The 103,200-nt window shown below is 42.3% G+C and overlaps 4 protein-coding genes across 4 annotated transcripts; 3 read left to right on the forward strand and 1 right to left on the reverse strand.

The window, feature by feature from the left end:
- Positions 1-1,508: 1,508 nt before the first annotated feature.
- Positions 1,509-9,350, reverse strand: FOXM1 (forkhead box M1). Its single transcript, XM_054269924.1, has 8 exons — positions 8,798-9,350; positions 6,992-7,140; positions 6,562-6,774; positions 6,027-6,155; positions 5,395-5,439; positions 4,371-4,437; positions 3,759-3,940; positions 1,509-2,561 (listed from the first exon to the last, which is right to left on the reverse strand). Exons 1-8 carry the CDS (start codon positions 9,348-9,350, stop codon positions 1,509-1,511), a joined length of 2,391 nt encoding a protein of 796 aa, XP_054125899.1.
- Positions 9,351-12,592: 3,242 nt separating this feature from the next.
- RHNO1 (RAD9-HUS1-RAD1 interacting nuclear orphan 1) lies at positions 12,593-15,608 on the forward strand. Its single transcript, XM_054270058.1, has 2 exons — positions 12,593-12,789; positions 14,934-15,608. Exons 1-2 carry the CDS (start codon positions 12,622-12,624, stop codon positions 15,567-15,569), a joined length of 804 nt encoding a protein of 267 aa, XP_054126033.1. The 5' UTR covers positions 12,593-12,621; the 3' UTR covers positions 15,570-15,608.
- Positions 15,609-16,006: 398 nt separating this feature from the next.
- On the forward strand, positions 16,007-48,262 carry TULP3 (TUB like protein 3). Its single transcript, XM_054269747.1, has 11 exons — positions 16,007-16,066; positions 29,237-29,288; positions 34,012-34,174; positions 36,103-36,279; positions 38,315-38,445; positions 40,222-40,419; positions 40,931-41,043; positions 41,417-41,531; positions 43,407-43,505; positions 45,398-45,569; positions 46,114-48,262. Exons 1-11 carry the CDS (start codon positions 16,026-16,028, stop codon positions 46,245-46,247), a joined length of 1,395 nt encoding a protein of 464 aa, XP_054125722.1. The 5' UTR covers positions 16,007-16,025; the 3' UTR covers positions 46,248-48,262.
- A 3,951-nt stretch (positions 48,263-52,213) lies between these two features.
- Positions 52,214-102,935, forward strand: TEAD4 (TEA domain transcription factor 4). Its single transcript, XM_054270144.1, has 13 exons — positions 52,214-52,228; positions 52,347-52,425; positions 66,078-66,332; positions 82,773-82,837; positions 83,482-83,544; positions 87,443-87,577; positions 88,385-88,428; positions 89,003-89,058; positions 89,798-89,928; positions 90,888-91,061; positions 98,403-98,543; positions 99,945-100,097; positions 102,733-102,935. The coding sequence occupies exons 1-13, from the start codon at positions 52,214-52,216 to the stop codon at positions 102,844-102,846; spliced, it is 1,425 nt and encodes a 474-aa protein (XP_054126119.1). The 3' UTR covers positions 102,847-102,935.
- The last annotated feature ends 265 nt before the right edge of the window (positions 102,936-103,200 follow it).

The raw sequence follows: 103,200 nt of genomic DNA on the forward strand, positions 1-103,200 counted from the left end.
TCTGAAAACCACACACATCTAAAACTGGCTTTATGTTTATAGGGGAAGGTAGAAATACTTTCAAGAAATATTTGTTTTGCATTTAGAAGATAAAGAGATTAGTCTGCTGGTGCTGTTGTGATGTTTGTATGCTTCTGACTCAGTCAGGATTTACCCATAAGCAGCAGGAAAAAGTGTGTTTTATGAAGCAGTGGGTTAACTAAACCCAATGTGGTTTGGCCAAAAAGGCCTGAAAACATCCAAATGGTCACTCACTCAGTGATCACAAAACACACAGACGTGAGATAAGAAGAAGGGATTGCTCGTGCCATTGGCCAATCTCAGCAGGCTGCTAGGGGTGGTACAGATAACACTCAGCTGTGTTCCCACAGAAGCTTTATTGAGTATTTGGATACAGGAGTCGTCATTTGTCTGCAAGCAGAAGGATCAGATCTTTGCCATGGCAATTTCTTCCATGACTTAAGTTCTAGAGAACGAGGAGTTGTTCTATTGCACCAAGCAATACATACCTTGTGTTTCTAGAAGTGAATTTTTAGTGGAAATATCAGCATTCCCTTGATGATATTTAAAGGGAATATAATAAATTTTATATTCCCTTTTATATTTTGAACTGCTGACTGTAATGAGGGCAGCTTTAACCATTCAATAGAGGTCCATCTGACTGCAAGTGTCTCTACCTAGTCCTCTAGGTATGTAATAGACCTCTGGAATCAGAAGAGCTATATGGCTTGATCCATGCCCTTCTCCATTCCAGCCTGGGAAAAGGAATCCAAACCAAGATTTTATGCTGCAATCCAGATAACCTGTTTCAGTTTGACTTGGGTCACATATAAACAATTTTTCAGATCTTTGTCCCAGCCACCTTTAGGACAACCTAGACCAATGTATTTTTGAAGTTAAAAAAAAAATAAAATAATTGGGCTTTCAGCTAGGGTAGAAGAATATAAGAGATATGAACATATGGACAACACACTCTAGGTCAAACCCTTACCAGGCCAAATATTCCCATAACCCTACAATAATAAAATTATTATTATTATTATTATAATTAAGGGCTAATTAAAGGAATGTACAGTATTTACAGCCATTAAAACTAGACAGAAGATACTAAGTAATAGGGGATACAAAGTAAAGGGATATTAGGACAGAGCTAGGAGGAGGTTCCCGGGCTCTTTCCTATTGTACTATTGTTTCCTCTGATACCTTGAATAGCAAACGCCATTCAGGGCCTACCTAGATGTTCTCATGATAAGAATTCCTGGAGAGAGGCTATCTCTAGCACAAGCCAGAGAAATTCTATCATCTTATTCCACTCAAAGTCTACAGCATCTTGAAAGCAAGCCCATAGCAGCTGATGGGACTGTTTCCCAGCTTAGCAGGAGCCAATGCTCTCTGCTCCCATGGATGTGGGAACTAGTCAAAAGCAGTTGTCTTGGATTACATGAATGAATCTCAGAAGAGTGGAGTTCTTTCTCTAACATCAGAACAAGTCAAATCCTCAGGCCAGTTCACTTCAGTTCAGGTATGAGCTGAGACCAACTAATATCTGTTCCTAAATTTTCATCCTCAAGACCAGGAAAGCTGATATCCAGAAGGATTTTGCTGAGGCTGTCATTCATGGTGTCCAGGATAAGGCCCTCCATGAGTGACCTGTTTTCAGTGAAGCCAGAGGCTGTCAGTTCAACAGAGGATTGCTTGGAAGTGTCACGAATAAACGCTGGAGAGCTCGTGAGGGGCACGAGGACCATGTCACTGGATTCTGTATTGAGCAGTTCTCGAGGAGAATCAAAGAGAGGGTTTTTAAGGGGTGTGCTATTAAAACCCAGCAAGTCCTGGTTGTCCTGGAGGGGTGTGAATGGCAACTGAAGGGTTTTCACTGGACTGAAGTCCAGCTCATGACTTCCTTTGGCTAAGGAAGCAGACTTCCAGGGATCAAGGGCCTCTAGTGAAGGGGTGGTAGTGGCTGAGACTTTGCTGGGAGTGGAAGAAACGGGCAATTTGACGAAGGCGTCTTTGACTGGCGTTTTAAAGGCCCCCTCTTCTCCCTGTGAGCAGCTGAGCTGTGATATGCTCTCAAGGGGCTGGTTTTCCTGGGGGAAGGGACACTCTGCCCCTAACCGGAAAGGGTCCAAGCCGCTGCTTTCTGGCAGAACAAGGACAGGCTCTTCTGAACAAGGCAGTGCTAGGCGTTGCTTCCTTCTGGACCTGCCCGCTTCCCGCCTTTCCCTCCTCTTTATAACCAAAGAGTCAGAAACTGCCTTAGGTGGGGACTTGAGCGCGGTGAACTGTTTCCTCTCCTTTGTGGATGAGTCTGGGAAGAACAAGCTTGGCTCTTCCTTGACTGTTACACTTGAGGCAAATGGGGACAGCCAGGGATCCAGCTGAGAGCCTTCTTCCTCCTTCACACAGGCACCTTCTGGGAAAGAAGACAACTCCTCACCAGGCTGGGAGGTGTTCTCCTGTATGGAGTGGGTTGGGGAGAATAAACCTGCATCACATTGAGCTTCCTCCTTGACAGCAGCTGGGGGTAAACAGGGAGACTCTTCTGCAGACAGTGACATCTACAGTGAAACACAGGTGACATGCAGTCAGTGAGCAAGGATCTCAGCTACCCAAAAATCCAAATAACAGGGGAAAGAAAAGAAAAAGACTGGCATTTAAGGTCAGCAGAGAAGGTAAGAGAAAGATATTCAGAAAGCAGTAATTATAACAGGCTGAGATTGATCTCTGTGAAGTTGATAGAAAGAAGCCTAAGGATCACATGGGAAGGATTCTAGCTAAGTGACAAAATCATACCCTTCAGAGCACTCCTGCTCTGAGGAACTTCTGAGAGTACAGGCAGAAGGAGAGCTGAATATTTCTGGAAAAAATATAACCCCTTTGATTTTTTCTTACATTATCTAAATGGGAATAACAAAATGAATGAGGACAGCCTTCCCAGAAACCAAGGAAAAGGAAGAAAAAAAATGAGGTTATCAAAAGAAAAAGAGCACAGGAGAAAGATAAATCATAGCTGGAGAGAACATAAAGCAGCAGGCATACAAAGGAAAATAGGATTATGGTTAGACAGGATGGAAGAAGCTAAAGCTTTACAATGTCTAATTATTCAAGAGCAGTCAGTGAATGCCAAGAAAAAGATCTGTTTAATAGCTGGTTTTTTTGAGCCCAGAATAACTGTCAACTCCACAGAATTAGCAAACAGCAGATACGGAAATCCTCTGGGAAGAGACTCCATGAAATAAATACCCATTCAGAAGCTCCTCATTGTTACTTGTCTATAGAGCTATCAAAAATATGAATGTTTTAGGATCAGAACAAAGCCATTCCTCCCATTCTTCTTTCTTCACATCCCGGCAGTAAAGAAAAATTGTCTTGACCAAGCCATAGAGCCCCTTCCTCTAGTGAATTAGAGAAACATCCTTGGAGCAAATAAACTAGCAGGTAGTAGTCAGCCTAGAGACAGTAAAGGATAGCAAGTATTATCACTAGTTAGTTCCTTGATAGGAGCTTGGAGTTTTAGAGCACCTAAGTAAAGATGCACAAAGGAACCATATGAAGAAAAGGTTCATTGAAGGCAAGAGATATAAAAAAAAAATAAGCAAAAAATCCAAACAAACTCACCCCTTATTAAAAAAATAATCCCCACACCTTCCTTAGCCCCCTGCTGGCACCCCTTAAAAAAAAAAGAAAAAAAAACAGGAAAAAAAAAACCCCCACACTAACCCCCCTGAAAACTCCTTGAAAAGCAAGAGACCAACCTTTGGAGTAATGCACACACGCTTATTGCTCTGCAAAGTCTCCGAGCTGTTAAGGGATGCTCCCTGTGCCATGGACAGAGGAACCTTCACAGAAGGCTGCAAGACAAGAGGCTGACTCAAAGGAAACTGGATTGGAACCAGGTATGAGTTGACACGAGGAAGCAAAGGCTTCATCTTTCGGCCTGGAAGGGAAAAGAAGGGACTCACTTTTGCCTGCTCTCCACTGCTACCTCTTGAAACCCAGGCACCTTACAGAGAGTCCTTCTAGACATCCCAAAAGAAACATTTGATCAGATCACTTGCCTTCTCTGCTAATTTTAAAGATACAAATACTAAGCCAGAAGCCTCATGGACAAGAAAATAACCTTTCATGCAGATCCTACCCCTCAAGTTTGGGCTCTCATCCCATTTGAGTGCCCAATGCCCACCATCTCACCATCACATCCCTTCAGACACAACACCACTGCTTTCTATTTCAAACCTGGCAGTAAGGAGCATAAAAGCTGGCAAACAGGGATAACACACTCCACTTGTATTCCTAAAGAAATCTGGGGGAATGCCCCAGATTTATTGGATTGATTCTCTTTGGCCTAGACTGCTGGGGACACTTACGTGAATTCTGGGGTTCAGTTTTGCTTCCCATGTTCTTCAGAGGATCTGGAAGACGATTCTTTTGTTGCTGCAGTCATTGTGAGATAAGTAAGAGGAGAAGGAGAAAAGAGAGAGATTAAAAGAAAAGAATCCACATTTATTCTGCTGCCTCACTGAGAACTGTGAAACCAGAGCTCTGTGCTAGACTAATGCAAAGAGAGCAGCTGTTAGCACCCAGCACTCAGGCTGGCTCTAGGTCTGTGCCACTTGCTGCTTTGCAGCCATGCCCTCCCAAAGCCAGCTGCCCACCAAAAGCTGTGCAGGAAAAGAGACAACATGACAGAGCTGCTCCAGCTGCACCCTCTACTGCAGAAGTGAGCTGGTTTCGGCACCCTCAGAGCCCGAGGAACAATTAATAGGATGGCTTTATTGTATATTGGATGTCCATACAAACCATAGACCAGATAGGTGCTCAAATGGAATAGCAGAGGCAACAATGGGATCAGAATTCTGAGCAGATGGAAAGAAGGCCAAGGTTGTAGCCGTGACAGAAAAGTGTTTGACTGGATGTTTACAAATTCTTCACTGTTAAAACAGGTGAATGAGAGAGCAACAGCAAGCAGATTCCTCCTTCCAAGAGTCACTCACAATGCAGTGGATTCCAAAATGAAAAAAGAACACAGAGAGATCCTATTCTCTCTGGATTTGAGCTCCAGAACATATTGGAACTGTTGCCATGGAGATGATTTTACCAGAAATCTATTTGGGTTTGTTCACTGAAGCCTACTGGTGTCCATTGCAGCCTACTGCAGCAGTAGACTTCCAAGTTGCTCAAAGCTGTCCAGCTTTACCAGCTCGAGAGACTGTACCACCTGAAGGCAGTCAAACATTGGCTAGACTCCTCTCCCCACAAAGGGTAAGCATGGAGCTGTATGAGTGGATGCAGCAGTGACCCAGTCCCCTCCCCAAGCCTGTTGTCCCTTCCTTCAGTGACTGGCAAGAAGAGAATGGAAGATCAAGCCCCAAGCCAGATGGTAATTCTTACTGATTCAGAGTACTCAGGCGATGTTGGCGACCCCAAGTCCAGCGGCTGGTGGCAGAAGGTATTGAGCAGGAAAAAAATTTAAGATGAAGTTATCAACCAACGAGGGAGACAAATGGGACATTTTAAACCGGTACAATCTGATCAAACAAAAGTTAATTCTACCCACCCACTGCAGAAAATACAAGAGTGTAACACACCTATACTAGTCTCCAAAGCTCTATTCCCCTAACAAAATCCTCCTAAAATATCTATTCGGGCTAGGACACTTCCATCCTGTGACTGACTTATCAAACAGCATAGGAACACCTGGTTGGCCTCAGCGGAAATCTTCTCATTAGCAATTTAAATCAGGCCCATGGTAAGAAGTTGAACGACCTGACTATTATATTTGGCACAGCACATGAAGAATAAACACATCCCACAGAAGCTCCAGATCAAAAGCACAGCCACAGCACCTTTTCTTTCAAATGCAGAGCTTGTCTATTTGTTAAGTCAAGTGACTGAATCCAGCTTCTACAAAGAGGCTGATGTCAAAGCAGCTTGACCTTACAATTAAAATAACGTGCATCAGGCTATTGTGGCATTTAGAAACTGGATAGCCTGTCCTATTTTCTTTGCATGAGGCAACTCACCTTAAATACCTGGTCCAATGTTAGGCAGCGGTTTGCATCAGGGTGAATAGTCCAGAAGGAGATTTTACCATTAGCAGATGTCTCACGGACAAACATATCATGAAGGGACAGGTTGTGCCGGATGGAGTTCTGTGGAGAAAGGAGAGAGGGGGAGGTTGAAAAGCAGTAGTTTTGTTATCAGCACAGCAAGGCCTACCTCAAACCCCCCAGCAGAGGGATTACATTCCAAAGTGCAGACAACACCAAACTTTCATGTTCACAGCATACCCAGCCAACCCTGTCTTCAGTCTCTTATTCTATCTACTCTTGAGATCCCTATTCTCACTCCAGTGATCAAACATCCCATCATCTTGTTTAAGTAGCATGAGGCAAGAGATACAAGAAGTGGTACAGTGAACATCTGGAGTGAGAGTGTATTTGGGGTGGAATGTTTAAATGAGCTTCCATCTTGCTTTGCAGGCTGGGGGACAACTTTTCATTTTGATCCAGAAGGCATGTAACATCACCCACAGCAACTTGAGGGCCTGCTTGTTACCTTCCAACCTGGCTTAGCTACATGTTTAAAATAAGGGAAATGATCCTCAATCCAGGTATAGATGTCCTTCAGGGTCATGCGCTTCTTCTCCGTGCTGTTGATGGCAAACTGGATCATGGCCATGTAGGAGTAAGGAGGTCGTTCTGACACCGAATCCTGCCATGAGGAGGACTCAGCAGCAGTAGGAACAGCAGCAGCAGCTTCCTCTTCGGTCTGAAAGACAGAAGGGGTGATACATGAATGTTCATGAAGCTGACAAGAAGGCCCGTGGAACAGCCCTGGATCCTCTGGGTTCTGCTATTCATGTCAGTAAAGGTCAAACTCAGGTTACTTAGAGATAGCAATGCTTAATTCCTGCAAGTATTCTGATCCATGTAGATTACTGCCTTACCAAAAGCTTTAGCACATGCTCTTGTATTCTCCTACTTACCTTGACTCTTTCCCGCAGAGGCACCTGATTCTCTTTCTCTGTGTCCTCCTTCACAGAAGAGGGATTTAGCCCATCGGATCTCATCTTCCCCAGCCACTGGATGTTGGTGAGGCTGTTGTCCAACACAGAGCTCATTGTCTCGCCACTGCCTGTTGGGATAACAAGCCCACGTAACAATCACACAATAATTTAGGTTGAAAGAGTCCTCCAAGACCATCAAGTCCAACCTGTGACCAAACACCACCTTATCAACAAGACCATGGCACTGACTGCAGCATCCAGTTGTTTCTTGAACACCTCTAGGGATGGTGACTCCAAACCTCCCTGCACAGTCTGTTCCAATGCTTGACAACCCTTTCAGGGAAGAAATTCTTCAGGATGTCCAATCTGAACTTTCCTTGGCACAGCTTAAGGCTTTGCCCTTTTGTCCTGTCATTTGTGGTCTAGGAGAAGAAGGCAACCCCCACTGCTCTACAGCCTCCTTTCAGGCAGTGGTAGAGGATGATAAGGTCCCCCTGAGCCTCCTTTTCTCCAGGCTGAACACCCCCAGCACCCTCAGCTCTTCCTCATCAGACCTGTGCTCCAGACCTTTCACCAGCTCTGTTGTCCTTCTCTGGACTTGCTCCAGCACCTCCATGTCTTTCCTGACATGAGTGACCCAAAACTGAAAACAGAACTCAAGGTGTGGCCTCACCAGTGCCAAGTACAGGGGGACAATCTCTGCCCTGGTCCTGCTGGACACACTATTGCTGGTACAGGCCAGGTGCCATTGGCCTTCTTGGCCACCTGTGCACAGCTGGCTCATGTTCAGCTGCTGTCGACCAGTACCCCCAGGTCTTTTCCTGCTGGGCAGTTTTCCAGACACTCTTCCCCCAGCTTGTAACACTGCCTGGGGTTGTTGCAATGCAACTGCAGGACCTGGTACCTGGTCTTATTGAACGTCACGCAATTGGCCTTGACCCATGGATCCAGCCGGTCCAGGTCCCTCTGCAGAGCCCTCCTGCCCTCCAGCAGATCCACACTCCCACCCAGCTCAGTGTCATCTGTGAATTTACTGAGGATGCCCTCGACCCCCTGATCCAGATCACTGATATCCAGAGGGAACAGGACTGGCCCCAGCCCTGGGGAACCCCACCAGAGACTGGTCACCAGTCAAATGCAGCACTGTTGAGCACCACTCTCTGGGCCCAGACATCCAGCCAGTTTTAACCCAGTGAAGAGTGAACCTGACCAAGCCAGGGGCTGCCAGCTTTTCCAGAATTATGCTGTGGGAGACAGTGCCAAAGGCTTTACTCAAGCCCAGGTAGGCTACAGCCTTCCCCTCGTCATAACCCTGCTTTCCCACAAGTAACCCAGCTACGCCCTCATCTCAGCTGTCAAAAGGAAGGCACCAGTCACACTGTAAAAGATGGTATTGCAACTCTAATATTGTGGAAGGAATTCACCTCGAATTCCTGATTTCATGTGTAGTTGACCAATTTCTGAAAAGAGCTACAGCCTAAAGAACACTTAAACCAGACTACTGTCAACCGAAACAGGACAATGTTGATCTAGTACTTCAAGAAATAGAAAGCACAAAACTTAAGTCAGAAGCTCAGATGTCTTCCACCCAAAAAATGTCCACTGTAATCCTTCAGATTTCACTACATATGCAAAGCTATGTAGATTATTAGAATCCAATCCACAGGTATTTTGTAATTAACAAAATAATAATTACTGCAAACCAAGATGGAAGTGCTGCACTCCTTGGCCCATTTCACATCTCTTCGTCTGCCAAGGCAAAAAAAACAGGTAAAGGCTACATACTGTTGGTCTCCTGCTCCTGTCCAACCACAGGATCAACTCCTGAATGCCAGAGCGCTGTACTGCCTGCAAGACCAGGTGTCTGTGCAACATTCTTCTCTCTTTCTTGGCTAACTGCAGCCTTGATGGCTGCACTGGCTTTCTTCTCTGAGGGGAGGTGCTGCGATGGTGCTGGACCAGCTGAGCGGGATGTGCCCCCACTGCTAATGAGAATGAACTTGTTGGGTCCATTGTTGCCACACTCTTTTCCTTTTGCTGTCAATGCCTCTATGATGCTCTGGATATCAGCATTTGTAGGAATGGCCACCACCTGGGTGTTGGGCATTGTAGGGTGGTCAATTATCTTTATTCCTGCTGGGAATTTCTGCAGGCCACAGTCCCTTTTGTCTCTGGGTTGTCTGCTGTGCTGGTCTTCCTGTCTGTGCTCCTGCTTAGGAGCCTTTTCTGGCTCCTGACCTCTGTTCTCATCTCTCGCTGAAGTACTGGATTCATCGTTCTGTGGGAGGGTCAGTTTTCGTCTTTTGAGAATTAAGGGCCTGCGAGGGCTGGTCCTCATTATTGGTCTATACTGTCACTCTCCATTGAAAGGGAGAGGAACAAATCCTGCAAAACAAAAGGTACAACATAAAGGCTGCAGCAAATCATCTCAAGACCTCCCACAGAGCACACATTCTCAGCAGTTGCTACAAAGCTAGAAACACAAAAGGGAAATTAAAATTGAAAGCATTTAGTAAGGCTGATAAGGCTATTAAAAAAATCATTCTGTACCTCCCTAACCCACACGTTGTGTAAGCAGGATGGGAGAGAGATGTGCAGAGTAGATAACTTGCATCACAAAGTACATTATAATGAGCAAAGTGTGTATGTGCTTTACAGAAAGACTTAGCTATAATGTGACCAGCGTCAGCCAGCAAGCTGGAGGGGAGGTAGAATATAGAAATAGCAGTGTTGATCCTTACAGTTGATTGCTCTGAGCAGCAGATTACACAACCTGCATGAAAAGGGAACTTGCAGATAGTTTAAGACCTGGGAAGCAGAGATTACCCTGAACACTACAAAGGCACAGAATAAATGTGTAAGGTATGCACACAATAAATGCAGCAAAAGTAAGATGCTTAAAGATAGACACCAAGTAAATGTGCTGCTAATTAATTTCATAGATTTATTCAGAACCACGTAAATTCATCATTGATCAGCAATTTAGATTGATCACAATTTAGATGCCAAACTTTTGGATAAGAGGTGGTTTAGACTATAAAGCTGGAAGCAGAGGAAATAAAATTCAGAGATACTGCTTCCAGGGTAAGTTGCTGTGAGAATACTGCTAATAATGCCATCAGGAATTCGGTACAGTCTGTGCTTTTCTGCAAACTATACCTGAACAACATATAAATGGTACTTATTGTTTATCATTAGAGATGGCAAGCAGAATAGAAACAAATGACAAGAAAAAAGAGGCCTTTTGCATTGGTAGATTCGACGGGGTCAGCAGGTAAACGAGCAAATTCTCAGTACGAATCCCCCACATTGATACAAAGCAGAGTCCAGCAGATAAGAAGCTAAGCTGAGCTGATGCCCTGCGCACAGGGAGCAGCCAGCCCGGCGATCATTCCACGCGGGTTCTGGCAGCCGGCACAAGCATGGCCCTCTGCGATCTGCTCCACCCCCTTAAGGAGAGGCAGCGCCGAAGGAAGAGCCCTGCGCCAGCCTCCCGCAGGCTGCGTTCCCGCGAGCAGGAACAGGAGCGCGTCACTTCCCAGGGAGGCCCCGATCTGCTACCCCCGCAGGGGCCCGGGGCACCGCTGTGTGCGCGCTGCCCGAGGGCGGACGGAGGGCAGCGCCAAAGCGCTCCCAGCTCCTGCTTCCCCCGCTGCAGCCCCTGCGCTGCCGCCCCGGCCAGCGGGTTTACCTGCTCCCGCGGGGCCTGCCGCCCCGGCCGGGCCCAGGCTGCCCTCTCCCGCCCGCGCGGTGGCCTTAGCGCGGCCCGCCGAGGGGTGCCGACCCTTGCCAGGGTCCCCGGAGGATGGCGGCGGGCTGCGGTCGGGACTCACCAGCTGCCGGGCCGGGGCAGGGCCGATGCAGGGCTGTGGCGGCGGCCCCGGCGCTCCCGGCGCGGCCTCGGTTTGAATTTGGCGCCCGGCGCGGCGCTGGCCCTGTCACGTGCCGGCCTGCGCCAGTGAGCGGCGGCGGGGGCGGGGCCGGCCGGGCCGGGCCAATCGGCGCGCAGGGGGCGTGGCCGCGGCGGGCCGGGCCAATCGGCGGCGGCGGCGGGGGATACGGATGTGCGGGCGGGACAGAGCCCGGGCCGCCGCCGCTGCCGCATCGATCGCGTTGTCCAGCTCGGCCCTGTCCCCGGCCGGCCGCTGCGGACCCGGCTGGGGTAGTGCCGGCAGCTTCCTTCAACCATGCTGCCCTCGGCTGGGAGCCCCGCCGGGCCGCCGGCAGCGCGCTGACTCCCGGTGAAGAGCTGCGGGGTATTACTGTTTAACGAGTGTGTCACGGCTGCAGCGGGCTGGCGGGGCCCGCAGCACCCCCTGAGCACGCCGCACTTCGGTAAGCGGTCAGGCTGTTGCAATCTCATACATTGCTCAGGAAATGTTATCAAGTTTCCTTGTGCGTGCTGATCTACGGTAAGTCAGGCTGGGCGAGTACGAGCCAGCTGTGGCCAAGAAGGCCGGGGGCACATGGCCTGTATCAGCAATAGCGTGGCAGCGGGACCGGACAGGGATTGTTCCTCTCTCCTCCGCACTGCTGGGGCACTCACCGTGCCGTGTCCTGTTCCGGGCCCCTCACATCAGGAACGACAGTCAGGTGCTGGAGTGGGTCCTGAGAAGGACAGCAGAGCTGGTCTGGAGCACAAGTCCCATGAGGAGCAGCTGGGGGTGTTCGGCCTGGAGAAAAGGAGGCTCAGGGGCACCTTATTGCTCTCTACAGCTGCCTGAGAGGAGGCTGTGGCCAGATGGGGATTGGCCTTTCCTCCCAGACACCCGTGATGGAACAAGAGAAAATCATCCTAAGCTGCACCAGGGGAAGCTTAAGTTGGGCATTAGGAAGAAGTTCTTCACAGGAAAGGTGATTAGACATTGGAATGGGCTCCCCAGGGAGGTGGAGTCACTGTCCCTAAAGTGTAGCACTTAGTGCCATGGTCTAGTTGTCATGGTGGTGTCCAGCTAAAGGTGGATTTGATGATCTGAGAGGTCTTTCAACCTAATTGATTCTGTGATGTGTTTTCCAACAGAAAATGAAATACAATGTTACTTCAGTTCAAACTCATTCATTAGGCAAAGCAAACAAATCATGCAAGATGTGTAGAATACAGGAGGGAGATGTCAACTGTGTTTTGTAAAAAAGAAAAACAACAAACTTAGTCTCTTGAAGTTAAAATGTACAGATAGTTGGCAACCAGAAAGGGAAAGAGTTATGATTATCTTAGCCCTTAGCATTACAAGCAAGATTGAATTGAAAAAATGAAAATAAGGTTTTTGGGTTTTTCTTTTCATAGCTGATTTGACATGGCTGGATCAGTAGGTCATCTGCTCCCATTCCTGCAGTGCATTTCTAAATCCACCTGAAAACTGACAAAAGGTTCAAGAACTACTGTTGGGAACAAGTCTGCCTTGAGATGTGTACGCTGTGCTGTTGCATAAATGTTTTGCTTTTGTTAAAAACTGCATCTGAGGTTTCCAAACAAGTCTTTCTTCAAATCCATTTATTTGCCTTCTACAGATTCAAGAGCACTTTAGCATCTCCTCGGGGTGCTTCCTTCTTTCTTCAATTGGCTCCAACAAGCATCATGAGGTTTCTAAGCAGTTTTACCACACCTTTTGATGCCTCCAAAGAAGAAGTGTACCCACAAGGCCAGGAAGGCAGAGCTGGTTTTCCTTGAGCAGCCATGGGCAGGGCCCATCCATTGCTATGAAGCTCCACTGCATTTGGCTGAGAATCCCAGACGCGTGCCTACAAAACGTGTGGACCTGAACACCTCTGCTGCCTGGGTTGGTATAAATTATCTTTCCTCCTGTGTCCCACAGCAACAGTTTTCCAGTTGCTCCTGTGTGTCTTAACAGAAAGTTATCTGTTTTGGATCTGGAAAATTATTAGCCCAGACCTGAATTCCCTCTATCAGTCTAAAGCATAAATAAGTGCTTGAGTTGCTTTACATTCCAAGAATAAGCACTAAGGTCTTGGTTAGTTGAAGACATAAACTGTGTGCAGTGTTTACTGATTAATGAGTATTTGTCTTCTAGAAAAATTATTCCTATCAGGAAAACACTGTTTTCCTTGGCAACCAAAAACCCTGCACAAAATGAACATTAGGGGAGATTTTTCTTATTGGCTTGCTGTTTGAAATAACTGCTGAACTCTAAACGCTACACGTTAAAGTATTGGGTGTATTGTTTAAATCTGACACTGCTAAATTTAGAGAACATAGGTTTTCACTTCAGAACCTGCCCTCTTTCCATTTCTGTGTTTTGAGTAGTTTCTCTCCATACCAATCTTCTGATAGGTTCATTATCTTGGGACTGTTTGCCATGTCCTAAAATACTCCTTGTGTCATGTAATGTAAAGATTTATTTTTTTTAAAGCAAACAGCTGCAGCAAAGACAGACTGTTCCTATGCAACAGTAGTCATCACTTAGGGGAGCTCTGTTTAAACATTACTGCTGCTTGGCTCTGCTCTTCACAAAGCAAGCTCAGGAAGTGTGGTTTCAGACCTGCATGAAACATTCCTCTGTATTTTTGTGATGCCTTAACCTTGAAGTAGGACATCTTCAATTTTTTCCTCTTTAAATTTTTTTTTCTATCTGCTTGAGGCAGTTAGCTCTTCAGTTTGTGAATCACTAAGTAAAATAACTGTTGTGAATAAGCACTCATTTTGTTTGGAAGAGGTGGAAACATCCACTCTGGTTGCTCTTTGATTCCTAAAACACAAGTATTCTAAAATTTGTTTGAAGCTATTGGTACTGAAACTGTTAAATATTTTTCAGTTTGGAAAATGTGGTAGGTTTGTAACTTCTGACAATTTGACAGACACTGCAGAGTGTCTGTCAAATTGTTTCAATGGAAACTGATTTTCTGCTCCTCTCTTTCTGGCATTATCTAAGTTTTTCACACCTTTTCCACTTCTAGGTTCCTGCATAGGTAAAACCTTCCCTACATGTTCTCTGAAGCCAGGAAGGCATATACTTAAAATCAGGGACTATTTTAAGTATGTGTCAGTATACAATTACTACAGAATCATTTCTCTTTTCCTGCACAATGGCTTTGGATTCAAACAGTTCAGCTGTACATCAGACAATCACCATCCTTGGTTAAATTGCACTCAGTGTTTTTAGGAACTATACAGTGACTCAGGAATGCTGAAGGAGATGTGTAGTTACTGTAGCAAGAACTCAGTTTGGTGTGCTCTTGGAAAAAGCAAACTGGAATCTGAAACAGAGTCTGACTTTTTTGTTAACAACCAGGATTCAAAGAACACTGTAATAAAAGGATTTCCAGGGTTTGAGTATGAGTCCAGAATCATTCAAAGAAATATAGACTGTTGAGCTTGGACCATCTTTTCTATAGGAAGCTGATTGTAGAAGTGGATTTTGGGTGATCTTGTCCTCCACAATACACAAATTAACTCTATTTTGAAACAGAGATGTTTGGGGGGAAGATTTTGAACACCCTATTAACATAATCTAAGGGGATTGAGCTAAGTGGGCATTCTTCAGTCATTTTGTGTTGCTCTCCCTGTTCAGCCTCTACTTCTCTGGGATGGCTGAGGATTTAGTTCTTTAAATCTATTTGAGTTATGCTAAGACACAGAAACAAAAAGGATCCATTCTGAACTTTCTTAAATCTGCAGGGTTTACAGGAGAAGACACCAGTTAGACTTCCTTTAAAACCCAAATCTTGAGTTCTTTGTGAGCTGACAGTGATCAGCTCACTTGCACCCCAATGACTTTCCACAGAACAGTGGCAGAACATATTGTTGAAGTTCAGAGGCATCTCATGCATAGCAGCTTTGTTAGTGACTCATTTGCTTTGCTGCAGAACAGATTATTCAATGAACACACTGGGAAAAGGTGGGGAAGTAGAATTGTCTGTAGGAAAGGGTTGGGGTTTTATCTTATTATTATGTCTTTCCCTTCAGGTGTGCCCACAATTTGACACAACTAAGCCACTGGTGTTGAAAGCACGCCAGAAGAAGCATCGTGGTCCTCAGAAGTCCTATAATCAGGATGCCAACCACAGCTCATTTCATGCACGAGGAGCTGCAGCCTGCAGATTTCCTCCTTTAACTTTTGAGAATCCAAAAGGACATGCGGTCCCTCCGTCGGATGATCCAAATTGCTTGAGAAAGAATGCACAGTGCTCTCCCAACCAGCCTAAGAAAGGGACAGCAGCAAATGCCAACATCCAGGTGAAGAGTCCAGAGGACTGTGGAGAGCCTGCTCCCCAGCCTGTGGAGCAAGAAGTCCCTAGTCCATCAGATGCAGAGGCTGCACAGGTTCCTTCCCCAAGGAACGGGAGATGCAGCAACACTCTATCACCGAGTAGTCACGCCTGGCACCCAGAAGAAGCGTTGCCACTTGGTACTGATCCCTGTGGGAGAGGGGAGGCGGCAGTTCTGGTTACAGATACTCCCGAGCACGAGTATGGAATGAAGGTCACCTGGCGGCGGCGGCCGCACATAATGAAGTACCTGCGGGAGCAGGGGAAGCTGAGCGCTGCGGACATCCTGGTCAAGGCAAACATGGAGCTCCCGAGGGGACAGCCCCACACCTGACCTGGCGGGAGCAGCGACTCGCTGCGTGCGAGGACACGCCCGGACAGATGATGGCCCTCAGGGGGCTAAGAGGGGACCTGATTTCAGCCCGGCCCTCTACTGCGCCTGGCAGCGCCTCCGACAAACGCCGGAGCGGGCGGGGGGAGGATCTTGGTCGACGGAAGGGGGGGTGGGGGGGTCATTTGGTGCGGTCTTCCCTGGGGACGTGTGTCCGGCAAGGGCTCGGTGCCGCACGCGGTTCCCGCCGGGAATGTTCCCCGCTCCCGGCGGAGGCGGCGGGCGCCTCCCGCACGGAGCCACGGGGGCGGCCTTTGCGTTCTGCCGCGCGTGCGCGCTGCCGCGGCCAATCGGCGGGCGGCGTGCTCGCGGCCCCGGCCAATGGCGGCGCGCCTCAGTGCCGCGCGCCGTTGCTAAGGGCAGCGGCCGGCGGGGGCCCATAGCAACGGCGGGGCCGCGATGGACGGAGCGGGGGGAGCCGGCGGGCCCGCCGCCCACAGGTGAGCGGGGCTGGGGCGGCGGCGGCCCCGGGGCTCAACAGGCCTGGGCGGGGGCTGCCTCGCATGGCAGCAGCGCCCGGGGCCGGGATGAGCGGCCGCAGCGGGGCCCGGGCGGGCGGAGCCGCAGGGCAGCGGCCACGCGGGCCGGCGCTGCCCCGGTAACACCCGCGTCCCGCTGGCGGGCGGCAGCCGTGCCGCTGTTTTATGTGCGGGTGTGTTTTATGTGCTTCGCTCTAAAACTTTGGTGTGCATCGTCTGAAAACTTGTAGATTAAACCGGTTTCGTGGTGTCTCGGTGCACTCGTGGTTTCTGGGCGCTGCTGTGAAGCGTTTTCGCGGTGTTCTTCACCCCTCTGCTCCTCCTAAATAAGCTCTCTGGGTATTTAGTATCACTCTTTAGTATCGTTGTGCCTTTGCAAGGAAAAAAGGAGGGATAACTGAAAAGAACTCAACTGATGTAATAGGAACAACAGCTGCGAACTATGGAGGAGCGGTTTTGGAAAGACTTTATGATTGTGACACTTAAAATCGAAATTTTTTGAAATTAAATGTGAGTGTACTGGCAAGCAGAGAAAACAGGTTTTGGCAGAATTGGTGTCATTGCTAAAAAAACAGGAAAATCTATCTTTGTGCCTCTGTTTGGATAGGAAAAAGTAAAGCAAGTAAAGAGAGAAACCTAAACTTTGGGTGGTGAAATGATAATGAACACAGTGTAGAAGAGAAACAGTATTTTTTTAAATTACATTAAAAAACCATTTTTTTAAATTACATTGTTACATTTGGTAATTTAAGGAGAATGAAAAGCAACTGTGGAATTAGAAAGGCTCCTGTAACTGCTTAGATCCACCAAATATGCTATGGAACATTAGATTACTTTTTTATGCAGGCTTGAAAGGCCTTGTGTTGTGTAGCAGTTCTGGAAACAATTTTTTTAGGAAATGGTGTCCAGATACATGTAAATTTCCCTGCCCAGTAGATGTTTAGGTTTGACAGAGTTGACGCTAGAGGAAATAATTCTGCTCTTCTGATAACAGTTGTATTGGCATGATTTCTTTCTGCTGAGGAACTTGTCTCATGTGCTTTTGTGGGTGCTCCCCAGAAACAGGCTAACAATAATGGCAGTTCATGGGATAGCTGCTTCCATCCCAGTTTATTAAAGAAACATCCATTTCTTTAGCTTTCTTAGTCTCCATGGTCAAGGTAAGAAAAGTAGAATACATGAACCTAAAGTAAAGTACATAGTTTTAAAGTAGATATGTAAGGCTTGTTATTTTTAGAGGTGTTTATTTTTCTGGAGCGTTCATCAGCATTGGAATAAATTTGAGGAAGACAAATGTCTGTATTGTTAGGAAAGCTCTTCTTTTTCTGAGAAAAAAATAGTAAAATTATCCAGAAGTTGTTAATCTGGTTACTAGAATTCTTGTTTGGTAAAGTAATTGTCAGTTGTCCAAACAGTGGATTTTATAGAAAAGGTAGATGTGATACATAATAACTGGCACTTCATGGCAATGAAGAGACTACAGGTAAAGTTGAACAAAGCCGTACCTGAGAACTGCTGGCAGCATTTTTTTTTTGCCATTTTTTCCCCCAGGGGTGGAATGCCTTTACTGTTGAGCAATGTAAAAAATACACATGAAGATATGGGAAGTATTTTATCTGATGGACAGAGTAGAGCATTGCCAGTCAAAAATTAATGCATATGGTTTTGTAAGTGTGCTGTGGGATACATGATGATGGATAGACAGCAGAGATCTTGGATTTAGGCCATTTACATGCTGTCACTTGCAAATACTGTGTTGTGTTAGACTTTCTTCCACTGGAACTGGCTGCAACTGGAATTTCTCAACTTGATTTTGCAGTTTGGCTTTCAGGTAAACATGGCACAACTGTCTTAATGCTTTAGAAAATTATAAGCTTGATATTGCTGTTTCGTGCTCTTGGTAAGTGCTGACCTCTCTTACTTGGGAAAGTCCTTTTGGAGACTTACCATGAAATTATTAGTGTAAAAACATTCAGGTAAAAGTAATTCTAATTTATTGTAAGCTTTTAAAATATTGTGAAGGAAATTTGTTTCTTATGGTAGTATGTGTTTTAGAATCTTGCAGACCAATGGACTTGGCCCTTTTGCACACTGATCACACAGTGTACAGGAATGCTTAGAGCTTCCCACATGCTGCATTCCAAATATCCTTCAGCTTCTGACTTGCAGATGTCATGTAAGAGGAACAGAATTTTCAAGGGGCAAAAATCTTGACTGAGTCTGCAGAGACTAAAAAGCTGGATGTCAGCTACAGCAGTCCTGCCCTCATTTGGATGCTTCCTTGGGTCCAGCCATGCATCAGTTAGTGGCTTTCAGTTTGTGAACTCTGGGATATTTCCTCAGTGTCTCCCGAAGTTAATGAAGAAAAACAGCCTGTTGCCAATAATCTCAATTTTCAGAACATTAGGAGCTCACAGATTAAGAGAAGTTGAAGACATCTCTTAAAAGTTATATTGTTGTCTGGCCAAAAGCCCTTTCCACATTTTAAAACTTGGGTGTAGTTGAGGTTGTCAGGAATCTCTGTGCCTGCTGGACTTGAGTATTTTGTGTAAATGCACCATAATTTTGAGGAGAAAAAAGGCAAAATACTTTGCTAATTATTTTTGCCATACTTGTAAACCAGAGAAGACAGGTAAGTTTAAAATTCCTTTTAAAAGCCTCTCAGCATCTCTTAGTCTTTAGGTATTTTTATTTAGTCACCAATGATCTTAAAGTTAACAAGCAACACTTGTTAAATTTCAGGACTTGGAATTCTGTGACTCTTATCCTTAGATGAATGAGAATTGGCTTAATGTTCTGTTTGCTTCACCTTTTTCAGCTCTAAACATTATAATGAAGAAATCTGTCTGAAGTGAGACAAACTTGTAAATATTTTATGAGTGTGGTTCATATGTACTGAAAACCTTTTGCAATTTGAGGCTGCTGCTGTTAATGTGAATGGAGTCACCTCACTTCTTATGATGTGGACAGCAGTGGCAAGTGAGGAAAGGCAACAATGTGTGACAAAATTTCAGAATACAATTTGAGACTCACTTAGTAACAGCAATTGCAAAGATGTATCCTGAAGTTGAACCTTGGTTGAATTATCTCTTTAATTTCTAGTTAGCTCTTTCCCCATCTCTTACCAGCTAGAATTTAGGTTACTGGTGACCCATTTTTTTTATAGAGAGCCATTACTTTTCTCTTCTGCTTTTTTTTTTTTAATCATGGTGTGGCGTTTATAGGAGGGAAAAATGCGCTGACTTAACATAATTATGGCTTTGTATGTGTGAAAACTTTCTGCAACCAGACTTGCACTGGGATGGCTCCAGACTCTTGTTTTGTTGCTGAGGCACAGCTGAGTGATCTCCAAAATAAAACTGTGTTGTAATTGGGTCATGGGATGAATTCTCTTCTAAGTGGATTTGCTGATATGCCTGGAGATTGTGCCTTGGACCACTGCAAGAACATTTACGCCAACTCTTAGTGCTCTTTAGAACACACTCTGTGGGATGTTTGAACTCTTAAACTGTTCTTGCTATAGGAGTCTGGGTGCTTCTACATTCCTTTCTGACTTTGCATTCTTATGTGATATCTGAGGCAAAAAGAGCAAGAACTAAAATCTAGCAGTGATATCTTGCCAAGTCACCTAGTTTGAGATCAAAATGACATTTAACTGTTTCTGTCTCTTTAATGGCTTTCCTTTTCAATTTTTCTAAAATAAAAAAAAATCTGGACTGGGAATAAAAGTCTATAGTCAGTTCTAGAGTGTCAGTTCAGAAAATTTCATGTTCCTTTCCCTATTTTTGGTTTGAAATACTATTACACAAGTACAATTCATCTTGTCAAGTGTGATGCACTTGTTTTTAGGGAACTTTGAGTTTTGTTACCTGGTCTGGGTTAAGCACAGCACGTGCTATTTATGCTGCCTTTGTTGCTAGGAGAGAATAATGGCTGCTCTACATTTCACTGGCTTCCTCTTGTAATGAGCTAGGACGTCATCAAAAGTGACAGGCAAGGTTTAATAATTCACAAACAGAAGATCACAAGAGACAGAATTCCAGCCCCCTGGGGATCTTGCTTTCCTCTTTCCTTAGGAGATGTGTTTCTATAAGTGAAATGACCATGGGGATTTGAAGCATGTAGGTGAGAGGACATTAAATAGAAAGGTGAAGTTCTGCTTGTGGAAAAAATTTCTCTTTTTTTTTTTTTTTCCTTAGCAGAAACCTAAGTTTCATTAGGTTCAACTGAATTAACCTGAAGCATAGTGCTCTGCATTTGTAGTGGTGGTTAGGAGCTGAAAAGTCCTGAGTCATGGAGTCACCAGCTGTGAACTCTTGGAGGAATATGCCTGACAGGAGGTTCCTTGTTTCCCTTTTCTTGTTAGAATTATAATAAAAATCCAGTTGAAACCCCCTGTTTGGCTACACACTTAAAATATAAGTTTATGTGCATATTCTTATGATTGTGTTTTTTGTGCCACCCTCCCAGCATTATGCTGGCTTTGATGGTTAATGGCTTGTGTGGATTTCTGGCTTCTCTTGGCCTTCCTTCCAGGAGAAGAGTACTTCCTCTGCTTTAGGTTTGCAGAAATGAATTTATTTGGGACTTGTGGCTAAGGAAAACAAGAATCTCTTTTCTGTTCCCCCAATGTAGTATAGCAGAGAATGACACAGGCTTTTGTTTGCACTCTTCTTTATAGTCCAAATAGAAGTCATACTAGCTTCTGTCCAGAGAGTGCTGATTCATTTTCCTTGCTCTGCTCCTTTGTTCCAAGTAAGAGGAGCTAATCTTTGGTACTTGATAAGTCACTTTTTGAATGGTGTGTAAAACACTAAGCAAAACAGTAATCAGAATAGTTCTGTGCTCAATATGTAACCTTTTCATCATGCTTTTATTCCTGTTGCATTTTCTTGCAACAACCTGTATTTTTTATTGTCATCTAGTTTGTGCTCTCACATTTGGGATCTAAACTTGTAACCTCTAGAACCCAACCAGACAATCACAGAGGATGGAAGGTGATCTGGGGCAACCCTGCTGCTTAAGCAGGGTTAGCTGGAGCAGATTGCACAGAATGATGTCCAGTTGGGTTTTGAATATTTCCAAAAATGGAGACTAAATCTTCCTGAGCAGCCTGTTCCAACATTTGACCAGTTTGTCTGGAAAATTTTTTCTTGATACTGGGTAGAATTTCATGTGCCTTAGTTTGTGTCCATCACCTCTTGTCCTGTCAGTAGGCACTGCTGGCTTTATTTGCTTTACACCCTTCCATCAGGTATTTCTACACGTGGAAGTTACCTCCTGAGTCTTCACTTCTCCAGGCCCAGTTCTCTCAGCCTCATCTCATGTAAAACACACTCTGGTCCCTTAAGCACCTTTGTGGCCCTTTGCTGGTTATGTCCATCTCTTTCTTGTTCCCAGGAGCCCAGAACTGGATGCAGCATCTCGTGTGTGGCTTCACCAGTAGAGGGGCAGTGTCACTCCCTCAGCCTGCTGGCAGTGCTTTCCCTAATGCAGCCCAGGATACTTTGCCTTGAGAGAGTGAATTGCTGGCTTGTGATAAACTTGTTGTCCACCTAAACAATATTCATCAATTTCTGAAAAATTAATCTCAACAAACAGCATAAGCTTCATTCTTTGTTTAACCATAATTCAGCTTTTCTCCTATGGTACTTTCATTTCTCAATATTCTGTTACTTTACCTTAGTGGGGGTGTGTTTGTGTTGGTGTGTAATAGTGCAGAGAATATTCCACTGCACTTCTCACACGATAATTTTATACTGGGGCTTTGTGCTTCCACAGATACCATTTTGAAACTGAAGGCAGGGGTGATCTTTGAGTGGTCATTTTACTTTGCCTGCACAGTTTCATTTTACCTTACAAGATCACTGGAACAAGTACTGTAAAGAAAACAGAAGCTTGTGTCTCCTGTACTGATAAATCCTTTTTCTCCATTGACCTGGCTGTGGTCAGTCAGTCCTAAACTGCATCATTATTTACCTAGTTACATTTGGCATGTGAACAGTCACCCCAAAATGGATGCAAGTATGGAAAATTTAGTGCTGCAAGGATAAGCTTGCATTAAATTCACTGCTTTAGTGGGTTTAGCCAACAAAAATGATTATTAACCTGTTAATATTTTATAGCAAATAATGTTTGTAGCATGTACTCCTCAGATTAATTTGTGCTTGAATTCCTTTCTTCAGCACAGTATTCCTGTTGCTAGGAGTTGTCAGGGCAGCTGTTTTGCCACAATATAGGTGAAACGTATCCATATTCATATAGATACATGCAAAGAATATACATATTTTCATATTTTTCTTCAGAGCACCAGCCTTTTCAGGTTTGGTTTGTTTTGGGGTTTGTTTGTTTTTGGTTTTTTTCTTGTTTTTGTTGGTTTGGGGTTTTTTTTGTTTTGTTTTGTTTTTTTTTGAAGGAGGTGTTTAGTGGGGAAGGGCAGATGGTGGGTGTTTTGATTTGGGTGTGTTTGACATGCTTCTGATCTGTGTGGCTTTAAAGAAAAACACCTGATAATTTCACATTAAAATTCTATTTTTAAGCCTGCAGGTAGGTAGGGGCAGAAGTTTTAAAGGATTAGCTAGCTATTTTATTTCTTTAGGATGTTTTTAGGATGTTTTAGGATGTAAATTGTTCTTTAAGTTATAAATTGTTCAGATAGTTGGTAAAAGTTATTGGAAGGATTATGTAGTGGATTCAGGTATATTTTGAAATGAAGTAGAACATGCAGATCTCAGTGCTTGTCTCTAGTTGCTCCCTTAATCCACACTGATCTGGCAGTTGAGTTTATTGCTCTTATTAGTTTATTTTATACTTATTTTCAAATATTCAGACATAAATCTTACTCAATCTGTATTATGTGGGACATAATTTCTGTACTAAAGCAAATCCAAGACAGTCATTTATTTACTCATTCAGAATTGCTTCCAAAACTAGGTGTTCACTCTTTCCATGTCATTGTTCTCATAATATATTCAGTAGGTGAAAAACTTCTCAAACAAATTTTGTGAACCCTTTCTCAAAACAGTATTCTATTTATATTAGTGTTTTTGAGGGATCAGAGGGATCGAAGGTCAAACTGATTTTACTGATTTCTTTAAAAAGGGCAGATGCACTAAAACTTGCTTTTATTGAAATATCACCTGCTTAAAAATAATTTAATGAAATGTTGATGCAACTTCAGTAGTGTCACTTAGAAAGAAGTGTGGCATTTTATGGCTGATTTGCAGCAGATCAGTTTACTTTGGAAGACTTACTGCTTATTAATTATGAAGGAAAGAATATCCTGTGCTTGCCAAAAATCCCACTCTCTTGCCTTGGGGAAGGCAGAAAAATTTGGTAACCTTCACTCTTGTGGGTGGTATGCTATGCATTTTCCCAAAAATGTGCCGTTACAGCTGTGTCAGAACTCCACCCCTTTGTGGATTGGAAGGTGCACTACAGATAAATTTTGTTCCTCAAACATTTTCTAGAGACAATATTGCAATTTTTGTTTGGAAGCTATCTTTTGAAAGATAAGAATCCTTCTTCAACTAATGTTTTTTTCTACAGCTTCTGTTTTCTTTCATAGCTGTAGTTCAGATGAGAATGATCCCCAGGAAAGTTTATTGGAGGGTTAAGAGTCAAAATATTTTCACACCAGCTGACTCAACATTTCTTAACTGAAGTTGCTTTTACTTGCACTTCTACAGCTAAAAATAAAATCCAGTGGTTGAAGATGTGGGCCACAAGCCACATTCTTCTCATCCCCTGATTTTTAAGCTCTTGGGAGTATTGCTCAGAGACATAACTGCTGTTGCCACGTTAATAAACTGTCCTGCAAAGGAAAGAGAAATTACATGAGCTTTGTAAGACTTTTGATGGAAGCAGTCCTGTGTAGAGTGAGAAATGGAACATAAGATATTGGGAAAGTGGGAAGATTTGTGGATTAAAATGGTGTTATTGTGCCTTGGAGCTCCTTTAAAAGGAGCAATGGAAACAACAGAAAATTTAAGGATCTTGATTATTAATGTATAGGTTTATATTCCCACTGGTATCTAAAGATTGTGTTTATTGAAAGGATTTCTATGTCAGACTGATACAAAAATGTCAAGCTTGTTTGCAGCAAGGCCCAGTAAACTCAAGATCCAGCTCACTCCAAAATGATCTGGAAGTTTCTGCTGGACACTTTCCCTGAATCTCTCTGCCAAACTATGGACTATCTGAAAGTTTAATACCTTCCCTAGAGCTGTGCACAAATAGGTAATAATTCCTCAGTTTTTCTCACCAAGGATTGAGTGCAGGTACATTGCTGATAGGTGCTGTACAAATACTTAGGACAAAACAAGCTGTGTTTCCTTCTCTTGGGTCAGATTTTCATTTAAGGTTGGAGTGGGGTTTGCTTCTATCAGCTAGTCTGACCTTCCTTCTAAAAGAGGCAGCCAGTGTTACTTTTTTCTTTACTAAACCTTTAACTACTTGAACTGCAGGATAGATTTAGCTCACTGGGAAGCCCTTAAATCTGCAAGTCTTTGCTGCATTATTTGTTTAGAAGGAGAAACTGAGTACAGTATTTCTTTAGTGGAATATGAGAAGTGTACATTTTGTTGAATGCAGGGAAAGCTATAATGGCGTTTTCCTTTGTTTAATATATTTCAAATCTTTCCAGTAGAACATTTTGTCTCTACAGGGTGCTCTTTCCTGTTGCTTTTCTCTGCTCATTGCCTCTCATTCACAACTGCAGCCAGTCAATTCCTTTCAAAACTAGACCATTATCCATGACAAAGACAACCTTTTTTTTTTTTTTTGTGCCTCTTTTTAACTTCAACAGTCAGTATATAAAAGGGGATTTAATTGAAATAACCTGAAAGAAGAATGCTTGGCTCTCCCATCTGGGATAACCACACCTGAAATAGGAGGTAAACCATAGCCTTAGTCAACAGCAACTTCTAACATAACAATATTCAAGCTTGATAGAACCTGTTGTTTTCTATTGTTTGTTTCCACAGCTCCATGAGTTATCCTAATGGTTAATTAGTCACAGTGTTAAATAAAAAACTTATTTGCAACCTGAATTTGTTTAGCTTCAGTTATTTATGTCTGGATTTTATTGTCTTTTTTCTCATCAATGTCATGTGTACCCTCAAATCCATGGAATACAGTGGAGTATATTGAATTTCTTTGAATAAACTGTAGGATGCATTGAAATCTTACTAAGAGGTGCACTTTCCAGTCCTTGGTCAATTTGCTCAGCTTTCTGCTGAACTCGCTTCAATTCTTCAGTCCTTTCTCTCATGTGGACCTTGGACAGAATGGAAGAACATTTTCAGGCTGGTGGATTGCTTTTACTTTCTACATTCTGCTTTAATATCAGGATTCTTCATTGCTCTCAGAGCTGGATTATACTGTATGTTTGTGTTTGGCTGATTCAATGGTAATTATTGCCAAGTGCTTAAAAAAGAATCCACAACCAAAATACTTATGTTCTTTTTTCAAGTACAGCATACTCAGGAACACAGACAAGCTGCAATGAAAGCAAGAGTGTTACCTCTGCTTATCCACAGTTTGTAATGCCAGAATTTCAGTGTTATTGAAAAATATGTCCATTCTGAAAGAACTGTCAATAGATGTAGTGTTCCTTTTTTACAGAAAGGAAAATAAATCGCACAAAAAGGAAGCTTCAGTTGCATACATGAATATCAGTTAAATAATTTGTGAGTTACATCTTCATTCTGGTTGTTTGCTATTCTGGAAATAGTTAGGAAAGACCAAATCAATTTATAATAAATTTGTTGCATATTCCTATTGCAACACTTTAATTTCTGATTATGAAATGAAAACCAGGCTGATTCTCATTTCTGTAGGAATTTGAGATGCTACCAGTTAAAATAAAACTTTTTGCTCCATGTTAATCTGTGTGAAATCTGTGAAGCCCTTTGCATCTTGCCATCTTCTTCCATGTTTTATTAAATATTATTTAAGGTGCTTTCCCACTCATTTTTATTCTGTATCCTGCACTATCATTAATGTTTCCTTGTATGTTCTGTTCTGTGTAATCTTTCCTTTCTCTGTGGCACATGTCTGTTACCTGTCATGCAGCTTCAGTAGGATTGCAGGAGGATTCTGGTAAATGTAGCAGTGGTGTCTGTGGCAGGATCTCATGTAGGCTGCTGTGCTGCAGTGGTTGAGGACAGGACATTGATACAGGCCACTTGAAAATTTTCAGTTCTTATTTATCAAGGGTAAATGGGCAACTGGTTTGGTGGTCAGGATTTTTCCCCTGTTTCTAACCGTGGTGTTGTAGCTATGGAAATGCTGCTTATTTTTCCTTTACCTGATGGATATTTAATTTTTCATCTGGCACATAAACCCTTCAAACAGAAAAGCAAAGCAAAGGGCACAGTGCTTTGGTGTGAGTATGTCTGACAGAGCACTGATCTGTGTTGTCAGCTCAGCTGAAGAAGGATTCCTGCTTGAAGCCTTGCAGCTGGATTAGCACACCACTTACATTCCTTAGTGGTGAGCTGTGGGAGTGACTCTGGCACTGCGTTTTCCTGTTAAAGTTTGTAATAACACCAACTGCTGTGGGGCGATAGAAAAAGGTTTAAAGTGTGGGAATTTCTATTTTGACTGGTTATTGTCTTTTCATAATGATGAGTTCTAGAAGAAAAGTTGCAGGAGCAGTATAAAAAAATAGCGTGAAAGGGATGTTTTTAAGCTAGTATTTATAGTGCTACATTGCTCATGACTTTATTTTACTGCTTGTGTGAAACCTTGCACTTAAAAATGGCAAGCATTGCTGGTTGCTTTCATTTTGTTTTGCCTGCAAATCAGCAGTCTTGGTCTGTGTTTTAAAGTAAATTGTAAGAAAACACTGTGCTATTTTTTTCCTTTATCAAGCTCTGTGACCTGTTAGAGTCTTTATGTTCAAGCAACAGTTAAGTAGCCAGAGTTGAGGCACTGTGTAGTCTGTGTTGTGCTCCTGTTACATAATGTAACTTCATTTCAGTCTAGGTAGAAAATAATTTAACATACAAAGTAAATAATTTGCACTGAAGATTTCACAGGGCATGTGAGTCCTGCTATTTCAGAACTTTGTCATTTTCCAGGTAGAAAGGAAACCTTGTAAACTTATTTCCTAAAGTGGTAGTGTTTATTTCTTCTGATTTTTAAAAAAAGAGACTCAAATTGCTTGGGGATACATCTTCTGCTAGGCAAAGAAACAAAACCACAGATAGCAGCTTGTACCTACCCAGGACACCTCTGTGTCCATCAGAAGGTGTCTGTAAGTCTGCTCTTGATCACAGGTAGTAGTTTGCTTTATAACAAACTCTCAACTGCAGTTAGCAAATGTCACCAAGTTCTGAAATCAGGAGGTGTATGAGAAGAAAAGGACTCTTCCCTCTCCCTTTTGTTTTTGGTTTTTTTTGTCATGAATATTTTAAGTAGAACTTTCAGTTGTTTTTCAGACTTTGCCAAAGATGGCCTGTTCCATCATCTATGCTATAAATAATAAGCATGTCACCTTTCATGCTGAAGTTTCATGTGACAACTGTTGTATATTGTGCTGCACTGAGTAGATGTGCTTCTGCTTGTTTCTTTCTTAAGTTGTGGCTATTTTCAAGTGAAGATGACTGTACTACTGTGTTGCTTTGGGGATACACAGCTCTCCATCCCTATTCAAGAAGGACGTTAATTTTTCCAGGCCCTCCATTCCCTTAGAATCCAAGACACTGTGTATTACAGGTCCATGTGAGGAGTAACATCAGTTTTTAGAAACAAAATGTTTTCAAGGACTTAGACCTGTTGTGTGATACTTCAAATTCATAGGGGAAAAAAAGTATAGAAATAAGGAAAACTGTGGAATAAAAAAGCAATGGCAGTCTTAACTTGCTTTAAAATACTACTGGTTGGAAACTCAGTATCAACTTTAGAGTATACAATTTGTTATATATGATATGTGTGTACAGAAGTCTTTTTCTGCATCTTTCAATCTTCCAGAGCAGGGTCTGTGTTTACTGGGGTAGTTTGTCTTTAAGGACCTTTGATTTGTCATCTGCTTGCCTGAAGTTGAGTCAAATGTGGGTTTGTTAGGGGTTAAGGGGACTCAGGCTTTTCTTCTCTCCTTAGCTCTGTGTGCTGTAATCCAATTTCCATGGCATGTGTTTTGCAGAAACCCCAGCTCTGCTCTCTCTGTGTATCTCTGATTTTCCTTGTTGTTAGGGTTATATTCAGCGCTGGCTGCCAGCTTGTGACTTCACATCGTTGGACATTTATGGATACCTAGACGAGACAGAGAATTTCCTGTTTAAATTGAAATTGTGGCTTGCCATGGTTCTCTGCATGCTAATAATAAAATATATAATGTTTGTCTGTTTCCCACATTAAGCACCTTCTTCCTGATGCTTTCTTACTTCCAGAGAGGTCTTTGTCAAAACTGTTTTGAAGGAAAGAGCACAACTGTGGTCAGCAGAGTATGTGCTTAATAGTCAATTAACATTTCCCCTTTGTGGGGTTAAGTGCTTTAAATTGCATTTTATGGAATAATTCACTATCATACAAAAGGAAGTAGGAAGTCTATATGGAACACAACTTGGAACAAAAAAATCAGAGTTATCTATAAAATACTGAAATAGGGAAATAATTATTTTTTACCTTTAGGAATTAATGTCGGATGTTGTAAACACAGATTCTCTCAGGTATTAACTGTAGTTAACTGAACATCTGGCAGGAAGAGAAAATGATGTAGGCTTGACTCCAAGACAAAACTGAATTCATTTGGAATTGGGTATCCAGTGAAGGAGCAGGGACTTTACTGAATTGATCTGAACTGTGTTAAGCCTTCAGGTGTAAACTGTCTCCTAGCCCCACCTCAACAGAGGTTTGTAATCCATCTACCAGGAATGAAGCCTTTGGTGCTTTCAAAATCTTTCCAGAAAGGTTAGTAAGGGGACTAAAACAGAGTTCAGTCTTATTTATGGCAGAATTTGTTTTGTTTTTAATACCTTGTGACTTGGTCTTCATGTGAGATGGAAGTAATGTCTAACAGTCAATTTGAAGTCTTGATGATGTTGTTGTCTGAAAATATCCTATGTTCTTGTAATGTGAACTGTTTAATAGCAATAATTAATTGATTTGTTTATTTTGCTTTTCCAGCATCTTTGAGGATGAAAGCATGAAACTACGACAGCTGAAACTGCAGAATCAGGTAAATGATAGTGCTGAAGCTGGTAAAGATAAATATAGAAAATCAAACAGCCCTCTAAAGACTTGAGAAATGGGGGTGAAGTGCTAAAAGTGCTTGGTCTAATGAACTTCAAAGATTTTCATGGTTTTCGTTAGTTCAAGTCAACCTTGCCATGGCTTGTAGATTTGGTGTGTTTTATTAATTTATTTTTCATGTGTTCTCTTATTTAATCGGGACTGAGTCACTAGAGAGCAGGAATAAATCAAAAGATGGGAAGACTGCAGGGAATTATCCATTTTAGGCATCAAAGGAATGGTTTCACTGACCTATAGAACAATCTCTTCAACACTGCTGTTGAAAAGGATTTCCAGTCTCTTTTGACCTTTTTTTGTTTCCTACAATGAAAATATTTACAGCCAAGCATGGGTCAATTATCAGGATACTGGTCTCAGTTTCTGAAGTACCATATTCTTCAAAGCAATGAAGTATCCATCCTTAATATTCTTTCTCTGTGAAACTTCAAATGCTTGTAAATAGATTAGACAATGTGAGACTCATGATTCTCTAGCTGGCCATTTCACATGGGCCACAGATCACAGTCTTGCATTAAACTCATGTTGTTTAAATTAAAGTATGGTTTTTAGGAAGGCACTTTCTCAGCTAGCATCTTTAAGTTCAGACACAACAGTCTTCAGGGAACTGTTGCAGTGGGTAATAATCCTCTTTACCAGAACCTCGTCATTTTCTGTAGTCTGAGTTTGCTGGGCTTTGACTTCAGGCACTGAATTTATTATCAACATTATTGGGTCTAAATAGGCATTTATCTAAAACACTTAAGAGGTATAATTTATCTTTGGTCATATTTATGGAAGCTAGAGTAGTCCTTTATCTGTAGACTATCAAATGACACTTGTTTAGAAACAAACAATTTATTAAAAATAGAATTAATTAAAATAAATTATAAAAGAGCATTTAGTGTCAAGTGCCATTTGGTAAGAAATTCTAAAACTAAGGGTGGTCTGACTGCTTGGTGATGAACCTCAGGGTCTGGTTTAGTACTGGTCTTGGGTCATAAGCTGGTAATAATCACTGTCTCCTAGTGCTGGGTACTGTGATTTGCTTAGTGTCAGGCCTTGCCATGGGGATGCATGGCTATTCCTCAAAAAAAGCCAGCTGGGCTGGGTGGAATTCCCTCAGAGCAGCTGTCAGTTGCACCATGAAGAAGTCAGTTTAAAGTTTGTTTCCTTTCTCAATTTGTTTCCATCTTTCTTGGATTTGGTTGAGATTGCAATCATCTGCAAAAGAAACATCTAGAAAATGTCACTAAATATATTTTAACTGCTTGCCCTTTGCAAATGAGATTTGTTGAGAAGTGCTGACAATCTCTAATTTAGGAGTTTAGAATTAGGTTTTGGATATTAATTTTAAAGTTTACTTTGACATGAATAGTACTGTGCCTTCTGAAGAAACAAAAGTCAATAGGAGATCACTACCAAATATGATGGACTCGCTGCTGGTTGTAGCTGATGCCTTGCTTAATTTGTCATAAACAATTATAGGAATTGAAATTTAAAAAATGCAAAATGTTTTAACCCAGCAGGATCATATATAGAATCTCTGGTCATACAGAGAATCTGGAATAAGCCATAGCAGAGACATGCCTGTCCATCCATCTTTATGATGGGTTTGGAAACCCTGTAATTGCAATAAAATATTATTTATAATAGTGCATGACATCAAGTTCCATCTGTGGGCCAGCTCTGCCTGCCAGGATGCTTTTTTCTCCTGGACTACTGCCTTTTCCTTGAGGCAAGAGCGTGTGGCTGCTCAGGCAGTGCTCATTTCCTCATTAGCAGAAGATTTGCGTTTTCTCAGGCGCCTCAGCTCCGAGTGCAATGCTGCAATCTCCCTGTGCAGCGGGAGCGCGAAGCCTGGCGTGTTTCTGAGTGCACCTGGTGTGGTGCACTGCTCTTGACATGGAGTTTCACTGGTGCCACCATCACTGCCAGTGTCACTGCTGCCCCAGCATGAGCTAAGGGGCAGCTGGAGGAGGAGAGGATGTTCCCTAGCCAGGATCCATCCTGCATGGCCTGCTAGGGTTAGGATTCTACCAACTAATAAGCAGCACAGGATTGCACCTTCAAGGCTGGAGTGGTTGGGACTTTCCTGTAGATCAGCTTCGTGCCATCTCAGCTGGAGAAAGAGAATACTAAACTAGTTGTCTTAATAGTACACTAGATATTCTCATGTAACTTCTTGGAAGTTCATTTGAACAGGAGCTGGTGGTTTGTGATCCTCTAGTCATCCTACACTCTGATGTTATGGTTTTCTGCAAGTATTTAATGCATGGAGCACACAAAATCAAAACCAAATAATGATAATTAGTGTTTGTTATTTATTTGATGGGTTTTGTGTTCTGCTGTCCTGTTCATGAACTATCTACATTTTATGTAGTGATAGTAAATGGATTTTTACTGTAACACAGAGCTGGAGGAAAAGGCTAATTAGTAGACAAAATGAAACAAAATACCCATTTCCTTTTTCTACTTCCTGAGTGGAATACAGCCGGGAATACATCGTACTGAAGGGCAGGCTGCTCTGCCACCGTATGGAGAGAAAATGAACTACTGTTTGCTGTCCTGACAGTGGACTTGCACATATTTTTTCCATCTCAGTATGCAAAGTGGTAAAGAGAAGCCTTTAAAAAAATTAAGTTACTATCAAGTTTTGTCACTTTGGTTGTCCTGTAGTTCTTGCAAGAAAGGAAGATCAGTCACATATACCAGCAGTAAACTGTTTTAATATGAGCTGATCGTATTGGATTGGTGAGTTCAAGAAACCCTTTGATGTAACACAGTGTATAAGAATAATAATTAAAATTTAGACTGGTGAGCAGTGAAATGTTTTAAAAAAAGCTTATCTAATAGAGTAATCCACTAAATAACTCTTGAAACTACTATATCTGGTGTTGATCCCAAATTCAATTTTACATTCTAACAGTGGCTGTGTATTTTCTTATTTTCTTACTGGCTTGAGGTTGTGACTGTTTTTTGTTTAGCTGGTTTTTAGGGGTTTTGGTTTTTTTCCTTGCCTATCTGTTTGTCAGGTAGAGAAGCCTTGACAACAATTTTTCTCAAATCCTTATTCTGAGTATAATGTTTTGATTGTTGTTTTTCCTCTCTCCTTTAGAGAATTATAAACTATCATGACTTTTTTTACCTTTCATCAGCTTTAATTTAAAAAAGGAACAAGCAACACAAACCAATGTAAATTCTTCTGAAAAGTCTATCTTCCTAGAAAACACATCTGTATTTAACAATTTCTAAGAATTTTACTTTTCTGCTTATTTTTCTTTTCTTATTCTAGACAAATGTTAAAATCTCTTTGGAATTCTGTGTAATTTTTGCTCTGCAGGATAATCTTTGCAAATAATTCTGCAGTAGCAAACACTACCTGTACTGCAGTCCAGTCTTCAAAGGGTAGTTCTGAGTTTAAATAAGAAAAAGTAATTTTGTTTCAAGGTATTTGTTTTTGTTTGTTTGTTTGTTTGTTGTATTTGAGGTTTTGTATGTTTGGTTGTGGGTGGTTGGGTTTTTGGGTTTTGGGTTTTTTTTCTTTTAGATAAGTGAAAAAAACAGACAAAATAAAGAATCAAGGGCTGAGTTATATTGGAATTCCTCAGGGAGAGGTTGCCTGAGGAAGAAAACTCACTTGAGATAAAAAGACTAATAGTAGAGGGAAAAACCAACAAGAGAAAAAGAATAATGGGAGAGAAAAGGGCTCCAAAAACATCTGCGTCTCAAGTGGATTGTATTGTTGGTACTGATGAATTGTTTATCTGGTACTGCATCAAAACTAAAAATAATTTGATGGAGAAATGGTTTCTGTCATCAAAAACAATTTCCAGGGGTGTTCAGGTACCTAAGAGATAGCTATGGAGAAACTGCATCTAGTATAAGGAGCTTGCACATTGTTTGCATAATGGTGCAGGATATTAGAATATGATTTTTCCTTCTTCATGCATCACCTTTGATTTAAGGACTAAACAGGTCTGTCTAAAATGGCACCATGTCCCTTTTTGCCTTGATTTAAGACTAAAAGTTGTTTCTGTTCTTGTTGAATAGGAAATCTTAAGTATCAAATATATATGTATCTTAGAGAAATAATGTTTTCATTTTTAGCATTTGGACTTACCAGTCTTTCCTTTCAGTCCTGAATTATATGGAAAAATTTTGCAAGGTAGATAAAATTTCTTTTTAGTGGGTCATTCCTATTTTAATTACTGTTACTTGTCTCCCCACTTTAAGTCTTATCTCTCAGCATTGGTTTCTGGGAACTATTTACTTTAAGTTTTCCCTGTAAGGTGATATCTTTTGAGATAAAAACCTTTTCCTTTGCAAGTCCTGACTGTTTCATACTGGATTATGGATGACTGCTGAAATTGTCTATTTTTGTTAAGGATTGCTGCAATTGAGACTGAGTGAAAGGATTTAACTGGTAGTCTCAAGACAGGTCAGAAAATAAGGAGGTGTCCATGTCAACCTCTTATGGAGAATCAAAGTCAGTATCTCACTCCAAAACCATGGTGATATCTGTGCGTTAGATTTTTATAAGCGCTCACAAGAATACTTCAGGTTTATTTGACATTCTGATCAGGGACATGTCCTTGGCAGTGGCTGAGGCATGGATTCTGCCTCTCTAGATGTGGTTACTCATCTGTTTCCTGCTTTTCTTTATCCCACAGAGAGCCCTTCTAGAGAAGAAGCAGAGGAAGAAACGTCTCGATCCGTTGATGGTGCAGCCAAATCCTGAGGCCAAGCCACGCAGGTCAAAGCCCAAAGGGTGTGAGGAGCAGACTCCTTTAGTAGAAACTCCTACCCCTGTCCACAGTGATGTTGTTTTACATGGTAAATAATCAACCTGATTGCAACAGGCTTCTCAAAAATCCCAGTGCATGCCTTATGTCACAGATGGGTGCTTACATTGCTGTGGTAGGGGTCAAGTGATAAGATTGATTACATACTTTTCTATATACAAAAGTTGAATTGTAGTACAGTATGGTTGAGCAATACTAAACTGTGAAAGCAAGCAAAAACCTCACCTTGATTTTTGTGACAGCTGTAAATCTTCATGTATCCTTGAGTAATCTCCCCCTTGTTTTAGGCTAGAACTGTAGAAATGGGCTGGCAACTTCTATAAAGGTGGGCATAGAAATCAAAAGTAAAAAAATCTTCTAAAGCTGTAAGGTAAAGAAAATAATTCAGTAGTGACTGCTTGTACGGTGTTTCCTTGTGGTGTCATGGATACTTCACCTCAGGATGACTGAATGATAAAGTGGAGAAAGCAAACAAAAAGTGTTGTGAACACTGTGTTAGGCTCTTGATGGTTTTTACCTCATCTGTTGTTTTTTGTGGGCTTCGTTGAGACAACTGAAACATAACAGGTGATAGTGGTCCACAGTCACAAGCACAAAATGCTCTCAGGGCCAAAGGCAATGACTTGGTGGTCTCAAAACATTGCAGTAGAGTAGTGACCATTATTTTAGGAGTGAAAAGAAACACAGTAGTGAGAGCTTGAGGACTCCTATGTCACAAGGAGATGAAAAGAGCAGCAATGAAATCCTTAGAATCCAGTGGAAGTGTCAGGAAGCTGCTTATGAGAGCCAGGGTCCCATCAGCCTATCAAGAAAGTTATGGGAAACATTCTAAGGCTTTGAGATGTGTGCTATTGCAGTTGTGTTATAATACAAGCCTTGTATTGATAGCAAATTAATATGCACAGTAGAATTTTAAACCTCCAAACAAGGGGTGTTACCTGGTTTGAAGATCACAGTTGCAACTATGTTATCCCTTCTCTCTTGTATATTTTTCTTGTTCTTGTTCAAAATATTCTTTGAATATTTTTCTTGTTCTCCAGATGCCTTTCAGGATCATAGGATGGGAAGGAAAGTGGTGGTATTTGTGGTAGCATTTATATGTCTAAAATCAGTAAAATCATGTGTAAGAAAGCTTCTGTTAAAAGACACTTTCAAGTCAAGAAGAGAATGAGAGATAAGATAGATATAACTTTTATGGTAGAAGTCTTTAGTAAGACTCAAATGAAAACTTAACTGCTCATTCACTACCTTTCATAGTTCTGAGGCTTCCTCAGTGCAAGCAAGTCCTGGTAAGATGTGATAACAGCAGTAAGCATGTCAGAAATACAATGCCTAGATAAAGCAGAAGAGTTTTAAGAAGGAAGACAGTGGGAAAACAAGAATTCCAAAGCTGGAGCTCTACTTAGGTATTATGTGCTATATATTCAGTGTTATGCCAGACCCTGACATCAAGATGCTGCCACCAAGTGTGGTGCACAGCTGTGTTGAATGATTTAAACATGAAAATTTTATTCTAACAAAAAGATAGAGGGTTTTTTTATGTCTGTGGCTGTAGATACTTTTATCAAATTGATTTGTGGTATTCACTGTAGAGTACTCACTGGCATAAGAGCAAACAAACAACGTGAAGAAAAAGAAAATAAGGGAGATATCTGTAAATAAATTGAAAACTGTCAATATGCATGACAAGTACAACTTGTTTTAATTGCTTAAGCCTTTGTAAAAAGGTAAATAAAATCACTATATTTAAATAGGGAGAAACTGATATGTTTAAAGTAATAGGCAGTCTGTACCAGAGTCAGGCCTGACTCCTCCTTTCTGAAAAAAAATGAACAAGTATATTTAATACTTTAAAGAGATGCTAGAGGAAGGGAAGATGAAAAGAGCCACCATCCTGGGGTGCATCTTTGGCCATAAAAAAAATAGACTTTGGAATTTTTGTTTCATTTGGTCCTGCAGGCATTGATGGACCAGCTGCTTTCCTGAAATCAGAAGTTCAGGATTTGGGGACCAATCTCCAAACTCTGTCTGTTGGATCTACCAAACCAGAAGACAATGCAGATAAGGAAAATGATGGAGAGGCTGTAACAGACACAGCAAGCAAGCCAGATCTGCAAGAAATATTACAGAAGAGAGGTAAGAGTTAATAATGGGTAAATGTCTTTTTTGGGGCTTTTCTATAACTTTATTTCAGTGGCATTAAAAAATGAGGAATCATGAAACAAATGTTTGTAGGATATCACTTTTAAAAGAGCTACTAGATTGTATAGCATGTGGAAGTGCAGTGCTGCACTTCCTTTTCCTGATATTATTTTAACCATACCAATAATTTTATTTTAAGGGTTTCTTAATGTACTGTATTCTGGTCTTTCCAAGGAAATTGCTGACAAAATGCTATACCACATTTTGCTAAAGTTTGGGGTGTTTTTATTGCAGATATGTTATATCATGATAAGGTGCTTGAATATTTTCACAACAGCAGGACCCTTCAGTAAATGCCATGATTTAACTCTTTAGGAGACTAACAGAAAAGGTGTTTTTTTCTGAGTCACAGGCTGTCACAGTCAGTAGTTTTTGAGTTATATATTCAGTAATGATATCCCATTGAGTAATTTCCTAGTGGAGTGTCAAGCTCTGTTTGCCAAGTATCTTAAGTTGCTGCCAGTACTACAGGAAACCTTTTTTTTGTTGCATGCAGTCTAAGCACTTTGCAGTAAAATAATGGCTAGTGTTTAATTTAGTATACAGCTTGTTTTTATTTTGCAGAGCTTGTCTCCCAGAATGTTTCCCATACACTGCAGGTATTGAGGTGCTGTCACATTCAGAGATATTGTCATCCAGTTTTCAGATGGCACAGCTGCTTACTTACAGATAGCAACATTACACAAGAGTTGGAAAAGGAAAGAGGAGAGAATATCCAGTAACTTCAGGGGAAATTAGTGGAGGTAGAATATAAACAGTGAATTTTGAAATTGGCTGGAGTACCAGGGTCAACGCCTTTCCTCTTCCCAAACGTCCCTTGGGAAATTTACTGACAGGTTGTTAAGACTGGATTTTTCTCTTTTATCTGAGACTTCCAGCAATGCCCCTTTGCAGAGCATTGTTACAATATATGTTCTCAGAAAACGATTCAGTTAAGCAGGTTGTCTGTCTGTAATGCTTTAGATACATTTCCTTTCTACAGCCAAATTAAAGAAAAGAATCACAGAACAAAATCTTGGATGCACACAATCAGTTTGGTTGGAAAAGACTTTTGAGGTCATTGAGTCCAACCTATGACTTAACACCACTTTGTCACCTAGACAGTGGCACTAAGTGCCACATCCAGTCTCTCCTTAAACACCTCCAGGGACAGTGACTCCACCACCTCCCTTGGCAGCTCTTTCCAACTCCCAGTCACCCTTTCAGTGAAGAACTTCTTCCTATTGACCAATTGATGTTGCAGTTCCAAGTGGAAGGACACAACAAATAGTGATGTGTACAGAACCTCTTCATAAATGTCTTTATGAAAAGTTATTTTAGTAATATACCCACAGTCATCTCTACAGGACTGTGCTTAGGTTAAGATTAAATAAGTCCTGAAACTTCTCAGTTTGCGCTTCAGTTTCAGAAATCAAGTAATTATTAGTATTTATGAATCTGATCAATGTAAGAACAGGAGGGGCTCTTACTGAAAAATTGACATACCCTGTTTCAGGGACAGGACTGAAGGAAAGTGGTAAAGGATGTAAACTGTAGAGAGTCCAATTTATGGGACAGGTGTCAGCATATTGATCTGGATTTCCTTTTATTGTTGTTGCTCTTAAGACATGGAGGACTTTTCTGCATGAACATATGCAAAGTAAGTTCAATGACAACATAAACTAAGCAATATGTTATGTCATGGAATATCAAGTAAAATCCATATTAATAAAGGCCTGACAGCTGCTTAATCATCTGCACAGTGACTGCTGCAAAATATCAGTAGGAATTTAATTGCAAGGCTTAGGAAGAGATACAGCACATGAAGAAAATCAGCAGTTGAAACAGCAATTAGGAATAATCAGTTGAAAAAGCAGAAATTAAGACTGTGAACAGGTATTCAAGAGTCATATATGAATTAGTGATGCCATGAACTCGTGACACCTACTTTCAGAGATTACATGCTTAAATCCATGCTGTATTCTGACAGGAATTTCAGGCAGTTTGAATTTTGATGAGGAGGACACAGAAGAGGAAGAAGCTAGTAAGAGACCAGTATCTCATTCATCCAACCCTGAATCTGAGAGGCCTAGTTCTGCATCCAGTGAGAAGTCTTTTGCAGTAAGTGTCTTGAAATCGATTTCTGATAAGCACTAGACATGTTCCTGATTTTAGTGATAACCCCTGGAGCACTGCGTTAAAATACAGTAGCTGCAAGTACAGTAGCCAGCAATATTATTCCCTGAAAGCAGAGTAAGGTCAAGATTGTTGACTCTGACTGAAGGGACACTGAGTTAAACATAAAGACTTAGCAATCATCAGAGGAACAATTGTGGGTGGAGGATCCTAGGGAGCCTAATCGGAGAATATGGGAACACAGTGAGTCAGCACTATCACCCCTAAAGGAGACAGACTGGGCCATTGTCTCTGCAAAATTCACCAAAGTGACTCAGAAGCTCTGAAATGCCATGCAAACATAGGAGGGATTTCTTCCTGAGGGTTTGTGGCATTTGTTGTGGGATGCAAAGAGAAACAGAATTTTGGAATGGAACAGAGAATACTGGGATTGGACAAACATCATATAGGATGTTTGGGGGAAGAAACTTAAGAGGGAAAAGAAGGGTATCAAGGTGGATCAGGGAGTAATAAACATGGGAAGACAGGGATTAAAGGGGGTAAAAAGCATCAGATATGTGTAAACAACTGCAGAACAGTATGATTGTCTGCTCAAGTCTTGTGCCTTGATTACTTCAGCATGTCCCACTCTTTTCTGTAACTCTACTTCTAACTATTTCTTGTGTGAATGTGTTTGTACGTGTGTGTGTGTGTGATATGGACACATGCATGCATACATATGTTGACAAATTATGTGCTGGACCAGCCAGTGAGTTGGAAGAGACCAGCATCAGGAAGACACAGGGTCTGAGATAGCTCAGATCAGATAAAGACCACGGCGTTTGAGCATGGATGCTGGACACTCTTCAAAGCCCGTGGTGTGGGAAATGCACCTGAGTGTATTTGTGAGGTGACTGTGTATATGATGCCCTGCACTAGTAGTGCAGGAGGTCTGAGTATCAGCTTCTTGGGAGATTGGGCTGTGGGTGCAAAATGCTGGAGATACAGGTGCTGGAGTGGGGAAAGGGGTGACGACCCTCCAGTGCATTTCAAATCTATGCATGTGTATCCATGCTATTCACTCAGGTTTCTTACTGGCTGTAGCTGGAAATGGGGATAAAACTGCAACTTCATCTTGAAGGCCCAGATAAAAGAGAAATCTCTTGGGTGCTGCAGTTCATAGGATTCAGCTACCTCTAAGAGAAAATTACTTTTATGACCTGTACCAGATTTCCATTAGAATTTAAATTCCTTTGATTATTCTGTGCGTCCTGACTATACACGTTGTTCTAAGGCTCTTCCAACATTTAGTTGATATGGTTCCACCAGCAGCTGACTCGCTTTCTGCTACTGTTCTGAATGAACATAATCTCAGCACTCATTTCAGTCACAAAATCCCAGCCTGTCTTACTGCAGCATCCATCAGTCCTGCTTTATCCTACTCTTTTATTTTCCACAGCATTTGAAGTTCTAAAAGCAAAGAGGTTCTTTGCGTAGAATATTTACAGCATCTCATCCTATTTCTCTCTTTCTAGCAAATCACTCATGTCTGCTTAATGGGTACTTTTTCTCTTTTCTCCTTGGAGACCTAGTCTTTCCTCAGAGTAAAATCTTCAGCTGCTTTCTTCTGAGGAAATACAGGTGGTATCTTGTTTAACCTTCCTTTCCTCAGTATCTTCTGGAGACATGATGTCTTATGTTTCAAAAAAGCACAATTTTCTTGTGGAATACCAGAGTCTGTGATCTGATATTAATTTGCTAATATGATGCTTCTTCCCATAGGAAACAGGTGCTTCCTGTAGTCCATCCCCTCAGGCAGATGCACAGCTGGGAGAAGTAGAGAACTTGGAGGATTTTGCATTGCGCCCTGCACCCCGTGGAATTAGTGTCAAGTGTCGAATCACTAGAGATAAAAAGGGAATGGACCGGGGGCTCTTCCCTACTTACTACATGCACCTGGAAAGGGATGACAACAAAAAGGTATTGGAAGCAGCACACATTATCTTGGCTATTGTACTCCTACCAAAAAATGTGTTTGGTGCAAGGGAGAGCCTTTGATAAGAAACCTGTAGCAGAGGACAGCCATCATGCAGATGAGAACAGCATATGTTTGGCCAAGGCACTAAGGACAGAATTAGCATGTAATTAGCATTGTATTGTGGTTTAAAAGCCATAATACAGTGAAAGATGAATTTGAAAAAGAATAAAAGTGTTCAGTGTTAAAAAAGAGCAGGGAGACTGAGCTGCTCCAGAAGAAAAGGAGGGAAGACTAGAAAGGACAGGTGCATTAAATCTGGACTGCCGAGTGAGTTGATGGAGAGAGAGGATTTTAGGCTGAGCACTTTGGAAGAGAACAAAATTGTGAAGACAGTAATACTAAAACAGAACAGAAAAGGGAGTGCATACAGGAAATGGAGAGATAACAATTTGGATAGCAATGCCTCTGTGTTCTTACAAAGCACCAGTCTTGATCAAAGTTTTGTTTTTCCAGACATTCCTTCTTGCAGGGAGAAAAAGAAAGAAGAGTAAAACATCCAATTACCTCATATCAGTTGATCCAACTGATTTATCTCGGAAAGGGGAAAGTTTCATTGGAAAACTCAGGTGAGCATCACAGATGAAAACTACAGACAGTTGAGATAGGATTTTAATTCGGTTGTGGTTATGACTGGCAATCTGGTTTATATTTAAAGAGCATGAACCTGCATTGTTCTGCTTCATGTAATCTGTATTCACATGGGTTGGCAGCCTTCTTCAGCATTGCCATTCACTCTGGCAACTCAGAGAAGGAATTGTCTAGATGTTTCTCCAGGATAGGTTACAGGCTCACATGGGCATGTCACAGAAGCTCCTTACTGAGCTGGTAGCAGGAAGATTCAGATGGCAGATGTGTGTTTTTGCTGTGTTGTACAAATACTTTGGACAAAAGTTTCTACTGATGCCTCTCTTTCTGTGTTTTTCCATAACCTGACATTAGGTCAAACCTTATGGGAACCAAATTTACAGTTTATGACCATGGTGTTAACCCAGTCAAGGCACAAAGTCTAGTGGAAAAGGCTCATACAAGACAGGAGCTCGCAGCTATTTGTTATGTAAGTACTGCCTCTCCCTTTTGCCCCGTTCTTTGTGCCTGGTTACCGAGGAAACACAGCTTGCAAAATTGTGCTGCTGCCAGCCTCCTCCACTTAACTTTGGAGCCAAGTGACCAATTTCAACCAGATACAACAAGAGACAGAGACCTCACAGATAAATTCTTACGAGTTTAATGAAAAAAACCCCAATGTCAGGAGCAGGAGAAACACCTAAACGACCATCCTTATGGCCTTCTTATCTGGCCAGTTCAGTGTGTGGCCAGTCACACATGCTTTACATTGAGCCAGACACAGCTGCCTCTGGCCCAGCTGGTATCTGGTAGACCCTGAGAAGGAACTGGGAGTACCCTGTGAAACGGAATTAGTTTGTGCAGCACCAAAGGCATTTTGAGGCATAGGAGGGAGCTGGTATTTCAGTAGCACCTTGGTGGTAAGGATGTGGTTTCAGGGTAAATTGTGACTCAATAGCTCTGTTTTAGAGATGTTCTTCTGCTCTTGTAAATCACCTCAGTGTAGGATTCAGACTAAGGAGGCACTTGTGGAGACTACAGAACTACATGAGCGTTCTCAAGTCACATTGTTTTGTACTCCAGTCCTACAGTTTGAGTAAAAGTTGAGGTTCTCTACAAAACAGTTGCTGTCGAGTGAAAGTATTTTTATTTTTCTCACAGGTACTTTTCTTACAGAAGCTTAAAGATGCATTAGCCTACTGGAGCAGCATCTTGATTTTTTGCTTTTGCTCTTCATCTTAATGGCACTTGGGAGAAAATTGATGTGATAATTCCACAACTAGCCTGTTTACAGAAATATCACTAGATATTTTCTTTGTATATAGTATTCTTCAGTTTCCTACCTAGCTGGACACAGCAAGGTGTTAGAATGAGCACAGACAGTTAATATAAAGTCAGCTTTTCAGAATTCTGAACTTTTATCTGTAAGGAGTTTGTAAAGTTTAAATATGAATAAAATCAGTACCCTCATTCTTATACATGCCCCTAGATTTTTTGAAGTGACATAATAGAGGTTGCAGCTTCAAAGACCTTTGTCTGTGTCTGCAAAATGCATTAATGTGTTAGGAGAAGCTGTATCACTTCTGTCAATCAATTTAGTACTTCTAAAAGATTCTGTTTTTTTAATTGGTCTTTGAGAATTTTAAAGGTTATAATGGATATTGTTACAGAACAGTTTAAATCGACCCTTGGATTTTGGCTGATACTGGTAAATGAATTGTTTGAGAACACCAGGACTTTGCTTTTTGTGCTCAATCCATTTGGAGCAGTCTCCTTCAGTACTCTGGAAAAATCTGCTCAAGATTGAGGCTGGGATAGTTGCTGAATACTTCCCTTCCAGGGTTTGTTTTTAAACATTTATAATACAGTATGATTTGAGAGAAAATTGTAGGTGTGTTCTTAAACACAAATGACAGCACCTGAAGAAAAATGTCATTCATTGTTCAGAAACATTTTAGACTAACTGGTGATAAACAGACAACACAGAGTCAAGTCAAAGATATTTTGCTTTCTGTCATAGTTAAGGCTTGTTCACTAGCAATATTTCAACACATTACTGCCGCAGGTGCAAAAAACTTATGCCTGGAAATTGCACTTGTATAATTTTGTTCTAAATGTTTTAGTAGGTAAGAAACGCACTCCAAATTAGTTAATACCGTGCATATCTTCTAACACTGTTCTCTAAATGAGAAAGGGAGAGAAAGTGATTAAACAAAGTTGCAAATACATAACTGCTGCTACAGTTGTAGCCAGTGAAATTCTAATAACTAGTACAAATGGTGATACAAGTTCAGTTTTGTTGTCTTTCCTTGTCTGAGGTGAAGTATCTCATTTACTGAAAAAAATGGCTTTCCTTGTCTTTCAGGAAACTAATATCTTAGGATTTAAGGGTCCCAGAAAAATGTCTGTGATCATTCCAGGAATGAACATGAATCATAAGCGAATTCCAATCCGTCCACGAAATGTGAGTTATGAAGTTTGGTCATGTTTCAGATGGAAGGAAGAGGTTAAAACTTCCCTGTAGAGGCCTGGGTGTGGCTGACAGTCAGGGCTTTTAGGGGCCAGGGCTTTAGCAAGTCTCCTGGAGAATAAATACAATGTCGCCTAAATGTGTTGATTAATTTGTTCTTGCCTTCTGCCTAATCTGTAGCTTTCTGAATAGTATTTGTATCCTTCCGGGTCCTTTGGGCAGCCTAAATATGATTTACTTCTCTCTCCTTGTTGCTGTTGCATCTACAAGGCGCCCCCATGGTGAGACCCTGTTGTGCTGAGGGCTGGATGAACACTGGGCACACTTGCTGCTCGCAGTCTGAGCCAGGATGTGGATTGTGACAGATAGGCAATAGACAGATTAGGTACTGCTGGTGCAATAACAAGGGAATAAATACATTTTTGATCAGAATGCTGTTAGCTTTTTTTGTAGAAGCAGCAGAAAAGGAGGATTCTTGAAGAAGGAGGGATGAGGAGAAGATGGAGTTTTGTTGTGACTATTTAGTGAGGATTTTTCATAGATATGAGAGGCGTTAGAGCTAAAAGCTTACAGAACAGTATCTGAAGGTATGTTAAGGTGTGTGATGAAAATTGTTAGGTTCCCTTAATGTGGGTTTTATGTTTGGTGAGAGAAGACCAAAAGGCAGAAAGAAAAGGTACCAACTGAAAGGTGTGGTCAATGTTTTAAGCTAGAAAGTGGTATTTGCAGCCATGTTGAGAGTAGATATGAGTAGGACAAGAACGTGTTTCCTGAGGTCAGAGAAAAAAAATCTTAAAGAATGGAAATAGAGAGTCATGACAGCCTCATGGTCAGAAAAATTGTATCTGGAAGTGCTCATTTATTCATTGTCTTTGAGTTGGTGTTGCTATCTCTCCTATTAGTACAGTAATGGTTCCATGGCCCTGCCTTAAATTTTCTCCCCTAAATCTAAATGCACATGGTGCAGTTGGTGCCAGTTCTTAGGGGTTTGTTTTGCATATTTTAAAAAGTAAATAAAGGTAAAACTAAAAAGTAACTAAACTGAACAGGAAGTTTTATTTAGGTTATCCTCAAAAATCTACTGTGGTATCTTTGTATAACACTGAAGCACATACTATAGCCACATCAGTCAGACCTCCACAACAGGTTGTTTTCTGAGCATTTTTTCCTATTAGTACCTTAAGCTTGGACTCTTTTTCTTCGGAGTTTTAACATCTATAGTTTTGATTTTATTTCTTGCAGAACTTTTAAAATGAAATCATATGTCATGTTTCACTACAACCTGAATCTCCTTGTAATTCATTGTTTGTCAAATTTAATATGCTCGTTTACTTCCTTTTTGTATCTTTTTGGTTTTATTTCTCTCTGATTTTCATACTGGGCATCACTCATTAGACCCAATAAAATGACATTTAACCTTACATTCTACTCCAGCCTTTGGACTTTCTACTGAGGCACCTCAGGGCCTGGCACTATGCAGTTAATTGTGGATTATTTTCTTTTATTTCAAAGTTTACAGTGTTAGAAATGGAAACTGGATGCAACAGGATCAGAGAAAGATTATGAGACTCAGAAGTAATTCATGCCAGCAGGATGGCAATTATCTGTGGACTCTGAATTTCTCCCTTTCCTGAACACACACTTCCTTCCCTATCACTCTTTTTACTTTATTGAGTGAAAAGAATGCTTGGACTGGGGATCTATGAAAGTATCTTCCTGGTACTTGCAGAAAGTATTCAGTAGGACTGAGTTTAAGTGTTATCATTAAACGTTAAGTGTGTTTCATTAAACAGGGAATGAAGTGACAGAGTGCACACACAAGAGAGGTGGTACTTAGAGGCAGAGACATTCCAAATCTGATAAACATATTTCTTTCTTCTGAACAGGAGCATGAGGGTCTGCTGTCAAAATGGCAAAACAAAAATTTAGAGAACCTCATTGAATTGCACAACAAGGCTCCAGTCTGGAATGATGACACTCAATCCTATGTTTTGAACTTCCATGGGAGGGTCACTCAGGCCTCAGTGAAGAACTTCCAGATTGTCCATGACAATGACCGTAAGAGTCTGGTGGAGAGTGTGTGGGACTTACTTAAACAGGGAGAACCTAATTTATTTCATGAGGGTTGGGAGGAATAGGACACCCTTCCTAGAGGAGGGAAGCTGGGTAAAGGAAGCTAGTTCCTGATTACTGAGGACTTCTGAGCTGCCAGGAAAATTATATAAGGCCTCCTTTTTTCTGGGGTGGATGCAGACTCTGCTGTCCATAACTGCAGCAAAAGAGGGGGCAAATGAAAGCTTCCTGAAGTGAAAGACAAGGTCTAATACAGCACCTTCAGGCCAGCAAAAGAATGGTTTGAGCTGTGGTTCTGAGAAGAAAAATCTCTAGAATAGCACAGTCACTCTACAGGACAGATTTCAAGGCCACTCTGGTGAGAAAGGATGGATACACCAACCGCATATATTTGGGACTGGCAGATGTGGGGAGAGTTTGTGGTTGGGTTTTGTTTTGCCTTTTTTTTTTTTTTTTGTTTTTTTGTGGTTTATTTTTTTCTTTTGCTTCACTGTGAAATTGTTCATCTCTGAATGTCTTTTCTCCCCAGCTGACTACATCGTGATGCAGTTTGGTCGTGTAGCAGAAGATGTGTTCACTCTGGACTATAATTACCCTCTCTGTGCTCTTCAGGCTTTTGCTATTGGACTCTCCAGCTTTGACAGCAAATTGGTCTGTGAGTGAGGGACAACAGACATGGAACTCACTCCCTCCCCTACATCTTGTAAGAGTTGCAGGTGTAGCAATGAAGAGCATATTGGAAGGGAAATGGAGGACAGACTTCTGCAGGCTTATTAGAAAACCAGTTCCAGTCTTCAGAGCATTGTGGGAGTTGACAGCAGACCACCTTGGGAGCAACCTCTGTATGGCCTGCGGAAAAGCAAGAAATCTAGGTGATGTTTCTGTCATTGGTGTTGATTCTGCTTTTAGAATCCTTATTTACAGATGCTGCATGAGAGTGGGCTAAGCCCACTTGTTGGAACTTCTGCAGCTAGAATTAGAAAAATAATGGCTAAATGTTCATTTACCTTGAAGCTTCCACAAAGCCTGGGACATGATGCTACTCAAGAGTTCCTAATCAGATGAACTCAGAAAAAAAGAGAACGGGTGGAATTGTCTCTAATACAACACTTTTACTCTGTGGAATGATTGTCTGCTAAGACTGATACTCCATTTCCCTCTCAGTGTTCTAATTTCTCTCCATCCATTGACAGTCTTTTTACCAAACTAAGAACAATCAAATCTGAAACACTCCCTTTTGCGGTGGCTGATATTTTATTCATTGCTACTTCTGTTACTTCTAACCATGTGAAAAATGAGACTGAATAGATGATAGAGTCTGGCTGAATTTGGCAGAAGATAGTATTGTAACAATATACAGTACCACTTCTGAAAAGCAGTGTTCTGATTGGTTGAATCTAGACAGTAAACTGATGAAAAATATTTTTAATTATGCCATTGTTCATGAAATTTGCTACATTTTTAGGTATATGTTTGTGACCAACTTTATTTTTTTTTAATGTGAGATTATCTCAAGGCATGACATATTAAAGTAGATTTTGTATAAATAATTTTAACCTGCCTATAAGAAGGAGTTACCTCAAAAAGAAATTACAGGTATTTTCAAAGGCATTGGTAAGTTTATTGTAATTGTACCACAAGGCTCTGCAATGTGTCCTTCCAATGTTCCATTTCTAATACTGGATGTACAGTATGGAGACTGTGTCACAGCATGGAACACTTGATTCATGTGGCCTTAACTCACCAGGGTGGATTGCAGCACGGTGTGGCCTGGAGGCCTCAGTGCACACATCTTCTGTGTACTGAAGCACAGAATATTACTGTCTTGCCTGCTTCTTGCCTATTACCCATATTCACAATAGTTTGGAGAGGTCTGTCCCTCTACTGAGACAAGAGTTAGGTCTTCTCCAGCTTTGGATATTGTCCTTGTCAGCAGACTAACTCTGTTTCAAGCTGCAAAGAGCAGATATTTTGCTTTTGGTCTCTGGAGTATTTGCAATGGTAGATATCACTTGTGCTTTCAAACTAACAAAACTTTGTGAAGACGTTTTCTGATATTGCCAGAAAGAATAATGATCATAGCACAAAGTAAATGCTGTATTTAACTGTAAAATAATGAATTGAGGCTGAGAAGTCCAGCTCTTGTATCTTTCAGATGAGCATTTTTCAGTAGCTGCTGAGATATTTCCTTGAGATGATCTTATCAGAAAAGCAGTCTGTGAAGAGAACTTGAATGCTGATGGATCTGTTTTGTGCCTTCCTGCTCATCAGGCTGAGGATGAGACCTGGCAGTGCTTTCCAGCTGTGCTCTTCTGAAGTCTTGGCTGATGGGTCTGCATTCCCTCTGCCCATCCAGGAAAGGAAGTCAGCTTGTGTACCTGTCTGATTACTTTTCTGACTAGGAATGTGTGAAAGAAATTGCCTTATGTTATTTTGGGGTGACCTGAAGGTAGGATGCTAATTTCTGATTCAAGATGATTTTCTGTGTGCCCAGAAAGCATCCTTTTACTTAATTAGCCTTGTCAGCAGTGACTCTTCAAGCTATTTCTTGACATCAAACAATCATGTCACAGCCCCTCAGTCAAATTATGCAGACAGATGAACTGATTCAGTCATCTTTATCAGATACTGTTTTACATTAATTGTATTTATAACTTTTATATCTAAATGAAAATAAACTAATTTATATATGGAAAAGTCTTTAATTCTAAATGATTGTTTTTATTTTGCTGTTACTTGTGGGTGTACTTTGTTCCTTCTCTGTGACTTATTACCTCAGTTTCTTTCAATTTCTTGAATATCATTATTTTCTTCTTACTCTTTTCCTTTGTAATTCTCAGTTCCCATTCTTTGTGGTGTTGGATATTTTTCCCATACACTTGGAAATCTGGGAATAAATGTAAGGGTAGTCTCTCTAATACTTTTACCCCCTCCCTCCCCCAATATTATCAGGTATTGCTGTAGTTCTTGGTTTCTATTTGATTGTTTAAGCTAGTTCAATTTCTCTGCCCCATGTTTCTAATGTTTTTCCCAGCATCCAGCTAGGGCATTTGAGATGGTCCTTACTGCATTTTCCCACCTTCCATCTGAACCCATTCAACTGTTGAAGCACATAAGTTAATGTTTTCTGAATCAGGTACTGAAGTCATACAAGGATAGGAAGAACCTCAAGTTGAAGTGGTTATATTTTCCTATTTCCACTGAGAGCTGTATGAACCTCAATAAGAGGAGACATGATGGATCTGGTAATCAGAAACTGGCACAGCTCTCAACATGCAAGCCCTATTCTTCAAGCACCTCTATTTTTTCCACTATTTCCATCTGAGCCAAATTAGTCTTAGAGAGAAAATTAAGTGGGAAACATGAGTATGCACTTGTTCTTAACACACTAATATTAGCTGAATACGTGCAAATGTAGCATGTTAGAAATCCCAGCAAAATCTTAAAGAAGCATATTAAATGGTTAAACTGGAGTCCTAAAGGCAAGCCTAGCAGATGGAAATGGCTCTTAGGCTGTTATAGGCTCTTGGACTTACAAACATAAAAGATAGTGAATTATTTCTTGTGCTTTTAGGGCTGTCTCACTCTCATTGAAGTTTTGCTGCTGAAATTGGTAGCAGTAGGACAGGAGGTTTTGCTGCTGTTAGTATAATTGTTACACCTATACTAATAATTAATTAATGTGCTCCTCTACTTGCTGGGATTAACAGCTCTGTAAATCTCTTGGATGACATTGAATTAGGTTTCCTGTTCCTGATACAGAAGACAAGCAAAACCCTTCCCTGTGATTTACAAGTTGAGTTAAGAGTTTGTGTATAGTCCTGTGAAACAGAGACATGGACAGATTCCTTCTTTTGCAGAGTCAGGAATCTCATCTTTGCCACAGGATCAAACTGTTGTACCTAACTGCAGTTTGGAACTAAGTAATCCTAGGGCCAAGAGATTTGGCCCAGCATACAGTTATGAAAAAGAGTAGAAAAGCAACACTGGTGTGTAAGGGCTCCCTTACTAACAGGGAAAACAACCAGCTCCCACTGTGAGGTGGCAATGACTGAAACCCCTGCCAGGAAAGAAGGCAGAGATCCTGTACCAGTGTTAACTCTTGTATCTTTTGAACTGTACACTCTATAGTTTCTGGTTTCTCATTGCATCCCTCAAGGTGTTCTATATAGAATTATTATTTCCTCCCTGGAAGCTGGAGGTCACTTCTTCTGTTTCAAAATGGGAGAAAGATCCAGAAGCAAACTAACTTCACCAACATGCTTTAAGGTAAAGGCTATGGTAACCATAACTTACGGTAATTTAACATTCAATTTAGAACGTTCAATTTAATGTTCAATTTAGAATGTTCAATTTAATGTTCAATATATGCATTCATAAATGGGTGAATATATTCCAGAGGCTGGAATTTTTGATCATTTAATTTGATTCAATTAACATCTCCATACAAGGCAACCCATTGCACTACCCACAACAAAACAGCTGAAAATTTTGGTGAAAACAAAGGATTTTTTTTAAAGCTTAATTGAATTGGGCCCTTTATTGTAGGAAAAGTAATAGTAATTTACTATGGGAGGAAAAAAAGGGTTTTGTTTTAAAAACTGCATAAGATAATCATGCTGATAGAGTAAAAATAGGGTTGGGGAATTAATCTGATAAGTTTGCCCAACTCTCTCAGCTTTCTGTTATAATCAGAATCGTTTAGCTCTGCATTATGTTCAGTAAAAAAACCCAAACAACCCACCACTAAAAAAACCTGTATTCTCCTGAGTGAATTTCCATCTGCAACTGACTGAAGTCCTGCAAACAATTTGTGTGATGATTCACAGGAAGGAATATGTTTCAATTCCTTCTCTTTGAGCTGTGTTGGTTTGGCAAGGAAATAGGAGCAAAACAATGTTAGTCACAATTATGAGACCTGGCCTAGAATTCCCACTGAATATATAAGATGAGAAGTGAATTACCTTTCATATTCATAGTGGTTTTTTTTTTAAAACCGCTTAATAGAAAATACATTATAGCTTTTTAAATATGTCTTAATAGAAACACTGACTAAAGTGCTTTATATAAAAAACAACAAAACACACACCCTGAAAATCGTTTCGCTGAATGTTGTGACATAATCTTATTTATATTGTATATACTCTTCATTTCTACAGTTGTATCAGAAAAATCTTATTTTTATGAAATTGATGGGTTTTGCCATCTTGTTTCTGGGGCCTTAGGACACATTTTGGACCTGTTTCCAGGTCTCTGCAATTTGAAAGAGGTGGGAACTTCTTTAGCTTTGAGTTTGAGAAACTCAGTTTCTTTGAAGTTTGGAAGAAAGCCAACCAGGTTATAACTCTTCACAGGTAGTTCCAGTCACCTGTGGCAAAATCACTTGCCGGAGCCGTGGAAAAGTTTGGTTTGCTGATGCAGCTGCATTCCCCGCACTGCTGCTAGGACGTAGCTACATTTCCTAAACTTGCTGGTTTCCTCTGCTTTTGTTTTGGGGCTGTGGCTTTTCAACCCTCGTGCGATCCTCAGTCTCATATCGGCATTTTCTAGCGCAGCATTGCTGTATGAACAGGTAGGAAAGGAGCAGTTCCGACCTGAGACTGAGAAAAGCCACGGGGAGATACCGCTTTGCGGGTGGGTGGGCGAGTACTTTGTCGGGCTGGGGCTGCTTGTTCCGCAGCGGCTCCGCGGTGCTGGCTGGGAATCACGGCCGCTCTCTGAGGGGCTCCGCAGCCGCCGGGCCGCGCCTGGCGCGCAGGGGGGAGCCCGGGAGCCGCGTCCCTGCCCGGGCAGCGCGGGGCTGTCCCCGGGGCCGGAGCGCCCTCAAGGGGCTTGGCCCATGGCCCCAGGGAAAGCACCAGGCAAGCGGCGGCGTTCCCGAGGCTCCGAGGCCGGCCCGTCCGGGCCGCGCACTCCAAGTTCTCCCGGGCCGGGCGCCGTGCCTGCTCTCGATTCCTGGAGGCGGCGGCGGCGTCCCGCCCGCTCCCGGCGCTGCCGAGCCGCCCCCTTCCCCCGCTCCCGGCCGCCCGCCCGGAGTTTCCTTCCCCCGCCCCCGCGGGCCCCTCTTCCGGCCATTGCCCGCGTTCCCTCCGCCCCGGTCACACACGGCCCCCGGCCGAGGAGCGCCCGGCCCCGCCGGGTTTTGTTCCCAACTCCGCCTCGGCCCTTCTCCCGCTGCCCCCCGCCCCCCGCCAGTCCCCTCCCAGCCCCGTCCCAGCCCCTGCCTTAGCCGGCAGTCCCTCCCTCCCTCGGCCGCCTTCATTTCATACCAACTCTCATTCCTCGCATTCCTCACTTCCTCCTTTCAAACTCCAGGGGAAATAAAAACCCTCCCTTTTCCTCCCAAACTCCTGCCCGGCCGCCCCCCCGCCCGCCGCCGCCCGGGCTCGCCGTCCCGCCGGCCGCGCCGCGCTCCTCAGGTGAGTGTGCGCTTTGTGCCTCCGCTCCCGCCGGCCCGGCTGCCCCCCCGCTCCCATCCCATTCCATCCCATCCCCTCCCGGCCACCCGCCCGGCCCGGCATTGTTCGCCTCTCCCCGCCGCCGCGGGACCGGCGAGGGGGAGCCCCGCGGGCCCACCCCGGAGCCGCTCCTCGCCAACTTTTTTTCTGCGCGCCTTGGTGGCGGCGGCGATGCCGAGCGGGAGGGTGACCCGCCCGCTCCCCCGTCCCAGCCCCCGCTCCCACCCCTGCGGGCTCGGAGGTGGGGAGCGGGCGGGAGCGAGGGGCAGGCGCGCACTAACAGCGCTCGGCGCTCTCTCGGCAGAAAGTCCTGGAGCTGAAGGAGGATTTGAAGCCGGTCCCCGCTGGCCCTGCGGAGCAGCAGCCGCTCTTGCCTCGCTCAGGTCGGGACACGCCGTTCCACGATGGCTTTGGGCTGGAAGGGAGGGTGCGGAGCCGCTCGTGTGCGACAGGCGAGGCACAGGCGTACAAAGGAAGCGATGGGAACATCCTCAATGGAGCCTCGCGGCTTCCCCCGCCGGGAAGGGGCTGCCGGCGCTGCCACTTCGGGAACTCGGTCGCTGGAAACTGCAACGCTGATGGGAAGGGGGGAAGAAATAGCGGTTTCTGTATGGTTCGTAGAAATGCGCTTGGGGAGGGTGGAAAGGAGGAGCAGTACTTAATGTAGTAAATTTTAATGTAAATTACGGACGATGATTTCGGGGGGGAAAATAGAACAAAAAAAATCATAATGAAGCTTTCTGTGTGAAGTACGTAGGTTGTTGTAGGGCATTTACCAAAAGATGGGGGGATGTTTTTCCAGTTCATTTATTCTGAAGTTAGAGTTGAGTTTTGGTGGCATGCCACAGGAAAGGATTAAAGAAACCCCAAACAAACCGAGCGCACACAAAAAACCCCAAACAAAAACCTTTCCGGAGTAATCTTTTATCTTGTGCAGATAATTCCGTTTATACAGTTTCTTGCATGAGATGCTAAAGATGGAGCTTTTTTTGCAGAAGAGGGAAGAAGTGTAACTCTACATGTTTTACGGACTTCTGTTAAGTATTTTATAATGAACGATCACATATGTTAAATAAAAACTCTAACAAAAACAAAGAAAAACTCAGAACTAACCACAAGTAATTACAACTTGGTTTTTGTTTAACCTGGAGTTACACTCATGTTACTTTCTAACCTTAAGAGTTGGGTTCTGCGACTCCTCTACAAATAAGCGATGCAAAATACTTGTGAAGCGCAGGGGGCTGAACAGGAGGAAAGGAGATTTAGGGATTGGATTTATTTTTCACTTTTCCTGTTGCTGGGGACAGGTCGGCTTTGCCAGGACCTGATGGCGGCGTCTGTGTGCAGGGTGAGCAGAGCATTGGCTCACCTGTCTGTCCATCTGTCTGGGTGGATGTGAGAGGTTTTATTGTTCTCCCGCAGAAGGAAGTGGGCAGCAGGACGGGGCAGAGAGTAACGGGGAGGAGCGAGAGGAGCAGAACGAGGGGAGAGCGCGGTGGGGACGCAGCAAGTGCTGGGGCTGGGCTGATGCTGCTCTACACTCAGCTGTGCAATTAAAGCCTTTTGGTTTCGATAGCTTGTTCTCATGACAGAGAAGAGCCTGGGACCGTCCTGTAGTGAATACAGAGGGATTTATTTATTAGGGCTGCTGGATGCTAAGGGACTCTGGTTTTCTCTGGAATTCGGGTTGGCAGAGTGAAGGACAGCCAATCACCTTTTCAGGTTGTTTTGCAGTGGGTGCAGTCACCTTTTCAGGTTTTCCTAAATCCCAGTGGGAATGGCTCCCTCAAACTTGAGCATTCAACCGTCTTATCAATCTCTAAACCGGGCTATCAGCTCATTGTTTGTGTCCTCTCGGAGGTGGATCCTGTAAGCAAATAAACGTTCGTGAGAATGGTTACTAGGAATTTCTCCGCTGTCTTGGATCCTGCCACTATTTTTGATTTTTAAATTAATGCTACCGATGGTTTTGGAGTATTTTAGGCTATTATTGTGATAAGCATTTCAGTGTTGCTGTATTGAAGAACATCTGTGGGAAAACGGTATGAAAATAGTTCTGCCAAGCTTTAAAGAGAAAAAAAGTCTTTGTGTCACAGTATCTTGTCTGTGGCTTACATGAAATCACAGTTGCTGTTGGTTTTCTTACTCAGGTACTAGTTTCACAGAATTCAAGCAGAGTAAGTAGAGTTTTGAGAGGGTTGCTGAAAAGTACTGTTTCCAAGAGTTACAGCTTTCAACTCTGTTTGCATGCTCATTCACAGCTTTCCTTCCTTGGTATTACATGTCCTTTTCTGTATCTTTCAGCTCTTGGTTCCATCCCAGTGGAAGCCAAGGGGTGGATCCACAAAGGTTTCTGCTGTGGATCTGTCCCCAGAGCCTCAAAGTGCCCATTTCCTTACTTGTCACATCTCTGTGCTTTGTCACTGGCAGGGACATCGGCACTGCTGTTCACTGCCCCGGGACTGATCCAGAGGAAAAGTAATGCTCTTAACAAGTTTTATCACTTTTACAAGTTGGTTTTCAGCCCCATCTGTCCGTTCTCCAGTCAAGTTAATGATATGGTCGTGTGTCTGGAGAAGGGGGTGCTGTGACTCGGAGGGGAAGGGTGGGAGAAGAATGGGGACATTTTCTTAACAACATTGCCATTTTTCCCTACCATAAGTAGTTCTTTGGACCATGTTTGCAGTAGCTCCTGTGAGAGCAATACAGTTTTCTGTTTTATCTGACCATGACTTATCTTAAAAATGTAAAATTTAGTATTATGTCTTTTTAAAGATCTCTTATACTTTGTCCATAGCTCATGTTTGTCTTTTGTTCATTTGTTAGATTTGGGGTTTAGTTTGGTTCTTCCCTCCCTCTCCCCCATGGCATGTAAAAGTTTTCTGGGGCAAGTTTTTTATCACCCCGTGTACATCAGAAAAGTTTTCTTACTCTACTGCAGCAGTTTTTGCCTTGGTGTGTATTTCTCTGAAATGATTGGTTATTATTTCTCTCTGCATTTACATCTCCTAAGTTCTTAAAAGCTACTAATGAGGGTATAATAATAATATTTTTACATTTTCTAGGTCTAATTATCGGGGGTGTTTTATACTCTACACTTTCTTCAGTTTATCTGTGTTTCTTTGTCAGAATGAGATCCAATATTCCACGAGTTGGAGTGATTCATCTCTTTTCCTTGCCTGAAGTGATATCTGAGCCCAGGCAGATTAAAGTCACATCGGTCATTTTGCAGAAGCATTTGCTTTGCAGACAATTCTCTCATTTGTTCAGCATTCTCTCTCTTGCTTGTCTTTAGCTCCTGCTTCTGGCCCGGCTTTTTCCTTGATTTTATCTCTGGGTTTTCTTTGCACTACTTTTCCAACATAGTCCTATTTGTCTCCCTTGCTTCTTTTGTTTTCTTTTTTACACTAACACTCTTTGAATTGTTTCTACCCACTCGTGCTTGTAAACTTCATTCTGTATCACTCGCAAGTTTCTTTAACATTACTTTGAGTCAACCTTAGATCTTTAATTAAGATGTCAAAGACAACTGGACTAGCAAAGATGCCTGCAGCATCCCAGTAGATGCCCTCTGTATCTGTTGGTTCTGTTTGTCTCTCATATATCATATATATAATTATGCATAGTTTTGAAGCCATTATTCAATTTTCTAGCAATATGATCAGTGCTCTCCAAGCCAATCTGAAGTAATTTGCTGTGATTTCCGTGGAGAGTAACAAATGCTATTTTAAATCAAAACTTATTTTGTTGGTCACTGTGTTCTTTTCGTTCTTTACCTTCACAGCATTTCTATCTTCCTTTGAGGAGCAATCAGGTTTATTAGTATTTACAGTAACGGATGTTCATATATTTGCAACTTCTGCCAACTAAGTAAATGCCCAGCATGTTCCTTTGTACAGCCTTGTAAAAAAGCCATGAGTTGGCATGCATGGAGCTCATTACAAGATCTGAGACTAGATTATTAGAAAGAGTTTTTTAGGGGTAGGTGGTGGTGTTTTGAGTTCTTGGGGTTTTTTGGGGATGGGGGGAGTGTTTGGTAGGTTTTTTGTTTTATTGTTCCTGCCTCTTGGGTCCTCCTTTTTCTGGAGATGATGCAGTCACTCCCCTTTGTTTTTAACACCATATGAATTAGACGTTTTCCTGCTAGGGAGGGGCAGGTTTTCCAGTTCCTGGTGCTACTGGCTGAGTCACTGGCTCTGTTTTTCTGTTCTCTTGTAGGTTTATAATTACCTTGTTCTTACCTTCATTAGAATGTGATTGCCAAAGGGTAGGTGTTTTACCCTCCTGTATTTCTGAGACATGAGTGCCAGTGGCTTTCAGAGCCTGGGTGCAAGCCTTCAGAACATCTGCTCTGCTATTGCCAAAGAAAAAACAAATCAGTGTAGCCCTCAGAGTGCCTCCCTTCCAGCAGTATGGTAACCATTAATGATAGATGTCCAGGCAGAGTGTAATCTCTTGTAACCTGGACTGCTTGAACTAAAGAGGAAATATCAAGAGAATGTGGAGCAGGTGTATACTGAAATGGAAAGGGAGGATTTATTAATGTGTCCTAAGTTCATTTTACCTGATCATACATCTCTGTAAGCTCATTGAAATAAAGCTCATTTGTACCAGACTAGCAGGACTTAGGCAGATCTTTTGGTTTGAAAATCTTGTCAGCTTAAGGTGAAAAAAAAGGAGTAAAAGAGAGGTTTGTGTAAGGAGATTATGTCCAAGCACACTCACTGCTCTTTGAATTATCTTTATGAAATTAATAAAAATATATTTATTTCTCTGCCTCCACTAGTTTGCGAAGGATTTATGTAATCAGAAGAGAATAACTGCAGGTAGAACATGTAAATCTCTGCTTCTATCCATCCAGTATGCAAACTGAAAAACAGAGTATCAGCATCTTTTTCCACTGCTTTTGGTCACAGGTTTTATTTGTAAGGACATGCTTTAAAAACTGGAGCAGAGTCTGTGGTTGGCTGTGTCCCTTTAAGAATCTAGTTTTGCTTGGCTAGCTGCCCTTGTTCTCCTGTAGATTAATCCAGCAGAAGGTATATAACCTGTTGACCTTCCTGGCAAGAAGGGTCTGGAAGGGCAAAGAGATAAATCAGAAGGTTCATACTTTCCTATAATATCTGGGGACAGGTTTGTTTTTCAGTTTTTGACATTTCTTTTTTTATTTTATTATTTTTTAACTGATTCCTGCTTGAGGTTTGGGGTTGTAATTATAGATTCTCATGATTTTAATTTGCTTTCTGTGAAATCGTTCTGTGTTCAGCAAGTTGGAGATGATTGCAGGTTTATGCCACATTTAGAGAGAGGAAAGAGTTCTGAACTCAAAATTACACTGGTCTGAGTTGAGGATGGCTTTACTGTGTCATGTATCAAACTGGTAGGAGCAGTGGAATCTGGCAGAAGTGTCTGGTGTGTGTTAGCTAGGAAATTTCACACTGTTTTACAGAAACATTGGCTTTCACAGTGTCAGCCTTGAGAACTGAATGTGTAAGCAGTAAATGCTGATCTGCTGCATGATGCAGATGGGGTGTGTACCCCAAAACTGAGCTGGGGTGGTGTCTGGATACCCCATGGGTAGGCTTCATTCATTTGATGGAGGTGTTTCATTGTGGCTGCTCTTTGCTTAGGCATTGCCTTACAACAAGCATCAAACCCCTTTGAGCTCATGCCTGACTTCTACTAAAATCAAAGCACACGTGTAATTGATTGACTGAAGGAGGGAAACTCGAAAGAGCACTGAGCCTTGGTCCCTCTTTATATACCTGTTCTGCCTGTTAGTGATTTGCATTTGTCTTGAGCCTTTAGTAGAGGGCTTAGTCCTGACCAGACAGGCCATGCCCACAACACAGACCACCTGCAAGCACCACAGAAAGGGAAATTTGACTGCGTTCATGGGTTGTGTCATCACTGTCTGCCTATTCTCTTGGAAGTCTCATAGCCCAGGTTCAACTATTTCTTTTCTTGGAGTCTGACTAGGGTTTTGGAGCTAAACATTTTCTCTGCATTCAATGAAATTTGCAAATATCTGTCTCTTGTCTGAGCTCATGTTCAGTTCTGCCATTAGTGTCATTGGAAGCCAGGCGTGTCACAGTTGTGAGGCTTTGCTGGAGCATCTATCTTTGAGCCCTAGAGAAGAGATTGAAAAATGTCATGAACAGGAGGCAGGATTAGGAAATCAGAATTTGGTTTTGATATCATGAAGTGGGCATTATGAGTTTCAGCTTAGTGTTACCTGTCAGCAAACCCTTAAAACGTGCTCTATTTCTAGACATGAGCCCCTCTGAAATTACCACTTGCAATTGCAAATCACTTTTAAAGTTAACATTTTCTTGCCTTGAAGTTCTTGTCTAGATTTTACCCTTATTCTGATTTTTCTATTGGGTGGTTCACTTACATCTTCATCCTCTATTTTTTTCTATAGGTAAAATGATGGCTTTTGAGCCTATTGGTGAGATTTTCAGAAGAACTGAGCTTCTGCAAGTTTAGGAGCAAGGTTTTTTTAAGTTGCTATTGAAAGTTCCCTATCCTTTAATAATTAAGTGAATAATACTCTTTGGGAAGATTCTCAGCTTGACTTCTTTTTGTCTCTAGCTTGGCTTGGTCATTCTCAAGTCATTTTAGTCAGTCAATATCTACACTTGCCTGTACCTAAAGGGACAGTTCCAATTTTCCTGTGTTAGCTGACACTACCAATGCTTCTGTGAAGGGATGTTGATCATTTGACTCCCTCCTGGTTCCCTTGCTTTCTAACCAGCTCCAGGGAGAATGACTCCTGGGCCTGCTGCTGCTAGCACCAGGGTGGCTAGCCATTTTCACCCTGCCGCAACCTTCATCTCCTTGGGAAGCTGTGAAACACATGCCACATGTCTTGGAAAGTCAGGGAGAATGGGAGCTCTGGGAACGGTTCCCACATGGGAGATAACAGTGACTCCCCAGGAATTCCTCTGTTCCTTTGGGAGCTGGGGCCAGCCCAGCGCGTGGCTCTGTCCCAGCACAACCTGGCAGTGTCAATCTCTCTCGGCTGCCCTTGCTGGCTGGTTTTTCTCTCCCAGCTGAGGCATGAATCACCAGTAGTCGCTCTGACAGTCCCAGGCTGGTGGCCTTGTGATGCGGCCTGTACGTGGGAGCTGGGCAGGAGCTGCCCATTGCTCAGGACAGGCCCCCAAGCTGCCCACATCCAGACTGTGGGATCAGAGCTGGCCTTTGGGTTTTGCTGTTGGGTTGTGGGGTTTTTCCTCCCCTCCTTAGGGCAGCAAGGCTCTGTGCTGTTTCTTTTATCTCAAATGTAACTGATTGGATGGTGTGCAAGGCCACACACAGCCTTATCTCATCACATCCTGTTTGACTGCATTATCCAGGGCTGCACTGATGGAAGTCCTCCTCTCTCCTTGCTTTGATTTATATCACTCTGCTGGACACTACATCCTCTCTCTGTTTCAGCCAGAGCTAGCTGCTGCAATAATTTCAGAGTTGTTTTGCTTTGCTCGGGAAGTCAGGTGCCTTTTGAACAGCAGCTGCTGCAGGCAGTTTCGGTGCAGCAAACAAACCGAGCATGATTTTGTGTTAGGCAGTGTGACAAGCATTCAGCTGGAGCCCAGCCTCCTGTTGGATATGATCTGAGGCGAGTAGCGCTTGTTCCTTTGCAAACCAGTCTTACTCAGTGTTGAGACAGAGACAAAAATCTCACCGTGCAGCCTGTGGACAGAATGAGTTTATTACCTTGCCCAATATAGAGAGGCAAATCTCAGTTCTTTCCTCCTTGCCTGGCACTGCTGCTTGCTAAGAGCTTTTACCTCCTCTGCAGGCGGTAACACTCACCTTAACTGGTTTTATTCATGGGATTATGCAGCACTACTCTGCTGTCCTGGGTGGATAGGGCTATTCACAGGGAATAGCCGGCATTACTCAGGATTGCAGGAGGCCTGAGGCAAAAAGTGAGATGACAGCCAGGCTCAGCCCCTGGCTAAGGTGTTCTGGAGTGTTTGAGTGAAGCCCGCAGGAGGCCCAGTGAACTGCACCCACCCATCTGCACTGTCTCCAGGCTGCTTTAATGATGGAAGTGCAGCTCCTAAGAAGCCTGAGGAACTGGTTGCTGTCTGGTGCTGCAAAAGTACTGTAACCTTCCTAGGAACGGTTCAGTGGTCTTGCTTCAGTTGCATTCTTAATTTTTTTCTGTAGAGACCCTATAAAAATATCCATTATTTTTTTCCTCTTTTGTCTGCAAACCTTCACCACTCTTATTTATCGTTGAATACTTGCTTTGCCCACCTTTTCCCTTTCCAGTGTGTTTTTCCTGCAGTCCTTGAGTTGCACCATCTGGGAGCTACTCATCTACTGATTGCACTAATTTTTCTCTTTCAGAGGAACTAAGCTATTCTTGTAGTGTCCCATAGAATTTCCCAGTCTTCTTCCTCTGGTAAGTTTGACTGCTATCTTCCACCTTGTACCTCGAGTAATAGGTTTCTTAGTATTTCGGACTGTTGCTTCCCTAAACCCGAATCTCCTTGTAGCACTGCATTGTGTAAGTTCTTTTGCTAGGTGTTCTGGATGGGAGTAAGTGGCTGGTTGCTCCTGTTTCCAGGTTTTCTTATTTATTTATATATATATATATATAAAATATACTTTATAGTTTGAGAAGCAGGATACCATCTGTTATGGCTGAACTGATTTTTTTTTTTTTTTTTTTTTTTGCAAAATTTCGGACTGCTGATCAGATCTGAAAATGTGGTTGGAATCCTCTATAGCAGGAGTGTTTGGCTCACGTTACACCGAATACGGGAATTGTTGGGGTTTGTTTGCATTTCAATGGCACCCAGGAGCACCTGTAAGGTGAAGCAATCCCTGGCTGCACAGCCCGCAGTCCAGTGGATGAGGCCGAGGGTGCAGGGATGCTCTGGGTGAAGCAGCAGCAGCAGCCAGCTCCGCAGCAGGAGTGGAACCGCCTGTGGGACTGCACAGGGCTGTGCTGGCAGGGGCCCCTGCCTGGGAGGGGTGAGTGACTCAATGGGGACCCTCTGCCTGCTGTGCTGTGCTCCATTCCAGCAGGACAGGGGGTGGCCGTGGGCTGGGGGGAACCTCTTGGACAGAGCAGCTCTAAGAAAACTGAACAACTGGAGGCAGCTGGCTGCAATTTTTCAGATCCACAGGAAAGTATGATTTTGTGTTGAGCAGCTGCCACAAACACTTAAGAGGGAGCTGTTACCAACAGTAATGACTGAGGGATTAATATGAGAAAGCAGATGTGTCAGACTGTGGAGTCTGTTTAAAGATGTGCTCCCTGTCAATAAGACCTTGCTGAAGGGCTCTTGGCAGCTGTCTAGCCCTGCAGGATCTCTGAATCTCAATGAGATACCACGTGTGAAAGGAAAGAGGGTTAGTGTTGAAATTATCAGAATTGGAACACTTCAACCAAAGCTGCTGGAGATGAAAGATTTTTGTGTTTTCTCCATGGTTTTGCTTTGTGAGCGACTCATTAAGAAATGACCATGGCAGAAAGAAAAACAGGGAGCAAGAGTGAGTAAGAAACAGTATTTGGACAGAGGGAAACATTAGGAAGGAAGATAGAGATACTGTGGTGAGGAGGTGGATGTGCTCTGAGGGGCCTTGTGTCTTTGAACCTGGGGGAGAACCCATGACTGTACCCCACAAAGAAAGATACGTAATCATCTCTGGGTGAAATAAGAGTGAGATCAGGATAAAGAAAACTGTGAGGTACAATCGCAGAAGTACAAAAGGCAAGGAGTGGGGCATAAGTTCAGGTGAAAGGAATCCCAAGAGAAAAAACACCAAGCTCTGTGACCTCTAGCAAAACTTGCACTTATGAATATGGGACAACATCCTCTGACTACTCTGTTCCTCAGAACTGTGCCTGGTGAGGGAATTCAGATGGGAAAGGAATTGTCTGAGCATGTTTAGGATGTCTGTTTAGTGCTTTCAGAATCAAATTCCCTCCACATCAGAAGAGAGCTTTGTGATTACAAACTCTTGCACAGGCAGAACCTAAAAAAAAATTTAACAAGTACTAAAATATTTAGTAATATTATAACATTTGGTAATACAAATCACCATTAAAGTTCCCAGGCTGTATGCATGTAGTTACTATTAAATAGAAGACAGAAGCAAATAGAAAGTAGATGCTAACTGAAACATTTGTATTTGGTTAAAGATGTTACTAATGAATATTATAGAAACTTTTCTTATAAATAAGATATTCAGCATTCTCATGCTTCTGAAAAATCCTCTGGTTTTTACCTGATTGCTCATTCAGTGGGAAGCGATTCCACTGCCAGTTTTCCAGTTTGCCATCCTAATAAAGTAATTTAGCACAGGGTTTAACCCCCAGCTTCTTTTTTAGTTTGCTTTGCTTACTTTAATGAGTGGTCATCTTGGCCACCGAGTTCAGATCAACAGTGCAGGAAACAGAAGGCTTGAAAGTGTTGAGCCAAAGCAGAGACCAAGAGATCAGATAGCACTCAACCAGAGCTCCCTGAATTACTGCTATTGCTGCTGGCACAGAGCATTGCCTGGGACTGCACATGGAGCTTACTAGTTAAGCAACATTATTTAAGACAACTTTGCCGGCCTTTTAAGCCTTTGGCATCTTAGTGATCCAGAGGCACAGAGTTATAAGGATTTCCATGGCCATTTCAGTCTATGGAATTTCTTCAGAAGTTATCAAATAAAAGTAAAAGTTTTGCTAGTGTGCTTTGTAATCTGAGTAATTACAGAGGTTTTAGCTGGAGATGGCCAAACATCCTTGATTTTAGAATCTGTAGGGTTCCCCATTTTTCATCATCTATTAGGGATAGCTTTAGTACCAAGAAAGGAAAGCAGAATCAGGACCCAGAGTGTAGAAAAGTTGGGATTAACCACAATACCACACTTCGGTCCTTGCTGACCTGCTGTAACTTGAAATTAAATTAACTGCAGGGCAAGGAATGAAAAATAAGAAGCATTAAAAAAATGTGTCTGGTCACTTCAAAACTTATACAATTTCTTCTGTCACTGCTATTATGTTCCACGTCTCCCTTGATTTACACCACTGTGAGAGAAATTTCACATATTCTGTCTCTGGCTTTGTGGATTTCTCTTAAGGTATGAATGACATGTGCTCAAGTCAAGTCAGTGCAACTTTTCTTTAAGGTTTGGAGAACAGAGTCTGGAGAGTTGACATTGCACTGAATAGGACATGTTTTCTCCTCCAGTTATTCTGAAGCTTGGATTAGAATGGACCCAAAGTTTCCTGTGTCACCAAAAGCACTTAGTGCAGATGCCAAGCCTTGTAAAATATGAAATGATCAGGGTGTGTGATGGGGGGAGGAGAGTTATGCTTCAGAGATATGCTTCAGATATTTATTGAGTTTCAACTTAAGAGTGTGCCATGATGAAATCATCTGCTAGGTATTCCCCTGTGTCAGCATGGACACTAAGGAGATGAAAATAACTAGATTCAAAGCAGATGCTTTTTATGGTCATGATGGTCCTTCATCCCCTAGATGACTTTGCCTGTGTGCATTGCTGGGGATTTGGCCTGAGAGCAGACCTGCACCTTCCAGTGACTGTGGCTTTGGGAGTCTTGTAGTTGAGCAGCTGGAGATGTTTGCACTTGGTGTGAAACCTGCTGGCTCCTGTGAGATTTGCAGCTCCCAGTGCAGGTGATATGATGAATGCACTTGCTGTCACACCTTGGGTTTCGTTCTGAACTCTCTGCTTTTCAGCCTGTCATCACAAGTTACAACCAGCCTGGGCCTTGTGTTTGTGGATATTTTGATGTGTGTTTACTGTGGAGGGTCTGCAGAGCCTCCAGGGACTGGGGGTGCTTGGGGAAGGAAGATTTGGAGCAGGTAACTTCTCTTATCCTGTCAGTGTCTCGCTGTGGAAAGCTTACTCCTCTACATGGATTCCCCAGCAGGACAATCTCTTAAATACCCGTGTAATTTTTGATTAGCATCTGTCAGTGAAAGGGGGAATGTTTGGTGAGGGAAGCAACTGTTACCCTTCATTTCAGGGTCTCTTAAAGTCACACAGCTGACCTTGGTGCCATTCACAGTGTGCTGGGATGTCTGTCCCAGTGGTAAAAAGCCAAGTGTGTGTTCCCCTCTCTGCCCCTCTCATCTCCCATTGTATTATTTCTTTCCATGTTCATTAAATGGATCAAGAGGGTTGAAATAATCTCATGTAGGTGCTGAAATGAATGGATGGGCTGTGGTAGACCATTCCAGTGATTTGTGTGTTTCAAATACTCTCACAGGAAATAAGTCAAATACTGGGTTTTTAAAATGTCTTTGTGCACCATTTATTAAAATGCTGCATAGTTAAAATGCTGTGTCTAATTATTTGTCTAATTTATATTGTCTGTATTGAAATTAGTCAAAGGCACAGTATTGTCTTATTTCCTTAGCTTTTGGAGATGCAAAATATGTATTTGCTGCTGTCTAAAGTCATTAAGGAGCAGCAAAACTTTCTGAGAGCCAGTGTTGCCAAATCTTTACAATTTCAGGTTTTGAAATGTTAAAGTGCTGCAAGAATTTCAGCTTTTATTAAAAAAAAAAATCTGGTGATTATGGTCTTGGAGAAGATTTAAAAAACACAAAATCCAAAGAGGTAAGAAACTAAAGAAAGACTTGAAAAATGTTTGTCAGAAAAGTTTCTGGAGCTATGAGCCCTGAATTTTTGAAGTTCTGAGCTTGAATGAATGGACTGTTTTCTCCCTATATCAACTATGACATGGCATAACTGCATGCATTTTTTTTTTAATGACTAGTTTTTGACAAATACCACACCCAAATTTCTCCTGTGTTCCCCTTTACATTTTCACTGTGATATTTCTGAGCTAGAGAGTTGCCATGTCAGACTTCTCTTCTTACTCATGTTCAGTGCAGGTTTGATGATTCTGCTGCTTTTGGAAAAGCAGTCCTTATTCTGATTTTCTTGCTACCCAGCTCAATGAGAGAGAGGGAAGAGGGAGGGAAGTTTTGAATTCTGGCTGGATTCTCAAATGCTGGCTTGTGAACATTCTTTCTAGCCCAGATAACAAAGCTATTAAAATGATAAACAAACAGCTTTGGGATTAAGGCAGAAGAATTATCTGTGTCTTTAGAAGCCATTTATCTCCTGCCTGGTTGACTGGAAGTGTCTGTGTGGTCTGAAGTCAATTTCTCAATGAGTGTTTCAGCAGCTCCACTCAAAGGCTTCAGCCTCTCCTGTAAGCATTTATAAGTAGACTATAATTTATTGTAGTTTTCAAGAGCTAGCAGCTGCCTGCTTAGGTTCAATGAGAAACCAAATTCTGCTCCTGCCCAGTGGCAAATCTAATAGCTTGAGACTAGAAAGTGATGAGGGAGCAGAGAGGCAGGGGAAACTTGAAGGAATTTTCCCCAAAGTCGTTCTGAGGATGAGCAGTAACAACAGGCTAAGCACCTTGGTTCTTGACCTGCAACTGGTGCTGTCATCCCTGTACTCATGGTGCCTTCTGCTCCTGCCAGGATATGGGGTTTGGAAGGCACGGCATTAAACTGTCCAGGAATGGCTTTTTTAATAGCACAGCTGATCCTTGAGAAGAAATGTCAGCGTTAGAAGTGACACCAACTACTAACTCTGATCCAGTGAAACAGTATCTAAGAAAATTTCAATCCCAGTGCTCAGTGATGACTGGATAATTCATCACTGCTGTAGTCTTTCACACAGGCTGAATCCCTCTATGTGTGCTTTGGAAAGTTAAATAACAGTGACATGGACAATGGCAGTGCAGGGAGAAAGATAAAGGAGAGAAAGACACGAGATGACTCCTGAGGAGAGCTGGGAAGTGACAGAGTTAATGAACCAAAGAGAAATTGGAGCAGGCTGTTTTTCAGAAGGATTTGTAGAAAATGTTTTCATCTCAACACAAATAAAAACCCAACATGTGGTTGAGTTATCGTTTTAGATAAACTTGAAGTAAACCCCTCCTAATTGGGATTTTTTTCAGCTTTTTTGCTTTAGAATCTCCTTGGAGGGTTTCTAACTGCCCGGTGGGATGTGCTTGCCCTTGCAGGTTCTGAGTCTGCTCCTCCGCGTGGCACCTTGGAGTTTCTAGCTGGCACCATTACCTCCAACGAGTGGAGTTCTCCCACCTCCCCTGAGGGGAGCAACGACTCGGGGGGCAGCGAGGCCTTGGACAAACCCATCGACAATGACGCCGAGGGCGTGTGGAGCCCGGACATCGAGCAGAGCTTCCAGGAAGCGCTAGCCATCTACCCGCCATGCGGCCGCCGCAAGATCATCCTGTCCGACGAAGGCAAGATGTATGGTAAGGAGAGAGAGAGACAGAGAGAGAGGTCACAGCACAATGCTCCACACAGCCTGCCCCTGCTCCAAATGATGCTCTGAGAATTCCCTTCTCTCACCTGTTCCCAGGCTGGTGCTGTTGGTTGCCTGGAGTCTTATTTAGGAAAATGGGTGTGACATTGATGAAGCAGAAAGCGTTATAGGTATCTTTTTCAGGGGATTATCCATAATATAGATCTCAGAGCTGAGCATGTGCTACTGAACTAATCTTAATATATAAATATACGGCTTCATGGTGTGACAAAGCCTATCTTTTATGGTATCTCTTCTTCACTGCTCTTGTTGGAGGTAAGAACAGCTAATGATCTGCATATCTGGTGCTACAGGAAAGAAGCTCAGCTCCTGGAGCCCTGAAGGGCTCTGCTGCTGTGCAAACACCTACCTACTTTAACTACCTACACTTTTCAGATGTTAAAGGCAGAAGGTTCTGTGTACTGCTTTTCATTGCAGTTTGCATTCTCACAGCCCTGGCACAAGTATCTTTCACCTGTGGATTCTTCTCATCTAGCTGACTAGATACCCTGCCCTGAGTACAGAGAGGCTCTGGCATGCAGCTGCAGCAGAAGTCAATTTTATACTAGTCAATTTTTTACATGAATTGGAGTTTTTTCACCTTTTCCACAGTTAAAATTTCTTTTGATTTTTGTTAACCAAAAGCTGGTTTGGCCTGGATTCTCTAGCAGAGAATTGCAAGAATCTCCCTGGTAATTCTGTGACTAAAATGTAAAGCAAAGGTTAAATACTCAGTATTTGGTTTTCAGTCTCAAGGTGGACAGTTTCTCCAAACACTAGCAAGGATCTTATGAAAGACAGCTCTCTTTCTACCCAGTTGGTGCTTGCTTTTTTTTTCCCCCCCATACATTGGAATCTGCCGTCTTCACAGGCCCCGTCACGGGATGCTCCGTGCATGCCCTGGAGCTTCCTACGGGGCACTTCACAAGTAATTCTGCAGGTTTCTGTCCACCCATCAGGCCATTGTTCCCCGAGCAAGGGAATGGATTGCTCTGACTGCGGGAGCGTGGGTGGGGTCTTGTTTACATGGCCTTATCTGCAGTGGATGGTTTTACTGGGTACACACATCATTGTACCTGGGAAGAGCAATCGGGGTTGAGTAAGGCTGGTCACCCTGAGGCTAATCTGGGGCCAGATTAGGCAGACATCAATTCCTGCTTTGAGCTGGTGCAGGCGTTTTATGGTTGTGCTATGGAAGCAGCTGGGGAACTAATCCAGTTTAAAACTAACACGGCCAGAAAGGACAAAATATGTGAACTTTAATTTCGATACTGCCCAGCATCTTGTGCTGGTATTTAGAGAAAGGATGGTGAGATTGGGAATGAGCAACCATGACTGAGATCAAAGTAAGACTGCTTCTTTAGGGACTGATGCTTGCTTAAAATGTTACTCAGACTAAAATATTACCTGAGAATCCACCCCATGGTTATTAAGCATGAACTAGTGACATGGCTCTTGTTGCTGTATGTCTGCACTGCTTTTCATGATGGGTGACTTTTAAAATTACTGGTGAAAAATTACAGTTGTGTTTTAAGAGTGTATTCATTTACTAAACATTTTGCCCCTGAAGTATTTCAGCTTTGGAGTGAATGTGTCAGAGCAGAGAGTGAAAGACAAAAAAGAAATGAGAGCAAAAGTGAAGCACAAAGGGATACAGAAACCAGTGACACTTGGCTGATCCTGACTTAGCATGGATTGGTGTTAAGTGGAACACACCTAGTTGACTGGACTGGTGAACTGCAGAAGGTAAATAACCTTCTTGCAGGGTGAAAGGTTTAGGGTAGGCTCAGGGAGAAGAAATGAAGAGCTTTTCTGCAAGCCCTCCCCCCTATTCCAAATGGGACAGTGTCCCTGCTTGCCTTCAGTGCACCTGTTCCTGGTGTGGATGGTTGGTTCAGTGTGCTCCTGACAGAACCCAGGCACTGATTTATGCCCTCCTTTGCTTACTCGTCTCCAGGATCCAGGCCAAGGAAGTGGGGCCCTGTCTGGGATCTATAGAAAGATATGACCGGGCAGGGAGAATAAATATAGTCCCTGATTTCATCTCCAGTGCTCACAAGCCAGCTTGTGGAACAGGGCAGGCTCGCTGTGGAGCTGGCCCTGCCTCTGAAGGGATGGTTATTTATCCACCCTGTGACTGACTTGCACAGAGCCCTCTGAACCAAGGGGTGAGCTGTTACAGAGAGCTCTTTATGCCCCTTTCCCCTGACAAAACTGGAACTATTTCACTGTTTCTCACTGAGGAGTGGCTCGTGTGGTTATGGGCAAGATGTTCCAGGTCTCAGAATTTCTTCGATGTGCAATTTATGTGCTTCTCATCTTTTGTGAAGCAGCCTGTTGTCAGTTCAAAACTGGCGGCTTTTAGCTGAAGTGTACTCAGGCAATATGAAGAATTTGTGCTGTTTTGCTTAAATGCATTTAAATTTGTACAGAAAGTTGTGTTTCAGCCTCTAAACAGACCTCACGCTCATGTTGCCATTCCTCTTCAAAGTTGGCTTGTTTACAGCTCTCTAGGCAGCACTGCTGATTGCAGAGTGAGCACCATCCTCTCTTCACTCCAAAGTCAGCCAAGCTCTTCTCTGTACACTGATAATCTGTGTCCTGATTCCTTTGCTGCCTTTCCTTTTGTTATCTTTTTTCATACTAGACATGTTCCACTCCTGCATGGAGGCAGCATCCTGACTGAGTAAGCTCATGGCACAGCCCTCTCTGGGTGCCAGCCCTTTCCAGCAGGCTTTGCTGGCCACCTGCTTAAGGCACAAGCAGCTGTCTCCTGTGATATGGAATGCTGTCCTTTCTCCAAGTCGTTGTGTTGAGTGTGGGGCACTTTCTGCTCTGGTGACTTCTGGTACCGCTAAGGTCTTGCAGAATAATTTTATGAGTCCTGCCTGCTAGAACACCGTGGGGGTACAGCATTACAAATATGTCATTTATGTTTTCCAGTAATGTTTTTCCATGGGAGAAATCATACCTGTAGCATTTGTACTAAAAAAGGTGTTGGGTGTCTCCTGGCATCTTCAGTATGATGTAGAGAGAGTAGAGTGAAAAAGCTTAGTGACTTTGTGGGATGTTCATGGGGATGTTAAAGAGACCAGGTCTCCCAGCATTACTGAGAGCAGAGAAATAAGAAATGGTAACTTGCAAACCTTTTTTTGACATTACAAGAGAGACAATAAGATCTTGGAAAAAACCTAATGATTATTATCTTAGCTGTCCAGTGCTCCCTTGCACTGCAGGAGCACCTGGCTTGGAGCACTTTTTTGCAAGAGGGTCTAGAATTGGTGGCAGTTTGTTGGATGGCTGTTCTGAAGGAGTCAGTAGCTTGGCAGCTGCTTTTCAAACAGCTCAGCCATTTCTGTGCTGAGCAGGGAGGGGCAGACAGCTGGGGGCAGTCATCCATCTCCCAGGCTGGTGCCATCTGTTTGTGAACTGCTGATAGGAAATACTTAGAGATGTCCAAAGCTTAGAGGCTGAGAGATAGAAGCAGGACAGTCAACCGTGTTACTAGTTAAAACTTGGAGCAGGCAGTGGACCACAAAGTCTTGCTCTTACAACATGACTTAAGATGGGATGAAAGGTCAGTCTGATGCTAAAAGCTGCCAGGTCACAGATGTCCCTCCCACCCCTATTCTGCAATGATTAGGTAAATTTGCAGGACAATGCCTTTATCTCAAAGGGATAAGTTATCATTTAATGTTCTCTCCAACCTCAAAGAGTCACTAAAAGTAGAACTGACAAGCAAACGCATAAATCCAAAGAAGCATAAAACATACACTGCCTGTCCTGGCTCATAAACACTTCTTCAGGAGAGGGAGGAGCATGGTTGTTATTTAAAATATGGAAACCTACAAGGTAAGAGTCTTCAAATGCTTTCCTCCTGTATTATAGTTTAGCATCTTACCTGGTGATGTTTCAGTCAAATCTATTAAAACATGCTGAGAATGTGCTCAGTTGACACTGAACTGAATGTTCCAGGTAATTGCTAAATTTCTATTTCAGCTGTGATATTCCTCAGAGAGGTACTTCTGAAGCTCCTATCCCTTCCATTATTATGACCTAGTGAACTCCAGAACAGCCCTTTATCCCATGATTTTGGAAGAAAAAAGGAATCTCGTATTTTAAACACTAGAAGACAGACAAAACTTGGATTAGTGGACAATTGGTCAGGATGCAGACTTTGCCCTCCCCTCTGGTGGTAGGTGTAATGTTTCTGGAGTTGCTTAATAATGAGGTTTTGTTTCACTCAGTCGTCTTTCAACTTGGCTTTTGTGTGGCTCTGGTTCTTTGTTGTCAGCTAGAGGAAGCCAGACTTCTGGAGACGTTGGCAGTGGGTTAAACTTCTGCTGGAGTTTCTCATGCTTTTCCTTCCACCTCCTTTGTAAGCCAGGTTTATGGTGCTTTGTGTTAAGCTATATGTCAGTTTAATTGGTGTTTTCTCCATGCAAACATGAAAAGAAGTATTTTTGCATTAATTCCAAGCATTTCTTAAGTATTGAGAAATTTGCCACTTTTGAAATACCAACCCACCAGGAATATTCTTGCAGTTAATAGTACTGGCTGTGGCATCTTTCCTTAACATGCTTAGTACTGAATATAAATATAGTAGCAATCTTATTGAGTACTACATGTTATCAAAATTATCATGACTCCTTTTGTGAGGGCTTCATTTTGTTGGTTTAATAAAGGGCACAAATTTTTCCTGTCCCTTTTGATTTTTTTAGCAGCTTTGTAGTCCCATATTTATCTGTCAGGCTTAAAAACCAAGTGAGCTGTGTAGTACTACATTTTCCCCATTGCATATGTCTGCAGCCACAGAGTTTTAATCACATTTAAGTGACTTCATTGGCAACATTGCATTAACCCTTTTGGCTCTTCCTCTGACTTTTTAATTTTTAAATTTCAAATTTTTTGTAATTCTCTAAGATTCTTCTCTAATTTAGAAAAGTCTAAAATTCTTTAAGATTCTTCTCTAATTTAGAAAAATCTAAAAAGATTTTTCTCTAATTCTCTAAGAGTTGATTTGTAGTGGTATATTGTCAGAAAGGCGTTTGTTTGTTTGTTGGTTGCTTTTTTTTTTTTTTTGCATTGTAGATAACACATAGAGTTTAACTGATTTATAATTTAGTAGGCCAGATTTTTGTTTTGTAGGTATATCCACCCCCCTTTCCTTTTAACTTAGAGACTGTTTATATTTCGTTTTTCATCCTTTTCCCTCATTGCATGTTATTGTTTTGCTTCTGCTCTTCTTTTGGATAACTTTACACATTTCCGGTGATCTTCTGAAAAGTTTAGTTTTAAAAAACCTTAGTGTTCTTTTACATTTTAAAACCCACTTCCTTTTTTCACAATTGGCTTCAATACTATCAATTGCTAATTTGCTCTTACTTACTCTTATTAATTAACCAAATTATTAATTATTGCTTCTACTTTGGTTTTACTTACTTTGGTCTTAACCAAATAATTAATTATTGCTATTACTTTTATTAATTAACCAATTATTGCTCTTACTCTTTTCAATGAACCAAATATTCATTAATACTTTGAAAATTCAGATAGAATTTAAAATCTGGGAACAAAAACCCAACATGTAAAATGAAAGTTAATAGTGCCCAGTGACTTGGGTGTCTTCTCTCTTTAAAACAAGTGCATGTAAAGCTATCTTCTGCACAGGATTCTGCAAACACGTTACCAGAAAGATCTCAAAAACATGGAGTGAGTTCTGAGAAGAGCAGGCATACCAGACTTAACATTGAGCTCTGGGGGTTGAAGGGACTGATTTAGGAGGAAAGATTAAAGTAGCTAAATATACATAGCTTGGCTAAGTGATGACTGAAAGGTGGAGGGTGGGGGGACACATAATAACAGTCTAAAAATATTTGAAGGGTGTTAACGTTTAGGAGGGAGAGGGATTTTATGTGGAACATGTGAGCATGACTAGGATTAATGGGGGAGAAAGAGGAATATAGGATGGATATCAGCAGAGGCTTCAGGACAGCATGGTGTTCAGTGCTGAGGGATCTCTCTCCTGTGAAAGGCTACAATGGAAGTGCTGTTGTTGAGGGCTTTTAAAATTGTATCAGACAAAACTAAGGATTGTATTTGTAGAACCAGTCCCAGAGAATGGTGTGTCTGCATGTGCACATGTGTATCTGTGAATGAGAGGAGGATTCCAGATGGGAAGTGCTGTGGTTTTACACAGGAAACAAGAGAACAGTGGGCATTAGGTGGCTTTACCCTGCAAATGTCTGCATTTTTTTGTCAATTGTTAGTATTGTGATTCATACTACCTGTGGTTTTGTGACATGAGCATGTTTATTTAAGTGATTGACGCAGGAGCCCTTCCTTAGGTCTGAAACAAAAAGAGCAGACTTCTAGGTAAATTCCAGGCGTGCTTTCTCAGAGTTTGTCTTCTGTCAATTAGCCACACATTGAGTAGAGAAGGATGACAGCATTTCTCAAGAAAGGGTGTGCATATACATGGACGGGGCTGATAATGTCAATATGCAGATTGTGTGGACACCTGGCCTAGGAAAGAAGGAACTCTTCAGTGCAAGTATGAAAAACCTATCAAGTGAGCTTTCTTTTAAAGTCTCTTTCAGAGGCATTCCTCAAACAAAACCAGTGTGAGACAACATTACCTTTCCATTTTCTAGCACCCCAAGTGAAGGGAAGCTGCTTGTTCAGAAAAAGCCAGTTTTACAGCCAAAAGAACAAGCAGTGTTCCCATTCATGTAGGATCCAAATAATGAGCACAGGAGAACTAGGGCTGTCTATTGGTCTAAACAGTTGCTCATTAGCTAATCCATAACAAGCCCTGTATTGTCTGTGTGTGGTGAAGATCTGGGCAGCAAAGCTGGGAAGGCTGTGTGCAGTTTGTGCCCAGACAGATGGTCCTGTAAATCTGTTGGTCACTGGCAGGGCTGACTGAAACCTCTGGGGCCTGGGTACACCTGCTGCTGAAGGGTGCACAGCCAGCAGCTGCTGCTCATTGCTGTCACCTTGAACTTGTGACCCTTCTTCTTCTGGGTACTCCTTCACGTTCTCAGTCTCACTCCATGCACATAAACAGCCAGAGTCTTGCTCTGTCTCTGCTTCTTGAACAGGAAATGACACTTTTCATGTAAAATGCCTTTAGAATCACTCCTCTTTCCTCTTGGGTTTGATTTGTACAATAGTTGCAAACGCTTTTCCAGGAGTCTGTGGGCAGGAGTGTAACCAATGCTTGCTGGGGTAACCCAATAGCAGTGCCCAAGCTGCTGACTGCAAGTGCTGCAGACTCAGGCAGGTTTCTAAGCATGGCAGTGTTGCAGGGAAACATACACAGCACGTGTGGCACTCAGTTCAGTGCTGCTTTCAACCCTGGCTGGGGATTAGGAGCCTTCCTGCATATAAACATGGCATCATCAGCTTTGGTTATAGAATGATAGAAAACGGTGCTGGAAAAGACCTTCAAAAGTCATTTCATCTGCTCCTGGGTCCAGAGGCAAAGCCAGCTGTACTTGTGATGTTCATTTTTAGTCTCATCCTTTATGGCTAAAGTTGTGGGAAAGTGATTTGACAAATCTAGATATAGAAGTTTTCATATATAAGGTAGCTGAAGCACCTAGATTTGTGCAAATTCCCTTCTGGATCCATGTGCATTTTTAGGTATTTCTGCAGCTTAAATAGTTTTGTCGTCCTCATGTTTCTGCTCTCCTGCCTGAATCATGGTTGCCAGTTATCTATCAGACTTACACTGTAAACTCAGTCAGGGAACAGGTACTTAAAGAATCTGGAACAGAATTGTGCTGGTATTAGAAGAAAGCGAGCAGGGTGGGAAGGAACAGGGAATATCACAAGCCATTGTAAGGAATTTTCATGATCTTGGCAGAATTCAGCTATTATCCAGACCAGTCCCTGGGTGACTATGCAATTATTTAATGTTTTTCTGTAGATTTTTCTGTTCACATTCTCTTTTCATCTGTTACAGAGTGTGACATCTTTAACAACTATTCTTGATAATGTTGTGATGGTGCAGAACTGTTGTGTTGAGACCAAGAGTATATTTCCTTCAGAAATGGTGAGATGATCTTACAGTTCACAGCAGAAGGAAAGAGGGAGTTGCTAGTCTTGCTTCCTTGCTCCCCTGTTCTGCTTCCAGTTTTGTGCTCCTGTTCTTTAGGCAAACACCAGTTTCTAGTAGACTCCTTGTGGATGCATGTTAGATTGCGAAACTGATAGCAAACTAGGTTGGCAAAATGAGCTGGACAGATTTCTGCCAGAGTAGAGTTGAACTCACCCATGGAACAGTCCTGGTGAGAGGGAGGGAAGGGGAAACACAACCACATTTTTCAGGAGTGTCCAGGCATTTGTTTCTGCTGATTCTATAAGTTAATGGCTTAAACTGATCACAAGCAATGGATGCACTGTAAATCAAGATGCCATGAACAGAAGTTGAGTGGTGGCAGCCATTCCACTTAAAAAATCAGTATTCATTTATTTATATAATGCAAGAACAGTCTCTGTGTTCTTTTGCTCTGCTTGCCAAGTAAAGCAGTCATGGTTCCTCACAGGACTGAGCCAGACCAGAGCAGCTGCCCTGAGAACTGCATGGTCATGCAGCAAGTGGCTGCACACATCTCACAGACTCCTTTTAGCTCTAGTTTCTGTTGTAGCTGAAGCTTGATCAGCATTCATCTGGGCTTGACCAGGCTTGACCAGCCTGTCGTCTGGAAACATGCACAAGATGAGCACGTGGGGCAGAAATCTGCCAGAAACTCTGTACTCTTGCTGCTGGCAGGGGCAGCTGACCACAAAATCAGTAGAAAGGCTTGAGTTTTTGCTATCCCTTAAGGCAACATCACTGAGAATTGCTTTCAGATGCCCCACAGTTATAATGAGCAGACGCTTATTGATCTAAAGAAGAATTTAGCAGATGTCCCCGTCTGTAATGTAGAACTTGGACTGATGTTAATTGGAAAACGCTGTTACAGTTAAGGATGTGTTTCAGTGCTACCTTCAATAGTTAAGTTTCTCTGAACCGGGGCCTTGGTGAGTAAAGTGTCTTAGTGCCTCCATAAGGTCATTCTCAGGTGTCCCAAGAGACTGAAATCTGTAGGTTTGACATGCCTTTCCGTGTAGGATTGTTGCTGGCTCTTACAGGTGTTACCTGATACACTCCCTGGCATATGAAGGACTCATGTTACTATATGCAGCTGCTTTGGTGTAATTGTGGGATTTCCCAGCCAAACTGAATCTAAACACTTTCTGTAGGGTTCTTATCAGTCTTAACCCTGGGAAGTACCAGAACAAGTCCCAGCTCTGCTCCTTTTGCAGCCCTTAACGCATATATGGAAGAGCACTTATTGGATGGATTAACTTACATTTCTGTGGCCTGAGGCGATAATGTGGGAAAACACAGCTGATGAGGACATTCAATTTATGCCCTGAAAAGCGCTATTAAAGACTGAGGTGTGGTGAAGAGCTGCATTGCCTGGAGCTTCCCATTAGGCTGATGGGGAGGGACTTCTGCCTGTGTACATTGTTGTACCCTAGAAAATGCTCACCTTTACAAGGAATAATTCCACATGCCCTTGGGGCAGTAATTAGAAGGCAGTTTAACGCTGTTTAGCCTTTAGACAAATGATGCAAGCACAGGAAGTGCCGTGCCCATTTTCTTACCAGCCTGTTTGTGTGTGAGGGTTAGGTGGAGTACAGTTCCAGGCTACAGTTTCTCTGGTGGCAAAACTGGTTTAAGAGGTTCTGCACCAGTTCTTCCTCCGTTCTCTTTGCTCTGCCACTGCGTTCTCTTTGCTGTGCCACTGCCATGGTTAATGTGACCACAAAATGAACTAGTTCAACAATCCATTTAAAAACAGGCTGATGGGGGGAAAAACAAATCAAAACCAACAAAATCCATGTGAGGATGGGGAGTTGTATTTTTTTTCGGTTTTGGTAATTAGAGTGGTGCATGTCAGTCTTTCCTCCCCTGCTCCCCCTCCCCTTTTCCCATCAATTTAGTTGGTACAGCTGCACACAGGAGTTAATGGAATGTTGCAGGAGGAGGATTGACAGCTAAGGAGAGGGAAACCTTAACTTTGTTCTAACTACACCCATGGTGACTGACTTTTCATTTATCTCCAGTACTTGTTTGGGACCAGTAAGAGGCTTCCCAAAAACTGCAGGGTCTATAATTATTATCCCCCATCCATATACCTTGTGTGAAGCATCTTAAACTGACCATCAAGAAACAGCAGTTTCTAAATGGTAGTAGCATTGTTTGTGTTTCTGGCTGTGAATTTAGGCTGTGCACTGGCAAAGGAGAGGGGTAAACACCTTTCCAGCAGAAGGCCTTTTACACAAGAGAGGGTTTCAGTGTTTAGACCAGTTAGTAAATAAGACAACTGAGTTTTATGACCTCAAAATCACCTGACTGCCATGTGAACGGCTTGAGTGGTACATTCTGCCCAGCAAATAAAGCTTTGAATTTCTCATTTCAGAAGAGGAAGAAGCTCAGAACTTGCACAGTCAAATGATGAAAACTGATATTTTGGGGCAGAGCTGACTGTGATGGTGCTAATCACTTCAACGTTGTGTTTTCAGGCTTTGGCTGTTTTGATGTTTTTCAGAAATACTGGCCTATCCTTCTTGGATTCTTTATCTCAAAATCCCCTTACTGTAGGGAGTGCATGAGCTCAGAGAATCTTTGTGTGGAAGTTTCACCCTGAGAAAATTCAAGCAGGGAATAAATTATCAGAGTGAGGAAATTTTCTTCTTCCAGCTGAACATAAAACTCATTGGTGTGTGCGACTCTGCTATGGAAACTCAAACCTGACTATTGATCACTGAAGTTCTGCTCTGGTGGGGTCAAAGATGTCTTCATAGGATGGGTCAGTGCCATAAAATGCAATATGGTTTTCCATGGTCATGGGAAATGATCACTGTGTGATGGTCATAGTGGTGTATTAAGTTCCAATATTGCCTGCTGAGTAGAGGAACCAAACAAAATCTTCTCACCAAGGCTCTGGTGAAAAAACATGGTTTATGATGAAAAGTACGTCTTAACAATGGTAGCATTAAAACTTTATTATATTAGTAGAAGTTGGATGTCTGTGCAACTTGATAACCATCAAAAAGACAAAAATGTGGTTTCTGACACATTTCTGGCGCAGCTGATGTCCAGGAAGACATTTGGCATAGCTGGGAGGAGGAAACAGTGGAACGAGAGATGGGAAGTAAGGATGTGGAGGGAGCTATGGATGGGGCAGACCCCAGTGGCAGTTAGTCCTGTGTGGTCATGCAACCACACTGCTTTGTCTAAAGTGTCTGTCTGGTAGGACAGTTGGTTGGCAGTCAGTTTTGCTTTGTATGCACAGAGAAACACTGACATTTGGTGGACAGATGAGGTGTCCTTACCTTCCCTCTTTTGTCTAGATTTATTTGTCTGATGCACACAGTTCATTATGTTTATGCTGATTGCAACCAACAGTTAATTAAATAAGTTCAAGGAGATAGTCATGTCCCACGATATATCACTAAGTGACACAAAGAGATTGAAATGAGAATTGAGATGGCTTTCTTGATCTTGGTTTGATAAACCTTTCACTGGATACAGCTGGATAGTTGCTTCTCCTCTAGAACTACTTATAGGTAGTTGTTAGTGTTTGCTTTGGGTACAGAAAGATACTGAATCTGCCAAGAAACATGCAATTTCCATGAAACATGACACTTCCATGCCATTTCCCACTGAAAGGATTTTGATCACTAAATTCTTTGATCTCACTTTCTTTGGCAACAGGTATGTGAGGAAGTGTAAGTCCTAAAGAGATACTGCTTACAAGAGGCAGAAAAATTAATATACCTTTACTAACAGAAAGTCAGCATGAAGCTTTGAGGTAGGACTGGAAAATGCTTTCTATGGTGATGGGAATTCCCTTGGATTATCCCTCTTCCTTACAGGAAGACACTTCTCTGCAGTTATATTCAAAGGTGCACAGGTGTAAAATGGAGAATCCAAAAGCCTCCTTATTCAATGCTCTTAGCAATTCCTGCATAACTATTCAATGCAGAATTTTGCAATTTAGCATAAGACGGAATGGGAGCCAAATTGCTGCCCTTGGAAATTCATCTGTTAAGAATGAGAGGTAAAGAATGTTCTGTAAGGCAGTATCTCTTGACTGCTTTTTTTTTGGTGCCATGCTTCCCAGGGGAAGGCTCTGTGGAGGATAGGGGTGCTGTGCCACGGCTGGAATGTTGGCTGGAGCTCCGTGAAACCCAATGCGCGGTTTCGACAGAGGAGTCACAACTGTTGGCAGGTTCTGGTGACCATGGCAGACCTCAGCGGGAGTTATTCTAAGAACACAACATATGATCAGATTACTGAGGGGCACTTTACGTGGCTCTAAAAAATGAACCATCTGACAGTTTATGACAGCTCTGCCTGTTCCAGCCAAGTGAGGAGTGCTGGTCTTTGCTGACCCTGCAGCCAAGGTTGTGAAACAAAGAAGGTGCCTTCCAAAGCCTGTGAGCATACAGGCTTCCAGCCACATAACACCTGCTTACATCTAACTACTGATAAGAAACACAAAAGACATTTAGGACTTGCTTCTCTTGTAGTTTTGATTCACGGTAATTTAATACTGCCTTGCTGAAGTTTACTGGGCTCGGCAATTTACATAGTTCTATATTTAGTAATCCCTGTGATGAATGTCTTTGTAGAGTAATCTGTTTGTTTGGTGGTGGTTTTTTGTTTGGGCTTTCTTTTTTCTTTTTTTTTTCTTTTTTTGTGCTACCAGTATCTTTATTACCTTAAAATAACCTGCCACTTTTCTGTTTTAACCTGACTGTGAGGACACAATTCTGGAATACAAAGACTGTATGAGAGATATTAGCAAGTGGAAAGTGAATTCTAAAACCGGAAATTTTGATGATCCACAGTTAAATGCTCTCTGTGTAGAGTTTCTTTCTAGAGAATTTCTGTACTGGTATCTAATATCTGCCATTTGTACAACAATTTCCCCTCTCACTAGTCTTTTTGGTGAAGTATATGGCCTGAGAGGACTTTGCAATTTTTGCTGCTGCTGTTGTCAAAGACAAACAGTTAAATGCACAATTATGGAAATACCTCCCAGTTTCCCAGGCCTGACTACAGTTTGTTGTCTCTCCTCCCTGCTTCCTACTCTGTTTCCCTTCTTTTGTTCTCTCTAACACTCAGTCCCTCTTAATTCCTTTGATGAGGTGCTGGGTGACGCAGGAGATTGGCATCACTCTGTAAAGGTCTCTCTCTGCCAATTCCTGCTTTTTTTTGGTTTTGTTTTGTTTCCCTTCTGGTGCTCCTTGTTTCTAGCTGCTTGTCATCTCTGCATGGGTTTTCAGTGGGCTGCAGTCCTTTCAGGGCTGTCTCTGCTCTGGTGTGGGTGCTGCAGTTGCCTCAAAGTGTTCTTCTGTCATGGAGCAACTTTTTCCAAGATGAGTTTTCCAGCCACATCCCCAGGAATGTCCCCTACCATGTCTCCTTTTCTCTATATTCATCTTTTTATGTATCTTGTATTTCTCCTGTGCATTCTCATGTCTCCTTTTGTGGTTCCTCTTGTGTCTCCTCATGCGTCTCCTGTCCCTACTGGCTCTTGCCCTTTCCAAAATACATTTGAGCAAAGGTAGTTTGTGCTCCTCTGGTTGAGGATTTGATGGATTGATTGTTATTTTCATCCAGTTTGGTGGTGGCTGGAATTCACTATGACTGGCACAGAGCTGTTCATGGCATCCTCTCATACCAATTACCCTGCAGCCCCTTATTATTACAGCAGAATAATGTTCTGTCTGACTGTTCAGCCTCTATAATTTCTTTACTTGACCCACTATACACATGAATTTGCTCAATAAGATTTATTGTATCTGGTTGAGAATCCATTGAAATTAGTTTTGCAAGGATCACCCATAACTGAGCCAGTGTCTGGAGAGTTCCCATGTGTTTAAATTTTCAGTGTATGCTGATACATGCCCTTTAGAAGTTTGCCTCAAATTCTCCCCATCCACTTCTTCTCAAGGCTAGTTTTTCCTCTCTTTTCCATTAACTCATTCGCCTTGCCTCTCAAAGGATCCTCTTGTTGAAACAAAAATTCCCTTCTTCTTTCTTTATAGATAATAAGTTTTGAGTGCCTTGTTTTGTTCAGCACATTTCCCATTTCTGATGTGTGTCAAACAGTCCTTCTGATATTGCTTATGCTGGCATCTGTCTGAGAAGAATCACTTCAGTTGTTCCTTACCTTTCAGCTTGGATCCATGTCTAAACAGATGGAAGATTTGAGAAGCCATAAATGTTATTGTTGGCACAGGAGGAAGGTGGTGTGGATGTGTGTTGCTATAATTGGTCTCAGCTTTGTGAAAATGGTTTATGTGGGTTGGAAGAGCAGCCAGGTGGAAGGTGGGAGAGCAGCATCTGCTCCCACCAAACTCTCCTGGGCATGTCACTGTGCTCAGGCAGAAACTGTGGGAACTGGAGAGGTCAGTGCTTACATGGCAGGGCATTGTGTTTCTGGCACAGACACAGTTCCTAATTTGTGTTTACAGGAGCTGGGGTGGATTTCTCAGCTACAGACCTGTTCCCTCTCCCAGGGGAATAAGGGGAGCTGCTACAATGACACTATTAGGGAAAGATTAGGATCTGTGTATGTAAAATGCTTTCCCATTCCTATATGTGTATTGGTTGCGTTTCATGAATCTGGCCTAACTGCAGTCATGGACATTTGCATTGTTCTGTTTCAGAAACAGATGGAATTAGGGGCTTTGCCAGCCCTTCCCTAAAAGCTTAAGTGGTCAATTTCATCAGTCTTTCCTTGCATACGCTTTATTTCAGGGTTGAGAGAAATAAGAGTTTAAAATAGAAAAAAGTTACTGCTTTTTCATGGACTATTTAACTACGGGAATAGTTAATACTGATAATGTAGTACTGATTTCACCGCTTGCTTTTTCATGTCTGTGATGTCCTAATATACAAGTTCTTTGCCCACAAGCTTTCCACAGACAATACTGTGATTTTATAATTTTGTTATTAAAATGCTTCACAAGAGCTGTGGCTTGGTTTCCTGGTTCATTCCTGCTCCATTCTGCAAACACTACAGCCATATCAAAATGTCTCACAGCCTTGCAGCTCCTACTCCCAACTTTTTATTGCAGTACTATCTTGATACTACTGTGGTCACCACAAATGTTTTATTTTGCAGAGCCTGCTCTTTCGCTGTCGTGTTTTTTGCTTTGAACCAGCCTTGAGTTCAGACGTGTAACTTCTGCCTTTCTGTTTCTTCTCTTGATTCCTCCATCTCCAGAAAGACAATAAAGTCTGTGTGACTGCTTAGATGTGATACACTGGGAGCCAGTGTAATAAAGCTGGATAGTCTGCCTGCAGGAGCCTGAAAGCACTTGTAATTCAGTGTATCATATCACACTGATAAATTCTGTGTAGCTGTTTCCATGTGCTTCCCCCTTGTTGTTTATTTTCTTGGACTTGGTTACACAGAATTATAGGCTCCTTTTGGTTGGAAGGGATCTTCAGACTGCTAGTCTGGCCCTGCTGCTCAAGCAGTGTCCAGTAGGTTGTTACTGTCCTCCAGGGATGGAGACTACAGCCTCTCTGGGCAGCCTGTGCCAATGTTTACTCACCTTTAGAGTAAAAGGTTTTTCTTCTTCTTCTTTTTTTTTTTTTTTTTATTGATTTAGACAGAATTTCATGTGTTAATTTGTATCAGTTGTTTCTTGTTCTATCTCTGGGCACTCTTGAGAGGAGGGTGGCTCCCTTTTCTCCTTTTTTGCCTCCCATCAGGTATTTATTTTATTATTATTATTATTATTGATGAAAAACTGCCCCTAGGTCCTCTCCGGGCTGAACAGACCCAGTTCTCTCAGCCTCTCTTCATAGGACAGATGCTCCAGTCTCTTAATAATTTTTGCTGACTTCTTGCTGGAGTTGCTCCTGAGTGTTTACACCTTTCTCATGCTGAGGAGACTTGATCTGGACTCAGTACTCCACATGTTGCCTCAGCTGTACTGAGTGGAGCTGAAGAATCACTTCCCTCGACCTGTTGGCAACTGGGATTTGCCATAAAGGGTGCATTGCAGCCTCACTGTCAGCTCATTGTCAGCTGGGACCCCATCCACTTGTTCAGCCAGTTTTCACCAAGCCACCTTGTCCAGCTATCTGGCCCAAACTTTGTCAGTTTGTCTATGGGGATGTTATAGGAGACTGCTCCTAAAAGTCAGACTTCTACCTTGTGCACTAATAAGTTCCTAATCTAAGAAAGAAAAGAGTGTGACAGAGTCATCCTGCTGCTGATCTCTTTAGATACAAAATGGAATTATGTATTTTGTTGGGGTCACTGCTTTCTAAACTTGGATTTACACTATTTCTGTGTTCCAGGCCGAAATGAGTTGATTGCCCGCTATATTAAGCTGAGAACAGGGAAAACACGCACAAGGAAACAGGTAAGGTACAGTTTTCCCTTTTTCTCTGGAAGGATTAGCTTCTTTGGACCTTTAGAGATTATGAGGGCTAATGAGAACAAATTTCTTGCTGTTTGCTTGTTGGTAGTTTCTGACTCTGCTGGAAGGGGGTTGTTGTGCTGAGCTGGTTAATAAGAATGGCAGGAAGAGAGAGCTCAGGCATTTTACAGGAAGTTTGTAATGCTCATGTCTGCCAATCATACTGTGACCCACAATTTTTTCTGCTGTTAAATAGCGTGATGTTATTTGCTTGGCCTACTAAAGAGTGTTTCAGGGAGCACCAGTTGTTCTCTGCATGAAGATTTCTTGTTTAGCCCAAGCAGACCAGTCAGCAATGATGATTTTGAAAATACCTGGCACATGAGATGGAAAAGGAATCTTTGTAATTTGGGCATGAATATCCAGGCTATGCTGGACAAAGCACTAAGCAGCCTGGACCTGCCTTAGATATTGCCCATCTTTGCAGGCCCTCCACCCCATTTCATGGCACTGGAGTTATGTTCAGAAAAGCAGCTCCTTGTTACCCCCAGTCCCTCCTACCCCCAACCCTAAATAACTGCCTAATTTCACAAGAGGCTGCCAAGTATTCCTCTGGAATGAACATGGAGTTTTGTCTTTCAATGCAGGTATCTAGTCACATCCAGGTGCTGGCAAGGCGGAAAGCTAGAGAGATCCAAGCCAAGCTCAAGGTATGATGGATATCCTTTAGCATGTCACACAAACTCCCCCAAGTCAGCTACTCCCTCTTTTGAATAGCCTTAAAAAAGCCTGAGAGATTAATCACTGACCTGTAGTAGGCTGGAGAGGAAAAGGTTCTTCCCAGGAAATGTAGTGCAAACATTCATTATTGTTGAAGCTCTGTGACGTCTGGAGCAATTCTATTTAAAGAATAAAGAAACAATAACTTTTTTAATTTCATGTGTCTTATTTCTTACCTCCAGTTTATGCTCTTGTCATTCAAATCTGAAAGACCCTTAGACTTAGGAGTGTGCAGAGAGCGTTTACCTGAGGAGGAATTGTTTATGGTTACAAATGCTGACCAGTAAGCAGTTGCTGGTGTTGTGGCGGCCTTGGGGAAAGGTGGCCTTAGAGTTATCAGAGCACCAGCTACACTTCCACTAGAGGTAGTGATGTAGAGTTGTCCACTGAGAGGAGGCAATAAAGCCAGCTGGCATCTTCTCAGGTAAAATGGTGCCAGCTGAATAGACTTTGCTCCTTGATTAATTCAGACCTGATGTGAAGAGGCCGGTGCTAACGAGAAAGAGAAAATGGTTGAATACTTGTTTGAGAAAAGCTGTGTTTTCCTTTCCATAGGAAAAGCTCCAAGATCACCTAATGAACCTCTTGACATTTATTTCCACTTGGATTTGATGTGGGGAAATGGTTTATGTGCTCAGACTGAATTGCCAGAAATGTTGAGAAGGTCAAGTTTGTATGTGACAATTGCAGAAGAGAGTGTCTGTCCCCTGTTAAAATGTGAGCTATCCAGAAAGGGCTTGCTGAGCAGGATGTGAGGTCTGAGCCTTGTTATGTTTCACTGAGACAGCCAGAGAAGGAAGGTGAATGCTGACCTTTCTGTTTGGTATGGCCCTAAGTAATGTGGAAGGAAGAGAGTTTGCTTTCCTTGTTTTCCATGCTTCAGGTGACAATATCCGTGACAGCCCAGCCCTGGCTGCTGAGGGATGGATGTTAGCATATGCTTCCTCTTGGCTGCCTGGGCAGCTCCTCACTGGGCACCAGGGCAAATGGAGTGTCCTGTGTGTGAGCTGCTGGCACTCAGCTGCCCAGGACTGACATGCATGCAGCTCTGTTGCAATCAGTGATTGTCTCTAAGCCATGACAGCACCCCCCCATATCCCAGCCCCATTTTAGAAAGCTGTGCTGTGTCTTTTATTATCCTGTTGTGTTACCAGCTGCTCTGATAAAGAGAAGGAGGCACAAATTACAACTATCTAATTCAGTGCACCCAGGTAGGGCTGCCTCAGCTTGAAACCTGTGGTGCTGTTAAGTGGTGAGTTCAGGTGCAGGCCTGCTGGAGAGGCAAGTCAGAGTGAGCAGGAAACAACAACTGCCCAGGGTGTTAAAAGCCTCTCTGCTGCTTACGTCTGTAACCTTGATTCTGTTCCTTGTGTGGCACAGCTCTGGGGCTGGGCATGATTGGAAAGCCAGCCAGCCGAGCCTGTTCCCACTTAGCTCACAGGCGCTGGCCGGTTTTGTTCTCAGGGAGCGAAGGTGTCTCGGGGAGCTCCACGGAGCCATTGGCTGCTGTCCCTTCACACACCCAGGCCATGCTGTGAGCTCTGCCCAGCTGCCCGCAGAGAACCCTTCCCCAGGACCAGGCTGTTCCTTTCCGCCTGCAGTGGCAGGTTGGGAGCACTGATTCAACTCATTTACTTCGTTGATTTCTCTGGCCATTTCCATAGAGCAGGGAAATGAAACCACAGAAACTGCTGCCCTTCCTCCCAGGTCCTGCTGACAGCTGTGTGCTCTCCTGTCACTGCTCATTTTCCATTGCAAGTGCTTGATTTTGTGTTTATATCCTAGTGATCAGGGCAGCTACATGATGATTTTTCAGAGTAGTGACTGCAATAATTCCACCTCCACACAAACTGGAGTGTTTTTTAAATGTCCACTGTGTCTGTAAATGATTCAGCGGGGAAATAGGGTAGAACGTGAAGAAAACTCTGTTCCCAAAAGTTAGTAGTTTTTCCATGCCCTGGGTGGCTAATTGATATCATCTGCACTAAGGAAAAAATTGGGAAATCATGGTGATGTGATGGTATTATCATCATCATCATAATCACCATCATCATTATTATGTGTTTTAAGAATAATGAATGAAAATACAAACCTTGCAAATGTTTGGTCAAAGTTTTTGTTGTTTTTATCATGTTTATCAAAGTTTTTTACCTTTTTTCCTTTTTTTTTTTTTATATTGGAAAACACTTGAAATGAGTATAGAACTGAAACAGAAAGGTGTGTTTTCTAAAAACATGCTCCTTCCAGCAGTCTGTCAAACATTTAAACAAAACAAAAACACAGCAGAAGTTAATAGGCAAAATACTCTCCTTCCCTAATTATTTTACATTTTCTTTTAACTTTTAATACCTCCACAAGTAAATGCATCTTCCCCATAAACTGAGGTAGACAAATACAATTTTTCAAATGACAAAATAAGGGAAGGAAATAAATCCTTCTCTGCAACATCACATGGGAAATAGTCCTTATATATATTAAGAAAAAAACAGAAAATAATAATTTTCCTTAAAAAATGTAGGTAGTCCTTCAATTATTCCCTAAGGCATAATTTAGACTGGATTCTGAAAACGTTTCCCATAGCTTTAGAGAATATTAGGAACTTTCTCAGCATTTAAAATGCTTCCCTTCCATTCACTTGAATGGTACTAACTGAAGTCACAAATGCTCTAAAAAAGAAGAGGTTAAGTTTTGCCCATTTCTAGTGATCATTCCGCTTGAACATTAACATTTATTAATGAGATTTTTTCAGATGGCTTCTCCACTTGTTTTTTTTTTTTTGTTAGACACATTAAGATAGTTGTGCTGTGAAATTTAGAGAACCTTAGATAGGTTGGAGGGGTTAGAAAGAATGGAGGCCCAAGGGTGAGAACTTACTGCAGTTCAGTGAATGCATGTGGGAAGTGAGAATTCCTGAAGAAGACAGCAAGGGCTGTTGTACCTCTTTCAGCAGTTTCTTCAAGCTATGAATTAATCTGTGAGTTTTCTGTGGTAATTATAATACCACAGATAAATGTGGAATGTTGAAAGGATGAAGATTAATTGTAGGGGATGTAGGAGGGAAGGCAGAATATAAGAGCTTCTGTTTGCCTATTTATACCTTGAAGAAAAGAAAAAATTAAGAATGCTGTTTGTTTTATACATAACTCAGACCCACTAATTGTGGCACTGTCATTGCCTGTAAGAATGTGTGTAAATCTACAGTCCTGTTAAAATACAAAAAGGAATGTCCCTGCATATGTGCCCTGGAGATGATGAAGGTTTCAAGTTTCATTGAAACTTGAAAGACAGGGATAAAATGATCAACTCTGTCTGAGACTAATGCAGTCCCTAATTGAGGTAGTCCTTTCTGCAGTGATGATGATGATGATGATCTCTTTTTGTGACCTTTGCCTCACAGGTGGTTTTTTTGGTTTTTTTTTTTGTTTTGTTTTTTTTGTTTTTTTTTTTTTGTAATCAAGAATCTTTCCCATTGAATATTGTTACCAATTATTAAAACACAAGAGTCAGCTAGGGATGTACTTTCCACAACAAAACTTTTCAGCTGTATGGTTGAAAGCTCTCAGACAGAAAGGATAAATGCTTCTCAGTCTTTAAACCAGCATTTCAGAAAGCCTGATTATTCACATCTGAAGCTGTAGTAATGAGTCACAGCCTTACAGCTTTAAAGAGTTCTTAGGACAGTTATTGGTGAGTTAACTGCCCAGAATTTCAGAGATGCCTGTTCCTGACAGAGAAGCTGATGAGAATTCTGTTTATAGACCATTAGAGCTGGCAACTAGTTAATCATTATAATAATCCTGTTTTTTCTGTTTCTGTTCTTGCTCATAGGATCAGGCAGCTAAAGATAAAGCCATGCAGAGTATGGCTACAATGTCATCTGCCCAGATTATCTCTGCAACTTCCTTCCATAGTAAAATGGGCTTGCCTGGTCTCCCACGACCAGCCTACCCTGCTGTTTCTGGGGTGAGTGGATCAGTGACTTGGTGGAGTTTTGAGAAGACACTTGACTGTTTGAAAGGATGTTAGGACTTGCTCAGGAAAATCCTGAGAACTAAGACAAAATGGGCCAAAAGGCATTGTCTCTGTAGAATAAATCTGTCATGTGGCTTCAACAGTTTTGTCCAATTCTTTGCTCACACTGATGTAAAACAATAGAGTTTCACTGTGTATATTTTTTTAATGATACAAGGGAGAGAACAATCAGTTCCTTTGGATTTTCATATCACTTTCTTAGTCCAGCATCTTTTTGGAATAAATCTGTTTGGGCCATCCTGACCCTTTCTCAAGTTTATATTTCCCAATCTTTTTCTCAGCACTTTGATCAGATGGCCCTTACACAAAATCCATAATAGAGAAAGGTGTGTCAGCATCTCTGTACCCATGAGTTGGGCCTAGTGAGCATTTGCTGAGCATTGATTTCTGCCAAAATAACTCCCATGGAACTTTCCTGGGGAAAATGGTCCTTCCAAGAGAGTGAGCATCATAAAAGCTTTGGAGACAGAGGCACAAGTTGATGCATAATATTTAACATTAAAGATCACTTTCGGGTCAGTCTTTTGCATATCATGAGTAGTAGTGTGTAGAATGAAAAAAAAAGAGCAGTCAGCATCTCCACAAGAATGAATCCAGGAATGTAAAAAGAAGAGAGAACTCATTCACATCTTTAAAGGTCTGTGAGCTTGCAGCTTGTTTCCTCAGAAAAGAGCAAGCCTTCCTTTTCATCTCTGTCGTAAGAGTGGTGACTTCTGCCTATGTGTTGTTCTCTTGCAGTTTTGGCAAGGACCATTGCCAGGCCAAGCAGGATCTTCCCAGGAGTAAGTATTTCTTCATGGAGCACCCAAAGCAGGTGCTTCTGCTGCTTTCTCTGCTGCCTGAGGAACACCATTAGCTATTACAAGATCTGTGAAATGCTAAGGCCTTCATTTTTCTTACAGTAGTGTTAAAATGGAGCTGAGCTCTCCTGAAAACTCTGTTTACCTGTGGGTGTTGAATGTCTCTGAATTTGGGCCTGAAAGTCTGAGAGGCATCCAGACCTATATCCACTTGCAAAGATATAAAACTACTCGTAGTTGAAAGGAAAGGATAAATAGATGGGCACCAGTGTATTAAGAGGCTGATAGGGATCTCAGAAAAACAAATCTGGAGGGGGGGCCTGCTGAACACCTGCAGGGAAATTTTTATCTATCCAGTCCTGGCCCCTTACTGCTTTCTGAGTGTTTGCCCATGACCCTTCTCTTGCCCACACAGAAAGATAATTTCTGAAAGACACTTAAACTACTTTCTTCCTGAGGAGAAATAATTTATCTAATCTGTCCAAACAGTCAGTGAAGAATATTTTTTTGTTTGGTTGTGTTTTTATTAACCACCTCTCTTTGTGTACTTCTCTAGTGTGAAACCTTTTTCTCAACAACCTTATGCTGTACAGCCTCCACTTCCAATACCAGGTAGGTAAGGAAATGTACTTCCTTCTTTGGAAATTGTATTCCAACTTCAAAAACAGCCAGCACTCTAAAAATCTTGAAAGTTAATTTAAAAAAACAAAACCTATTGAAGCATTTCAAAGAGCCAAAACCAATTTTTATATTATTTCCTCTTATTACCTGTTCTCATCCTTTTACTGAGAGAGCTGAAGCTTGTAAATTTTGTTTTCTTCTTGTTTTATATTGGTTGTGTTGGGTTTTTTTCTTCTTGGCTCAGCAGAGAATAAAAGTTTACATATCTCTACTGGTCTTCCACCATGCTTCATGCTCTAGAACACTGTTCTTTGTCATAACATGATTGTGTTCCGAATTTCTCATTAAGTAGAATAACAAAGGTCTTTTCCTTCTCAGCTTCCCCATTTTGAGAGATAGTGGTGACACCTCATTCTGATACTAAACAGTTTATTTCACTGCTCCTTTAGGGCTCTGTCTAAATCCTCTTAAAGTTGCTGAACATGTTTTCTCTGGTGTCCAACCTGGGTGGTTTGTCCTTTACACCATGACCCCTGGCAGTGCTGTCTTAGCAGAGGGTGACTGGCAAGCCATTTAGAGCACAGGTAGACTGAGGGCCTTGTGGATGATATTTTTGCATGTTGAATAAAGCCATAAGGAAACTATGAGTCAGCTTTGACAGTAGGTGTTCTACTGGAAAGCCATTGCCATTTTTTTCTAAATTATTGTTATATAAATCCTGTGTGCTTAGGGTTTGAATCTCCTGCTGGCCTCTCACCTTCCCCGTCAGCACCAGCTTGGCAAGGACGAAGGGTTGCTAGCTCCAAACTTTGGATGTTAGAGTTCTCTGCATTCTTGGAACAACAACAAGACCAAGACACAGTAAGAAACACACCTTGCTTCCACCTCTCATTAATTTTGCATCTTTGGACAGCTTGTTCATCATGGATGTGTTATACTACTCTATGTGTATGGAAATACTTGCTTTGTTTCTCCTCAGAGAATAGAAAGTCATCTTTGGGAAACACCAGATATCCTCCTCTTAGAGGATAAGTAGTGATAGAACCAGGTCTGTGCACTGTGCTTCTGGCTTCCCTGTCCAGGGTCATGGATATTCATACACCAGAGCCCCAGGCACTGAGGTCATAAACCTCTGCCAGGCTATTCTGGCTGTCCTGTCCAGTCTTATAAGATATGGAATATCTTTGGGTTCCAATATGGAACCAAAATCAGAAGTTGCTAGGATCACATAAAGCCATGTGTTTCTCTGGTGTGCTAAGAACTTAAAATTGGTGGAACCATGATGAATTTGTGTCAATGTGTTTCCACAGTGAAATGGAAGTAATAAGATTTGCCTCTTTTACTAAACTTTTTGATTCTGAATCCTGAGATGTGCTCTGGTGATGGGCTGAGATAGGAGAGTTCAGAAAAGATAGTGTTACTTGCCTGGGATTTATCTGTTCTGGGATTTCAGACTTTTCATAGGACAGGAGCATCGATGTTTGACTGAGTGACCTGTGATGGGTAACACTCTGTGTCTCAGGGTTTTGCAGACTATATGGCAGCAGCACAAGGCAATGACTTAGGAGTGAAAATAGGAAGAAAAAACCCAACAATGGTGTTTCAGAGAAGGAAAAAGTGTGAATGTATTGATAGGAAGGAAAGAACAGCATGAGCTGGTATTAGTAAAGATATTTCTATTGATTTCTTCTGCTCTTTTAGAAAACTCTATCAAATCTTCATTGACTTCCAGCAGTCTTCTGTGAAGGACAGTGGATGTTCAGTAGGTACTGAATGGTACTGAGCCATTTTCTAATTCCATGTTTTTCCTCTTTTTTCAGTATAACAAGCACCTGTTTGTGCACATTGGGCAGTCAAGCCCCAGCTACAATGACCCCTACCTCGAGGCAGTGGATATCCGGCAGATCTATGACAAGTTCCCTGAGAAGAAAGGGGGCCTGAAGGAGCTCTTTGAAAGGGGGCCAGCCAATGCCTTCTTCCTTGTCAAATTCTGGGTAAGAGAAGGGCCCTCTGTAGGGTACCCATTTGCTGTGAAGCTTGTCACTTTCAAAGCTGTGACCTCCCTGGCTGTTAGAAAATTGCTGCCTCCCAACAAATTTTTCCCCATGTAGGCAACTTAAATAAAACAGACACATTTCTGTCACTGTCACTTTTCTTGAGCCCACAAGATCTTTCCTTGACCCCACAAGGCACACTTTCTGGTCTGCAGCAGATGTATCTTTCACCTTGTCCATCTGTAGAGTTGTTCTTGACTACTGTCTGCAGATTTGCTAATGGTGACTTGGACCCTCTAGAATTTTTATTCATGTATAAGTAAAGAATTCAGAGGAAATTATTCTCTGCATACTCTTAGGCCTTCACTTCTCTCAGTGTTGTGTAACTCCTCAGCCAGAAGCAAAACTTTTCCATCTCTTCTCCTGTCTCTGTAGCTGCATTTTGTGTTATTCAATACTAATAATTTACAGATGCATACTTACTGCTGGAAAAGCAAGAGATAAGAGAAAAATATAATGAAATTGGATTATGCTGATAATATATTACTGAAATGACTTCTGGTAAATTGGTAGAAATCAGCCTGGCAAAAGCTTACTCACTCAATTTGGATTTTTGTGATTTAACTGAAATTTGAAAAACTGTGCCATTGTGCTTCAAGGTACAAACAAAATAGCTTTGGTGATTGATATTATCATAGGAATTATGAAATTAAAAATAATAGTAGCTCAGGGCAGTTGTACAGTAGATGGCTGAGGGAATGTGTAATGGGATTTGGAGCCTTTCACCTTGAGTTTACCACATCATTCAACCTCAAGTCAGAGTGAGATGATGAAAAATGAGCTTTTATATCTCATTCCCTTCATACAAAGTGGCACTGGAAAGCCTCCTGTCTGGTGCTTTCAGAAGGAAGAGTTAAGTGCCTTGAGATGCAACTTCCCAGCTGTCCCAAGCCTAGCCTTTCCAGAAATGAGTTGGAGAATGTTGGCTGGGAGTCTTCTTCTCAAGTGCCTGTGCCTAGAGTGTTGGTTGCTGATGATTTTTGAGGACACATAATTTTATTACCTGCAGCCTCTGCTACTGAGCTGAGCCCTTTGTGGGATTAGCTCCTGGCGAAGTACAACAAAGCCTGCCTGGGGTGCTCAAAACAAAAGGTGTAAGATCAGCTCTGTTCTGGCTGGGAGAGAAAACAGCACCTTGCTGAGAAGCTTATCTTTTGACAGGGTATTTTGAAAGGTATTGATTGCCTTTTGTGCTTTGGATGTTTCAAGAACCAAAAGGAAGAGCTTAGAGGGAGATGTTACACAAAGAGAATTAAACACTTTGAACTCCCTGACGTGAAGAGAGAGAAATCATGAAATTGTGATCTGCTGCAACTGTGATTTATTTATCAAAATTGACAGTTTGCCTTTCTGCTTTTGTGGTTCAGTTTGGGGATTGTGATGACTTGGTTTTTAATATCAGAAGTATAAATGTGCCCTATGCACCATGTCAGACCAACCTCTGTCAGGGTTTGGAAAGATTTAGATGGTGGCATGCCATCAAGCTGGGTTTTTTCTGCTCCCACGTGAGGTGTTCAGAGGGTATCAGCTCACTGGAATTTGGCTTGATTAAAGAGATGTGACATAGGATTTGAAACAGCTGTACTCCAATGTGTGCACAAGGCTGTGGGGCTCTGCAACTCTATACTTAAAAGGACAGAAATATTTCTGGGCTTGGTTTAATATTTTGACTGTCTGATACTTTTTTTTGGTACCCTTGAATTGTTGAATCCCATCTGGAGTTAACATCAGGTTTTATTGGTGGCACCCATTACAGCTTATCACTTAGAAATAGGCAAAGTTTACAAGTCGAGTCATTAGTTAAATGTAAGTTTCTAAGACTTTTAAGAAACAAATAAAAAACCACACTTTTCACAAATAAGACAATATGATTGAAAAGAAAAAAGGAAGAAAATCAGATTTCAGCAGAAATTTTTATATCTGTCTGCATTTTCATACTTTTGTACCAGTATGTGCTAGGGTGCTTTTTCATTTTGCTGCCTCATAGCTCTGGACAACTATACAAATATGCTGTTGATGTTCAAAGTTGCATTGGATAAAGCAGTTACTACACCATTGAATTTATAGCATCATTTTAGGATAAAATGGTGAGTAGAATTTAATACTTGAAAGGATGCTTTGAGACATGAAGACATGATTGATTTTTCAGAGGTTCTGAGTTGAAGTTGTGGTTGCAGGTGACAAAGACTTTAAACAAATCAAGGAATGAGTAAGTTGGGGTTGTATATCTGTAGTTTTAGGTTCGAAGAACCCAAGGCATGAACCTAACATTGCTACAGTAACCATTTAATATACCAGATGATCTGTTGTGTACTGGAGGCCTGATTCTAAACACCAGGGTTGAGGTTTTTTGACCTCTGTTGTAGCACTGAGGATCTAGTATGACTGAGAAAGAGATGTTCACCTTTGTTTAAAGGTGCTTTAAATCATCTATACAATAGCTAAAAGTTGAAAGTTGATGAGTTTGAAACATAAGGAGTGATGCAGTGTTAGCAATTCTTCCTTGATTTTGGCATTGGGAATTTGGTACAATGAACTGATTTTTGGACTTGGGTTGGCAAGTTGTGTATGACATCTGTGTGACATTTCTCTGTGCTCCAAGTGCATTCTAGCACATATGACAATGAATGTGAGACATCAGCCTCCCAACACATGGACAGTGGCAGCCCTGCTCTTTTCCAGGCTAATATTATCTCTGCCACCTGTTCCTTGCTTCTCCCTGTGAACTCCTCCTCTGTGGATCGTTATTAATAGTTTGGGGAAGAGGCGTTCTCAGGGCTTCGCACGTTAGTAGAATGGTGCACTTGCATCTTGGGGCTTTCAGAAGTTGTGAGACTCTGCATGGAAGACAGAAGGAAAAATGACAAATCAGTAATTCAGGACAGGTAGTACTTTGCACAGAGCAGTCATCTGCAGAGACATGAATCAGGGGAATTTTTGTCCTGCCTGTGAAGAATGTATGTAGCAATTTCTTCTCGTTGATAGGCAAGCAATCTTCTGAGCGTCTGAGCGCTCCTTTCAGCTAAATGGAATTTACTTCTGTGGGAAAGTGCTGAAGGGGTGGGCTGGAAACTGCTGTCTTGCACCTGGCTTCTCTCCTGTCACAAGCAAATCCAGTCAAAACAGCAGCAGTGCAAACTGCCCTCAGCACCCTGCCTTGCCCACTGGGTGCTTTCAATCCTGGAACTGCCTGGAGAGCAAGGAATGGCAATTTCGTCTTCACGTTCACTCTGTTCTTGGTGCTCCTCAGGCAGCAAACAAGACAGCAGCTAGAAACAGAGAATTTTATGATTTTTACACACATTAATTTCACCTGCCATCACCAGCACCACCACCCTTATGTAAGGGGACTCTGCCAATGGCACTTTCACCAAAGTTGTCCCCCACAGTGTTCAACAGCTTATTAGCAGCAAAAGGCTGATTGAAAGATTAAATTGCTGAGGAATTTTCAAAGAATCTTTTCCAGAGATGGAGGGGAAAAAGGAGCATATTAACTTGTGTAGGGCTACTACGCTCTTCCCAGAACAAATCCCTTCTCTTCCCTCTAGAAATCCTGTCTTGTAGGTAATTAAACATTATGCTTACTTCTCTGGAAAGGAGAGAATCCCAGATGTTACCCCTCCAAGCAGGCAGATTTCACTCTTGCATGCAGTATGTGAATATCTGGGATGTACTATATCACAGATATCTCAGTGACTGTAGTTTCAGCATGTTTGGAAGTCATCAGGCAAGCTGTGGATAAGTGTGTCATCTGTGCTGAGCTTACAAAGCAAGTTAAACACATCCCAGACCCATCAGATTTTTGCTATGTCAGAGTTGCTCAGGTTTTTGCATCTGGAACTTCTGGGACAGAAAGCAAGAACCCTGACTTTGTCAGATAAAGTAGTTTGGTCCAGCTGGTTGCTCCTAACTCAGATTTAGCTTGTAATATGTCTCATTTATTTGATCTTTACCTTTGCCTGTAAAAGAGACTGAGAACAGCTGTTTGAATGCTGGACACCACCCAACAGCCTGAATCCTGCTGCTGCTGCCCCCGCAGTCCCACCCTGTTCTAGCAGTGGCAAGTAGGAGCCTGGAGGGGCCAGGCAGCTCAGCCCTTTCAGTGAGACTTTCCTAAATCCTGCCTATGTCTCCTTTGGCTGCCTAGGCTGGGCTAAGGAATTTATTTAAGACCATCTCATTTGTTGTTGGACATACCAGGGCATTTGCCAGAGAGGAGTTGAGGCACCTGGGTTCTAGTCACATCCAGTTACATATAAAAAAATTCTACGCATTCTCAGACCATAAAGTGAAGATTACCTCTCCTGCTTGATGGAGTTCTGGGAAGATGAATTTCCTTTGAATCACAGTCACTATTATTCTCTTGCATCTTTTCAGGGTGGAATGTACTGGACACAGTAAGTCAGACCTGTCTCTGCTCACTTCGGGTGCTCGCTCCAGCACTGGATCTGCTTTCACACAAGGTTTTCTTTAGAGAAGTAATGTAGTCCTGATGGTCTAGGTGTTGTGAGGAAGTCATAGGAATCTAGGCATGAAGGCCATAGTGTTTTTAGATGTTAAGCTAAATGCAGCAGCCTTCCTTAAGAGGATGGGAACCAGCAGCTATAAATAGGTGAAAAAGCTGTAATTGTAGGGCTAGCAGTGTCTGGGGTGCTCCACCTGCATTCTCCTGCAAACATGAGCTGAAGCTCTCAGCAAACTGCTACTGTCATTCCCTGGAGTTGCTGAAATTCCCTGTATGTATGTTTATGCGATCTGTAAAGGCGACAGGAGGTGCGTACACAGCTCCTGGTGACTGATCACTCCATGTCTGACTGTCCTAGCCCATAACATGGGACAAGCTTTAGAACAGAATGTGCAGTGTAAATGTGAGGGAGTTCCAACATGATCCCACTGCTCCACTGCAACACGGCTTCCAGGTACCTGATTGTACACAATGTCAGTGAATGGTGACAACTCCTTAGTTCAAACAGTATTACCGTAGTTTTGCCATTAATGTTGATTAATTAGATGTTAATTGGCTGTGAAATTCTAGTCTGGCCTTGTGATGGGAGGCTTGTCAAACTGTGGGAGCATCTAGAGTGGCTTCTTAGGGCTAGTGAAGCTTTTCTCATGAAGTGCAACTAGCACTTTTCTGCTTTGCCTCGTATTGAGTGTATTTATTTTTCAATTTTACCTGTGAGTCTTTTGGAGAATGTAACCTTAACTTTACTAGTGAGACGCTGAAAATGTTTGTCTGGTGCTGCAAGTGTTTAAGTAGCAGTGGCCTGACCGAGCCTCTGTAGCCTTGACCCTTTGTTCTTTTTGACTCAGTGGGAGAATTTCTTTGGAAGAGTGAAATCAAGCCCATACATTGTGGTTATGACTCCCAAGGGAAATAGCAGAAAAATATTGTGAAGGACTCCTAGTCTAGTTCTTCTCTGGACAAGGGAAGAAGTTAATCTTTATTCAGAGAGCTGGAGTGTGGGAGAAATAAACAATACAGTTGATTGCATTGACATGGAAGTGAATATTACAGTATTAAAGTACAGTGTTACAGTAACTTAATAAAAACCTAAACCAGAATGGAGCAATACTGCTATTCTCTAATACAGGTGCATTTGTGGTACAAAGAAAGTAGCTGCATAACTACAGTTATTTAATACCAAGGTCTTCAGCGTGGCCTTAACAATTCACTGGAATAAGCTGTCCTGCCTTCTGCTATCCCTGTTGCCGCCTGTCCTCCCAATACATTCTTTGTTTGAACACACACAGGTGTTTCTGAATCAGGCCAGGGAACTGATCCCACTGAGAACTAACTGAGCAATTCCTCAGTGAGCCTTATAGTACAGCTACAGAGATGTGTGTTAGTACAGCAGGAATGGGGAAGCACAAACTGCTCTTGAAGACTGACGCTGCTCTCTCTTGGGGTCAGGACCAGCCTGGCATCATCAAACTACAATTCTGAGGTGCAGTTTCTCAAGCGTCTCAAGCCAACCCAAGTATGTGTTGCTATAGGCATATATAGGAAAATAGGCATTCTTTTTGCCCTTCTCTTTTGTGATGCCACAAAGGCAGCAGCAAGCTCAGGTGTCTACAGAAGGGGAGAAAACTTGACTGTCACTTTCTAGACTGACCTAAACCTTTTGTGAAGTTGCTCCTTAAGACAACTAAGCTAACAGTATTTATTATCTCATGGCACTTAAGAGACAGGTATTTTGCATGGCAAAGAAAGAGGGGCATTCATTATTGTGGTGGTGAAGTTCTACCACATTGCTTGTCCTTAGTGCAGCTCTTGATCTCAAATAAAAATCTCTTCACTGACATTTGTTAAGAAAACCCTGCTAGAATGGTATCTAATGCTGTCTTAGTCACACTGTAGCAGGAACACACTTTCTTCAGTTTCCTCTTCCCTTAGCTCAGCTGTAGGAATAATATGCTTTGGAGTAGCCTATGGGAAGTGATCCTTGCTTTTAGGCTGATGTGAATTAGCACATGGGCTTGTGGAGCACAGAGGAGCTGTGCCCTTTCAGTTTTGAAGGGGAGGGAGCTGAGCTGGGCATTCCCACACACCCCTAGTGTTTCTAGAGCTTAAGGGATCCGCCACTTGTTTCATAACTGCGGTTGGAATGACCCCTGGTGGAAGCTTCAGACACCCAGGATTTTTAGGAGTTCTGTCCCAACAGGAGGCTTTGGTTGGCCAGCCTTAGGCACCCACATTTGAAAACCGTGGCTGCTACTGGAGATGGGTTTGAATTCAGGTGTAGCTGGGCTGGATCCATCAGTAACCTACATTCCTTATGTTGCATCCTGTCTATTTACATTTGTAGTACCTGAGCTTGATGTGTGTGTGTACTCACACATTCCTTTTCCCTGCTGTCTCTTTTCCCTTACTATGTTCTTAGGGTGGAAAAACTTTATTGCTGTCGCTTTACTATTTTTTTCCTTCCTGGTGAGTCAGGCCAGTCTAGCCTGTCTGTTGCACTGCTCTGACTCTGCAGTCTGCTCTCCACATGCTTTTTGAGTACCTCCAAGCCATGTCATATGTTTTTCATGTTAGGAGGATATTCCACCAGATTTCCCCAATGTGTATGCAAACCCACACCATTTTTTGAAGTGGAAATAGGATTTTGTTCAGTACTCTTCAGATTTCTCCCGCTTGCTCAATGCACATTGGTCTGCTTAAGGAGCTGGGGACAATCCCAATACTTCACTATCCTGGCTGTGTAAGGTAATGGTGAGAAAATGCCACAACCATCTATTGATAACCATCTGAATTTCTTTTGTTCTTCTTTTTGGCAGGCTGATTTGAATACCAATATTGAAGATGAATCCAGATCTTTCTATGGTGTTTCCAGCCAGTATGAGAGCCCAGAAAACATGGTCATTACCTGTTCCACCAAAGTGTGTTCCTTTGGAAAGCAGGTGGTAGAGAAAGTAGAGGTAAGGAGTAGACACTTGGATGCAAGATTCCCTCTGGCTGCCGTTTTGTCACTTCGAGTATTTGCATCCTGCCTTTGTATCTCAAGGCAAAATATATCTCATGCTTCTGGTCAGGGAGATGGATGCCATAGATGTAAGATCACTCAGCCTGCAAAATGCTTGTCTTAGGATTTCACTGAAGATCTGCTAGTGTTCGCTACTTTCCCCTTAAATCTCAGCTTCTGAGGAGATGTAAATACATATGACTCTTAGCTCTGCCGATGCTCTGGGGCTTTTTGGGAAGCAAAAGAAAGCTAAGGAACATAGATGTGTTTTGTAGTCCAGAAATGTGAAAACATATAAGCAACACCTCACTCTCACCAGTGTTTTTAAACAGATCATTTATAAACCATAGCTATTCATTTGACTGCAATAATTTACAGACTATAGCCTTACAGCTTTATTAGATCTAGAGCTTATACACTTACAGCTTGAGCAACTGCAAATAACTGGGTTATGCATAGAACTGGCATTGAAGAAATTCTTTTTGATGCCACATTCCGCTGCTAAGAAAGCTGCTTTGACATGCCCCCTGCTGCCCTGTTTCTCAAGGAACCTCAGGGTGCAGAAGCATCTATGTGCAGAACACCAGCTGTTCTCATGTCAGCAGTCAGTTCAAGGTGCATCCTTCTCCAAAACCCATCTCCAGCCACATGCTAGGCATGCCCGAAGTTAAGTATTTGCAAAGGGATAGAGGGGCTAAAGGGAGGTGTCATGGTGCACATGAAAGACGACCAAGCCTCTGGGGTGAAAGAAGGTTACAGGCATTTAAGGGTCTGCTGTGAAATCATAGAATATGGCTTCAGTTTCTCTTCAAAGGCAGATAAAATATACAGGAACCAAGGTGGGAATGTGAGTAAAAAAATCCCTCTGGGTATCATTGGCCAGAGCCTTTTTTAAGTGGGGGGCATAAATTCTATGTTCTCTCACACAGATCCCAGAAGGCTTTAGTCTTTTTAACTATAAAGCATCCTGAGCATAGTATATTACTATCATTACTTCCTGGTCTTGCTAAAGCAATAGTTATTAACTTTTTCAGTTTATTCACTCTTAGTACTTTTCCAGTAGAGATGCAGATGGGAGTGTAGGTGTCAATTGGTCTGTTCCTCTTAGTTACCTTTCACAGTGCCTTGAGGGTTTGCTGCTCAGAAGCTGGAACCCACCATTCTCAAGAAAACAAGAAATCAAGCTAAAGAACTTGGAGGATTCAAGGGGACTGACCTTGGTGCAAAGTACTGTGGTCACTGTTCATAAAATTATTTAAAAGTGCCACTGTAATTTTTCTGTTCTGAGTGCCTTTTGTGACAGTGCCACCGGTGTGCCAGCACAGCCCCACGTGCCCCTCTCTGTTTTTCCCTGCAGACAGAGTATGCACGCTACGAGAACGGACACTACTCCTACCGCATCCACCGCTCCCCTCTCTGCGAGTACATGATCAACTTCATCCACAAACTCAAGCACCTTCCTGAGAAGTACATGATGAACAGTGTGCTGGAGAACTTCACTATCTTACAGGTAGGGATTTCAGCTGTTTTCATAGCAACTTGGCAACATGTAAGCACCATGCAGGAGTTCACTGTTGAGAGTCGAAGCAGATTTCCTTTTATAGCTCAGCATCTAATTGAACTTAATTTCTTTCATGTGTATTGCACTTCAAGACCATTTATGGAGCTCTAGAGATGGTAACTCATGCAGAGGAGCAGCAAAAGAATTTGAGAGACCTGGGTAAGAGAGAGATAAAAAGAAAAATAAAGGGAGAGCTCATGAGGCAGAGAGACAAAGGAAGGGGAATAATGAAAAAGTCAGTGAAGGAAATGCTCATTCCACTATTTCACAAATATTGAGGTCCTTTCTGTGCCCTGGCCCTTTTTGCAAGGTAAAAAAACTCATAAGGACATTGTTGAGTGGCTATAAAATTTTTCTGTGGGAAGAGTTCTTCACTGACCATATTAGGGGGGAAATAAAATTGGTTCCTCAGGACCACCCGGGACCTGTACAGAATATGGAGACATGCAAAGGAGTTGTGGGGAAACTCTGTGACACCTTCTGAATCACTGCAACCTCTAGCTAGGTCAGGATCATAAGGCTACAGCAATTAGATTTCCATTAGTGTTTTGTTATACTGGGAGCCTTTCCAGGCTCAGATGCAGCAGCCTAAATTTGGGAAGAGGGCAGACAGCTTAAAAAGTGGATTTTTCTAATGGACCAAATTCTGTGTTCACCTCTGTAAGAGGCATCACTGATCTTTGCCCAGAGAACGTGAGGCTGGGTAAGTAGAAGAGGTGCTGGTGGCTGTATGAAAGACTGGAAATCAAAGTGGTTTTTATTCCATTCTCTGAAGATCTTTGATAACTGCAGGCAACTCGTTTCACTGCTCTGTGGCTCAGACACATCAGCTATAGAATTCAAGGTTAATAGACATCATAGGGCATTAAGTTTACTCTTTCATGCTTGTATTAAGATCTTAAACATCTGGAGGAAATGAGGAGTAATAATGCTGAGAGTTCTTTTAGATTAGCAAAAGCATGAGAGGGGCAGAGACAGAGAGATGGAAGACGTGTGTGCTGTAATTCATACAGGGGAACATTGTAGCTGCCTTCTGCATGTTTCATTCCCCAGTCAGGGCAGCATTTCCTATAAATTCTAAGAAAAAACCTGTCACATGGTTATACTTCCTCAGGGGCTTTATGTTTTGAGAAATCTCATGTCTTTCCCTATCTCATGTCCTTCCCTTATCTTCCCTTCCCATGGGAAGGCATGTCCCAAGTGGGGGCTGGCACACGCTACCTTGCAGTGCTGTGCAAGATGAAAGTGCTGCTCCCTGAGCAGCAGCATGGGCATTTCCCACTCCCCACTGCGGAGATGAAAAACGCATTATGTAAGGCATGTTGGTAGCCCTCAGTCCCCACTACCACCTTTGAGCCAAGTCTAATAAAATTTTTTATGAACCCTTTTATGAGCTTAGAATACCCCTAATCCCATAAGCATCATTTATCTTGCTTGGCACTTTTCTCTGGATCTAGAACTCCCCAAGATTTCAGAGCCCGTTTTTCAGAAAAGGGCCTGGTGCCTTAGCACACCTGGATGTATATAACTCACCACATCTTGCAGAAGAAAGGACTTCAACTGCAAATCCAATCATGAAGTAAGAAAAGAAAACAGACCAAAATCATACTGCTAAAATTAATAGGAAAGTTTGAAAACAGCTATTTTCTTCCTGTTTTCACAAGAACAGTTGGGCTTTGGTACAGTTCAAGCCTCCAGCTGGAATGGTTTTTTTCTGGAGTTGAGCTTGTGCTGCTGCTCCTAAAAATCTGTGTTCTCCAGCAGGAGAGAACTTTAGCTATGGCACAAACTCAGGTGACAAGAATGTGCAAAGCTGTGCAGTGACAGAGAGAGGGAAGCTGAGCTAGGAGTTGTGAGAGCAATATTTCTCTTGTCTCTGCCACCTAGTGCATGCTGCAGAAACTAGGACAACACTGCTCCTTCACCATGCCGCTGACAGAGTCACGTTGTAGAGACGCTAAAGGGTCCTGAGGGGCCATAGAAAAAAAATGGGAAAAAAGGAGCTTCTGTAAGAATGCATGAGTGTAGCAGCCATCCTTCTCCCAACATCTACAGTGTATGGAATGGGAGGTGTAATGGAGTCAAATCTGTAAGTCTCCTGTAATAGGAGTTCTATTCTTTAATACTCGTGTTCTGTGTCTACCATTGACAAGCAGGAACAGATGAAGGAAAACAACGTCTATGGTTGTGATCTGTCAATATTTGTGTGAACAGAAGTGGGTGTGCCACAGGAGGGGGCCCCTCTATATGCAACAAAAAGAGCAAGAAGAGCTTTTTTTTCCAGAGTGAAACACTTCCACTCTGCTGAAATCTGCAACATCAGGGGTGGGAAGTAGACAACCTGCTTCCACTGATGTGATCACTGCTTGGTCACAGTGAACTTTTTGTCATCTCCCTGTCTCTTCACTGCGTTGTATTTCTGAGGATGCAAAAGTGCTGTGGTTTGTGGGCCAAGCTGTGTATCGATCCTGCACTTCTCTGTTCTTTGTCCATTACTGACTTTCTGCTTTGTGTTAAATGTGTTGGAATACATAAGCAGAGAAATAGCAGTTGCCATTTCAGCTTTTTCTCCTTTTCTGTCTAGGTTGTGACAAACAGGGACACACAGGAGACCTTGCTGTGCATAGCATATGTTTTTGAAGTATCAACTAGTGACCACGGTGCCCAACATCACATCTACCGGCTGGTGAAGGACTAGAGACTCTCTGCCCTGAGTTGTCCATGGAATGCATGTCTAAGAAAAAAGTCTGTGCTTGAACAACCCCTGCCCCCCCAAACCAAACTGAAAAATAAACTGCAGATATTGTGTATTTTCAGAAAAGTACCTCTGAGCTGGTTTGTGATTGATAGAATGAAGTTTCCATCTCCAGGTTTGTGCAAATGGGCAAAAGATTTGGAGTCAAGGAAGCAGGCAAATGACTGCTTTAGGGTCTCACCACAATCAGCACCCTGTGAAAAGCATTCCCCACAGTGCACACCCAGGGTGTGATTACACACATAAAAGGAGTGTGTGCACCTGAGCATACAGGTGGGGCAGTGGCAATGGCAGCAG

This window comes from Melozone crissalis, unplaced genomic scaffold (assembly GCF_028551555.1).
Source record: "Melozone crissalis strain CALT ecotype California unplaced genomic scaffold, PUWL_Pcris_2 ptg000008l_1, whole genome shotgun sequence".
Lineage (NCBI taxonomy): Eukaryota > Metazoa > Chordata > Aves > Passeriformes > Passerellidae > Melozone > Melozone crissalis.

What these genes read in the sequence shown, in the direction of transcription:
- TULP3 (XM_054269747.1), top strand. Translation starts at nt 16,026, where the DNA reads ATGGACGGAGCGGGGGGAGCCGGCGGGCCCGCCGCCCACAG. An exon ending in AGCTGAAACTGCAGAATCAG is followed by an intron (nt 29,289 to 34,011) that starts GTAAATGATAGT and finishes TTTATCCCACAG; the next exon opens with AGAGCCCTTCTAGAGAAGAA. An exon ending in CCAGTGAGAAGTCTTTTGCA is followed by an intron (nt 38,446 to 40,221) that starts GTAAGTGTCTTG and finishes TTCTTCCCATAG; the next exon opens with GAAACAGGTGCTTCCTGTAG.
- RHNO1 (XM_054270058.1), top strand. Translation starts at nt 12,622, where the DNA reads ATGCCTCCAAAGAAGAAGTGTACCCACAAGGCCAGGAAGGCAGAGCTG. An exon ending in TGAACACCTCTGCTGCCTGG is followed by an intron (nt 12,790 to 14,933) that starts GTTGGTATAAAT and finishes CTTTCCCTTCAG; the next exon opens with GTGTGCCCACAATTTGACAC.
- FOXM1 (XM_054269924.1), bottom strand. Translation starts at nt 9,350, where the DNA reads ATGAGGACCAGCCCTCGCAGGCCCTTAATTCTCAAAAGACGAAAACTG. An exon ending in TAGCTAAGCCAGGTTGGAAG is followed by an intron (nt 6,156 to 6,561) that starts GTAACAAGCAGG and finishes CTTTCTCCACAG; the next exon opens with AACTCCATCCGGCACAACCT. An exon ending in GTGTGTGCATTACTCCAAAG is followed by an intron (nt 2,562 to 3,758) that starts GTTGGTCTCTTG and finishes GTTTCACTGTAG; the next exon opens with ATGTCACTGTCTGCAGAAGA.
- TEAD4 (XM_054270144.1), top strand. An exon ending in CAAGCAGGATCTTCCCAGGA is followed by an intron (nt 88,429 to 89,002) that starts GTAAGTATTTCT and finishes GTACTTCTCTAG; the next exon opens with TGTGAAACCTTTTTCTCAAC. An exon ending in TCTTCCTTGTCAAATTCTGG is followed by an intron (nt 91,062 to 98,402) that starts GTAAGAGAAGGG and finishes TCTTTTTGGCAG; the next exon opens with GCTGATTTGAATACCAATAT.